At 49.9% G+C, this 102655-nt stretch overlaps 3 protein-coding genes, 2 long non-coding RNA genes and 1 other non-coding gene across 9 annotated transcripts in view; 3 read left to right on the top strand and 3 right to left on the bottom strand.

Annotated features, from left to right (window-relative positions):
- Positions 1-3073: 3073 nt before the first annotated feature.
- Positions 3074-29651, bottom strand: Gnpat (glyceronephosphate O-acyltransferase). Of its 2 annotated transcripts, none has more exon segments than NM_053410.2 (16): positions 3074-3747; positions 5043-5104; positions 5906-5999; positions 6077-6173; positions 7009-7149; positions 7868-7947; positions 9582-9824; positions 12594-12817; positions 14036-14166; positions 14285-14436; positions 15202-15277; positions 15695-15822; positions 18434-18563; positions 19236-19412; positions 21916-22098; positions 29391-29651. In NM_053410.2, coding segments are annotated over 16 exon segments (2037 nt in total). In that variant the 5' UTR covers positions 29466-29651; the 3' UTR covers positions 3074-3703.
- A 66-nt stretch (positions 29652-29717) lies between these two features.
- Positions 29718-44050, top strand: Fsaf1 (40S small subunit processome assembly factor 1). Its single transcript, NM_001034919.2, is given in 7 exon segments — positions 29718-29815; positions 31260-31588; positions 38633-38689; positions 39256-39351; positions 39465-39551; positions 40264-40322; positions 40752-44050. Coding segments are annotated over 7 exon segments (849 nt in total). The 5' UTR covers positions 29718-29727; the 3' UTR covers positions 40885-44050.
- A 3358-nt stretch (positions 44051-47408) lies between these two features.
- On the top strand, positions 47409-51269 carry LOC147999611 (uncharacterized). 3 transcript variants are annotated; one of them, XR_015644246.1, is made up of 3 exons: positions 47409-47592; positions 50036-50178; positions 51049-51269. It is a non-coding gene; the product is annotated as an uncharacterized LOC147999611 (long non-coding RNA). The 3 variants fall into 3 exon arrangements; XR_015644245.1 differs by having other exon boundaries at positions 49905-50178; positions 51100-51269; XR_015644244.1 differs by having other exon boundaries at positions 49905-50178.
- Positions 51270-51563: 294 nt separating this feature from the next.
- Trim67 (tripartite motif-containing 67) lies at positions 51564-87798 on the bottom strand. The gene is given in 10 exon segments (NM_001135715.1): positions 51564-51629; positions 53193-53355; positions 55592-55895; positions 56932-57070; positions 58379-58524; positions 61016-61169; positions 62513-62623; positions 63888-64010; positions 65786-65881; positions 86337-87798. Coding segments are annotated over 10 exon segments (2313 nt in total). The 5' UTR covers positions 87348-87798.
- A 2395-nt stretch (positions 87799-90193) lies between these two features.
- On the bottom strand, positions 90194-90274 carry Trnaa-agc43 (transfer RNA alanine (anticodon AGC) 43). The gene has a single exon. It is a non-coding gene; the product is annotated as a tRNA-Ala (tRNA).
- A 10146-nt stretch (positions 90275-100420) lies between these two features.
- The window catches only part of LOC147999610 (uncharacterized), a 2305-nt gene continuing 70 nt past the window's right edge, over positions 100421-102655 (top strand). Inside the window, exons 1-3 of the long non-coding RNA XR_015644243.1 lie at positions 100421-100726; positions 101429-101497; positions 101966-102655. The exon at positions 101966-102655 is cut by the window's right edge and continues 70 nt beyond it. This is a non-coding gene — a long non-coding RNA (uncharacterized LOC147999610). The remainder of the gene's footprint in view (positions 100727-101428; positions 101498-101965) is intronic.

Here is a 102655-nt window from a genome sequence, read left to right as displayed (position 1 = left end):
ACCCCAGTGGATGGAAGATAAAGCCATTGTAGTTAAAGGACCAAATGCTGAGCTTCACGATACCCGTCGTCTCTCAATGTTCAAAAATAGGACAGAGTTAACAGACACAGCTGTGTACAGCAGAAACGCCCACGGTGTACTTTCAAATGGGGCAGTTTCTCATAGAACTACTGGTACATACGGGTGTGAGAAGAAAGGGAGGCATGCTCTATGGGCAGATGTGAGAAGACTCCGTGTCTGGAAGGGACCCGCATGAGGGAACTGCAGAGCTCAGACAGGTGTGTAAGAGAAAGCAGCACCAGACTCTGCCAGGCGGCCCTGACAAGCTGTATGTGCACCCTCCCCCAGAACTCGAACAATTCCCTTCCTGCTTCGTTCACTCAGGTATTTCAAAGCATCTTTTCTGTAGTTCTACTTCCCTGGGGTCTTCTCCAGATAGAGTAGTCTTCATAGTTAACTTTCATTTCCTGGCAACTATGTTAGCCTTTTACATATTATAATTTTCATATTCATATTTAAAAAGTATTCCCAGCTGGGTGTGATGACACATTTATAATTCCAGAATTCAAGAGGCAGAAGCAAGAGGATCTCTGGGTACCCAGTGAGACCCTGACTGAAAAAAAAGAGCCAGGCCTCTTGGTACATACACCCTTTAATCTCCAGCACTTGGGAGGCAGAGGCAGGCAGATCGGAGTTTGAAGCCAGCCTTGTCTACATAATGAATTCCAGGATAGCTAGGACTACATGGGAGGCTGTCACCCAAAAACAAAACCAAGGAGGAAGATGAAGAGAATACTAGGGAGAGAGGTAGGTGAGTGCTTATGAACACTTGCTGCTCTGAGGACAGGTTCAAAATCAGTCCACCTTCAGCAAATGACACCTCCTGGCCTTGGGCAGTGTGTGCTTGCTCATGCTCTCTCTCTCTCTCACACACACACACACACACACACACACACACACACACACACACACACACACACACACACACAGTATGTAAAAATAGTTTTAAAAACTTCCAGAAAAAGTTATACATATGGGTAGATGTGTGTGTAATATATTACTTTCCCTTTTTATCTTATTTCTGGGAATACATGTGTATAATTCATGTCTAGGTATGCTGTGCTAAGCCATTCCTTTTATTGTGTACATTAACCCATCGACTGTGAGCTGCAGATGTCTCCAATGGTGGCCCTTCTCCTGGCCTTTCAGTTCCTTCAATCCTCTGGCAGCATACTTGACTATGGCAGAAGAAATGGCCTTGGGGATCCAGGTCCCTCATGTCACTGTTTTGATGCAGGAACAATGGTGTCACATGTCCACGGTCGGCTTCTTCTACTCAGCCTTGCCACAGGAGCAATAAAGTTGGTGTGCTGGCTGATTTCAACTTTACTCGCCATTTTCCTGGAGGTGCCAGAGTGGGTCCAGTAGTTATCTGCCATGCCTTCTTGGTGTATTTGCAGTGACAGACCTAATCCCAGAGAACCAAACTATCCTTTCTTAATTTAGATAAACACTACCAAACTTAACCACCAGGGAAGTCTGGTAGTCTCCCCAACAATATAGAAGATTTTCTATTTCCATTAATCCTCACAACCATTCATTTTGTGATAAATGCAGTATAGTGAGATTTTTGAGATCGAGCCTGTATAGCCTTGAACCTGCTTAGAAGTCTGTATAAATCAGGCTGGTCTTGAGCTCAGGAATCCTGTTGCTGCTGCCTCACATGTCACCACACCAGGCTTATTCACTCAATTATGTGAAAGTGTGTCTGACAGATTGGAGCCTGGAGCTGGAGTTGCAGGTGTTCTGGGCCACCTAACGTAGGTGGCAGGATATGAACTCCGGTCCAATGGAAGAGCAGCAGTGCTCTTACCGTTGATGCATCTCCAGTTCCAGATTTAGATACACTTTCAATATTTTGAGGTAGGGCTGAGGCTTGGTACAGTGCTTGCCTAGTATGCACAAAGCCCTGAGTTCAATCCCCAACACTATCAACACTGCATGATAATGCATGCCTGTAATCTCAGCACTGAGGTAGAGGCAGGAGGACGTGAGGCTCATTCATCCTCAGCTACCTGGTTACACCTGACTGGTGACAGCTCAGCTCAGTCAGCAGCACGGGCGTGTTGACATGTGGCAGGTGACTGCAGCTGACTGACTGACCACCACAGCCCACAGCCAGAATCACTGTTAGATGGTACTACTTATTTCAACATGCAGGAATCCTCTCACTCCCCAAAGCAGCAGATGCTGTTAGAAGACCTGTCTGTCACTTGTGGCCTAAGTGCAGTGGCTGCCCTAGGCCCTACAAATAGATGCATGTGCGACCTAGGGAATTTGGAGACAGAACCATGCAGGGTTTCAGTGATTTTGCTTGGTTCTTAGACTCAAATGTCTGTCCCTGATGACTGAACTGCACCCTAGTTTATAGACTGATGAGGGTGAGCCCCTCAGAATGAGATTAGTAATCATTTTGGGGCTTCTCAGAGCCCTTAAACTTGCACTCATAATGGGAATACAGATGTACTGACAAGATCAGAAAGGATGAGTGCTTGTCCACTTACCCTCTGTGGACAGAGGTCCTGAGTGCACATGGACTCAGTGCCCATCCAAACCTAAGGTGAGCCTTCTGGGAAAGCACCTTCATTCTGGGTTTCAGCTTTCACAGCACAAGAAAGAAAAGGCTGTGTTGAGGCCATGCATGTATGGCTTTTTTCTCTGGTGACCCCAAGAACCTGAGACAATTCTCTCCACATCTCCAGTCCTTTCCTCTATCATCCAGCCCTATCCTGTGACCTAGGTCGACTGATGCTGGGGTCACAGGTCATTCTCACTTCTCTCCCCTCCAGGTGCTCGCAGGGCCGATAACACAGGCATCTCTCTGTTGCATGCGCTGTTTAGTTCAACTTGTTAACTAGACCATTGGGTGTATAGCTTAAAGTAAACTAGATATTTATTACACACTTCTGTCAAATCTGTACTTGTCTGAGCAATGTAATTAAAATAAAAAGATATAGGCTGAGTTCCTGTCCAAAACGGTTGTGATGGAAGTGTGTCAGATATAAAGCTTTTGTTGTTTGTAAGAAGTTTATTGAAAACACTGACAAAGAAGTGAGCTGGGTGCTTTTTAGATTTTGGAAGGTCTGCTTATCCAAAGTGCCCTAGAGATTTGAGCTAATGTAGACATGAACTTCCTCTGTTTTGTGTACACCCAACACAGCATTCTTAGTGCACCTGTGTTTTGACTGGGACCCTCATGGAGCTCAGCAGAGAACTCTGCACACTCCCACTCCCAGCTTCAGGCTGGGTTAGGAACACTCACCGGTGTCCTTTCTTCAGTGTCTTCCTGCACAGATAAGTACGTGGTCAGTGCTGCTGCTGTTCTATACCTCGTAGGTCAGCCTGAGAATGGAGTAGGTGTGGGAAGTGAGTGGAGTAAACAGGGAGGGCCTGAGCTCTGCTGTCCAAGAACATTTTCAAGACTGCTTTATTAGACAACACAGTGACATGAATGCCGCTGGCAGCCATCATGGTGGGACAGTCACACTGACATTCCCATGCTCTCCTCCTCCTGGCAGAAGCACGGCTCACGGGTCTCAAGGAGACAGACGTCACATCTTCCTCTCAGCGCCCATTTGTGGCAGAGTAAGTCCTTTGTGACTGTCATTATGGAACTGTGTTTTCTGTAACTGCTCCATGATTATCATAGTTTTGCAGTGGCTGGTTTTCCTATTGGCTTCTTACATCCTAAGACAGAGACAGCTCATGAGATAATGGTGGTCTTGAGCATTGCCTTAGCTCTGTAGTAGGCTGTGGTCCACCCACTGATCACTTAGCTGCTCCGGTGGGCTCTTTTGGCCTGGACAAAGCCAGTGGCCACCTCTTCTAGATGCTCTTTCCCAGCCTACAGCATCCAGGCAGCTCTTAGCCTCATCATGTACTAGGAAGTTGTGATTAAGAATCCACCACAAGTTCTTACCCAGAGGGAAGGCAAGGTCACCACAGCAGGGTGTGGCTAAAACAAGAGGGCTGTGAGTTTGATGCCCACCCACCCCCAGGGCAACAGAGTAAGCGTGGTAAGTGCCAGGCTAGATCAACCTGAGACACAGTGTAAAGGAGATCTTGTCCCAGAAAATGAAATCAAGGCCAGATGTGACAGCACTTAGGATGAGGGAACAGGGCAGAGGTAGGTGGATGTCTGTGAGTTAGGCCAGCCAGGGCTACATAGAGAGACCCTGCATTTGAAAGAAAGAAAGAAAGAAAGAAAGAAAGAAAGAAAGAAAGAAAGAAAGAAAGAGAGAGAGAGAGAGAGAGAGAGAAAGGAAGGAAGGGAGAGAGAGAGAGAGAGAGAGAGAGAGGAGGGGAGGGGAGGGGAGGGGAGGAAGGGAAGAAGGGAGGAGGGAGGGGTGCTAGAGAGACCGTGCAGTGGTTAAGAACACTGTCATACTTGTAGAGGACTGGCGTTCTATTCCCACTACCCACAGGACAGCTCTCCAGTTCTAGGGGTACAGTGCCCTCTGCTGACTTCAGTGGACACTGTACACAGTAGTGTATATAATTACATGCAGGCAAAAATACCCATACAGAAAAAGAAAATCTTTTATAAAAAAAAAAAATTCAGAGCCAGAACAGACCCCAGCTAAGCACAGAGGCGGGCCAGCAGGTCCAGGCGAGGCCTGAGGACTGCATGCACTCTGTCTGTGCTCTTCCTGCTGACTGCTGCATTTTCTGCTCTTGCCCTGCCCTCCCCTCTTAATCTCTCCTTCACTGTTTCTCTCCCCCCTGCCACCTGCTTTTTGGTCTCTTCCCCTCCGCTTCCCTTTTTGTTTCACTTTTTGTTTCACTTTTAAGACAGGGTCTTGCTCTGGCCGGCCTGGTGCTCAGTATGTAACCTAAAGTGGCCTTGAACTCATGGCCTCCCTGCCTCATCTCCCAAGCACTAAAACTGGCACTTTTCCGTATGGAAATTCTGGCTGCTCCTCCAGCTAAGAGCACTCCTGCTGACACAGCAGGGCTGGGTGTCAGTACCCAAGCACACTTACCGAGCATTTCTTCTAACTTGCTTGTGGCAGGCCCGTTGACATAATACACATATTTACTGTCTCTAAAGAGAAGAAACGCTGTGTTACTGTGTAAACTGCGGCAGAGCTGGCTTCTCATTACTGCGTCCTAGGGCTGCTAAGGCCTGTGTTGTGGGAGTTGCTTTTATTCCTTCAGGCCTGAGGACCAAATCCAAGTCCTCAACATGCCAGGTTCTCCTGCAGAGGCACAGCCAGGGATGGCCGCAAGCTCGGGTAGCTGACAGGTTACTTGCCCTGTTTGGATGGTAGGTGACGCACAGCTATGAGAGTTGGGCTTCAGGAGACTCTAGAGTGGAGCTTTTCGACCTGTGGATGGTGACCTCTCTGGGAGTCGAATGACCCTCACAGGGTCACATATCAGATATTTCATAAGCTGCCAAAACTACAGTTATGATGCAGCATCAAAAACAGCTTTATGGCTGGGGTCACCACAGTATGAGGAACTGTACTAGAGGTCACAGCATTAGGAAGGCCAAGACACTGCTCTGCACACACACACACTCTTACTACACGTGCACACACACTTACTACATGAGATACAACTGTGAGAGTTTGGCTCCAGCTTTATCCCTGAGACTCTCACTCAGTTAGGAGAATGTGTCTGTCTCCTCTGTCCACAGTGCATACACATTACCCTATACTCTCTTCTGTAACTAATCTATGAAATTCAGTCTGAGGTCAAGCCAAACCTAGACTAGAGTGTGTTCTTGATTTTATGAAGTATAGGTTCCCAGAAGGGAAGCCCAGTGCTGTACTCCTGGCCAGCTCTTGGGCCACACAGTGCACTTCTCCCCGTCACCCATGAGCATCGACCTGGTACTTACACCTTATTCTTTTCTACCACCCCGAGTCTCACGAAGGCTGCTAAGGCATTCTTCTGAAGTTCAGAGGACAGCGCGTCGTAACACTGAGAGGCATCTGTTAGAGGAGGGAAGGGGGTGAGTGATCATTCTACTGCCAGCTGAGAAACTGCCACCCACAGAGATGTGACTGACCTTGATCCAGAAGCTGGCGGGTGAACTTCCTGGCTGTGACCAAGTACTCCTTCTCACTGAAGTAGTCCTCTTCATGCAAGAGGCATTTGGAAAGTATCTGATTTTAAGAGGGAGGTGAGGAACATAGAGAAAAGGGGGTAGGCAAAGGAGCATGGTGGTCACACCCCCTCCTCACAGACAAACACCCACCACAGTCTGCACAAGTAATGGATCTCTTCAGCTTCCAGCTGTATTTACAGTTAGAAAAGGACAGTCTGAAATGACATTTGTTAACATCTGATTTCTCATCTCTGCTGACGGCAAGACAAACACTTCTGGTTCTATACAGTCAGTCCCGCCTAGGGAAAGAGGACCTCCTGTCCCTTTGTCTTTCTTTTTAAATCCCAGAGTGCAGGTCCTCAAGCACTGGCTAATTCCTAGTTCATCAAGCGCCCATCCATGCTGGACTTGGAAGGTAGAGGTGGATGAGGCTGCCTCCATGATTATGTCACCACTGTCTACCCACCATCAAAGCCAGTACAGGAGCAGAGAGATACAGACTGCTCTCAAAGGAAATGTCTGCAGCCTCCCATGTGCTCTTCAAACTCCCTCTCTCCTCAGAATCCTGCAGCAGTGTCCCCATCCCATTCTGTGTCCTCTCCTGGGCTCTCTGAGCAGGACCCTGCCCATTCTTCTCGGGATCAGAACGAGAGCTCAGGAACACTGGTGGAGCTCAGGGATCCTTACATCTTGTGCTCACTTAGTGACCACTATGTATCCATACCAGTCATACAAAGAACACAGATGGGGCTGTCCCTGAGCAGACATGGGACTTCTCTGTCTATGCCTGCTGTTCATCTGCGACATGCTCACCCTTCAACCACAAGCAATTTCAGGAAGAAAGTCTCACAATATTGAAGTGAGAGCACACAAAATTTCCAAGTTTCAAGTACCTGATACGATTCCACAAAAGGTTTAAAGAGTCCTGTGAGGAACTGTAATACAGCATTCCCTTTGTCTGTGAGGATGATGTCCTTCCCAGTCATCTGCATAACCTCAGTTTTACACAGCAAGTAACAGCCTTCCTCAAAGTCCTGAAGGAGAAAGGGGAGGCCACATATACACGCTGTCTGCCTACCCTCAGCATCACTCATCCCACAGCTCCCCAGAGCCACCTGACTGTGCACTGAAGCTGGGAGCATTTGTTCTAACGCTTCAGTACCAAAGCTCAAACACATCAACAGTTTGTGCAACTGTGGCCCAGGATGTTCAGACAAACAGACAGCCCGCCCAGATGTTCTTCATTTGCATTGTATACTTCCTTAAATATAACAGCAAGTCCAGAAATACCCACAGTGGACTTAGACTCAAAGCCTGCCTGCCCTCACATCCCCTACCCCAACTCCCACTGAGCACAGGAAAATACACAGAAACCTGCTGTACCTTCTGTCTGTGTGCCTCTGCCCACACCAGCAAATCCACAGAGCAGCTATGGGAGCTTGACCACAGCTGTCTCACGGCCAGGCAGGACCACCCATTCTGACACAGCCCAACAGGGAAGGCTCTGCCAACTTCCAAAGTTTAGGAGCATAGAGTCCACTCACAGCAGTGACAGACTGCACTAACAGCTCAGAGAAGAACTCCCCTCTCCCAAAAGGGTCTCTAAGTCACTGATGAAACCTGACCAAGAACCAAACTGAAGGCCCAAGAAGGTAATAAAAGATGACCAGAGATCTGACACATGCCAGGGACCCTCATCTGTCACCCCTGGAACACAAATGTGGCATGGCTGCTCTGGCTGTCAGAACTTACCCTGAGTGTGTTTCCTGGAAGGAAGATGAACTCATCTGAAAACACGTTGCGGAGGAAGGAAAAGCAACTGAAGACATCCTCTAGAAAGAAGCCATTCCAAAACATTAAGACACAGCTTTTGATCTTTCAGCCCTTCAAGTGTGTGCAAATGTAACAAAGGAAGAACTGAGTCCGTGAAGTTTATCTGAAGGACAGACTACAGTCCAACAGAGTTTAAAATGAATCCCTCAGTCCTGACGATCGTGATGAAACCATCCATAGAAGGGCTTTCTTCTGAGCAGAGCAGGAAGGGAACTCACCTCCCGGCTCCCTCACTCTCCTGTCTCCCATTTCTTCACAGTAACTTAGCACTCTGTCTGAGGTCACTGCAGAGAAGTCACTCTGAGAAACCAAAACCAGCAAGATACTTGCCCAGAATATGTGAAGGCCTGGGTTAGTCACCAGCACCCAAAGAGAGAGAAAAGAAAAAGCCAAAGTATTCCCCCAGACCAGCCCAAGATTCTCTAGGTGGGGCCCATGATCCCCAAGCAGATCAGGGCAGACCCAGCCTGTATAATTCATTAAATCCTCTAGGTGGGGCCCACGATCCCCAGGCAGATCAGGGCAGACCCAGCTGCATGCCCCAGGTCAGCTGTGATCTGACACCACTGTGCACCACACAAGGATAGGGAGTACTGATGTCCTATGAGCCTCTGGTAGACAGGGGCTGTCACAGCAGAAACATCATTCTACCAGTACCCGGCAATGGTGCTTCTAATGCAGAACCTCCCTGGACCTAACAGCCTATTTATAAAAGGCAAAGAATGTTAGTTTATTGTATGATTGAGTGAGGCAACACGCATGCCACAAACATGCATATGGGAAGTCAGAGGACGGCTGTCAGGAGCTGGTTCATCTCCCCGTGACTGCTGCTAAGCAGCACACTCGAGTGTAGCTGGTCCACACATTTAGGGCACATCTCCTGTCTCTACCTCCCGTCGCAGTGCAGGAAAGCTAGGGTTTTATATGCATGCTGGAACACCTAACTTTTTGCCGATTCTAGAAATCTCAACTTGACTAATCACACTTGTCTGGCAAGCGTCTCCCACGAAGCTGTCTTCCTAACCCAAAGGTGCAGTACGGACAAAGCAATCATTAGGTCTTTCCAGTTCCCAAGTTTCATTGTTTCTTTTTTTTTTTTTTTTTTGGTTCTTTTTTTCGGAGCTGGGGACCGAACCCAGGGCCTTGCGCTTCCTAGGCAAGCGCTCTACCACTGAGCTAAATCCCCAACCCCAGTTTCATTGTTTCTTAAAAGAGTTATTTTAATTTTATTCAATGTATGTGTGTGTGCCCCATGTGTGCAGTAGTCCACGGAGGGCAGCAGAGGGTGCTGGATCCTCTGGAGCTAGAGTTGTAGGAAGCTGTAAGCTCCTAACAGTGCTGGACCTAACTCAGCTCCCCTGGAAGAACAGACTCTAACCACTGCGCCATCTCTTCTGTTCTTTCAAGACGTAGTCTGCTATGGACCTCTAGCTGGCCCTAAATTCCTTGAAGCTCCTACTACCTCAAACTGAGTAGATGGGCTAAGCCACACGCTACTATACCTTCCCACTCTAGACCTACAAGTGGGCAGGGCAGCCTCCTTTTATAGAGAACAGACAAGGCCTCACTACTCCTTTCTGGGACCAGAGGCCAGGTCTCTTCTGACACTGACGCCCACACTCCTTAGAGTTACCTTTCCTGAGCCCAGGAGTCATGTGCAAAGCCACAGCTACTAGGGAAGGACGGGCAAACACGTTGAGCAGCTGGTTCCTGTACGCCGAGCACATGAGGAAGGCAATGTGTTGGGGCACAAGCCCGTTGACCATCTGTGAGCTTTCAGAGTCCACTTTCAGAACCACCTGGTCTTTGACAAGGGTGGCCAGGTTAGAGTGCAGGAGGATGCTCGACTGGACCACTTCCTCAGGAAGTTTGTTATCTACAGAGAGAGCAGCAGAGTGAACTCAACAGGAAGGCAGCCCCACATTCCAGAATCTACAGGCTCCAAGGCAGTACACATGGTCTAACACATCCTCTCTGTCTCTCTGTAACATGCCCAGTGATCTGGAGGTCACTCTGTGGGCAGGGCAAGCAGCCTCTCCTGCCCAACCACCACTCCCTCGTCCATGAGCCACACTGCACTCAGTCCTCAACTTCCTGAAGCTCTCCTTTCCATTGAAGCCACACTCCAAATTCCCAAAGCATCCTCCGTAGCTTGTTTTGTCCACAGCTCCTGGGCCTTGACCCTAGCACTAGCTTACCATCACCCAGGGCCCTCCCCCAGGAGGAGGCAGGAGAGCTCCAGACCAGCTTGTCCACCTCTGAGAACTAGGCAGTGCTTGGCCGTATGTCACAACCTGGTCTTTCAGTGATCACACTCAAGCCATCATCCTTGTGATTCTCAACTTACACCAAGTACTGTCACAGACTCCCACCCCCAAATCCCCAGCACAGTGTACAGAGCTCCAATGAGGGGTGTGTGACACTCTGTTTGTGGAAAGGTCAGGGGACAGCTTTTGGGACTCGCTTCCTGTCTGCCAACTTTACTTTGAGGCAGTCTCTCTACTTTTTAAAAAATATTTACTTTGGGGTTGGGGATTTAGCTCAGTGGTAGAGCGCTTGCCTAGAAAGCGCAAGGCCCTGGGTTCGGTCCCAGCTCCGAAAAAAAGAGCCAAAAAAAAAAAAATTTACTTTTTATGTGTTTTGAGTATTTTGTCTGTATATAAGCATAGCTCATCAGGGCAGTACCTGAGGAGGCCAGAAGAAGAGGCCTAATCCCTTGGAAGTAGAGTTACAGACAGGTGTATGCTGCCCCATGGGCTTCTCTTCTAGCCTGACTCCGCACTGTGTACCCCAGATGCTCCTAAACTCTGAGCATCCCTGCTGCTGCCTGGCCCATGAGCTTCTTAGCAATTCTCCTGCCTCCCCTCCTCCAGTCTATCTGCTGGATATGCAGACGCACACAACCATACCCAGTTGTTTATCTAGTTTGAGGGAATTAACCCAAGTTATGCCAGACGTGTGTGGCACACACACCTTTAGCCACTGAACCCTCTCCCTGGCTCTCAGTGACGTGTTTACTGAGCTGTTCCTCTTCGTTCCCCCACCCCTTTTTGAGACAGGCTCTCTTCACATAGCACTGTCCATCCTGGAACTTGTTGTGTACATTAGGCTGGCTGGAACTCACAGACACACTTGCCCTGTCTTCTGGAACACTGGGATTAGAGGTGTGCACCATTACACACGCTTCTCTTGTGGCAACAGCAGTTTCTTCTTGTTCTTCTCTTCTCTCCCCCCTCCCTTATTTCCTATCCTCTTCCTCCTCCTCTTTGGTTTTTCAAGTTTCTCTGAGACTCACAGAAATCAGCCTGCCTCCTGAGTGCTGGGATTAAAGGTTTGCACTACCGCCACCCAGCTTTTCTTTTTTAAAAACAAAAACCAAGATCTCAGGTAGCCTTGGTTGGCCTTGAACTCTTAATCTCCTGTTTCCACCTCCTGAGCACTGAGATGATGGGAAAGCATCCATGCTTGCTCACTGAAGTGGTATCAGAGGGAGAGAAAGCCCCAGCTGCTTACTAAACTGCAGACGGTCCACACACACACACACACACACACACACACACACACTCACACACACACTTACACACATACATGTGCGTGCACACACACTCACTCCACAACACATACATGTGCATGCACACACACACTTACACACATACATGTGCACACACACACACACACCCATGCACATACACAGAGGAGACATAAAGAGGTGCAGGATAGGGCTCGGGGTACAGAACACAAACAAGGCCTTAGATTCAATTCCCTGTATGAAAAATAAAGACAGAAACAACCCTGGGGTGATTAGATGATTCAGTAGGCAAGGGTCTTGCCATGTAAGCTTGGTAAACTTGAGCTTAATCCCTGGATGCACATAAATGTGACAGCAGAGAACTGGCTCCACTAAGCTGTGCTCTGGCCTCACCCCAACAACAATTTTAAGGTAACCACTGGAGCAAACAGTACAGTCGCTGGGCACAGCAGCTCATGCTGCAATCCTAACACAAGACGACTGCTCCAAGTTCGAGATGAGCCTGGACTAGACAGTAGTTCTAGGCCAGCCCAGAGTGAGACAGAGCCTCAAAAGAATAAAATTTGAGGTTATGAAGGTGGGTTAGTCAGTCAAGTAGAACCTGCATTCAAAGAAGTAGCACACACCGTGACCTGGCTATGATCACAGAGGAGGCAAGGATAAGAAGACCTCTGGGGCTTGCCGGGCAGCCAGCCCAGCCAGACTGCAAGCTCCACAGTCACTGTAGAGGCAGGGCACAAGAACTCTCTCAAAATAGAAAACAAAAGCAAAAGCCTGTCACAGGCTCATGTGCAACCCACACCAGAGCACACACAAACCCATCACGGCTCTTTAATTAAATGACAGTGAGTATGGAGGGGGGGGGAGGTGGAAAACAGGAGATTAAGAGTTCAAGGCCAACCAAGGCTACCTGAGATCTTGGGTTTTGTTTTTGTTATTCTCACTGCAGACCAGGAGGGCTACTCTAAGCAGCCCCCACTGAGGTCTCCACTCTGCAGCGACGTGTGTGCCATCTCTACTTTGTTCAAAGCCTCCATGTGCGTCTCACCTCTAAGAACATCCCCAAGCTAGGAAATGAAGACTACTCTAGGAAGCCCGTGCACCCCATGTACGCACCAGGCCAAAGCAGGAACCCTCCAAACACCTGCGTTAAGCCCTTCAGCCACAGAGTCTTTTCCACCAGGGCATCGAAGTCCATGCACAGCTGGTTCTGAAGCAGAATGGCAACTACCAGAAGCCATGGGCTCAGAGCCAGGTTTTCAATTTGCAAAAGCTGCATCTTATAGGCAACTTCAGTGACAAAGGCTTGCACATCCTCAGGCTGCTTCTGAGGGATGCACCTGAAAGAAAGGCAAAGAGCAGGTTACAGGTTGGCCACCACACACTGGGCGGGAGAGGACCCCAATAGAACACCTGTCATGGTTCTGCCACCAAATTCTCTCAGAGAACATGCTGGCAGCATTCCCTAGCTTCCCAGAGGGACCTGTGCATGTCTCCAGCATATGCAGTTAATTGATGCAAAAACACGTATTCCCAGTTCTAGGTATAGAGGGGAAAAAGCAAACAAAGGCCCTCCTCTTGCTTTATCAGAACATATCGCTGGCATGAGCACATCTGCTTAGACGAGTCTGTACCACGTGGCTGCCTCCTCCTACACTGCCTCTTCGGGAGGCTGCAGAACTCTTAAGACCTGGACCACCCTCATCTGGGAGCAGGAGCTCCACAAACAGCTATGGGAGAAGCCCTGGGCTCTGTGGCTTCGTGCCACTTAAGGGCTGGCTGGGCAGACATGTGGTGTGTCTGCTTTTCTTCCCCTAGAGGACTCCTCTAAGGTAGGAAAACACAAATGCTTGGGCTGGTAGGCTGGCTCGGTAGGAAAGGGGCTTGCTGCCAAGCCTGACAACCTGCATGCACGCACAGACATAAGACGTCAATTACTCCAAAGGAGACTACAAATGCTCATCAGGGCCCTGACCCTGAGAGCCCAGTGTGTCTGAGAACAGGTGTTATCCTGGGCGTGGCTACTCTGAGCGCCTTCCTAGGGTCCTAAAGCACTGCTCTGCACACCTGAGCTGGCCTGCTCATAAGCAATGTCCACAATCCCCGTGAGTGCTGCTAAGCTGGCAGCTGAGGAGGACATCCTCTGCCTACACAGGCAAGCACACCGCTCGGCCTTCTTTGTTTCAGAGAGCATTGTGGGGTGGGCAGATAATCCTTTGCTTTTGCTTGTTATTGTTTTGAGAGAGGGTCTCACGTAAACCAGGCTGGTCTCAAACTGCTGTGTAGCTGAGGATAACCCTGAATTCCTGCTGCTACTCCTCTAACAGAACTCCCGAGGGCCAGGATTACAGCTGCCCCGTCATGCTGGCTTCTAACATGAGGCTCTTTAACCGAAGCCTTCTGCTGACGAACATGTGTGCCAGGGCTGCCCTGGCATTGCTGGGAGAGCTCAGGCAAGCCAAGGTTTGGTCTCAGAGGCCGTCACCTCAAGAGTCTCGCTTCACATTTGTGGAATTTACTTCTCATCTGTGTCAGGTATTAAAACACAGGCCTTGCACCTTGGCACCAAGTTATACGTGTTCCGACTGAGCCGCCCTGCAGCTAGAGAGCGCAGTGACACAGGGTCTCCAAAGTACACATGGATACTTCCAAAGTTCTCAGAGAGAATCCGTCTAGCTTTCAACAGTCCCTGGTGGAATCACAAGATGGGGAAAGAAAACAGGAATATTTTTTAAATTAGTAGTGGATGTGTAAGTCAGGGTATTCTCTACACACAAAGAAAATCAAATTTGGGTATCCTCACGTACGGTAGTGGATTCCTTTGGCTTAGGAATTCCTAGGAGCTCATACGCATAAAGACTTTCTTCCAATATTTTATCATAACTGATGCTAATTGGGACAAAGTAGGTATCAAAAACTTCTCTTTTAAAAAATGGTTCCATCACAATATTCAGGAGACCTGTAAACACAGAGAGAAATGTTTACCATACATATTGAAGATCAGGGTACATAGGGCATAAATAACACACTAGTCTCCCTCTTTCCTGCTCTGTATCCACAGCCTCCCACCCCTAGGGCTGAGAAGTGAATCCTAAGTTTGTGTCCAACATCTCCCATTGATGGCCAGTAATACCGTCTCTGTCACTGCCCAGCCAGTCAGTCTGCTCTGGCCCCCAGTGAGAGGAGAAATGGCCCAGTGTGAAGCCAATCGAGCAGCAGTCATACAGCCAGCCTTCCAACCCACACCTGAGCTGCTGCCTCTAACTCACCCCAAACTGACACACTGGGCATGAGAGTTCACACTTGTCTTCTCAGCACTCAGGAAGCAGAGGCAGGTGGGTGACAGCAAGTCTGAGGCCAGCTGAAGCTATATAGTGAGTTCCAGGCCAGCCTGAGCTTCTATGTCAGAAACCAATCAAACTGTGTGTGTATGTATGTATATCCATGACGATTACAACAGCAGCCTGTGTTTCCAGGGAAGCCCAAACTCCTTTAGTGATGGCATGCAGTGTCTTCCCCGATTGTTTGGGCCTGGTACTCTGATTCTCTAAGCTTCTGCCCTATATCACCCCCAGCCAGGGGTGACATCCAAACCAGATATACGTAAGGAAACAGTTGGAATCTTATCAGACAAGGGGAAGAGTATCAAGTTCTGTTTGTAAGCCACAGCAACACCATGCCTGAGGCCTGGGGTTTGTAGCTTCTGATACATGAAGAGACTCACCGAATTTAGGAGTCAAGGTCTTGGCAGCTCGACTCCTTGTCCCTTCGAGGAAAAATTCAACAGGAGCATAACCACTCTTTAAAAGAAAACAACAAACACACAAAACCCATTGTCTACTCTCAAAGTAACGCAGGCCTCTTTTGTTTCCTCCACCTGTCCCGTGTGTGTGTGTGTGTGTGTGTGTGTGTGTGTGTGTGTGTGCGCTCGAGTGCATTGGGGGGAGGGGTCGGCAGGAGACACCCAGGACCTCCCGTATAGTAGGCATGCACTCTAGCACTAAGCCACATCCCCAGCCTTATATATAAATGCCTTTTGATTCCTTATCCCAAGTGCCTCCCACCCCTTGAACAAACACTGCTAACAGCAAGACTTAAAAAAGGACACATCTCAGACGAGGGACCACTGGGAGTTGTACACTCCTTGAGGGGGAAAGGCAGCTAGAGGTCTATGCAGAAGTGGCGTGCAGCTCTGGCCTGTGGAGCACTGCATTTACCCGTAGCATGGTCTTCACGTATTCCGAGAATACGGCCCAGTAGAGCTTATTTCCTCCAAAAGTACGTCGCATGAAGAAGGCCCCAGACATCCTGAGCAGCTCGCTCACCACTCGCATTCCCAGGAAGTCTAAAACACAAGCGAGGGGCAGTATGGGAACAAAGACCTAAATGTAAACACCACTGACGAGTTCATGAATGCAACATGTGCCCTGTGACAGCACCACTTCCACTTCTGAGATCAACTCCAGAGAAAAAGAGCAGAAAAGGGAGAGAGAGATGGCTCAGTGTGAGTGTCCACCACACAAGCATGAGGACCTCAACCCCATCCCCAGCACCCACATGACACAGAGGGTGGCAGCACTGAGTTGGGGAGGCAGTGGCAGCAGGACCTCTGGAGCTGACTGGCCAGTCAGCGTAGCCGACCAATGAGCTCCAGGTTCAGGGAGACCCTGTCTCTAAAAATGAGGTGTTGACCAGGAGAGACTCAGTGTCAACTTCTGGCCTACACACACTCACATGCACACACACACAAAGGTGCACATATATGCATATGTACCTCACACATGTACATACGTGCATATAAAACATACACACACACACACAAAACAAGCATTAAAACAAAAGATGTCTAATGGAATTTTGTAGGAGACTATGTTCAGATGCATGCTGGGAAAGTACCTTGTACCTCTCTTGGCTTCATGGTATTTTTAAGCTACCAGGGACAGAAGTAAAGGCAAGGCAACATGACAACAATGTCAGAGGCCAACGTCCTCAGCCATGTTCTGAAATGGGCATGTGGCATTCCTAATCTAGAGACCCATGACAACCTCTCGAACCTCTCCACCACCAAATAAAAATACCAACCTACATTTAATGAAATGAATTAAATAAAGCAGGCCTACAGAAGAAAGGCAAGGTTCTCCCTCCCAGTAGTTTTAAATAGCATTCCTTCTCCCTCGTGTTTAAGTCACTTCCTCAGCTGTTTATGCAGAAGGAAATACGTTTAAAGGCATCTGTGTTCCTGCAGCTACCTTACTGGTTCACTACTATTAATCCTAGAATCCCTACTTTCCTGGAGACCTTGAAAGAGAACCAGTGCAACCAGATTCTACAGCTGAGTGCTATGAAAGCACAGACACGCTCACAAAGCAGCGTAGTTTAGAGGGACAATGCTGACAGTCTATACCCACAGTGACAAGGCAACATGACACATGAGTGTTCCATAGCACAAAGGCCAACTGTGTGGCTCAAAGAACCAAGTGGAAACCCTCACTCAATCTAAACTCTCAGATGAGCATCAGAGAAAAACTTCACGACACTGAATTTGGTAATGACCTCTTGGTTTTGACAGTAAATACCCAGGAAACAATCAGATTGCCTGGACTTCATGGAAACATGGGAGTCCTGTGTATTCAAGGACAAAGTCAAAAGAATGGCAGGGTGACCAGTGGGTGGAGATGAACTGACCATCCTGTGTCTGTAGGCAAGGGTCCAGGAGACAGAGGACTCCCATAGCTCAATGACAAAAAGGTGAACAACCCAAAAGATGGGCACAGACCCACAAAGACACATCGCCACAGGGATTAGCACATCTAGCACCTGGAGAGCTGAGGCAGTAGGATCACAAGAGCTGAGGCAGTAGGATATTCAAGGCCAGCCAGGGCCATATAAATCCCATCTCGAAATTCAAACAACCAAACAATAACCTGTTCAAACCAAACACCCCAGTGACTGTGGAGCCTACACAGATGGGGACTCGGTACCACTGAAAACACACTAAAACCATGGTGACCATGTTACAGCACAGACATGGTTACTACTGAAGAAGCAAAAGCACACTGCCAACACTTGTAGGAACATGGGTAAATCCCACTCCTCTGTGCTACTGCTGGGAGCGCAGAGCGTGTGGGCACGACACACAACAGTACGACGGGCCTCAAACAAGTGAAGCTCAAGTCCCGCATGACCTCCAGTGGCATGCTTGCTGAGTGTCAGGGGCACGTGCTGTCTAGATGTCTTCTGTCACCTTGACACAAGGTACTTTTCTGGGAGGAGGAACTTGAATTGAGAAAACACCTCCATCGGATTGCCTGTGGGTAAGTGTCTAGGCCATTTTCTTGATTAATAACAGACGTAGGAGGGCCCAACGCATTGTGGGTGGGGCCATCCCTGCACTGGTGGTCCTGATTCTGTAAGAAGCAGCTGAGCAAGTTATGGGGAGCAAGCCAGTGAGCAGCGGCCTCCACAGCCTCTGGATCAGCTCCTGCTCTAGGCCCCGCCCTCACTGACTGACAGTGAACTGTGACAGTGAGCTGTGAGTCATGTGAGCCCTTTCCTCCCAAGCTGCTCTCATCTCATCACAGCAGCAGTGGCCCTGACTGACATCCAGTGTCACCTGAAACCACCAATGACAGAAGCAGGCAGTGTTCACAGACAGGAAGGTTAAAGGATAAAATTAATGTGATACATCCATACGATGGACTATCTATCACTCAGCTTTAAAAGGGAAGGGAATTCAGACGCAGCTACAACACTGAGGCCATCCATCATTCTAAGTGAAATGGGTCAGTCACTACATAGTACAAAGGCCAAACTGACCACCACACCATGGCAGACAGAGACCCAGAAAAGCTGCAGTTGGTACCCTTCACACTCTCTTAGTGATTAGTACTCTTGTCATCGCTGCAGCGAGCTCTAAGTGTGTAGAGTTGGAGCAGGGATGGAGCCTATGCACGCACCCATCCCTGCTGCGATCACCGGCACGGGCAGGTCATAGTTGTAGAGGACAAAGGACAGCATGAGGAAGTCGATGTAGCTCCGGTGGCTGGGCAGCAGGATCACGGGGTGCTCCTGGATCGCTCGTTGTAGCTGCAAAACAGAAGTCAGATTTTCAAGAATTTCAGTTGTCATGTCACTAAAATCACAGCTTAATCAGAAAACAGAGAAGTAAATCACAGTGGGAGCTCACGCCTGTCAGTTCAGCATTTGGGACATTTGGGAGATGAAGAATCAGAGTCAGAAATAAGGTCCTCCTTGGTTACATGGGGAGTTTAAGGGCAGATGGGCTAGATACTCTGTCTCTAAATAAATAAGCTAAAGAAAGAAAGACATCTGGGCAGGCAGGGAAGGAGCGCACGAGGATGTGACTGGGCAAGTGAAGAGCTGGCAGCGAGATCTATTGTTTGTGTCATCACCAAGCTGACCCTGACCACCAAATCCTAAGAGAGTAGGTTACAGGAAAAATCCCACCAGCATAGGAGCTGGACAGTGGAAATGCTGGCTAGGAATCTGCACGAGCAGAGAAAATCCTGCTGGTACTCTGTAACCGGTGAACATGTGACACTAAGTGGTCTGTAAGTCTTACATGACTAAGCTAGAAGTCTGTAGGTCTGACATTAGGAAGGACAAGCCACAGACAACATATCGCCTAGGCCCACAGTGGGGCCTGACAACCCACCCTCAGCACTCAGTCCGAGGGAAACATCCTAGAATGGATTATACCACAGGATAAGCCAAGACCACCAGACCAGCAATCCTCACCTTTTGAATGCCTTCTTCATTCACACACACCTTTGAGAAGATCTGTTTAAAAACTTTGCTCAGAACAAAGGCAAAGAACCGAATGGCTCCTATACGCAGTTTGTGACTCATTTCCTCCAGGATCTCATTGGCCTCTTCTCTGAGCACATCCACACCCGTCAGGGACTCCCTGGAAAGCTGAAAGGAAGGCAGAGCAGGGTGAGTCTGAAACCTAGAAGCCAGAGCTCCTTTCACTCAGAACACTGCGACCAACTCCAGACTGACCTCTGACCTCTGATGGAAGTCCAAGACAGCTCGTGCTCTCCGGGACAAGGCTTGACCCGCTCACTAACAGTAAATGATGCACGGCACTTTTTCCTTTGTTATGGCACACAGGCTGACCCTGAATTCACCGTCCTCCCACCTCAGCCTACCGACTGCTAGGACATAAGGACACAGCACTTATGTTCAGTGAAAAATGATTCAACTTAAGAAGGTTTAAAGGCTAGAAATTCAAAAAGAATCCACGTGGCTCTTGAGAAATGGCAACTAAGGTTGACCGCTGGCACGGATGCACATACACGCATGAGCCAACACACAGAGAACAATGTTGCTGGATCCCTCGTCTACTCCTTATCTGCCCTAAACTTGATCCAGGAAGGAGTACTGGACAGCACCGCTTCTCAGTGCACTCCTCCATTTCCTCAGAGCTTATCTCAAACAGTGACCCCGTAAACAAAGAACCACGTTAACCCAAGCCACCCAAGGAATGGTGAGGAGGAGGGAGGGAAGAAGAGAAGCCACAGCAACTGCAGGGCAGGAACAGCAATGGGGAGATGAAAGTTCAAGGGAAAAGCAACCAACCAATCCACGTCGTCACTCAGGCCTGGAATCCAACATCGGAAGAACCCCAGACCTTGGGACCAACCTGAGCTACAAAATGATTGACTTGTGGAACTTAGGCTCCAGGGGATTATAGCAGCCAGGTGTCACACACTGAGTAGCACTTTTTTTTTTTTTCTTTTCTTTTCTTTTTTTTCCGGAGCTGGGGACCGAACCCAGGGCCTTGCACTTGCTAGGCAAGCGCTCTACCACTGAGCTAAATCCCCAACCCCACTGAGTAGCACTTTTGTCAATGACTAACCACATACATTGGTGAGAGCAATTCTGTACGATGACAAGTGTTGAAAACTTGCCATCATAACTGTCATGGACCCCTAGCTCACCTGATTCAAATGTTTGGCAACCTACAAGACCACTAGCCTACAATGACAGAACCCAGTAATTATCCCAGCATGCAATGCTTCATAATGATAAGCTGCCGTGCTATGGCATGTGTACGTACTGTGCATTAGTCAAGAACACACCTTCTTACACATGGAGGAGAAGGTTACTGCAAGTCCGGGAGGAGTGGAAACTGAGGCCTGAGACCAGCCTGAGCCCCAGGGGGCGCTACAGCCTCTTCTCCTGCACAGGGAAACCAGCACAGTAAAGTCCTGTGCATGCGACTGGAGATGCAGCTCAGTAGTAGGCATCTGCCTACCCTGTGCAGAGCCCTGGACTTCATTCCTAGCACAGCAAAGGAACTGAATCAAAACAAAATAAGCAGTGTGCTGCTTCCCTGGGGGACTCTCAGGGTCAGACGGAATCAGTGTCTTTCTCACTGACTTTAATCTTACGTCTTGTTCACCTTGGATCAAGAAGCAACAGTCCCACCACATGTGTGTAACACCTAGCCTGGACCTTAGCACTCTCTAGCTCCTAGTTTCACGTAAGGATGAGGTGTCTCCCAGAGCCCACCCCATCCCAACACAGCCATGCCTAACTGGAGTTAACTTTCTGCAAACCATGCCTTGGGTACTGTTCCTGATATGAAACGATGAGGAAATTTGTCTCCACTCATGAAGTAGGCCTAAGCACAGCGAACCAACAGCATCTCCATGGTATGGATGTCTGAGCAAAGCACAGGGATTAAAGGCACGGGTCAAGGTCTACATCTAAAGTAAAACCAGAGAAGTGCTCCTGCACCCCATGAGCACGCACACCCCATGTGAGCATCCGAGGGCATGGCACTGCAGACAAAGCCCTTCATCTGGCTTTGCAGCTCCCACTGAGCCCCACTCACCCAGGAGCTCCCTGCATTTTACCACAGTTTCTGTCCTCTGCACTGGTCAAACTGAACCTTTGCAGCATTCTATGTGAACCTTCTCTCTGACCTCCTGTTCTGAAAACAAATGTGGCTCCCAGCTTCTTGAAAAGCTACTGATGCAGGATTTGAATGCAGCTGACACAGGGGTGAGATGTAGGCACAGGCTTCCTCGGGGCGTCTCATAAAGTTTTCAGGTGCAGGTCTGACGTGATCTGTTTAGCTAAAATCTCTCACTACCCCCTCTACTAGGAAAGCCTGGACCTCTGTCAGGTCTGGTTAAACCCAAACCCTCCCTGCTCCCTGCACCAAATCAGCTCTGCTCATAACTAACTGGCACCTTCAAGCTGTGGGGTCTTCAGTGCAAGCTGTGTTTCATCATATGCCATGCATTTGGTGCCACGGTACTTCTCGGCTGGCCTTCCAGCACACATTTGAGTGCCATGTGGCTAACCTAAAAGTACACTTGAGATGATAAGGTAAATTCAGGGAAGCAGCAGACGGACCCACTTACATTGGAGGAGGGTGGCTGTGCCTGAAGAACACTGTTCTTACCTGCTTAATGACATAGTTAATCTCTTCAGAATTGAGAACGATGGACTTGATATCACTTGGCTTGCAGGGAGTAATTCCTCTATACAAGGGTGGTGTGTAGCACTTCATTGCAAATTTGAAATCACTGACCTGTCTCCTCTCCTCCAACAGGTCTTCAAACTCATCCCACTTTTTGAGGTCTTTCTGTGAAGAAGGAAAGGAAGGGTTACTAAGGCTTCACTCTGCCCCACGTGACACCTGAGCGGCAACCACAAGTGTTCTAATACTCGACTCAGACAAGGGAAAACCGGCAACATCACTGTCTACAGTCAGTTCTCCATTATTACTTGTTATTATCAGACAGGGCTTTATGTAGCCTTGCCTAGCCTCGAACTCTCTATGTACCAAAAGAAAACCTTGAACTCTTGATCTTCATCTCCACTTCTTACCTCCCAAGTGCTGGGATTTTACGCCCCCAGGAATGATGGACGGATGGTTTTGTTTTGTGGGACCAGGGACTGAACCTGAGGCCTTTCACATGCTTAACAAGCACCGCACCATTGAGCAGTCGGCCTCCTGACCACCATGTTTCTGACTGCTAGCTCTGTAAACTCATTTGTCCGCCTCTCTTTAGCTTCAAAAAAATAAAGCACACATTAGAGCCCCAAGCTAAATCGGGTGTGCTGGTTCAAGTCTGTCTAGTCCTTGCCCTTCAGAGGCGGGTAAAATCCACCATGGTTCAAGGCCAGCTCAGCCTACACCAGACTGTCTCAAAACAAGGAGTCCACTGCACCTCCCCTGCTCAGCGTTTGTGGGCCCAGCTGTTGCCACCCACCAAACCCTCACTCCACCTTCACGGAGCGCAGGGCCCTCTCACAACAGTGCTTTCCTGACTAAGTAACGGATAGTGGCGGTGATGATGACTATGGTGAGCTCTGCCGGCTGCTAAATGCCCAGTCCACGGTGAGAGCTGACATGGTGAAGAAGAAGCCCCACTGCGAACTGAACAGCTGTCATCCACCCACAGGAATCTCAAGACGGTGGCTACTGCGGGCCCTCAGCTCCCAAAAGCAGAGACAGCTTGGTGGGATGTGTAGCTTCCGACAGATTGCCATGCATGGTTATGGCATCATGTTAACATGAAGTACCTACAGCACTGCAGCCAAAAGTAGCTTCTTTTTTTGTTACTTTTCTCTGACAGCTACAGAAACATGTATGTCTTATTCAAAACACGGGTCATGCCAAGTATAATTTACCTTTCCTCTTTATCTGTATTCCTTTATAGTAAATACTGTTTTAAAACAACTTAGTCATTATATAATTACCACGTTTCATAACATCTTCATTTTGGTTACCAAAATGATTTGGGCTTACTTAAAAGTTCACAAAATGCAGGCAAAGTACAAGCCTAACTCTATGTGTAATCCCCTAATGTGGAGCCTACTCTAAGGAATGCTTGCTCCTAAGCACAGAGACCTACCTGTCTCTCCAGCAGACACACACTGAGTCCATCAACCTGATTCTGTCCTTTACACTCCTTCCGTTACTTCTGCTTCCTGCTTTAATCATTTATTAATTGTAGTGCGGCACGCTCAGGTTGTATTCTATGACTCACAACTGTTCTTAAAGACAACCACACAGGATGCCGTGTGTGCCTCTGCTGCGGCTGGGCCAGCATCTGCTATTCTTCTCTCCCTTCCTTGGTTCTAAAATTTCCTGACTTTGGTATTGAATTCAGTGTTCTCTTATCAACAGCAATAAAAAGTCTAGCTCCTTCCTCCAATTCAATGACGTTTAAACTGGGGAGTTTCCCCTGGGGAGTTTCCTCCTCGAAAGCTTCATCTCTCTGCCTTCCACAAACGTTGGGCACACTCACTTATTTCACTGGATTTTGTTGCTGTTTGGTTTCTTTTGTTTGGTTGATTCTGTGGTGCTACCGGTGAGACCTGGGCTTTGGCTGTAGGCTAGACAAATGCTCCCCCTCTGGGTCACTTCCCTTTCCCCGCCACAGCTGAGAACAGGGACGTGCTTCCAAATCCACTGCTGGCCCCTTTCCCACCACACTTCTCCAAAGCCTGCCCACTGTCTGGCTTGGCTCTACAACCTGATTATTCTCATGAAATCAACTATTAACCATCATCTCACCCACACCTTGGGCATCATTCCTCCTGACTCCTTACTGTGGCCTTTAGACTCTAGGGAATCCACTCAGCATCCGCAGGCCCCACCCTCAATGAGGCTACCCACAGCCTGCACTCAGATTCACAAGGGCATCCTTGCTTACATGGTACCCTACCCCATCCTCCTGCCTGCCACCGCACACTTCTCAAAACACAGGCTACTCTTTGCTTTTTAAAATACTTAAATAAGTTCCACCTACTCAGAATAAGGCCAAGGTCATTTTCAGAGTGAGGGAAGACCTGCTGTGTCCAGCCCTGTCTGCTGAAGTCAACAAGTCACTCACTGTTACTCCTGGTAAGTAAACTCACTGTGCTCCGCGGCCACAGGGAGCCATGCTGGTATCCTTCTGACATGTAGGCATCAGTCTGCACGGCCCTGCTGCTTTCCTGTACCTACCTTAGCATCATTCCTAAGGAGGCTCCTGGAACTCCCCATAGACTCACTCACACCAGCACAGGACCTCTCTGCCTGCTATTCACATCTACTACGTGTGCACTCACACACTGTACTTACATATCTATGCATGGTAACAATTACCCCAAAGGCAGGACGTATAATTAGCACATTAGCATCTGGCCATGTTGCTGAGTGTAGCCTAACATAACACATGCTTTTGCTTGTAAGACTAGAACGTCTTCTTAAACTTTACAGTTCTCCTTAATAAAGTAACAGCTCAAACTTAAGACTCAAGAAACTACTATTATATAATCTAAGGGCAAGTGAGATCTTAGAAACTTCCCACTCATGACCTTAGGAGTTGAAAAGGGACAATGTCATCATTATCAGGAAACTCACTGTGGGTGGGATCCAGGACAACTATGAACCCAAATCCAGAGGACCAGGCAGATGATGGATGGATGGATGGATGGCAAGCTTGACAAACTCCTTGTTCCCTACTCTCTAATGTCAAGTGCACATCTTTTTATGCACCCAAATCAGCATGACATCTACCACCTGTCCCTCATATGTAAAGGATTACAGCATGCAGGAGCAGTACTTACAGCAAGCAAACACATTTGAATGGCTACTTATCCAAGAGCACAGTGCAAATGAGAATCCAGTAGGGAGGTCTGGCTAAAGCGTGTTCCCCACCTCAAGTTGTCCCTTGGGCCCTACCAGAGCCTCCTTCTCCACTGCTTGCCTGAGCAAGTGGCCCCTCAGAGCTCTCTGTGTACCAGGCCCCTTGCTATAGGCTGGGAATACAGCAATAACAGGGCAAGCAGACACTGCACAGAGAGAAACACGCCCTTCAGCAAAGACAGACAAGATCAGGTGGGAGTGACTGTACTGGCAGGCAGTGTGCTGGTCAGTGAGCTCCAGCAAAGCCCAGGCTTTGGCACTCTGTGACAAATGTACTCCTATCAAGGCCAACTCATACCTCACCAGCAGTGGCCAAGATGTACAGCAGCACCAGATGGTACTTCCCCTAAGAGGACAACCTCTAGAACAGAGATAACAGTGGTGTTCAGTAAATACTTAGGAAATGGTGCTTGGTAATACTTGTTTATGTTTATTTTGTAGAAAATATGTTTAAGTGTAATTTTAAGTGAGTTGAACTTTGGCTTTCATTGATGGCTGTCTTACCAATAAGACAAATGCCATGAATCCTTAACAATCAGCTCTGGCCAGCCAGTACAACTACTGTTGGGACCCACCACAGAATCAGCTCGAGGAGATAAAGCAGGCTGTTAATGAGGAAGTACTTTATACTGAGTGGGTCAGGCAATGTTTGCACTAGGTCCCTGATATTAAAAGAGTCAGCAATGAGAAGTTCTGCTACACAGGGGGGACCATGAACATTTTGAAGAGACAGCACACTTCCTTCCTGTGAGATATAAAGTCTTAATGGAGGAATGCAGAAAGCAAGACTACAGCAGGAGCCCTTGCCAGGTCATGTCAGTCTGAGATGGGTTTACAAGTGCCTAGATTGTTCACTGGACTCTTAACAAGCAACCAGGGACCTGGATTGTGCATTTTGGGTACAGATACGGACACTCGCGCACACATGCACACATACATGGCCTCTTGGGAAGAGTGCACTTAGCTCGCTTCAGATGCATCCCACCTGCCCAGTGACTTGCCGAATCCACGTACTCAGTCACTCCCTCCTCTTCTGCTTGGGTACCACATTCCTAACTCTACATGGACACCTCCCAAACACTTAGGATATACCTGGTCCAGATCACGATAATCTACAGCTGACAATCTTACATCTCAGACCGAAACTTTTCCTACCTGACTAGACCTGCTCCTCCCCTGTATTTCCTATCACTGAGAGATCAGCATCTGCCCAGTTGCCAAACCACAGGAACTCAACCGCCTACTTCAGACTGCCCCCACTTTCTTGAAGTCCTAGATTGAACTACCAAGTATTACCAAGCACCATTTCCTAAGCACCATTCCCAGCACCAAGAAGCTTCTGCCCTAAGTATTGCATAAAGCCATCATGCTTTCTGCTTCCCAGACTGTGCAGCTAGCCGTTTGTCCTAACTGATCTGCGTGCTGACAGATCATGTCTTCTGAGTGAAAGAACTCGCTAATGCAGACAACCATGACAGAAGCCTAGTGGTTTTCTTAAGACTTTCTACAGCATAAACACAGGGAAGATTTAGTACTCTATAAAAGCCATGAATAGCCACGTGTGAAATTCTTTTAAGACTTTTTTTTTTTTTTTTGGTTCTTTTTTTCGGAGCTGGGGACCGAACCCAGGGCCTTGTGCTTCCTAGGTAAGCGCTCTACCACTGAGCTAAATCCCTAGCCCCAAGACTTATTTTTTGTTTTATGTATATGAGTACACTGTAGCTGTCTTCAGACACACTAGAAGAGGGAATGGGATCCCATTACAGATGGTTGTGAGGCACCATGTTGTTGCTGGGAATTAAACTCAAGACTTCTGGAAGAGCAGCAGTCAGTGCTTTTAATCGCTGAGACATCTCTCCAGATCAAAATGTATAGCCCAGGCTGGCCTCAAATTTGTGATCCTCCTGCCTCTGCCTCCTTCAGCAAATCCTACCAGCATGAGCCACCACAATCGGCGTGAAATTCTTTTAGACAATACTTTTTGCTTATGTTCTTAATTTTGTCTTGTGTCTTCTTTATCATTCTCTAATCGGTTTCCCCGCACACAAGGCAGTGCTTTTCTTACGTAACACTGCAGCAGTTCTCACCTCCCAGAAACTCAGATTTGTTGTCATCTGTTAGAAGCCTTGTCCAGTGCCCAAACCAACCAGACGTCTCTTCCCTTGACTCCAACCGCATTCAGCGCATGTACTCATCCCTGCCCTTGTTTACCCCCCTTGAGTAGACTGTGTGTTGACATTTCCCATTCCCTGTGTGCTTAGAGGCAAGGCAATCTTTGGAACTGAGACTAAAAACTGGGAGACTGCAGGCACTCCTAATGTTTGCATCATTAATAGTATCTCAATATCATTAAAGAACAACAGATTAGACAGAAAGCATAGCACAATTAACAGTGTGGTGGAGGAAGTTAGGCAGCCTGAAGCAGCCTACCATGGTCACCAACTGTGCAGTCACAAACGTTAGCCAGTACCACTGTCATAGGCTGCTGAGCCACGAGTGTGCCACCATGTTGTGGTACACACCTTTAATTCCAGCACTCAGAGTCGGGTATATCTCTTAGCAGAGTCCGAAGCCAAACTGGTCTACAAGGGAAGTTCCAGGCACCCTCAGCTACACCAAGTAAACTCTGTCTCAGAAAAGAAGACAAAAGGGCTGCTGACAGCCTTAAAAGAGGAAATGTTCATGCCTTACTTATTCCCACAGAAAGCTGACAAAAATGTCATCATTTTAAAAAAACAAAACAAAAAAACAAACAAAAAAAACACATACAAGGAGAATCCCAAACACACACACCCATTTAAAGGCCAAGAGCTTCTGAAGTTAGAACTATGTAGCAATCTTTCCGAGGTGCCTGCTTTACAATAACCAATGGTAGAGATAGGGACACCACTGGGTGGTGAAGTCTATGAGAGGTTCCAGCCATGGGTTTTAAGGCTGAAGCTCATTTCAATCATAAATCTAAATTTCTTAAGAAGTTTGCCCACATTCCAACCGATGTTGTCCTAATCTCAAGGGAGTGAATTCTCTCAGGGGTGTTTACTTTGCTCTTGTGTGGTTTTTTCCTCTTTGACCATTCTACACAAGCTAACACTACACTGGACTCAAACCAGAAAATGGTGCTAACTGGCATAACATGAAAATATCCTTTGAAGAACATTATTTGTCAACAGTGGTGGTGTACACTGTGATCCTGGCTCTCTGGGGGGGGGGGGGGGGGGCATGAGGATTGCAAGATCCAGAAAGCCTGGGGCTTTACAGCTAGTGCCAAGCCAGAGTACAAACCAAGAAGATCTCGTTTCAAAAAAAAATTCCCCCAAGGATAGAGAAATGGCACAAGGGTTCATTCAGTCATTCCTTTCCCAGAACCCACATGGCAGCTCACAATTTGTAACTCAATTTCTAGAGCTGGTCTCTGATGCAGACACCACGTGGTGCACAAACGTACATTCAGGTACACTCATACACATAAAATAAAAATAAGCAAGTTCTCCCCACACCCCCCAGGAATTGTGCAATCCCACGGACTGAAAGGACACAAAGTTTCTACCTTGATAATTGCTCACGAATATTGTCAGTGACCAGGACTTGGAAACCAAACTAGGCAAACCACCAGTTAAAAGCAGAAGAGGAAGAAAGGGGTGCAGGGTGTAGAAGGCAAGTTGGGAGCGAAACCAGTGGCAATGGGAATCCCTATTCAGAAACTTGTGGAAACAGCGAATAGAAGACAGTAATTTCCTGAGGTTCCAAGTCTTCCTCAATTAAGAGTGTTAAAAAAAAAAAAAAACAACAAAAACAAAAAACAAAAAAACTCTACGCGCATATTGTAGTCGAATATTTTTTTCTCTCAGGAATATTTGGGAAAGGGGGAGAAAAGGCGGGAGGTGGAGAGCCTAAAGCCTTCAACCGCTGGGTCAGGGCTAAGGTTATTCATGGGGCAGAACTCTGCTGACACGCCTCCGGTGGACTCGGGACCCTCATGTGGTGTGCGGGGGCTCCCGGCCTGATGGAGAGAAGGGACAGAGGAACCACCATCGAAATAAACTTGTAAAAGCAGACATGTTAACCGAGGCGCATACACGTGGTTGCCGTGGATACCAAGCCAAGTACCCAAACCCTGTTCAGACGTGGGTCAGGACCCGCTCTCTGATACAGGGGTCATGAGCTGGGGACACAGGGGTCGGGGGGACTGTCCTTCCCGCGATGTCGCCCTGGGCCTTGGTCCCCCAGGCGCCTACCGCATAGAGGAGCACACTGCTAGGGCTGGCAGAGCCGACCGAGAATCGGGAGCTGGAGGAGCTAGGAACGTCCATGGCGCGGCTGCCGTCCCGGGCGGGGCCTGGACTGGTCTGCTACACGGCTGTGGTGCAGCCGCTGGGGGCGGTTCTTTCGAACGGGGCGGCTCCCATCGGCCCAGGGCAGTGGCACTCCGTACGGCCACCACACGGGACGCCGGGCACCGCCATCTTAACCAGGCCCGAGGCCCGCGCTGGGCCCGTGACGCATGCGCAGAAGCCGCACCGGAAGCGGAAGTGGTGGGCTGTGTGCTTGCTCCTGGGGTCCGTGCTGATTCCAATGGCGGCAGAGCGAGAGTTGGATTCCTCTGAGCTTCCTGGTTCGGAGGCGCTCCTGGACGCCGTGCTGCGGACCCTCTACGACCTGGGTGAGCGTATCTCCTGGGAGGAGGCGGCCAAAGGCAGCGAGATGCATCGCAAGGCGGCGGGACCACGGGCTACGAGATTTCCTGGAGCCATGCCGACCGGCGGGCTCTTTCCTGCAGCGCCTCCCTCTCCGAGACCTTTTCACCTACTTCTTGGCCGACCTTTCGCTCTCCTTCTCACTGAGCAGGAAAGAAAAATCAGAGCTGGATACTAAAGTCAGGCTGAAGTGCTCACGCAGATTGCCTGACTTTTAGAACCAGACACGTAGCAAACGCTCAATTGTGTTTATTTTGGAGTGGTTACTCAAAATTCCAAGCTCACTTAGACGATTAAAAAGAAAAAAGCTTAGAACTCGGAAGAACGTTCCAGGTGTACATGCTTTTTGTGTGTTTCCCTCATTAACTGTTAGAGCAACCTTAAATATATTAAAGGTTCCCCTTAAGAGCTCGAGTCTCAAGATCTAGAGCCTGATGTGACATTCTGAGCCGAGTTTACTTGTCCGTTTTAGGTTCTCAGTGTCCATGGAGTGGAGGACAGACAGCACTTGGCCTCCGACTTTTACAAGTTTTAAGACTTAATTTTTTTAAAATCATAAATAAAGTTTATATCCGCATGTGCTGGAATTTATTAAGATAGTTGCTCAAGTCACCCGGATTCTTCTTACTCATTTTTATATCCATACTGGCCGAGTTAAAATGGCCACAAGTACGTTATTGAGTACACAGCTAGTGTTTAGAAAGCTCTTGTGCCCACACTGTAGGTGAGTCATGAGGCTCAGAATTCTGGTTCAAATTTCAGGTCACTGTTGAGAGTCTGAGCAGAAGAAACAAACCGAAGATAAGAAATTTAGTAGAAAGTAGAGGTATTTAAAGTAAAGCCATTTAGCTGTGCGTCCCTTTAAATTTAAAATGGAAAGGAAACAGGAAGAACCCAGACATGAACCCATAACCCTGCAGTGTGGTTTAAAAAAAATGCTAGTGTAGAGGCAGGTGCTTTTAATACAAAGAATGATGGTGTTGCCAGTTACGGTCCTGGGAACTATGGCACGCTGGCACCGAGTAAGGAGCAGGTGTGAGGACTAGAGCAATTAATTGTATTACTAAAGATCAGAGATGTACACAGCCACCTAGGAAGGAAGGAAGGAAGGAGTTTGATTTCTAAAACTTTTTTTCAAGTTACATTTTTATTTTTATCTGTGTGGGTGGGTGGGTGCCACCTCCATCCACCACACGCAATGAAAAAACACTCACGGGTCAGTTCCGCCTTGTGGGTATTGGGGCTCAAACTGAAGCCGTGAGACCTGGCCCCATGCACTTTGTTTCTTTGGGTCTAAGAATGGATGCCTGTGTCCAGGTCATGGCCAGTGACATTCCTTTGGTATTAGTGTTAACTAAAGCTATCTTTAAAAAAAAAAAAATTTTTTTTTTTTAATGTTGAAACAAACAGGAGAGACAGAAGGTGAAACAGAGCAGAAAAGGACCAGAAAGAAGAAGGAAAAGAAGAGAGACTCGGAGACGGTGGCAGACAGGGCAGCAGAACCGCTTCCCCTGCCTGCGTCTCCTGGGCGAGACCAGAGGAAGAGCGCTTCCAGCTTTTTCAAGAAGCTCAGGGAAGAACTGCAGTCTGCTCCCGCTGCCCCTTCAGAAGTCCCCGCTGCTACGACTGCAGTCTCCCTCTTTCCCCTAGAGAACGACAGCAAGCTAGTGGAAGTGGTAGAGTTCCACAGCAGAAGTGAAAAAAGAAAACCAAAGTCAGAGGAAGATAAACCGGCAAAGGTAATGGACCGGCTGGCTCCTGCCTGTGTGGAAAGGGTGCGGTGCACGGTGACCTCAGGCCGTGCCCGGGGCCCCAGGGCTACCTTCAGGCCCCGGCATTTGGTTCTTACCCACCATGCAGGCCAACTGACTAAGGTTGCCAAACCCGATTCCCCAGAGGAAAGTGAGACTATAAATCTCATTAGTGCTCGGTAGGTAAATTTATGACATTAGTACCTTGAGGCCTTAGGTATACGGAAATACTCTTGTCAGCCAAGTATTGATTGCTCAGTACTTGGGAGGTAGCCACCTGCAAATCAAGGAGCCAAGGCTGTCTTAAGAAGAGCTTCAGGGGGGCTGGGGATTTAGCTCAGTGGTAGAGCGCTTACCTAGGAAGCGCAAGGCCCTGGGTTCGGTCCCCAGCTCCGAAAAAAAGAACCAAAAAAAAAAAAAAGAAGAGCTTCAGGGCTTGCCAGGCCTATGATTGCACTTCTAATCCCAGCACTCAGGAGGAGACAAGCAGGTGGGTCTCTGTGAATTCGGGGCCAGACTGGTCTACATAGTGAGACCCTGACCTCCCCAAAAGGAGGTTTCAGGCTTTGATAAAACCAGGCCTGCTTAGCTGTCTTCCTACCTAATAAACTTTGGTTGTCAGTGCTCAGAAGAAAAGCAGTTCTCTCTGCCACTCCTGCTGTTCGCCAGCAGCTACTTTAAGACATAGCATTGTTGGAGCTATTTTAGGACAGCACTGACCAAAGTGTACACCAGCCCTCGCTGTGTGAACTCACAATCTGGTTGAAAAGTAACTATTTTCCTGTGCAGCACTCTCTGTCAGATACCTTGTAAATCTTACCTCAAATTCAGTTTGGTTTTTTTTTTTTGCTTTTTTTTTTTCCCCCAGACCTGAGGACTGAACCCAGGGCCTTGCACTTGCACTTGCTAGGCAAGTGCTGTACTACTGAGCTAAATCCCCAACCCCTTCAAATTCAGTTTGTTAGGGTGGGGTGGTTACTCCCACAAATGGTCTTCTCTGCTCTGCCCCCCGTTTCACTGCAACAAGAATATACTAATGGATTCTTTTAATTCATTGCTAAAATTCAGAGTTACTCCATTCTTTAGCCTTCCTCATGCCCCATAAACTTTTGTCTATCAAAAAAAGAAATGGCTTGGCAGGGCCGGGTTTCCTTCCAGGGCTCCAGGACTAGAGAAGCTCCTCTGGCCAGGGGGGCTCTCTGCACCCCTGGCTGATGGCTGTATAACTGCAGTCTGTGCCTTGCCTTCCCATGCTTGCTAACCCTGTGAGTCTAGGCCTGTTCCTGTCCTGTCTCTCAGGGTACCTACCTGTCATTGGTTTTAGGGCTTCCCCTCCATCTAGGATGCTCCTCACCACCGAGACCCCTAACTGCTCTCTAAGATCCTTTCTGCAGACAAGGTCCCATAAGCTGGGTTCTGAGACTAGGGCATGGCCATTGTCTTTTTATAGCTAGAAGTGAGCCTTATTCTTCAGGGATGTACGCATGAGTGAGTGTTTATGCCCTTGTTTACCACATTCGCACTGTTTTAAACAGCATCACTTGGACGGAGGGGCTCAGTGATTACAGCACTTGCCTGGCATTCAGGAGCTCCAGGACTCTATACCCAGTATTGCAAACCGCGAACCACCCGTTAGTGTTCTTGAGTCTTGAGCCGTTTCATACCTGGCTTGCTCACAGCTCTCCTTGGCTCATTAGGACTCCAGGCTGCAGTCACACCTGTTCTTACTTTAAGGCTCTAAGCTTCCTGCTTGAGCACCAGATACTAGCAGTGGGGCCTGTCATAGCAGGACCGAAGAATGGCCCTTGGCCATCTCCTCTTAGTTTAGGAGCCCACGAGAATTTGTTTTTTCTAGTGTGCCAAGGTTTGGGAAAGCACAAAAACTTATTCTCAGTGTTAAACAGGTTTCAAGACTAACACGATCTGTCTCTGCGCCCTTCCTTACCGCCTCAAGTCTCTCAGGCTCCAGCATCTTTTATCTCACTCTTGCCCCTCTTCTTAGAGTGGAAAGCTTGTCCATTAATACAGTGGGGGAAAGAGCTGGCGTTGTATGAGTCTGGGTTTCCCCGTCCGTCATTAACAATGCCTCTCTAACCTCTTTGTGAGTATTTCCTTGTACTTGGATTGTCTCAGGAACCTCTATGTTTTGAACTTGTTGCAAGTGCTCTACCACTGAGCTAAATCCTCAACCATTCTCTGCCCTTTGAAAGCGTGTGTGTGCATGCATGTGCCTCTGCCCCCTCTAGGTATTGTGGTCAGGGAAGTGAGGCCCAAGCAGATAATGCTCAGTATTGAGGGACAGGCACACCACAGATGCAGGTGATGAAACAGCCTTGCCAACCCTGTTGCATGCCTGACTGATTCAAAGAACTGGAAGACCAGCAGGAGTAGGGCAGAGGGGACAGAGACCTGAGATGACATGCGAGAGCTGAGGAAGCCAGCCCTTCCCAGGTCTTAGAGCAGAGGACTGTGTTCTTTAAAGTTCATGAAGACAGCCAGGTGTGATACCTTACACCGGTCTTCCCTGAGCTCAGGAGGATCAGCACAAAGTGAATCCAGCCTTACTTACATAGCAAGGCGTAGACCAGCCATGGTTACAAACAAAATCAAAAAGAATTCCAGGCTAGCCTGAAGTGCATGATGAGTTCCTTCCAATCAAACCGAAACAAAGCAAAACTCAAGTATATGGGAAGCTATGACAGTAGTTACCTTACACTGTCCTCCAAAATTCAGAGCTCTAAGGTAACTACTGGAGTTTATGGTCCTTTGCCCACAGGGACAGTAGGGATGACCTTGGGAAGGAAGAGTTTGACTCATGGTTCATCCAGGAATTATAGATGGTTTCAAAGGAGAAGTTAAAGTAATGACTTATGTAAAAAGAGATGCAAGCTGTTACCGTTCCCTATATCAAGGGCAGAGCTGCTGAGCAGTAAGATCAGGCGGGTTTTCAAGCACAGGAAAACGAGTATGTGGGCAAACAGTTGTTAATGATAGAAGGCCAAAATAAAGCTGCAAGTGAATAACATTGAGGTAGGAGGTTTGGTGGACATGAGCTGTATTACGTCATCATTTCACAAAAACCTTGGAATTCAGAATGGCCACTTCACACAGTTATACCCAGTTTCTAGGAACTGGATAAAACAGTTTGTGATGGGTCAAATGTGTAGGGCCAGATGGAAATGTTAAGGCCTTATGTGGCTGGCATAGCCATTAATTTAGGGGAATGAGACTTATTACAACAGTGGGGAACTCAGTTAATGTCCCATCAATGCTAGTGACAGTCCCTAAAATAAGGGGTGAAGTGGGGAACTCAGTTAATGTCCCATCAATGCCAGTGACAGTCCCTAAAATAAGGGGTGAAGTAGAAGATGCTTCTGGGAACAGTATTGAAAAATGTCTCCCAGAACAACCACAGAGTGCAGGTTGTTCAAAAACAGGACACAGTAGGGATTGAGTCTTCAAATTTATGAGTGGGGGAGTGGTCTGATACTGCTGAAATTAAACCAATAGCCCTATCCCTAGAATGGTTAATGGGCTGGAGAGATGGCTCAGTGGTTAGAGCACTGACTGCTCTTCCAGAGGTCCTGAGTTCAATTCCCAGCATCCACATGGCGGCTCCCACCCATCTGTAATGGGGTCTGATGCCCCTTCTGGTGTGTCTGAAGACAGAGCATTTGTATTCATGAAGTAGAGGGATAAATAAAACTTTAAAAAAATGGTTGACTAACAAGCCTGGGGCAGAACTTTGAGGCTGAACGCATAGGAAAGTTTCCCAGCCCGTGCCATCATCCCCTGTATTTGTTATAAGAAATGAGGAAATGAGGATGTTAACAGGTTTGAGAGCTGTGGATAGAATATTCCAGCCAGTGAGAACCTGGAATTCTTTTATTTCCTTGATTACCTGTGGCGTGGCCTGTGATAATTGATTCAAAAGACTGCTTTTTTACTATTCCCTTGAGAAGCAGGATGAGGGGAAACTGCCTCACGGTGCCTTTGAATAATGATGTTCAGCCTGTGTAAGGGGTCAGCGGGAGCTTCTCCACAGGAGTGTTGAGTAGTCCAACTCTGTCAACACTGTGTGCAGCAGCCACTAGAAACCACCTGCGGGCAGTTCCCTCAGTCCGTCATTTACCTTCACATACATGGTGTTCTGTTGGCTGATTCTGATGCCGATACTTGCGAGAAAATAAGTCAACAAAAAAAATTAACTACAGAATGTACAGATCAGTTGTGAACTGTTAATGATTTTCAAAAATCAGTGGGAGATGTACACTACAGCCCACTATTGGATTAATTACTCAAGAGTGAAGTAATTTGTTTCAGACATTACAAGGAGATTCAGACTTACAGTCTAAGCCAGCTAGCAAAGGAAGCAGAGAAAGTTAACTTCGGTAGAGAAGAGTCTGCAAGATTCATATCTGGATCATGTAGATCCCAAACTGGACTGTACTTTAGTTATTTTGCCTTCAAATCATTCTCCTACAGGGCTTGTTACGCAAAGGAAAGATAGTATTTTAACAAACAAAGTAAAAATTAAAAGGTTTCTGACTTAATCCTAAATGCTAGAGGGCCTGCTTTCCTGACCTCATTAAACACTGTTGTTTGTGCCTGCTTTTAGGAAAATTCAAAAGGATTGGCCAAGTAGGATTTAAAGAAGGAGAGGTGTGAGCAAGAGTAAAGGCCCCAGGGTAGACTAATAGTGCTCTGGTAACTTTCAATAAAGAATAAAGACAGACAGACAGACAGACACACACACACACACACACACACACACACACACACACACACACACACACACAAATAGACCAGGAGTGCTCTGTTAACTTTCCATTTTCTGAGCATTAACAAGAAAGGAACAACAGCATCTGAGAGACACTGGGTAAAAGAAAAAACTGAACTCAAGTCAGCCTGTATACTATAAGGATGAGTTAACATCAGAGTGGAAGTCAGCAGATGTTTGTTTAGGGAACCTGGATCTGTTTGGATTTCCACGGGTAATGAAAAGCTGTGGATACCACCAAACTAATAAAGCCCAGCACCGAGTAGGGGAGGCATTCTGAAAACACTGGACCAGCCACAGTGCAGAGTGACAGCAGGCCCTTGAGCAGGACTTTTAAGACAGACCATGTTAAACACCGAATCCTGCATGCCCAAGTCAGGGCTGCAAGCATAGCTGGGGTGCAGATTAAGCAACTTCATGGAGAATGAAGTAGAAAAGAGGGCTGGAGAAATGGCTCAGCCGTTAAAGCTAGGCTCACAACCAAAAATATAAGAGAAGTATAAAAGGGTCAGGAAGTGGTACCCACTTAAAGGGAAAAGAAGCATTGCTGTTAGGTTCTGTCTCAGTTGTAAATATGCTTCTGAGAGACCAGAAAATCCCAGCAGACATCCGAACGGAAAAGCAAAACTGACTGCAGCAGTGTGGCTACAGGGGCACCCAGGGCAGCTTCAAGGCTGCAGACTTGGAAGCCACAGCAAATGGGGGAATGTAGTGAGATTTGTCTGGTCTGTCTGGGCTTTTAAAGGATCCCCAGTTGCTAGCCAACTGGCCCTTTAAGAATTCTTAGCTCTTAGACTGCTTGACCCTATGTCCCAGAGTGTCATCTCTTCTTGAATTTCTGGCAACAAGATAGGAAATTTAAAAATTGAGCTGAGGTTTCAAAAGGGGATTGGGTTAGCTGAGTGAGAGGAGAAGGCAGTTGGTACAGAAGACATTGTCAGGAGACTGTTAAGCCAGGAGAAGCTGAGCTGAGCAGATAGGCTACAACAGTTGGTATCGTTTGGAGCTGTTAGTGTTAGGAAAATTGGGAGAAGGGACTGTTGGGGAACTGAGGGAGGGATGGTTGGGAAATATTTGAAGGGGCTGGGCTGGAAACTGGGAGGCACATTTGGCAAGTCAATTGATTGAGAGCATGCTCTCTCTCCCTCCCTCCTTTATCCTTCTTTCCTATCTCTTAGAGGAGTTAGAGGGTAGAACTGGGGTGCTGACCCTGAGTAGCAACGAAGTGAGTGAGGAGTTCCACTCAGCATTCTGGATTTGAAATGGGGTGGCCTAGACTGGCGCTTAAGGCACAGATGAAAGCCTGTCCTTTAATTGGGGTGCAGCTTCCTGAGAGGAGGACATTCTTGGGCTCTTAAGCAGGGAGGGTGTCCATTCGGGTGGCACATGGCTCCTAGGGCAGTCAGTGAGGTTGTCCCCCACCCCCCTCTCAAGCTGCCCGGTTTCCATTGTCACTACCCTAGGAATCAAGGCCCCTTGACCTAGATGAAAAGGACCAAAGCAAGGCCTGGTGTGTGTGTCTTCAGGTGGATCTCTGAGTGGAGGGACAGCCTGGCCTACATAGAGATGAGGGATGGAAGTGGCATGGGGCACTACTTGCCCTCTGTGACTGGTCTGTTTCACAGTGCCCGCCTGCTCTTCATGACGTGGTATAAGTCATGTTCTGCTCACTGCTTTATTGTATTAGCACTTTATTTAGTGCTAACCTCATGTTTACGAGGTTAGCGCTCTGCCACTGAGCTACACCCCAACTCAAGATATCCCCCTTAAAAGCTAAGTATAAACCACATTTTAACCTGTTCATCCATCAGTACACATCTGGGTTGCCCTTGGAGCTGTTGTGAAGGCAGCTACTGTGAACCTCGGTGTACAGACACCTTTGCAAGCCCCCGGCAGGGCGGAACAGCTCAGCTGTGTGCACACTTTGTTTGCCCTTACTGTTCTGAGGAGGTGGCACTCTGCCCATTGCGGCTGCCCCTTTAGCATTTGTGCTTAGAGTGCAAGGTTTCAGTTTCTCAACACCTTCGCCAACATTTGTTGTTTTCTGAGGGAATGGGTATTTGCTTTTATTTTATTTTATACATATACATCATAGTTGTTGGGATGTTTGTTTTGAGACAGGGTTTCACAGTGTAGCCCAGACTGGCCTCAAAGGAGTAGCCACTTCCTGCCGCTTTTCTCCTGGGGTTACAGGTGTGTGCTGCTGTATCTGGCTCATTGGTAGTTCTAATAAATATTTGTTTTCTTTGCAGAATAAAACAAAGGTCCTTGAAAAAGATGTGGTTATTCAGGAATTTAACCTAGAAAAGGTAAGCAACTGCGGTAGCTTTTAGTTCCTCTCTAGGGCTGTCATTAGTTTACTGTGAGCTGACAGCTTTAATGCACACTAGACTGAGGATGTGGCAAACCTAGTCTTGCAGCGTTTACGTGACTGCTGTTCACTTCCCAGCACCAGGATTGTGCAGTGCAGTGCAGTAACACAGTGTAAGTTAGAAAGGCAGGGGCATGTGTCCACGGTGCCCCAGGTTCTAAGACACCTGAGAAGAGGGCAGGAGGGAACAGCCACTGAGAGTTGCATCTGACCCACTGTGGGCAGCATGTTTGGAGAGGCGTCTTCTTCTGAGTGGCTGCCCCTCTGGCACTGGGCTGGGGGAGAACATCCAGTCAGAGTACAGGTGCTGCCTGAATCCCAGTGCTGGCACAGTCCATGCAGAGTCCATTGCTTCAGCCGTGAGAGTGGACAAGAGGCAACACTGAGAGCAGCAGTTCAAGAGCCTGGTGGTGTTTCCTCAGCCACAGCAGCTCTGTGGGGCCTGTGTGGCCGAGAGGCTGCTGGGGGTGGTTGGCACACGGTCTGACTGTTATCCACCCACAGGCTCGTCTGGAAGTACACCGCTTTGGGATCACAGGCTATGGCAAAGGAAAAGAAAGAGTCCTGGAGCGGGAGCGGGCCATCATGCTGGGGGCTAAGGTGAGGGCTGCTGCTGTGGCCAGGCCTGGGGGAGGGGACAGCCCTGGGGCCCTGGGGCCACTGTTTATTATTACAGAATAGAAACTGATGATGTCTTTATTCCTTCCTTTCAGCCTCCCAAAAACACTTACGTGAATTACAAGGTTTTGCAGGAGCAAATCAAAGAAAAGAGGACCTCAATGGAAGAAGAAAAGAGAGCGGTAGGTGTGGCCTGGCTACCTCAGGGCTGCTCCACACGTTGCCTTAGGGGCCCTCTCCACCCCCATTATCTCAGCCAAGCTTCATCTGGCCAGCTGAGGCGCCTGGTCTTGAGTAAGGCAGGGAGGCCTTGAGGCATCAACAGTGTGAGCTGTGGTTGCCCCAAGGAAGCCCTGTCCTCCAGGGGTTGTGGCCGTGAGGGAAACCTCAACTGGGTCCTTGGGTTTTTGTGAAAGGGACTCACTATGTGGCACAGGCTGGCTTAGAATTGTCAGTCTCATGCCTCTGCCTTTTGAGTAGAATCACATGTAAGTGCCAACGTCACAGGGTTCCAGGTGAGACTTTGCGGTTGATGGGTTTTTATTATTATTTATTTATGTATTTTATGTATATGAGTGCTGTATTTGCATATAAGCCTGCATGACACAAGAGGGCATCAGACAAAAAAAAAAAAAAAAGCATCAGATCCCATGGGAATACAGTTACAGATGGTTGTGAGCCACAGTACGGGTGCTGGGAATGAACTCGGGACCACTAGAAGGGCAGCCAGTGCTCTTAACTGGTAAGCCATCTCTCCCACCCCTGGTTTATGTTTATACCAACTTGGAAATGTTTTAAATAAATGGCCTTCCTATGGCCTTTTGTCACAAGCCCATCGCTGTTTTTGACTATTCATTATCCATTACTGACATATTATCTTAAATGGTAATGCAGGCCCAGGAGACAGACATTTTCAAGAGAAAGAAGAGGAAAGGGAGAAGTCAGGAGGACAGGTGAGTAGTGGCACAGTCACCGGGTTGTCACTGGCCATACCTTGTGCTTGGTTCCCTCATGGTGCCTTGAGTGTGCGTGGCACCCCAGCCCTCAGCCCAGCAGGCTGCCCCCCAGGGACAGTGAGAGAAGCCCCAACTGTGAAAACAGGTTGCCACTGGGTACCGGTGAGCCCTGTAAAAGGCTCCAGAGGAGCTTGGCAATACTGCGGGAGTGAGTGGGGGTGGGGGTGTGAGCCAGGGGTCAGTTCAGTGCCGTGACGTCTGACAGGAACGGAGTGGAGAGAAAGGGCCACCCTGGATATAGTGTTCCACACCTTCCTGAAGCAAGAGGCCCGTGCAACTGTGGCGGGGCCTGCACAGGGGAGGAAGCTACAGGCTGTGGCTGCTCCTGCTCTAACCACCCGCACCTTTCTCTTGCTTTCAATGCAGGAGATCCAAGAAGTTGGCTCCCAGCATTTTGTCAAGTGGACGGGCTGCACAAGTTGGAAAATTTAGAAATGGGACATTGATTCTAAGCCCCGCCGATATCAAGAAAATCAATTCTTCCAGGGTATCCAAATGAAGTCCCTGTCAGCTCCAGAGAGGAGCAGGAACAGTGGCAGTGCGAAGGCACAGGACCTGCTGACCCTGTGGCTGCTCACTCTTGTTCCACAGGGTCTTTCTCGTTTGAGCAGTGAGTCTGTGGGCAGGCAGCGACCCTGCGGAGTGCGGGGCTGTGCCCGGGCTCCCCTCCTGTTGCAGGTTGCTGCTGTTGGCACACTGGTCACTCTCCACTTTTAATTTCACTGTCTCTGTGAATGGGGTTGAAGTGCCTTTTGGACTCATGAAGACACTGACTGCACTTGTTATCCATTGGCTCTGTGGGAGTCAGCCTGACACGCGTGTGAGTCCACATTGTAAGAATTTCCAAAACTACACCTCTGTAATAGGAGTAACTGGCTGTTAGGTAACACACAGGTGATTCTGACAGGGTCCCCAAACCTACTTGTAGCTGTAATCTCCCTCACAAGGCCATTTTACAGTGATGTCACCCCTGCCTGGATGTCAGCATCTCCTCAGAGACTGAGATTCATTAAAGGGAACTCTCTGGTGACAGGAACAATTTTGATATTTCCCATCCGAGGAGTGTCTTGTCCAGCAAGCTGTGCACACAGGTTTAAAAACCTGCAGGTTGTGGCCGGCCATAGGACGTTGTCATAATGCGCTGAGAGCATTGCCAAAACAACCCACAAGATGAAATCTAATTTGTTGGATAATTTAAATGATGTTTTTAAGCTTATTTATTTGTAAGCAAGGGCATATTGCCACAGTGCTTGTGTGGAAGTCACGGGGTCTGGTTCTCCCAGCATGCGGGTCCCAGGAATCAAATTTGGGTGTCAGGCTTGGCAGCAAACACCTTCACCTGCTCACCCCATCAGCAGCCCCATTTAGAAGATCGTAACAGGACAGCACTAGGGAGAGACCTCAGAGCATGGAGGAGCTATGGAAGGTCACTGCATCAGCTGACACCATCTTCTCAAGGAGAGCCTGGGGGCTGCGGAGTACCACCGCCATGAGCCAGCAGGGCTTAGACAGCTGAGGACTGCCAGCTTGGACCAGAGGCCCAGAATAAGTAACTAGCTTTGGTTTCTGCTTTGTAATGTATTGTGTAAATATTTATGCTCAAACCTTAAGGAAGGCAGAGAAGTCTACTGACCACCAAGTATTGTAGAAACACCTCAGAGGACAAAATGATCCACAAACAGCTCTGTTCTGAGTGCAGAGGACCAAGCCTAAGTCCGTGCTCTGGATGAAGGTTTCCTCCAGCAAAATTAACTACAGCAGTGCTTCTCAGATATTTACAGTTTTCAGCTTATTACAATGGAAAACTTACAGTGATGAAACAGTTTTGTGGTTGTGGGGACGCGTCATCACAACACGAGGAACTGAGTTAAAGGGTCGCAGCATTAGGAAGGGCGAGAACGGCCTGCTCTATGGAAAGCCATCCTAAGGGAAACAGCCATGCCTGAGTTCTTGCTCTGGCCACAGCACAGGACCTGGCTTCAGTCACCTCAGGGTTTGGCCCACACAGCTGTGCAGGACACATGAATAGGCAGGGCTTGCTGAGATGGAAGTGGCCTACACAGGAAAGGACCACACTGTGAATCCTGACTGGCCAGATGCTCTCTTAGCCAATACTGACTTGGATCTCGGTGGCAAAGGAGCACTGTCCTGATCCCAAATCAGATTGACAGGAAGCTGACATTGCCCTAACTGCACCCATCACACTCCCAGGGCCAGAGGCAGCACCTGCCCCAGTGCTTGGTGGTAGTCATGTGTCTGCCTCCTTAACTGCTGTGACTTCTCCCTCCCCCTGCATAGTCCACCTACCTCCTCCACTCAGGCCTTACTGGAATCCACACCACTCTTGTACCCACCTTACTACCCCATCATCCACAGCAAGCTTCTGTGCCCACCACGGCCTTGACTGTATCTTCCGCCATACCGACTCAGGGCCACCTGCACATGTTCATGTATGTGCACGTGCATACATGTGTTCAGGTTCACATGCACGTGTGTGGAGGAGACTAGAGGGTAGCCTCAGCTGCCGTCTCTTAGGTACTGTCTGCCTGGCTGTTTGGTTTTAGGTTTGTGTAGGTGTCTCTACCTGCCATGTATGTCTGTGTATCACTTGCATGCTTGGTGTTCAGGGAGGCCGGAGGAGGTGACGGACCCCATGGAACTGGAACCACAGATGGTTGTAAGCCGCCGTGTGGTGCTGGGAATGGAACTCGGAACTCGGAGCCACTACTGCTCTTTGCTGCGCTTTCTCTCCAGTTCCCTACCTTGCATTTCAAGACTGTCTCTCAGTCACCTGGAGCTAAGGAAGTAGGACAGGCTGGCAAGCCAGTGAGCTCCTGGGACCTGCCTGTCTCCAGCACGGGAACTCGAGCTCTGGCCGTTGCTTAGATCACTGTATTAAGATGCCCTTCAGAGGGTGAGAAAGCCCAGAGCATTTTACATGCTTAGGATTTTGACTGTTACCATGCTTGAGTTAGAACTCAGAAAAGCAGGCAGGCTAAACTGAAGATCTCCAAGCAGTTTGCCCGTCACATTTTTAAATGTGAGTTTTAAGGACTAGAACTGTTGATTTTTATGCTCACACAGCATGCACATTGACTGAGCTATTACCCCAGCCCTCCCTAGTCACCTCTTACTAGTCAGAAAGTGGATATATATAAGAAAGACACAGGCAGTCCTGAAAGACACTGAATTTGTTAGGGGATCCTCAGCTTTCCTCCACGAGAAGTTCTCAGCCCTTAGAGCTAATCTTCAATTAGCATGCAGCAGTAGCCTGTAGCTATTGCTTAACTAGGCCCAGCTTCAATCAGAAATATTCAAGGTTTGTGTATGGTAGGGCGTTGTGATTGTCTTAGGGTGGTCTTTTGATCCCCGCCCCAAAGAGATTCTCCCGGCCCTAAACAAGTTTTTACAGAATCTAAAGTTCACAAGTTTCTAGTTAAGACAGTTTGGCGTTTAGCAAACAGAACCTGCTATCTACATGGGCGTCAGTGGTGGCCAGTTCTCAAGGGAGGAGAGGATCTGTGACCCTTTCCAGAAAGGAGGAGGGGCAAGCAGGTTCAGAGCAGAAGCCAGTGGTTCCAGCCTGCTGCGCTGTCTCAGCTCAGTTTGCCATTCTGGTTTTTTTAATCTGTTTATTTCATAATAAATCATTTCATTAAAAAACATGTTGCTGTTTTGCATGTATGTGTGTGAGGGTGTCAGATCTGCAGACAGCTGTGAGCTGCTGTGTTGGCTGGGAATTGAACCTGGGTCTATCCAGAAGAGAAGTCAGTGTTCCTAACCGCCGAGCCATCTCTCCAGTTACCTCATTCTGTTTTCCTATTCCCACAGGTAAGCTCAGCAGTCAATGGTGTTAACGCTCGCTATGTCCCTCCTCTCTGCCCAGCTCAGATGCAGGTGTCTGAGCAGCGTCCACAGGGGCAGCAGCTCGGGCCTGGTCTCCACAGACCCACTCAGTTATCCATGTGTGCTGCACACTCGGGGTTCACACTGAGCACGGAAGCCTCATGGTGAACATGAGGAGCACAGGGACCGACGCGTCAGCAGTCAGTTGGGATAACATGGGGAGCCAGGACAGAGCCTGACCGTCCAGACGCTGGCGAGCAGGGAGGAACCACAGGGAGAGTTAGCAGTGGATGAGAGAGGAGAGGACTCTCTTCATTAGGCTCTGTTGTTTTCTGTTTTGCTCTGGTCTTATGAGACCGAAGTGAACCTCTTCTTCAGCCTCCTGAGTGGTAGAATTACAGGCATAGGCCACTGTGCTCAGCTTTTTACTGGGTCTTAATACCTCCCTTGTTGGGCCCTGCTTCCTTCCAAGATCACTCCTAAGAAATAAACTCCGACCTTCCCTCCCCAGAGAACTGGCCTCTCTCGAAGCCCAACCTACAGCTGCCCCACCTACTGGGTCCTATTCCCTGGTCTTAGGAACAATTGGACAGAGGAGAGCTACTTAAAGGTGGTACAGGCCTTTAATCCCAGCACTCGGCAGGCCAAGGCAGACGGATCTCCATGAGTTCAAAGTCAGTCTAGTGTCCATAGTAGATTCCAGACCGTGGAGGACTACACAGATCCTTAAGATATTGAAAATGTAAAGTATCGCGGCACAAGGAAGGACATTCCAGGCAGATGTGACACTCTGGGCCACGCTACTGAGGGACATGTGCTGTCCCTAATGCTCAGCTTGGGATGCTGGCTCAGAGCTGTCCTGGAGCCCAGGTCAGGTTATCCTGGATTTATCTCGTTTCCCAGACTGGGTGTCACCCTATAGAACAGGCTGGTCTTGAGCTTGCTCCTGCGTCAGCCTCCCAAGTGCTGAGATTACAAGTGTGAGCCACTGCACCTGGCTTACCCCTATCCTCGACTCTTACGTTTCCCCAGTCCTCTTGCCTTTTACAAAAATGAGTCCACGATGGGGCTGGGGATTTAGCTCAGTGGTAGAGCGCTTACCTAGGAAGCGCAAGGCCCTGGGTTCGGTCCCCAGCTCCGAAAAAAAGAACCAAAAAAAAAAAAAAAAAAAAAATGAGTCCACGATTTTAGAGAGCTTGGTGGGCTTGCTGCGTGAGCATGAGGACCGATAGTGTGAACCATGGAACCTACGTGGAGAACAGGGTGCAGCAGTGTGGAGATAGACAGACAGAATCCTGGGGATTGCTGCCCAGCCGGTCTAGCTGGATTTGCAAGTTCTAGGCCCATAAAAGAGCCTGTCTCTTGGGCAGTGGTGGTGCATGCCCTTGATCCCAGCTCTTGGGAGGCAGAGGCAGGCAGATCTCTGTGAGCTCAAGGCCAGCCTAGTCTACAGAGCAAGCGCTGGGACAGCCCAGGCTACACAGAGAAACCCTGTCTTGGAAGAAAAAAAAAATTAAAAACCTGTCTCAAAAAAGAAGACAGCATCAGAAGAACACTTGTGATCTACAATCTCCACACAGATGCGCGTGCGCACTCGCGCGCGCGCACACACACACACACACACACACACACACACACACACACACACATACATTTTTAAATGGAACTATAATTCCCCCGTGGAAAATGGTGCTTTGTAATTTGAAACCGCATCTTTACTTTGAGATTTAGGAGCAGATCATTGTCAGCCAGGGCCAGTCTGTGGAAGCCCAGAAGAGGTCCTCACTGGTGACCACTGTGGAAGCTCAGAAGTGGCCCTCACCGGTGACCACAGAGCACACCTGTCCTGCAGTTGTTGGCGGTGTCAAAAGAATTTATTTCAAATCTGTTTAAGAATGTGGTAAAACTCAAGTTTTCCAAAAAGTAATACAGGAAGATCAACCAACCCCCAAGGACCAGAAAACACAGTGTTTGCAATTCAAAAAATACAAACGCTTGTGGAGAGCTATACAAAAATTAGAAAAAAATTACTTCCCTTACCGCTGCCCACCCCTCCGTGTTTTCAGTGAGACATAAACAGTCACAGGACCAAGAGCTGCCACCAAATACCAACCACTGGGGGCGGGGACAGAATGGGTTCGGTAGGGAGAGTGGGAAGGGGAGGCAAGGAAAGGCGGGGAAACGGGAGGAACAACGGTACATAGCTTTCTGTTTCTGTTAAATTCCTTCGCCAACATTATACAAACACCGTTCATGCTCAGTGCGCCGTGCAGTGCAATGGTGGCGATTCTATATCATGCATTCACGTTTTCTGTTGTGTCTGCACCCCACTCTCTGCTGGTGCTGAGAAAGTGGGGTGCTTGGGAAGTCCAGTCTCCTGTGGCTTGGAGTTGGAAAGGCCACTCAAGTACCTTCAGCCTCTGTCTCAGGGCCTGTGTAGCCTCCTCGAACAGCTGTGCCCATTGGTGCCCAGGGACCCCCTCTAGCCCTCCAACTCTGCCACCTTCCCAGAGCTGAGTTGACAACTGGCCACTCGAGGGAAACATGTCACTTAGAGTCGGGTCCCAGCTCCTCCCACTGAGTTCAGCCCTGTTGGGGGGGGGGGGAGAAAAAGTTGGGCTCCCACCCTTCTTAGCTTTTGCCAGGAAACGCTGGCAGCAGTCAGTTGTCTAAAATTAACTTGTGGCCAGTCATCCCCTCCAGGTCCTAGTTCAGCTGTATGCCATAACAGTCTCAGGAGACTTCCGAAGCCATAAACAAAAGTCAAATGCCAAGGGGCAGGGGGGCGGGGGGGGGGGAGTTCCTAAAGACTGGAACTGAAGGAACAGAAGGCAAAAGGCATATATATATATATATATATATATATATATATATATATATATATATATATATATATATCTGTCTGTCTGTCTGTCTTGGCTTAGGGCATACCACATGCAGATGCCTTTAGTACACAGGAGGAGGCTGCTGACAGGTTTGGCCAGTTCGAGGCCCTGACACATTATACTTATATTTTTGGTTGGGGGCCTAGCCTTTAACGGCTGAGCCATCTCTCCAGCCCCTGACACATTATACTAACCCAGGCTCGCCTCCACTAATGGAATGTGCTTGCTGTGGTCACGTGAAGCTTGGGTGAAGATATTGTGGTTAGAGGACGCAGTAACAATCACCCAGATTAGATCCACTGAATGAGCCGTTTAGCCTGGACCTGATTGTTGAGTCTCTTTCGTGATCCACACAATTCGGAGAGGAGGTAGGTTGGTGTGACCAGTCCTGCTGCAGGAAGGGACAATGAGGCACGGAAGAGTTGGGAGGCTCATCCCATGCATGCTGTGAGCCAACACCTAAGCCAGCTTCAAAGGTAAGCGGTGAGGGAGACTCTGGTCCCTCCCTTTTCCCTCAGCTCTCAAGGACCCCCCTTCAGCCAGGAGCCCATACCAGATGGGCTGCCAGTGACGACCTGCTTTTCCTGGGGTACCAGAGTTCCCAGGACTAGTATGGACTTTGAAAGCCTTTTAACAATATACATAGGAATTCTTTAACCCCTTGAGGGCCCCAAACCCATTAAGATGTCCCTGTTCCTCCTGCCGGTAAACAGTGGCCAAGAAAGGGGAGTTTTTCTTTGCAAGAATGGAGGTGGGAGTTGGCGGAAATGTGAGCCCTTCGTTCCTCACTGAAGACCTGTGAAGAATTCTTAGGTTGGGTTAACGATGGCTTTGGGACAGACCTATGTGACACAGGAAGGGGTACCGGCCAGCACTATGAATGTCAACATTCAACGAATCGGCATGGCCCAGATCCAGGTCAGCTCTGAGGGGGTATCTGGATGCCTTTGGGTATTTGGGGCTGTCACACTAACTGGGGGTGCTCCTGGTATCTGGAGAATAGAGACCCGGGTGCTAAGCTCTCCAGCACCCAGGCGCCACTCCCACAGCCCTGGGATGGTGTTCTTTGAGATCCCCAAGTGACTTCATCCACCCCCTTCACCTCCACAACAGGGGGACTGGTAATAGCCACGTGAGAGGCAAACCGGGACCACCTGCACTGAGTCATGTAGAGACTCAAAGAGCAAGCCTTTCACTCACAGAATGAAGGCTGACATGCTGCCCATGCATGATGCATGCACAAGGTCACTGTATGTGGGTCCTGACCTGAGATGGGTTACTTCACCTTAAACAAAGGAAAGAGCTCAGTAGAGGGTGCCCCACACATGCGCACCCATCTCTCACAGAGCTTGCCCGTGTCTGTCTCGGGGCTCACCCTGCTATCAGCATAATGCTTCCTGGCTCTGGATTCCTTTGAGCTACAGGGCAGCTAAGGACATTTTGGAACCACAGAGCACATAAAGATCTGAAGGTACAGCCTGGACCACGCACAGTGTGACTAAGGCTGGGTCTGTGTTCCCAGACAGGGCAGAGGAGGAAAAGCCAGCTCTGTGGGCGCTGCTGTCCTGCTGTGAGGGGAGAGGTGCTGTGTGTAGGGGTGGGTACCAGTGGGTGCTTGTCAAGGACATTCATTCAAAAGGGATTGGCATTCACGGACCCACCCAGCGAATAGGCTTCAGAGCCGTTCTCGCAGACATTTGACACTTAACCCGAGGTCCTTCTCAGTGGCTCACGAAGGAAGGCCTTACACCAACGTCATGTATACACAGCTGTGGCACCTCAGTGCCAGCTGCTAAGGACTCCATGTGATAGAACTCCGCGATCCCTCTGCCCTCTGCCAGGGCTTTGCCTCTTTCCAGATTGCCTCAAGCCCTGAGCGTGAGGCCCCGCCCCTCTCAAGCCCTGAGCGTGAGGCCCCGCCCCTCCCTACTCTCCTCCGCGCATTCTTGTCCCTGAAAGGCGCCCGGTACAGAAGGCAGGGGAGAGGTGGCTGTGCAGGGCTGCCTGGGCTGTCCCTGGCACCAGCGTATTGCTTCTGGGCTCTAGTGAGCAAAGGGAGACAACTAGCCCCACCCACTTATACTGCTGTGGGGGGCGGGGGCTGGCTCTGCCTTGCTCAACTCCAGGGAACCTCCTTAAAGAGGTCACCTGAGTCGGGTGTGGTGCTCACCTCTGTAATCCCAGTACTCAAGAGGCTGAGGCAGGAGGATTGCTGTGAGTTCAAGGCTAGCCTAAGCTGTATAGTGAATTCCAGGCCAACCTGGGCTACAGTGTGAGACCATGTCTCAAACAAAACAATAAGAAGAAAAAAGAGGAGGAGGAGGAAGAAGAGGAGGAGGAGGAAGAAGAGAGGAAAGGGGGAGGAGGAGGAAAGTGGCCTCCTGAAGAGCTAGGGGGCTCAGTGGTAGAGCACTTTCCTGGCATGTGCAAGGCCAAGGCCGTGGGTTGGGTTCTCCAGCACCAAAAAAAAAAAAAAAAAACAAAAACAAAAAAAAAACAAAAAAAGTCACCTGGGATTATGGCCACTTTCTCATCTCCCCAAAGCCATCCACAGGTACAGATCACCAGGCAGATGATTGGCCCAGGCTTTGAGACTAAGGATCCCCCGTGGCCGGCCTTCCTGCCCCATTCTTACTCCAAGGTTTCTGGTTTCTCTCTCCCACAAGACAGCCAAATGCCTGGATTACCACCACCAGCCCTGACCACGGCCGTACGTGGCTTCCTGGGTCCAGGAAGGCAGGGGCTCCTCCATGTTCTTCCCTTTGAAATACCTGTCTCTCCCTTTCAGAGCTGTGGCTGCGGCCAGAGCTGTAGGAAAGGGACAAAGAGGTGTTGAGCAACTGAGGCTGTGGCCGGCTGGGGTCCTGTGGCTGCCCTGAGGGCTCTACATGGAGTCGTGACCCAGAGATTACTTAGCAGGATGGGAGTCCAGAGAAGCCAAGGCCAAGCCCTGTGCAGTGAAGATGGCCTCAGGGTCCAGTGTGGAGGCTGTGCAGTGCCGAACTGCTCCTGGTGACATCGGAGTGTTTGAGGAAACTGGGGCCACGAGGAAGAATTCTGAGGTAGGACTGGTGGGTCTGTGCAGCCCAGTGGTGGGTACTTAGGAAGCACAGTTGGGGTCGGTGCGCAGGTACGTCTGACAGGCAAGTCATTTCCCTGTGTACGGTGAAACGCCGGATGAGTTGACTTCTTTCCAAGGGAGAGAGCAAGGCTGCTGCCAGGCAGAGCTGGAGACTGACAGGAAGTGAGCTCTGGAGACTGCGGGAGACAGGAAGTGAGCACACAGGGCCCCAAGGCAGGATGATTCCGAGTGGAGCTCCCCAGCAAGGGCAGTGCTCCTTGGAAGAAGGAAGACTCAGCTGCGTCCGGGGGAACCCTGGCTTGAGTGGAAAGAGAGGCTGTAGGGTGTGGCCATCGAGTTTCAGCTCTTCTCTGGGGGCTCATCTGTCTCATAGTAACAGAGCCAGCCCTGTTGCCACCAGGGTCGCTTCTCAAGTTCATGATGCTTCAAAGAGGGCACTGGGTGAAGCCCTAAGGGCTTATTTCGATGTGAGGTCTTCCCAGGGTCTGCTGCATCCGTGCTCAGGCCCCAGCCCAGGAAGGCAGTGCCGATATATGTCTGACAATTTTTGTGGAAGCAGGTACTAGAAAAAGCCACCTGTGCAAAGATGTATCACTGTCTTGGATTCCAGGGTTTCTATTCGTAACTAAGAACTGAATGAATAAAATGTAATAGATTGTGTGTGTTTGTGTTTGAGAGAGACAGTGTATGTGAGTGTGTGTGTGTGTGTGTGTGTGTGTGTTTCTGTGTGTGTGGGGGAGGGAGAGGGAGATCGACAGAACATGGATAATGTTACAGACCCTAAGGAAGCCTTTCTGAAGGGTCCTAGCAGCTCATTAGTGATTAATGTCCCCTCTGAATTGGTTTGCAGTGAATTGAAAACTGCATATCCCAGAAGCTCAAGGTCAGTTCCTTCCCACAGAGATGACAAGCCTGGGACTCCAGAAGGAGCAGAGTCCCAGCAACGGGTTGCACGCAGGCATGGAAGTGACATCACAGCGCAGATGCATCCTGGGATATACAAGTCTCAGAGTCTGTCTCCCTCTCTCCCTCCAGAAGAAAAAAGAAAAAAGAAAAAAATTTAAGAGGAAATCAAAGTTTCAAAGAGACGTCAGAAAACATTAGCTGGAAACAAAAGGTGTCTGTCCGGAGCACTGTCTTGAGGGCACCCTGGGGACCATAGCCCTGTGGCATGGAGGTGAAAAGCCACTCCTGACATAGTGGATCACAGTATGGTCGTGTGGCTTGTATTGCATTCATTCTCAATCCCCCGCCGAAAAGCATCTTCAGATGTCCGCTGGCTGCTGGTACCCAGGACTTTGTGCTGTGTCCTGGTCCTCCTCGAGGCCCTCCATCGCGGCCAGCTAGGCAGCGGGAGCCACCAGGCTAGTTGCCTGACAGCTTTGGCCGTCCTAGGTTTGTTGGCACCTCCAGTCCTGTGTGCAGGGTGACCTGGAAAAGATGAGACCAGCAGGGGTTGGCTCGGTGGCAGAGCGCTTGCTCAGTATGCACAAGACTCTGGGTCCCGTCCCTAACACAGGGGAGGGAGGCGGGAGATAGAGGGGAGGGAACAGGGGGCAGGAGAGGCTGCCCATTAGCACGGAGCACCGAGGCAGCACCTCGACCACGTGCTATGACTTTTATCACTCATCTGTCCTCCCCACATTGCTAAGGCCCATGGAACCTTGTGCTTCCTGCCTCAGAAGGGGAGCTAAGTGTGAGCCGCTGGGTTCCCTGCTTGGCTACAGCCTGGGAGACTGTGGCAAAGAGGCTCTGCACCTGCTATGTCTCCTCCAACTCACACTGTGATCCTCACTCCCCGCTTCAAGCAACCAACGCTGGACTGCTGTAAAACCAGTTGCAAGGCAGTAGATACGTGGAAGGTCCCTTGATAGCTCCAGGGACAGAAGGAATCTGTTAGAAGCAAAGGATGCCCCAATCTGGCCTGTGTCAAGAGCTCCTGTGCCATCCGTCCCCCTGGGGCACTGGGCCCCTGCTCCTTCCTGGAGTCCCCATGGAGTACGCTTGCTCCAAGTGACCTCTCTCTCCTCTCTCTCTCTCTCTCTCTCTCTCTCTCTCTCTCTCTCTCACACACACACACACACATACACACACACAAAGAGAGAGACAGAGACAGAGACAGAGAGAGAGACACACACATACACACATAGACACACACACACAGGGACACATACATACACAGACATACACACACAGACACACAGAGAGAGACACACACACACAGAGACATGCACAGACACACACACACAGGCACACAGACACACACACAGACATACATACACACAGACACACACACACAGGCACACAGACACACACACACAGACATACATACACACAGAGACACGCACAGACACACACACAGGCACACAGACACACACACAGACATACATACACACAGACACACACACACACAGGCAGGCACACAGACATACATACACACAGACACACACAGACACACAGACATACACACATAGACACACACACATACACACACAGGCACACAGACAGACATACACACACAGACACACACAGACCCACACAGACACAGACACACACACATGCGCACACACACACACACGCAGACATACACACACACAGAGACACACACAGACATACAAACACACAGATATACACACAGACACACACACACAGAGACACACACAGACATACAAACACACAGATATACACACAGACACACACACACAGAGACACGCACAGACATACACACACAGAGACACGCACAGACATACACACACACAGACACACGCAGACATACATACACACAGATACATACAGACACACACACAGAGACACACAGAGACACACACATGAACACACACACACACACACACACACACACACGATGTTCACAGAGGCTAGCAGGCAGACTGCCTATCTGATGAACGAGGTGACCAGTTCTCACGAAGGTACTCGTTGTTCAGGAAGCAGAGAAGCGGCAGGGACTGGGCAGGCTGGCTGTGGTGCTGAGAGTACCTGCACGTTTCGGTTGAGGCTGAGGGCAGGCATGAAGACCCCATCCACGTGGCTGAAGGCTGTGGGGCCCTGTTGTTGCCCGTTGATGAAGAAGGTCAGAGTGTGCTTGTTCAGGTCCAGCAGCACGCCCACAGTGGCCCCCTTGCATACACCGCCTTCGGTCCTGGGAAGATAAGCCAGGAAAAACCTGTCAGCACACCAGATCATGGTGTGACAGGAACTTAGGACACCCCAAAGGATGTGGAGAACACCTTCACTCAAAACTAGCCTCCAAGTAAGTGTGTGCATGTGTGTGTGTGCATATGTGTGTGCGTTTGTGTGTGTGTGTGCGCATATGTGTGTGTTTGTGTGTGTGTGTGCGCATATGTGTGTGTGTTTGTGTGTGTGTGTGTGTGTGTGTGTACCACAAGAGAAGACAGCCCTAAGGGACCAAGGCTACTCAGCCCCTTCTTATCCATAGCATCTGAGACCTACACGTCAGGGAATGAGATTGTGGCTAAGTGGATGCCCCCTGAACACAGCGCACCAGGCAGAAGAGAACTAACAGGGCCATCTTTCCACTTGTAGTCCTGTGGTGATTGTGAGTGGGAAGGAGATGGAGATCCAGATACCAAGGCCCAGGGACATTTGAAAGGACACGCCCCTTCAGTTCCCTGGCCCAGAACCATCCCAGGGAACTGGCAGCAGGTGGTGGGAGAGGCATGCGGAACTGGGAATCAGGCTCTCTCTCTTGGTCAGCACTCCATGGGTGACTGCTCTCGCTTTGGAACGCTTGACGGATGTCTTCAGCCAACTTTCCCTTCATCAACTAAGGGCTCCCTTGACACTACCATGCTCAACCCTGGGAGGAAACTGAGTCCTCGGTTGGGATTGAACCAGGAGCAGAGGTGAGAAGTGAGAAGCGATCCTGACATGAATTCTTTAGTAGGACCTGGTGGGCGACCAGGAGCATGCTTCTCCTCAGAGAGCAGATGTCCTGGAGGTGCCATGGCTGGTAGAGAAGTGGCCAACAGACTGGGCAGTCGGTGCAGTTCTAATACTGACCACTAGATGGCAGTAGTACAAGTCTGACTTGCCACAGGGTCAGATCTGGGAGCAGGGTCTGACTTTTGGGACTGGAGACACAGGAGGAGTGCAAACAGATGTAGTTCCTCCCCCTGCTATCTTTTAGCCCTCACGTTCCTTCTGGTCCTCTCTCAGGAAGCCAAGGAGCTGGCTGGCAAGGACTCCAGAGCATTTGGGGACTATGGCAGCTTGTGCCCTGGGGATTGAGGGGTTCCCACCAGGATGTCCTACATTGTGGCCCTCTCTGAATCCCACAGCGCCTCTCATTCTCCTCATGTCTGAGTGAAGTCCTGCCTGTCTAACCCTGCCTCATAACCTGCAACAGAAACATGGCTTTTGTAAAAATGAAGGGCACTCGGGTAGCCCCTGTGCGTTCTACTGTGTCAAGCACCCAGTGCATATTTGAGCTTTTTACTGGTGCCATCAGGATGTCTAGGTACTGGGCTTGCTTAAGCACACAGGCGTGGACCAGGGTGGTTTTGGCCCCTTTGTGGGTTAAAGGTGGATGGAAGTCATCTGGTAGAAGTACATTCGTATCACCTGGTTGGCCTGCATCACTCAGTCTGCAGTACCTGGCCAGCCTTCGTTAACCTGCAGTGCCTGGTAAGTCCCAGGGCCCAGCTAGAGAGTCCAGCTACTCCTCCTCCCATAAGCCTTTGGAGAAGTGGAAGACATTACCAGTAAGAGGACAGTGGTCAGGTAGGGACCTGAGGTGTCCTCAAGCAAATTCCTGGCCAAGCTAGACCTGGCTTTCCTGGGAGTGAAGCCAGGTCACTCGTGGTGAAGAGAGCAGTCAGAGCTGCTCAGAAGAAGAGCAAGAACACAGGAGCCCTAGGGGCAGTTCGAGCCTGCCAGGAGCCCAGTGAGGTCAGCTCCTTGAGACTGCTGTTCTGTACTCTTTCCCCGGGGTGCAGTGCCAGGGTCATTCCAGGCAAACCAGCAGCCTTGGCAGTGACATTTGCTCCCTCTGCGGGAAACGAGTGCCCCATTAGCTCTGTGCAGTGACTCAGGCTTAGCTTGATGGTTGCGGAGAAGACTGGAACAAGACCCAGTAAAGAAAGCCACAAATTAAGCTCTCAGCGGAAAGCCACTGTGGGGTCAGCTTGCGAGGCGGAGAGCCACTGCGCCAGAACCGCCCCCACCCCCACCCCATCAATTGCTCTCAGTTATGCCACAGGCAAAAGGTTTACTTGGCCCAGTCTTTCTCCGATCCCCTGGAACTTCAGGACAAAGTGCCTACAAATGGCTCCTCTCCCAACACTTGGGGACGAGCGAAGGGTCTACAAGATGCCTGTCCCCCACCCCTGGACCCGTGGGGGGCAGGGTGCACACACCTGTTGGTGTGGGAGTTGCAGTGCATGAACCAGCTGCGGTTGTTGTCCACGTACATGGCCCAGGCCTTGTCGTCTTTACCCAGCATCATGTCCTTGACCACGCTGGCCCTGGCCACCCCGAAGGCTGGGTCTGGGTGGTTGTCGTACCGGTCGACGTGCAGCTCCCAGTAGTGCGCACCTTTGGAGAATGCAGCTGTGCCTAGCACCACCCGGTCGTCATAGCTGCTACAGGTGGCTGTCTGGTTGTCGTTAGATAAGATGATGTCCCGATGGCCAGAGTTGGGGTCGAAAGTGAACCAGGCCACTGGAAAGGAAGGCAGAAAGAGCAGGTTCAAGAATCTCTCCCTCACCCTCTGTCCTTCTCTCCTCACCTCCTGCCCCTCCTGCCCCCCCGGCCTCCCACCACAACACAAATTTTGTCGTGTAGCCAAGGTGACTGACGGACTTATTTGCTTCTAACAGAGTCGATTCATTGTAGCCAGTGGTCTATGTGGGATACACACGCACTCACACACTCACTTATACACAGTCACACTCTGGGCTGATGGGTTTTTGTCAACGTGACAGAAACCTAGATTATCTGGGAAGAGGGAACCTAGACTCAGAAAATGCCTCTGTAAGATTTGCTCCATAGGCGAGTCTATAGGGCTATTGTCCTGACTCATGATTGACAGGGAGGGCCCAGTCCACTGTGGGCGGTGCCACCCCTAGGCAGGTGGTGCTGAGTCATATTAGAAAGCACACTGAGCAAGCCAGTGAGGATCAAGCCAGTAAGCGGCACCCACCCCTCCATGGCTTCTAAGCCAGTAAGTGGCACCCCTCCATGGCCTCTGTTTCAGTTCCTGCCCTGACTTCTGTCAGTGATGTTGTGTGACTGAGAGTTGTAAGATGATAAATCCTTTCCCCAGGTTGATTTTGGCCATAGTCTTTGACACAGCATAGAAACCTTCTCTCTCTCTCTCTCTCTCTCTCTCTCTCTCTCTCTCTCTCTCTCTCTCTCTTTCTCGTTCCCTGCTCTGTGTCCCCCAAGTTTCCCTTCCATGGATCTACCCTTGCTAAGGAGCAGACATGCAGGCCGGTTGGTCACACAGGCAGGTTTATTTCCAGCAGCTCTGACCCCTACCATCTCCCCGAACGATCCAGGTGCTGCTGACAGAGGACATGGCCATCCACGGCCCACCTTATAGGTGGGAGATTGAAACACGAAGAGGAGACACGATTTGTGGCCAAGGTTGCAAATCTTAAGCCCCATTGAATGGTGGCACTGGCTTCTTCCTGCCCCCCCCCCCAGCCCCAGGATACGGGGAGTGAGGCCCAGTGCAGGGTTGACGAGTGCTTACCGTCAGAGGTCTGCAGGACCACAGTCTTGCTGTAGGGCCCAACACCAGAGGAGTTGAAGGCTTTCACTCTGGCATTGTAGGTGCTGTTAAAGTGGAGCCCGTCGATGGTGCACAGGGTCTCCTTGCCGACGTACACTTCCTGAAAGAAAGAGCAAGGGCACTGGCTCGGCCTCAGAGCTTCCAGAAGGTCCCCTGAGGTGCACATCAAGAGCAGAAGTGCCCTCACACCGACTGGAGTACCAGATGAGAGAAGTTCCAACCTGTGCCGCTTAACCTTATGGGACCTGGGCTTTGCACACTGCTCTCAAATTGCTGGCCCCTCTGTCTTGGGGGCCCGGAAGGGTGGGGCTGCCGGGGTGAAGCTATGCTAGGATGTTCCCTGAAAGCTCTCTGCCTCCACCATCAGACTGCCAGAGCCAAGGGGCCATCTGCAAAGCCTTCTGCCCCTGAATCAGCATCTTTCACTTTCTAGGGTTTTACTTCATTCCCCCAGTCACTTCCGTACTCCCTCTGTCTTACTAAGTCCCAGTGTGTGCTGGCTTGTTTTAATAAGATTTACTCCGTAGCCCAGAAACCCTCAATTCTTCTGCCTTAGCCTCTCAGTTCTGGGATTCCAGGCAGGAGCCACCACACCCGTCCAGCACCCCTTTTCCCGTGTCTTCATGAACCTGCCACGTTTTACAACCTTTTTTTTTTTTTTTTTTTTTTTTTGTTCTTTTTTTCAGAGCTGGGGACCGAACCCAGGGCCTTGTGCTTCCTAGGCAAGTGCTCTACCACTGAGCTAAATCCCCAACCCCCCTGCCATGTTTTGAAAGAACCCAGGGACCACCTTCTATTGCAGAAACATGCGCTGCCCAGACAGGGAACTTGCCCAGCCATCCTGGTCATCAAAACCAGGAAGCCAGGTTAAAAACAGGAAGCCCAGCAAAGGATCATGGATTAAAGGTGGTGTGAGGGGCTGGAGAGACAGCTCAGCGGTTAAGAGCACAGGCTGCTCAGCACAGGCTGCTCTTCTGGAGGTCCTGAGTTCAATTCCCAGCAGCCGCATGGTGGCTCACAACCATCTGTAATGAGATCTGGTGCCCTCTTCTGGTGTGTCTGAAGACAGCTACAGACACATATAAATAAAAGTATGTACTCATATAAATAAAAATTAAAAAGGTGGTGTGAGAAAGCTCAGGAAAGAATTGTGTGGGAGGCAGGTGAGGTGCGGGCTAGCCTGTGCAAAGAGTACACGTGTAGGTGGTGCTCTCTCTGAGTTGTCAGCTCACACCTGTGTGGTGCCTCTCAGAATTCTCTGACAGACTTCTCCCTGAGGCTGTGGCCACAACCCCACCGCTATCGCCCAAAAGCCCAGGCTGGCATGTCCTAGGGCAGCAGCCTCACAGGTTCTCAAACAACACAGGCCTCCCTGGAAACTGCCCGTGACCAGCCGCAGCCAGCTCACCCGGAACTGCCCTCCGTCGCCATCATCCAGCTCCAGGATGTAGCCATCAGCAGGGCTGTGGGTGAAGGGCGGGGTCCTCCAGGCCAGGGTGGCGCTGTTATTACGGGTGCAGCACTTCTCCAGCTGCAGCAGGGGTACAGGTGGCACTGCGACAGGGGTCATTCCGGTCAGCACGCAGAACCGTCCTTCAGGCCCCAGACCACCCCAACCCATCCAAGGCCCGTGGGACCTGGGCCCCAAGGAAGGAAGTCCTCCTTTCTGTCTGCCCACCAAGAGCTCCTGGGTTATGCTGGGTTATGGACACCTCGGCATGGTCCATACCGTACCGTGTGGGCTCAGATGGCAGACGCAGGGCAGGAAACCAGGTGAGAGTCAGCCTGTAACTCACGTGGGCTGGGAGCGGAGGTGCTCAGCTTGGCTCAGATTTAATGCCCCTCAAAGGCCCGGTGTGTAATGTTACTCTAATAGTGTGGGTTCCTTCCTGCCTTAGACCATTTGTGTTCCCGGATGAAAGACACGCACACAGCCTTTACATCTCAGGCTGGGCAGCTGCCTGACCTCCGTGCTTCTAGAATCTACCTCCCACTGACAATTCCGGGTTACTACTTCAATCCTGGCTGCTCTTCACCCGGTTAAGCAGCCCTCTGGGCCGCGTTCTCTTGGTCCCTTTACATGAGACTCAGCTTCTCCCTCCTGCACGTTCTTATACTTCCGTAGCCGCTATCTTCTCTCCTCTCTTGTATCCACTCCTAAGGCATGGCGTCTCCTCCCTCCTCTCCCTCTGGGTCCCAAGCCTGGGAACAGTCCTTTCAAACTGCTGGCCCCTCTCTGTCTCAGGCCACCGGGAGGACGGGGCTGCAGGGGTGAAACTATCCTGAAAGCTCTCTGCCTCTACCATCAGACTGTCAGAGCCAAGGGGCCATCTGCAAAGCCCCTGAGATCAGCATCTTCTGCTCAGCGACCCTGTCTCCCCTGTCTCGGGGGACTTCTGGTTCTCTTTTTTTTTTTTTTTTTTCTTTTCTATTTTTCGGAGCTGGGGACCGAACCCAGGGCCTTGCAGTTGCTAGGCAAGCGCTCTACCACTGAGCTAAATCCCCAACCCGACTTCTGGTTCTCTTAAGGACCCGCCTCTGTCTCTCCTCCACAGCTGTTGGCGTCTTTATTTACCAATCAGAATTAACCAGGGCAGGTGCTAAGTGTGGACCCTCTCCCGCAGACAGTTTTGGGGGCTCAATTAGCATTAGAATACAGGTAGCTGCACCTGTGTGTTGAAGGGTTGCTCCCTCAGTACTCCTGGGGGATGGCAATGCCTTTAAAGGGACTGAATGGTCACATGATGGTGTGCACATGGGGGAGATGGTGAGACCCTGGCTGTTTCTTCTCTCTCTCCTTCCGTTTGCTGCTGTGATATGCTCGCCAAAGCAACAGGCCAATTGCAGGCTGACACCCCCAAAATCTTTCATCTCATGATCGTCCCAGGCGCGACAAAAAGGTCACTGATGCAGGGGAAAGACGAAGTGCCCAGGCGGTTGGAACCTTGATGGTAGCTTTGCAAGGTCAGGGGACTAGGCCATAGCAGCAGGCATGACCTCAGAGGGCTGGGTAGCCAAACCCGAGGACTGGGGGACTGAATGGGGCAACGCTCTGAGCTCTCTAAAGCCAAACAGGAGAACCTGGGTGCATCCCGGCTCTGCTCAGGCTCAAGAGGGTCTAGATGGGGAGACAAGGGCCTGATTTAGAAGGGAATACGGCAAGACTTGTTCAATAAACCTGCTAGTCTCACCTGTGCTCGGAATGAACTTACTGTCTCTTCAGGGCTAGCTGATGCCCAGGAAGGTGAGTCTGTGTCACCAACACGTAACTGGTTCAGCCTATCCCTTCCTCTGCTTGGCTGAAGGAGACCCTTGCCACTTGCTTATTCCTCCCACACCCTAAAATTCAGACCTACACCCACAAGCTTCTTACCTTGGAGTCCCCAGTTTCCAAGACTACCTTGTCCCGCCACAGCACCCCCCCCCCCTTACCTCCTGGCACAGCACTGCCTGGCTACCCTTCTGGATGAGCTCGGGGCCTCTTGGGGAAGATGGCACCCAGGGCAGGAGCCCAGCTCTGGTTCCGTTGTAAGCTCTGGGACTAGCCAAGCTATTCAAGCGTCACTGACCTTAGCTGTGGGTCCCCTGTTGGCTGCTTGAACACAGCTCCTGCCATCCTCCATTTATCTATCCTGCTTTCCCTGTTCTCAGAACAGAAGCATGCTCCTGCCTTGGGGCCCTGGCAGCCTCGCTCTCTGCCGCCTACAGAGTTCTTCCCTGAAGCCTCTCCTGCCCTCTTCCCTTCATCCTTTGCTTCCTTCCTCCTCTCCTCCCTCCTCTTCCTCTTCTCTTCTCACTCAGATCACACGAGGACTCGACCCCCCCCTCCCCCGTCCATTCCGCTTTCTCTCCTTGATCCTTGATCTACAAAAGGCAGCTCAAGTTCAGCTGGGGCTCACCGGCCTGGTTAGGACTTAAGATCCTCATCCTTCCCTCTGCCACCCTGCGTGACCAGCCTCTGTCACCACCACCCAGCTGCCCTTAGCCTCTGTGCCCCTTGGGGAGGCGGCACCGCTAAATGGGTCCGATCACGGCTCACCCCTACATTTCATCTGGACGAAATCCAGCTGGTGGATGGCTTGCAGCAGCGGCTCGCTGTCCAGGGTCAGGTCGAACTCCGCAGACACTTTGGGCTCCAGGGCACCTTTGACCCACTGCTCCTGTGAGGTCTGCACACGCTTGATCAGGGCGTCTGAGATCTTAAAGGGGGCACAGACAGAAGGGTTGGGCCCTGCAGATGAAGAGCTGCCAGCCTTTGTGGGAAAGGGATCAGTGAGGGGAAGGGATGTGGACTGAGCCTGGACCATCGAGCCATGGCCAAGCCTAAGTGACCCCTGAGCACGTAGACATGCTGTTATTTCAGCCACAGTTTACCTACACAGGCATGTTAATGTGTGTGTGTGTGTGTCTGTGTGTGTCTGTCTGTCTGTGTCTGTGTGTCTGTCTCTCTCTGTGTGTGTGTGTGTGTGTGTGTGTGTGTGTGTGTGTGTGTGTTAGAGTAGGCAAGCTCTATTATGAAGTCATGGTGGTTTTTCAGATATGCAAACAAATCTGTCACACATCTGGGCGAGCCTCTCACTTTGCAAAGCAAAGCATGCTAGCAGTGTGTTTCTGAGTGTGAAGGAATTACTTCCCATGGGCCCCCAAGTTCTGAAGCCCGTGTCTTCCTGCTGTGTCTCCTCCCAGCTCTTCCATGGCTTCCTCTGCAACCTCTTGCCTGACTGCCTGTGTTACGCCTGTGGCTCTGCCTTCCTTTGCTGCAAAGTCCTGCTTCCGAGACCTGACAGATGTCCCGAGGGAGCCATGGACGCCATGCATATTCTGCTTCTACTTCTCTTCCTTTTCTTTTTAGATTTACTTGTTTTTCTCTTATGTGTATGGATGTTTTGCCTGCATGTATGTCTGTGCACCCAGTGGGTGCCTAGTGCCTAAGGAGAAAAGGGCGTGAGGCCCCCTGAACTGGAGTTAAGGATCGTGGTGCATCACCATGTGGATGCTAGGGGCCAAACCCAGATCTTCTGCAAGGGCGTTAAGTGGTCTTAAACACTGAGCCATCTCTTCAGCCCCTCACATGCCCTTCTGGAGAGTAAGCAATGGGGTCCATCCCTTCCCATGTGTGTGACACATGACCATGTTTCTAGGAGTGCATGTTCTCATGTTAGTCTAAACGCTGGAGCAATGGCCCCAACAAGGCCGCACCCTCTCTGTGGGAAAGTAGATTCTGCCCCTCACCTCTCCGTGCAGCCAGCCTTGCTTACTTGGCATGGGCCGTTTTCCCACCCCTGCGGAGAACACTGAAGCCCGGCACTTAGTCCCCCGACATGATGCCTGTCCACTTCTCCTTTATGGCTGAGGAAGAATTAGGCTTTCTTCTAGGGAAGGTCAGAGCCCTGACGACAGCCCAGGCCATCTGTCCTCACACAGAAGAAGCTATTCAAGTCCCAGCCAGGGAGGAACAGAGCCTAGAGCATGAGCTGGCTCAGGAAGAGCAGGGGGCATTGGGGGAAGGTCTGTGAGAGTCCTCCAGGGAATGGATGCTCACCTGCAGGAACCCAGAGGGGTCGTCCTCCTTGATCACCTCCAGGCAGTACTCCATCAGGCCAGTGGACTGGCGCAGCTTCAGAGTGCAGTGGTTGATCTGGTCCCAAACCATCTGCAGGGGAGAGAGAAAGGAAGAGAGAGAGGGGATGGGGGGGGAGAGTCCACTTGTGAGAAAAAGCAGTCGGGTTTTAACAACAGCTTGTGAGTGGGTGCCTGAGCTCGGAAGGGCATTGTTGAACTGCCCCACCCCATAGCTGCCACTCCGCTCTGCTCCTGTGTTTTATAGTCATTGCAGGGGAATTAACAGGCCTGTGCATGGCGAAGAATCCTGAGCTCTGGACAGCCAGGCACACAAAGAGCATGATGGTCTCCATGATGCAGCCAGTGTCCTGTCTGTCTCAGACTTGCCACTGATCAGGGATAGCTTGGTGGTGTTGTCTGTACCGTCTTCCCAGTACCCACTGTACCTTTCCAACATACAACCTTTTCTCTTTAAAGTGCTGCTTTCTGTGCCAGGTGTGGTGGTATTCAGGAAGTCTGGGATAAATACTGAGTTTCATTGTTTGTGGCCACCAAAGACTACATAGCAAGGTCCTACCTCAAAAAACAGATACACTAAAATGGTGTTTTCTGGGATGGGGATTTAGCTCAATCGGTGAAGTACTTTGTCTAGAATGCTTGAAGCACTAAATAAAACCTGGAATCATGGTACGTGCCCAGATCCCAGCACTCAGGGTGGAAGCAGGAGTTTCAGCAGTTCAAGGTCATCCTCAGCTATGTGTCAAGTTTGAGGCCAGCCTGGGCTACCTGTTTGAGGCTAGCCCAGGCTACCTATTTGAGGCCAGCCTGGGCTATCTGAGATCCTCTCTAAAAGAAACAAATGGTGTTTGCTAATTGAGTTGGATGCCTCTAGCAGAGAGCTCCTTGGAACCACTCCAGAGCATTCTGAGCCTTTCCCCGGGCCAGTAACTTAACGTCAGATAAGGAACAGGACTCAAAGTTCCTTGGCAGAACCTGGCCACACTCATTGCCGATTATAGATGCATGAGATATCAGGGTCTGAAGAAGGAGAAGGAGCTGGAGACCTGAGCCGGACTGTTTCTGTCACTGTCCCACACATTAGGCAGGACGAGAGAAGATCCTCCCACCCTCCCATCCTGCCCCTCATCAGACCCCGGAGTCCAGAGCAAATGGGAGAGGACAGGCTGATTCAACAACGACGGCAGGAAGTTGCAGGCCACCTGGCTTTGGAGACTGCTTGAGACTCCCCTGCCAACCAGAGCTGACCACTCAGAGCCACGTCCAGGTCCAGGCAGTGCTGCTTAAGGCGGTGCCGCCAGCCCCAGGCACAGAGAAACAGGTCACTCCGTTCTCACCTTCAGCTTCTGTTCCCTCTCCTTGGTGACCTTGGTGAGCAGCTTGGCTTTCTGCCGAGTCAGGGCGTCCACCAGGGCGTCACACTGGGCCACCAGGCAGGCTTCATAGTCCAGTCCATTTTCCTAGGGAAGCAGAGAGCTATGCTGAGCAGGCACCGGCCTCCGTGGTCCAGAGGGAACGGCGTGCGTCATGGCTGTGCACCAGGGAGGGTTCCATGAAGCGCTGCACGTCTACATGTGCAGAGAGTGTGAGGTCTGTTCATAGGATGCTGAACGCTATGGGAAAGTGAGCACGAGAGATGGATAAAGAGGAAAAAGCCTGGGTGAGGCCATACATGCCTGCCACCCCAGCACCAGAGAGCCTGAGGCAGGAGGACTGTGAGCTGAAGACTGGCCCAGAGACCCTGTCTTGAACAAAAGGGGGAGGAGGAAGAGGAAGAGGAGAAGGAGGAGAAAGAAAACAGGATACAAGTTGTTCACAGAATGATCCCATATATTTGAGATGTGTGTATGTGTATGTATATGTATGTATGTATGTATGTGTGTGTGTGTGTGTGTGTGTGTGTGTGTGTGATATTGGTGTGATCTTCTCAGTTCTATCTTCCAGACTCTATGATCTCTGTAACACCCACTTTGCTGTTTGTAATCAGGAAAGGTAAATCAAACAAAGTAGTGTGAGTCTGTCTGTTTGTCTGTCTGCATCAGTTTCCAGGCCTCTAGGATCTGGGTAGATTCTGGCTTCTGGCTACAAGCTAAATTGTCCCCACGGGTCCATTCTGAATCATAAGCCCCAGGACCACGCAGTGTGACTGTGTCTGAATCCGGAAGTTAAAATGAGGCCACCGGGGTGGCCCCAGTCCAACCTGACTGGTGTCCTTATAAGAAGAAAAAAATCAGGACACAGACACACACACAGAGGGACAAGCACACGAGGACACAGAGAACTGCCATCTGCCAGCCAAGCAGAGGCGCCTCGGGAGGAGCCAGCCGGTGACCTTGTACTTGCAGACTCTGAACTGAATCCATTTCTGTTGCTGCCTCCGCTCCATCTCTGATCTCTTGTGGTGGCGTTCAGAGAAAATGGATACATCTGTGTGCACCAAACATCAGACTTAAGTGATGTTTAAGACTGTGACTTGGGGTTGGGGATTTAGCTCAGTGGTAGAGCGCTTGCCTAGCAAGCGCAAGGCCCCGGGTTCGGTCCCCAGCTCCGAAAAAAAGAAAAAAAATAAAAAAGACTGTGACTTAAGACTCCCCATGGGAATCGGGCCGGTGGGCGTCACATATCTATCATCTTAGCCCTTAAGAGGCTGAAGCAGGGGGATTGAGAGTCTGAGGCCAGCTTGGGCTTTGTAATGAGACCATGCATAAAATTAAATATATATATATATATATATATATATATATATATATAATGAGGAAAGATATGAGAGGAACAGGAAGAAGAAACCCTGAGGGTTCAGGACCCTCCGTCCTCTTCCCCAGCAAGGGCTCCAACTGCCCCGGGCCTCCCTCTGTGCAGGTGGATCTTCTGTTTGTGCACAAGCTTGAACTCTCTTCCTTGCATTTAGCTCACTGAAGCGAGGCTCCCTGATTTCTGTGTTTGTCAGGCTCAGCATGGGTCATAGTGTAGACACTCAGATGGCACGTTCATTCAGGAAACCGGGTGTTTCTATTTAGATTTGGATACAGGGGCGCACCTGAGTGCCAATGGTGTCACCTGCATGTAAGCAGGCTGAATGTGGCACCTTCAGCACCCACGACTGTACAACCGGACAGGTCAACCCTCTTTTAAAAAACAAATCGTTGCAGGTAACCACTTGTCCCAAGGCTTGCCCTGCTTCTCTCTGTGTTAGACAGACAGCCACGCTGTCTGTCTGGCACCAGAGTCTACTGACCTGGATCTGCTGCAGTATGTTCTTGAGCTGAACCAGGAACTCCTTCGCCTCTTTGGCCTTGTCTGAAACCCCGTTTAAGGCCTGAGACAGCTGGGCCTGAGGAGGACACAATGGAGAAGCTGGTTAGTGTGGAGGGCGTGCCTCTGCGTCCGTCATGATGCCAAGCTGGTCCCGCCGGGTTGTCCTCACTTAAAAAGCAGCCATGACCGCCTCACGGGCTAGACAATACATGCTTGCTTTCCTTTTGCTGTGGCTGTCGTTTACTTGAGGGGCTGGGAGGGAAACTGGGGACCTCATATGTGCTAGGTAGATAATCTATTGCTGAGCTACATGCCCTGACCAGCGTGAATCCATTTCCCAGCTGATGTTGGTGAATTACTCCAGTTTTCATTTCTACTGCTGTGGTAAGAATAACCCAACAACAAGCAACTTATGGGAGAGAGCATGCATTTGCCCATTCCAGTTATGGCCTGTTAGTGACTATGGGGAAGTGGAGGCAGGAAGTCCAAACGCCACCGTCACAGTCAGGAGCTCAGAGAATGATAAATGCATGGATCTGCGCTCGCTTGCTTTAGGCTAGCTTCTTCCTCTTTTATACAGGTCAGGACTACTTGTTTAGGGAATGGTTCCACCCACAGTGGACTAAGTCTTCCCACATTAATTAGTTTAATTAAGACACCACCACCACCACCACCACCACCACCACCACCATCACCACACAGAGACATGCCCTCAAGCAAACCCAGCTTAAGCAATCCCTCACTGACAGACTGTCTTCCTGGGTGATGATAGGTGTGTCAGGTTGACACTTAAAACTAACCAGCAGGTGAGTGTTGACTACTCTCTGTTAGCTGATCCCGAAAGTACATTAAAGACTAGTGAGCTAATTGTTTGAAATTAACAGCCGGCCTCTGATGGCTGCTGCTCTCTGGACAAGAAGGTAAACAGGCCCTTGCCTGGCCAATCCCCTCTCTTCCCGCCACAGATCTGTCTCCTGTCAGTAGTACTGTAAATATTTCAGACCCCAGTCAGGCTCAGGTTCCTACCATCATCCCACACAGTCACTCTTTTCTGTCACCAAGGATAGGACAATCCCCCAAACCAGGCCCAGATCTTTGATCTAACTTGAGTCATATTTTTTTTCCAAAGTAAAAATGTTAAAGATGGAACAGACGAAACGTCGAACCAGAAAGACCAGGAACTCGGGGTTGGGGATTTAGCTCAGTGGTAGAGCGCTTGCCTAGGAAGCGCAAGGCCCTGGGTTCGGTCCCCAGCTCCGGAAAAAAAAGAACCAAAAAAAAAAAAAAAAAGACCAGGAACTCCTCCTTTTCACACCCCCCCCTTCCTGTGTCAGCTCTGGAGCCACCCTGTTTGCCAAGCCTGGGGAGTCAAATCTATCCCTTCCCTTCCTCTGTTCATTAACCTTTCACCCTTCATAGTAACTGCCCAACCTAGAAGGCTCGCCATCCCTGCTTCCCTCCGCCATTCCTGCCGCCCCCTCCCCCCACCGCTCCCGTGTGCCCCGCCCCACCCTCCCTCCCCGCTCCCGAGGGTGCCTGGGACTCACAGGCTGAGCTCCTATACAGAACTGTGATACATTAGTATCCACTGCAGGGATAAGTCAACAAATGGTTCAGGCCGGCCACCGTTCTTGGGTGGGGCCCTGCAGAGAGGATCAGCCTCCAAGAACTTCCTTAGAAATACAGTCCTCTGTTCCAGCCTGAAGACACCCGAAGGAAGCCCAAGATTCTGGCCCTAACACTTTTTTCAGCAGCTTCTGCCGCTGTCTCAGACTTAACAGCCCATGCAGCTGTGACCTCAAGAAACCTCTTATAAAGCAACATTGGAAGCAGATCCAGAGACACAGGGTAATGCGCGGAAAGTAGAAGGAAGCACCTGGTCACGAGAGCTCAAGCTCACGGTGTGGGCTGTGCCCTTGTCAGAGAATTCTGGAAGCTGCCTTCAAGACATAAACCAAGCTGGGCATGGTGGCCCATGCCTGTAATCCTAGTATGCATTAGGACGAGGCTGGGGGATCACAAGTTCAAGGCCAGCCTGGTTCATGTTGTGACACTCTGTCTCGGTAATAATGTTAAGTTCATCAAAACAAAACAAACAACATCTGACCAGGGTTCCGGGCAGAACAATTTTGGCAAACATCATAAACTGGCCATCAATGAGATGGGTGGCTCTTTAGTTATTTAACTGAGACTAGCTACATCTGGCCTGGAAACTGTCTGCCATGTCCTTCCTCACACTGTGTCTTCATGGGCAGCCCACCCCATGCCCAGTGGTCCCAAGGCTAGTTACCCACTGGGCCACCTCGAGGGGTTAGCAGTCGGGCAGCTGCAGGGAGGACTTTGAGGGAGACCAATTCTGAGGTTTGAGGATTTGGAAGGCCACCATAGGAAGCAAGACTCAAGAAAGAGCTGAAAACAGTTGTTTACACCTGTAAGCCTGCCACTAAGGAAGCTGAGACAGGAGAATATGTGTGAGTTCAACGCTAGCCTGGGTTACATGAGCTCCAGGCAGCCTGGGCTATAGAATAAGACACAGTCTCAACCAATCAGTCAACCAAATGAACAAACAAATCAAGACAGCCAGCTCTGCATCCCCCTGTCTGCTATGCCCATGTGTATCAAGGATCTGCTGCCTCCTGAAACAGCTTTTCTCCCTGTTCTGGGTTCTGGGTCTGGTTCTCCCTCCAGCCTGGTGGAGGGGGCTCAGATCGGCAGCTCTTACCTTCACTCCACTAACCTCCCGTGCTGACTTTTCTTGGGACTAAACTGTTTGGTCTTGAGAGATGGAGACCTTGCTTGTCTCGTCTAATAAATATTTGTGGAACAAATGGTTTATTTTTGCTTGGATGACAGGTCGGGGAGGTGTCTGGATTGCATGGAGACCCAGCAGCGAGGAGCTGAGTTCTGCAGCCGCTTTTGACCCAGCATTAGGACTAAGATGGCCCCAAGTTCCACTTTTGACAGTTTTACCAGGCATATATGCAGGGGTCCTCAGTGCAACCGTCTAATACAGTCCTCATGTGGTGATGACCCCGACCATAAAATTATCTTCATTGCTGCTTTGTAAGTGTAATTATGCTACTGCTGTGATTGTAATGTAAATATCAGAGATTCAGGATATCTGATATACTAGCCCTGTGAAAGTGCCATTCAACTCCAAAGGAGTTGAGACCCACTGAGAACTGCTGGGGTTGGGGACTTAGCTCAGTGGTAGAGCGCTTGCCTAGCAAGCGCAAGGCCCTGGGTTCGGTCCCCAGCTCTGAAAAAAAGGAAAAAAAAAAAGAGAGAGAGAGAGAGAGAGAGAGAGAGAGAGAGAGAGAGAGAACTGCTGTTAAAACTATCACCTCCAAAGGCCTTGGCCACATTTCACCAAAGTAAAAGAAACAGATTTTAAGCAAAATCTGACCACCTAGAAAAGCGCCCAGGGGCTGGAGAGATGGCTCAGTGGTTAAGAGCACTGACTGTTCTTTCTGAGGTCCTGAGTTCAAATCCCAGCAACCACATGGTGGCTCACAACCATCTGTAATGAGATTCGATGCCCTCTTCTGGTGTGACTGAAGACAGCTACAGTGTACTCATATACAATAAATAAATCTTAAAAAAAAGAAAAGAAAAGAAAAGAAAAGAAAAGAAAAGAAAAGCGGCCAGAATGTAGATGCATGCGGCCATGCTCTTCTTTGGGTTCCTCATGCTCGCATGGTGAGCTTCACCCACTCGGCCATCGCCTTAGTTACAATCCCACCCCCACCCCTTTTTCTCTCTCTCTCTCTCTCTTTTTTTTTTTTTTTTCATAGCTGGGGACTGAACCCAGGGCCTTGCACTTGCTAGGCAAGCGCTCTACCACCGAGCTAAATCCCCAACCCCCCCCCTTTTTTTTTTTCTTTTAGGATTTTGTCACAGGGACAAAAAGTTTGACATAGTCACACCCGGAGAATCCTGGAAAGACTGAGCTACAGAACTACCACGGAACTGCTGGACCAGATTCTTCTTGGATCCTTGTAGGGCGGGGGCGGGGCCTGGGCGGGACCGGGTGGTGTGCCTGCTGACACCTTGGTTTCAGCCTCCAGCCCCAGCAGTGTGGAGGATGGATCTGTTGTTTTTTTTTTTTTTTTTTTTTTTTTTTTTTTTTTTTTTTTTTTTTTTTTTTTTTTTGTTTTTTTTTTTTAAATGCTATTTTTTTTTTAAGATTTATTTATTTATTATATATAAGTACACTGTAGCTGTCTTCAGATACACCAGAAGAGGGCATCGGATCTCTTTACAGATGGTTGTGAGCCACCATGTGGTTGCTGGGAATTGAACTCATGACCTCTGGAAGAGCAGTCGGGTGCTCTTAACCGCTGAGCCATCTCTCCAGCCCTGGATCTGTTGTTTTAAGCCACCTGGTTTGCACTGACTTATCAGGGCAACTCCAGCCAATGAAAAGTACAGTCTTTTCTTCTACCACTAGTCCTTCATGAATATTCATGAGATGAAATCAAGGCGTACGTGCATTTTGTCCTCATAACACAAATGGATATCAAACTTTCCAGAAGAGAGGCCGGCCAGGTGCCAGCACCTTTGATGGCACCCTGCCAACTCTTTCTCTTTCTGATTAATACACACACACACACACACACACACACACACACACACACAACACGGGCCTTTCCTGTGGCTCACAGAAGCTAAGAAACTGACCTGAAGACACAGTTTCAAATGAACCAGATCTTTTGGGTTCGATACATTGTTTAGTGGCAGACCATAAGGTTGGAAAAGCTCTCTCTATGCCAGCAGTTTCCAACTTATGGGTCATGACCTTTTTGGGGGGGAGTCAAATGACCCTTTCACAGCGGTCACTTAAGACCACCAGAAAACATTACAACTCATAATACAGTAGCAAAATGAAGTAGCAACAAAATAATTTCATGGTTGGGTCACCGGAACATGAGAACTAAACTCATGAACTAGAGGGTCACAGCATTAGGAAGGCTGAGAACTGCTGGTCTAGATGTTCACTGAATGTGGCATGGCCCCCCAGTCAGCCGGGGAACAGGACAATTAGGGCAAGCCTACAAGCTTCTAATTCTCACAGGACAGTTATAATAGATGTCCTGTCTAAGCCCTACCATCAGAGGGTGCTGAGGCTAAATCGTTCTCTCCTGTACCACCTGGGCAGGGAAGCAGTCTGCAGCACACTCAGCCTCTATTTTTGTAGTGATAATCGTGACAATAGCAGTGACCACGGCTTTCCTGGCTTTCCCTCCTGTGACTTGAGGCAGACATTGTGTTAAGTCATTAAAATGCTTTGTCTCTGGGCTGGGGAGATGGCTCCGCACAAGCATGGGGCCCTGAGTTTGGGTCCCGGGCACCAATGGCGTGAAAAGCAGATTCCTGAAGCTCATGACCCAGACAGCCCCCATCAATACGCTGCAGGCTCAGTGATCTCAAAAATGCAAAGTGGAGAACCATTGAGGAAGATACAGGATGTGGACCTCTGGCCTCTCTCCTCATCCCCATAAAAGTGTGCTCCCGTGCACAAGAGCATGCAGGAAAAAGCACATTGTCTTTAACACAAATGGCAAGTGACTGCCTTCCAGGATCCCCATCTCTGTAACCTGCTTCCTCTGCCTGCCCTGGCCTCCTCCATCCATGGGGCATTCACACCCAGTGTATTCTCTCAGGCAAGAAGACAGAAAAGTCACATCATCATTTCCCAGATGGCGCCAGTCCTCTGGTGAGATCAACTGATTGCTTCTGACACAGAAAAAAAAAAAATCAGGGGCGGGCAGGCAGGCAGGAACGGGAAGGAGGGAGGGGAGGGGGACACGGAAAGGGACAGGAGATGTCAAGAAAGAAGGAGGACAAGGGAGAGAGGGAAGGAGACGGGGAAGGAGAGGGGGTAAGGCACGGGAGGGGGAGGGGAGGGAAGGGAAGGGGGAGAGAGGGCAGCCGGCAGTGAGTTCACATTGCACTGAAACAGGCACCTGGAAAGATGTTCAACTTGTCCTCTCACACTCTGTTGTGAGTCTCTCAGCTCCATGAGTCAATGAGCAGTTCTTAATGTCTCCTCTGAACTAATAATCTACGGTATTGACATTAGCATACATTCCAGGGTTACGTCTTATTCAATACTCAGTAAAGGTTCTTGTGGATTCCTGAGTGCCGGCTGCCCTGCTGGGTGCTGGGAGTACAAAAGTCACAGTAAGGCGGGATCCTTGCTCACAGGATTCTTGAATTACGCTGTTAGCTATGTGTGCGGCGTATAAAGATGACTGAGGAATGAAGAGATCACGCCAGGCTCTGTTGGCTGCGTGGAGTCATTGACAGGTGTGGATGATAAGAGTCTAATTAAGATGAAACTCTATTTTTAAAGCCGGTTCCGGTGTTAGAATAAATGCTCATTTGGAGACCTTGAGAGTATTCAAAGGTTGGGAAAGTGAAGTGAAAATGAACACAAGTCGCGCTTGCAGACCAGAGAATAGCTCAGGTCCTGCACGGTCAGCAACAAGAACGAGTCTGGAGGGGGAGTGTCAGGCGCAAACCCCATACTGGAATCTCAACCTTAACCATAGCTGGACCAATGCCAAGCAGAGCCAGGTGGGGCCCTCATCACCCCAAACCAAAACAGTGTCTCTAGGACCGGGCAGGTTATAGTTTTGTACCTAAAATCAAGATGAGCTCTCCATGATTAGCCTAGCTCAAGTCTTTGGTATCTCAAAACCAAATACCGACTTGGATCAGGTCTTGGAAACTGTAATAGAATTGCTTCTGCGACAAGAATGGCGAATGAGACTTTGTTGCAGTTCATCCCTGTGCTCAAATTACCTAAGCAAATAAATAAGTAACTAGCCTCTGGCTCTCTGCTTAGATGCCTCATCCTTCCCCATCCACCTCCCCCTGCTCCACTGGACCCTGACTTCCTCCCCCACTCCCTCTTCTGTTTTACCCCGAGGACTGGCTCCATGCGTGTCCAGTAGTATGTGGAATGCTGCTGTTCGTTCGTTCTTTCTTTCCTTCCTTCCTTCTTTCTTTCTTTCTTTCTTTCTTTCTTTCTTCTTCCTCTTCTTCCTGTTATTCTTAGTTTTTTGAGACAGTGTTTCTCTGTGTAGCTTGGCTGTCCTGGAACTCACTGTAGGCCAGGCTGACTTCGAACCCAGAGACCTACCTGCCTCTGCCTCCCCAGTGCTTGGATTAAAGGCATTCACCACCCTGCTTGGTTTTGCCACTCTTCTTGGTTTCTTGCTGTGACAAGAGCCTCTTGGCCACTTATACGACCAGAGCTAACAACTATTTAAAATCAACCTCTCTGTAGCCCATCTTTTTCTACTTTGTGGGTTCTTCTTTCTTCAACCCTTCTCCACCCTTTTCCCATCTTCTCAACCCCCTAACACTAGATAGTAGAGAAAAAAGGATAAAAAGGAAGGGGGTTCATTATCTTTAGACAACTTCCTGCTGTTTAGGGGCTGTGAGTGAGTTCCCCAGGGCATGTTTCTCTTCACCATTGGGGTATCTAATTTTTTCTTCCTCTTTTTTTTTTAAGATTTATTCATTTATTATATATAAGTACACTGTAGCTGTCTTCAGACACACCAGAAGAGGGCATCAGATCTCTTTACAGATGGTTGTGAGCCACCATGTGGTTGCTGGGAATTGAACTCAGGACCTCTGGAAGAGTAGTCGGGACTCTTAACCACTGAGCCATCTCTCAAGCCCTCCTCTTTCCTCTTTGCACACAACTACTTAACAAACCATGACCAAACGCAACCAACCAATAACCAACAGCCCACCACCCCACCTACCAGGGCTCTAGCACTTATGTACCCTCTGAAAAGCCCGCAGAATCCCAAGCAATACACAATCTCAGAAACTATCTGCCGCTGGCAAAATCACACCCTTGATAGAGCGCTAGGGAATTCGTGGTCAGCTGCTGTGGACAATCGGAAGGGCTCCACATCCCCCACTAAAGTGAAAACACCCTGTGTTTTTTAAAGCAACCAAAATTCCATAAGTAACACCACACCTCTCCATCAACTTCTTAGGTTCCCCTTCTCCACATTTCCTCACAGAGCCCCCTTTTCTTAAGTCCCCCTCCTCCATTTCCTCATGGAGTCCCCCTTTCTTAGGTCCCCCTCCTCCATTTCTTCATGGAGTCCCCTTTTCTTAAGTCCCCCTCTGCCATTTCCTCATGGAGTCCCCTTTTCTTAAGTCCCCCTCTGCTATTTCTTCATGGAGCCCCCTCTTTCTTAGGTCCCCTTCTGCCATTTCCTCATGGAGTCCCCTTTTCTTAAGTCCACCTCTGCTATTTCTTCATGGAACCCCCTCTTTCTTAGGTCCCCTTCTGCCATTTCCTCATGGAGCCCCCTTTTTTAGGTCCCCCCTCCTCCATTTCCTCATGGGGTCTCCTTTTCTTAAGTCCCCCTCCTCCATTTCCTCATAGAGCCTCCTTTTCTTAGGTCCCCCTCCTCCATTTCCTTATGGAGTTCCCTTTTTTAGGTTCCCCCCTCTGCCATTTCCTCATGGAGTCCCCTTTTCTTAAGTCCCCCTCTTCCATTTCCTCATGGAGCCCCCTTTTCTTAGGTCCCCCTCTGCCATTTCCTCACAGAGACCCCTTTTCTTGCTTCTTTCTCTCCCTACTTCAGCTCCAGTAGCTTGAAAAGTGATTGAGACATTCAAAAAGGGTCTTCAGCAAAGCTGAGCAAAATTATGAAAACGTGTGAGAATCCCACAAAGGACACTAGGCCACCTCTCCGGCCTGACTTCCTGCTTTTTGTTGTTCCCAAACAGAGATTAGAATGACCTTCTTAGTAATAAATATCACCGGGTTGGAGAGATGGCTCAGCAGTTAAGAGCACTTGCTGTTCTTTCAAAGGACCCCAGTTCTGTTACCAGCATCCTTGTCTGGTGACTCCCGACCACCTATAACTCCTGCTTCAGAGAACCTGCCACTCTCTTGTGATACTCACCTGCATGTACACACACACACACACACACACACACACACACACACACACACATACACACACACACATACACACACAGAGAGAGAGAGAGAGAGAGAGAGAGAGAGAGATTAAAATAATTTTTTTCCTTTTCTTTTTTTCGGAGCTGGGGACTGAACCTAGGGCCTTGCGCTCGCTAGGCAAGCGCTCTACCGCTGAGCTAAATCCCCAACCCCTAAAATAATTATTTTAAATAAACAAACATCACTACCGAGCTTAGGCCCCTCCGATGGCTTCCATGAGCCCATCACACTGTGTTTCAGTCCTTCACCTGCCAGACCCTCAACCTTACATCTTCAGCCTCCTGCCTGTTCATCTCTCCGCCCCTGCTACCTGTTCACACTCACTACAGACATCTTCCCGACATCTGGTTACATTCTTGCTTCCTGATTCCCTGCTGCTTCCTAGTGGGCAGAACTCCTTTTTCTTCTGTCTTCAAGCCCCAGGTCCTACCTGAAGTTCAGCATCCTTGGGATGATTTTTCCCCCACCTTCTTCAACAAAGAAGCCCACTGAGGTGTTTGTGAATTATTTTATTCACACTTTAGGACATATCATGTATCCAAAATTGCCCAGCAGTTTACCCACTCTATTATCTGCTTATTTTGCTTTTGCTGTGATAGATTTGTGTGTCTGTGTATGTCTGTGTGTATATATAGTATGTATATATGTGTGTATGTATGTGTCTGTGTGTGTGTGTGTGTCTGTGTATATGTGTATCTGTGTGAATCTGTGAGTGTCTGTGTGTCTGTGTGTATATGTGTGTCTATGTGTGTTTGTGTATGTGTGTGTGTCTATATATGTGTGAATCTGTGTGTTTATGTGTGTATATGTTTGTGTCCATCTGTGTGTGTATGTGTGTCTATGTATTTGTATGTGTGTGTCTGTGTGTGTGTCTGTGTGTGTGTGTGAATGTGTGGATGTATGTGTGAATGTGTATATTTGCGTCTGTGTGAATCTGTGTGTGTCTGTGTGAATCTGTGTGTCTGTGTGAATGTCTGTATATATATATATGTGAATGTGTGTGTGTATGTTTGTGTCTGTGTGAATCTGTGTGTGTCTGTGTGAATCTGTGTGTGTTTGTGTGAATGTGTGTATGTATGTGTGAATGTGTGTGTATGTTTGTGCCTGTGTGAATCTGTGTGTGTTTGTGTGAATGTGTGTATGTATGTGTGAATGTGTGTGTATGTTTGTGCCTGTGTGAATCTGTGTGTGTTTGTGTGAATGTGTGTATGTATGAATGTGTGTGTATGTTTGTGTCTGTGTGAATCTGTGTGTATGTTTGTGTGCATCTGTGTGTGTGTATGTGTGTCTATGTATTTGTATGAGTGTGTCTGTATATGTGTGTGTCTGTGTGTGTCTATGTATGCTTATGTATGTGTGTATATGTATGTGTGACTCTGTGTGTAAATCTGTGTTTTGTGTGTGTCTGTGTGAATCTGTGTGTGTGTGAATGTATGTTTGTGTCTGTGTGAATCTGTGTGTGTCTGTGTGAATCTGTGTGTGTCTGTATGAATCTGTGTGTGTCTGTGTGAATCTGTGTGTGTCTGTATGAATCTGTGTGTGTCTGTGTGAATCTGTGTGTGTCTGTGTGAATCTGTGTGTTTATGTGTGTGTATGTGTGTCTGTGTGAATGTGTGTATCTGTGTGTGTGTTTGTGTGCACATGGAGGTCAGAGGACAAACTGGACTATCATTCCTCAGGCACTTCCCCCTTTCCACTCCTTCATTTGAGATGGAATCTCCTTCTATTGGCCTTGACCGTTGCCTGGACCTGGCTGCCTAAGGGACCTGGCTATCTCAGACTCCCTCCCCCCACCACACCCCCCAACTGCTATCGTTACAAATATGGGCCGCCAGAGCAGCCTTTAATGCAGGTTCTGCAGACTAAATTCAGGTCCTTGCCCTTGCACCGCAATGGAGGTACTGACTGAGCTGCCTCCTGGGCTGTGTGCCCGGGAGATGACAACACTGGAGGGCACAGCTCTCATGGGCAGACTGCAGCACAGAGGCTCCCGAGAGGCATAAACTCAGAGAAGGACGTGGGGCGCAGAGTGACAGTCAGCTCTGCTTAAAACAGGAAGTGGCAGCAGCAGCAGCAGCAGCGGCTGATAGCTCAGTGCCTAAGCGATCACCCAGATGGCAAGGACCTGCTGAGTGACACCGGACTTCCTTCTCCCACTAGGAAACCCTCCTGGTTAATCACATTCCATTAATCTCCTGGTTTTGTTGACATTACCTAACCAACTCGGATCAAAGATTGCAGGATTGGGTTAAGTCCAAGTGGTTGCCTAGCACAGCCTTGACCTGATTCTTTATCTTTATCTTTTTCTTTTTTTCGGAGCTGGGGACCAAACCCAGGGCCTTGTGCTTGCTAGGCAAGTGCTCTACCGCTGAGCTAAATCCCCAACCCCCCCTTGACCTGATTTTTAAAGAGATTATTATTAATGTGTATTGTGTGTATCTGAGTGTGTTTATGTAGAAGTGAGTGTGGGTGCCCAAGGAGGCCAGAAGAAGTTGTCAGGTGCCCTGGAGTGACAGATTATGAGTCACTGAATGGAATGCTGAGAACCAAATTCTGGTCCTCTGCCAGAGGTGGGGGGGAAGCTCTCAATCTCTGAGCCCTGTCTCCTGTCCTTTGACCTATTTTTTTTTTCTTTTAATAGAGCTGCGTACCTCCTGGGCAGACTTTCCAACAACAGGTGAGCGATAAGTACCTCCTCTCTCCTGTTCTGCTGGATAAAGGTGAGAGCCTCCACGCCTGTCATCAGCTAACCCTTCACTTCTCTCTTCCGTTCAGGGTGATCAGGCACATCTATTTTCTTGTCACATACGTCTACACTGCTACCACTGTTGCTCACATATACATCTCTTTCTGTTGCATTTTTACTGTTATTCAAACTGTCCATTGAGGAGTGATAGAGAACTGCTTTGTTCTTGAAGTTTCTGTGGTTGTTGCATAGTACTAGGGGTTACACCCAGGGCCTCATACCTGCTAGGCAAACACTATCATTGATCTGCACTCTGGCTTTTTGCTTTTTTTCTAAAGACTTATTTATTTATTGTACGTATGTAGGTACACTGTTACTATCTTCAGACACCAGAAGAGGGCATCGGATCCCATTACAGATGGTCGTGAGCCACCATGTGGTTGCTGGGATTTGAACTCAGGACCTCTGGAAGAGCAGTCAGTGCTCTTAACCCCTGAGCCATCCCTCCAACCCTGTCTTTTTGCCTTTTTGAGACAGGGTTTCTCTGTGTAGCCCTGGCTGTCATGGAACTCACTCTGTAGACCAGGCTGGCCTCAAACTCTCAGATATCTGATCACCTCTGCCTTCCAGATGCTGGGATTAAGGGCGTGTGGCGCCATCACATGGCTTCCGGATGGGCCATTTTTAGACAAGCGTATTTTATGACTTGCTATTCAAGCTCTTGCAAAGCCCCTTCTCCTCAAGTCTCCTTGCCGGAAAGCTTGTGAGTTTGGAAAGAGCTGACTAGAAAATACAGCTAAAGAAAGGAAGCTCAGTTGGTAGAGTGTTTTGCCTAGCGCACACAAAAATCTGGGCTCAAGCCTCAGCACCCTACAGAGTAGGTGTGGCAGCCCAAACCAGCAGTCAGAGTGAACCGAGGATCAGGAGTTCAAGGCCATCCTCAGCTATATACTGAGTTTGAGGTCAGCCTGGGACACACTGCTGTCAGTCTACAGTCCGTGTGGTAATGTCCGTGTGCAGGGAGAGTCTCCAAGTGGGGCAGAGTTGGTCTTCTCCACTTTTGGAATTTCCTGACTTTCTGATTGAGGGAGGCTGTGACCTTTGAAACTTCTCCCATCGTTTGGAAGCTTTCTCAAGGTGGACGGGCATTTCCCTCTGTTGCTTTCTAAGACAGTTGAGGTTACAGGTGGAAGGAAGTTCAAGCACCAACAGCAAACTGATTCTTGTTCAATCCCTGAAGGGCAGCAGAAGTCATCAGGCTGGTAGTGCTTCCCCTGTGCCTTTCCACATCCCTGCTGCAGCATTCTACCCTCTTCAGACCAGGAGGCCCTGAACTCCCTGCTGTCTCTCAGCACCCAGAGCCAGCTGAACACCGGTCAAAACTCCCAGAAGCCCAGGGGCCGAGGAGCCCATTTCTAAAGGACCTAAGGACATCTCATATGACCTACAGGGACAGTCACACATCAGACACTTTAGAGCCCCATTAGGGATTCTGAAACATAGATCCTGACAGGGCCGGGCTTCAGTGGAGCCTTCCATGTCCCTCAAGTTCCTAGCACAGACAACCGTTCAGGGCTGGTGGCTGCATTACCAATAGAGAAGTCAAAAAGTGTTCTTCTGAAAAGGCTACATGCTGACTAGTTCCAGTTTCATAGGCCATCTGTCATCTACTGTCCCCACTCAATCTTTCCAAAGCCGATGATCATAGGTCAAGGTCAACAAGTGTAGCTGTTCCAACAAAGCCTGCTCCACACCCCGTAAAGCCTGGGTGGTCCCCAGAACCATTTTCATATCCCATAATGCCTGGGTGGTCCTCAGAGCCATTTTCATATCCCATAATGCCTGAGCGGTCCCTAGAGCCATTTTCATATCCCATAATGCCTGGGTGGTCCCCAGAGCCATTTTCATATCCCATAATGCCTGGGTGGTCCCCAGAACCATTTTCATATCCCATAATGCATGGGTGGTCCCCAGAACCATTGCTCCATACCCCATAATGCCTGGGTGGCCCCAGAGTTACTGCTCCACACCCCATAATGCCTGGGTAGTCCCCAGAACCATTGCTCCATACCCCATAATGCCTGGGGTGGTCCCCAGAGCCATTTTCACACCCCATAATGCCTGGGTGGCCCCAGAGCCATTTTCATATCCCATAATGCCTGGGGTGGTCCCCAGAGTTACTGCTTCATACTCTATAATGCCTGGGTGGTCCCCAGAGTTACTGCTTCATACCCCATAATGCCTGGGTGGTCCCCAGAGTTGTTTTTTCATAGGTTCTCTCTTGTTTCTGCCACTGTGCCACACACTCCAGACTGGCTGGTCTGAGGGTCTCAAGTGATTCTCCTGCTTCGGTCTCCTCTTGCCCATAGGAGTGCTGGGATCACACACAGCATGTGGCCTTATGCTTATAACCTTAACCTACGAGTCGATCGACAGCAGGCAAAGAGGTAAGCAAGAGAATGTTCATGGGCACAGTGGCATCCATCTGTAATCTCAGCACTCAAGAGGTGGAGGCAGGAGGATTGCCAGGAGTTTGAAAACTCAGTCTGGGCTTGCAGTTTGTTTCTCGTCCTGGTAGTGCCAGCTGTCTCCTCCCTTGTATGTAAAACTCATTACCACATTGATGAGACCAGATGCCGAGGACCCCATGCCCTCGGAAGAGCCCCCGGTCCAGAGAGGATAAAGCCTGGTGTTTCCTGAGTTTTGTAGATCACACTGTCCCTTGCTCTGTGGGGGCCAGGTCAGCGGGCATCAGTGAGGTGTTCTCTGTTGCAATTCTGTCCTGCGGCTATCTAAGAACTCTAGACCAGACCTCACCAGCATTTCACAACCTGACAGACCTCGGCTCAGAAATCAACATCTACCTTTTTCCTCCTCCTTTGAGCCTCGTCTCGAATACCGGGATGACCTTGAACTTCTGATCTTCTCTCTCCCCTTCCCACACGCTGAGATTACAGGCCTGCGTTAACATGACCAGCTGTGTGGTGCTCAGGATGAAACCCAGGGGCTCGTAGGTGGTAAGCAGGAACTCTACCGACTGAAGTATAGATCCAGTTTGCTCTATCTCTGTCTGTCTCTCCCTCTCTCACACACACACAAACACACACATGCACACCACCAGGCTCTCTCTATGTAGCCCGGCTGGCCCTGCACCTGTCACATTCAATGTTTTCAAGCAGGGTTGACCACCCGCATCCTACAGCATGATACTCTCCTTGAAGTAGGAATTTCAGATGCAGCTAGGAAGCACTGAGGCCCTTAACAACCTTTCCCTCGGGGTTGGGGATTTAGCTCAGTGGTAGAGCGCTTGCCTAGCAAGCACAAGGCCCTGGGTTCGGTCCCCAGCTCTGAAAAAAAAAGAAAAAAAAAAAAAAAAAGAAAGAAACAACCTTTCCCTCTTGGTGAAGTGGTGCAGGGTAAAGCTCCACTCCAACAGGCTGAAGGGCAACAGCTTTCTGTTGGACGCCTTCACTTCCGAAGTAGGTTGAAAGGGTTAATCCACTTCCAGGAGAACCATACAAAAATGTGTTTCCACACAACCTACAGGTTCCCAAGCTGTTTTTAAAAGGTGATAATCAGCAGACCTCGGTGTCACCTAAAGTCTCCTTACTTGGGATGCACTAATCAGATGAGAAGCTTCCGTGGTGCCACAGAAAAATTAGCACAGCTGCGTGGAAGGCGTCTCTGGCCTCGGAAACTCAGGCCAGCAAGCTTCTGGCAGCCCACCCAGGCTGGGATGTGGATTCTGTGATGTTTAGACAAGACCAGGAAAGAGCGGAGACTCTGAGGCTTACTGGGAAACTTACACCAGCGCAAGAGTCTGAAGTGGAATTTATTTATTTTATGTACACTGTCACTCTCTTCAGACACACCAGAAGAGGGCATCGGATTCCATTACAGATGGTTATGAGACACCATGTGGTTGCTGGGAATTGAACTCAAGACCTCCGGAAGAGCAGTCAGTGCTCTTAACCTCTGAGCCATGTCTCCAGCCCTGGGCTTATCTTTCAAAAGCAGCCCTCTCAGGTTTACCTGGTGGTCTCAGATCAGAGCTAGATACTGTGTTCGGCTGTGATCCCCCTCCAGCCCCAAGTAAGATTAGCATTTGGAAGTGTGTGTGTTTCCATACAGACGTGTACACATGTATATACGGATGTGTATGAAAGTGTGTGTGGAGGCCAGAGGTCAACATTAGGTGTCTTCCTTGGCTATGCTCCACATAGTCTGGGATTAACTTGTTTGACTAGACTAACGGCCATCCAGCCCTGGGACCCTCCCATCTCTACCTTCCAAGTACAGAGATCATAGGGGCTGAGGATCTGCACTCAAGTCCTCAAGCCTTCACAGACCCATGTCTCCAGCCCGTTGTTTTGTTTTCGACTGTTCCTGTGTTTGTGTATACAGGTACTGAGAAGGGGGGTATATATGCATATGTGTGTGCATGCAGGTGGAGGAGTGGGTATATTTGTACACGTGTGTGCATGTACTTGGAGGCCAGAGGACATACCTCAGGTTTCATTCTCAGAAGCCTTCCTCCCTGTTTTATAATACAAGTTTCTTCACCGACCTGGAGCTTTCCAAGTAGGCTAGGCTGGCTGGTCAGGAGTGCCATCTTATCTCCACCTTCCCACCCCCCAGTGCTGGATCACGGGTGCAGAGCACCATGCCTATTTTTTTATGTTTGGTGCTGGGGGATCAAACCCAGGTCCTCATAGTCTCAAGGCAAGCACTTTGACCACTGAACCGTCTTTCCCTGAGTCGTCTTCCAGCCATTCTTGCTCCACCAGTGGGGTCTTCACACTGTAGTTTCCCTGGAAGCTGGAAAGGAGAGCCTGCTAGCTCTGTCTCTGTGTCTGTATCTCTCTCTGTCTCTGTTTCTGTCTCTCTCTGTCTCTGTCTCTTTCTCTCTCTGTCTCTGTCTCTCTGTCTCTATCTCTCTGTCTCTCTGTCTCTGTCTCTCTGTCTCTATCTCTCTGTCTCTCTCTGTCTCTGTCTCTCTGTCTCTGTCTCTCTGTCTCTCTGTCTCTCTCTGTCTCTGTCTCTCTGTCTCTGTCTCTCTGTCTCTCTGTCTCTGCCTCTGTCTCTCTGTCTCTCTCTCTGTCTCTGTTTCTGTCTCTGTCTCTCTCTGTCTCTCTCTGTCTCTCTCTGTCTCTCTCTGTCTCTCTCTCTCTCTCTCACATTGTGTCTCCTGGATTTAGGAGGATGCCTTAGCTTCCAGAAGCTGGAGCACTAGGTGCATGACTCAAACCCAAGATCCTCACAGTCACATTCCCACAGGTAACACTGCCGTGACACTGCCTATGACAGCGCTGCCCATGGTGCAGGGCAGATACCCATGTGTTTCTCCGGTGTTCTCATTACCAAGCAGAGTAATTGAAGTTGACAAGAGAAACATTTATTAAACTGCTGTTGCCACCAAGCCGGGGATGACCACTGATTTTTTTTTTTTCCTGCATGACCTCAGACCCTGAAACCTTAGCCCAGTATCAAACTTATTTTTCCATGCAAGACATTTTCTCTCTCTCGTGAATTCGAATACACAATTCAGCTCTCTAGTCTGCAATCTTTAACACTATAAATGTTTGAGTAACAGGACCCCAAATTAGTCTTGGCCCTCTAGTCTATGAAACCTAATAGCTCATGAAATCTGAATGGGAAATTTTAAACCTAAACTTCTTTTTAAAAAAATTGGTGTATGTGTGTCTCACACTCGTGTGCATGGGTGCATGTGGATATGTGTGTGAGTGTTAGTGACCAAGAGAGTCAGAAGAGGGCTCTGGATTCCCAGGAGCTGAAGACTGATGTGAGCTCTGGGAACCAAACTCTGATCCTTTGCAAGAACAACGTGTTCCTAACCACTGAACCACCTTCGGGTTCTCAGCAAGAGCAGCAGGTGTTCTTAACTGCTGAGCCACCTCTTCATGCCTGATTGTTTTTAATTTACAAAGTGATGTCTACTCACTTAAGAGATGAAACAAGAAGTCAGCCACACTGCCATGCCATATGCCACAGAATGTGGTGTGCGGGACCATAATCTGGGGCAAATATTCTCAGTCATTAAAGTATAAACAATACCCCAAAGAGATAAGGAGACGACTCAGTGGGTAAAGCACCTGCTACCCAAGCAAAAACCCCCAAGACCTATATAGGCTGAGCACAGGGTCACTACATGTCTGTAGTGTCTAGGCAGGCAGAGACAGGAGGATTCCAGGGACTCACTGACCAGCCATCTTGGCCCATCTGTGAACTCCAGATTCAGTAAAAGACCTTGTCTTGGAATGTAAGGTGGTGTTCTATGGAGGAGAGCACTGGACACCAACTTTTGCCCTCTACGAGTGCATGCACAGATGTGCACCCATACCCATGTGTGGATACATGTACGACACACTCCCATACATTCAGTAAAATAAATGAAACAAAAAAAAAAAAAAACAAAAAACAAAAAGAAGCACGTGAAGGCCAGCATGCTGGGAAATGTCTCGGTGAGTAAAGGCACTCTCTGCCGAGCTTGATGACCCAACCAAGCTCCATCCAAGGAACCCAGATGGCGGGAGAAAACCAACTCCTAACAGTTGTTCTCATACCAGCCCACTCGCACCGTGGCACGTGTAAGTGTGCACACATGCAGAGAACAACAGCTGCAAGTTTTAAAAGCATACCAATTAAACGGAAACAAATCCAGAGAAAAATATTCACAGTCACCACCTGCTACTTTCTCCAAGTCAACGAGGCCGAAAGCACGGGGTGCGCTGCCCGGTAGCCGTCCACAAATCCATGGGTCAAGCATCAATACCATAAAACAGCAAATAACATTTAATGGCTTGACTGCCACACTGGGGGCTGTGCACAGAGGATCATACTTACCCCATCGACAAGAATCCAAGCTGGGTGTTACCTACACCCGGTTCACAGTTAAGACAGCTTAAGCGAGCATGCACACACAGCTAGTAACTTGCAGGGCTGAGCTGGGGAAGCAAGGCTGTGGGACCCTAGAGCAGGGCTTCTCTGCAGGGGGTACTGCAGGGTCTCAATTGTACTGCAGGGTCACTAGTGTTGCCCGCCAAATCTCCAGACCTTTCAGAGTGCCAGGGGGAGCTGGGGTGAAAGTACACATTACCCCTACTGAGAACCCCTGCTCTGAGGCATTCAATGAGATTTCCTCCCCAACGTAGTTTTCTAATGGGTTCTCTATTTACTTTCCCCCCTATAGTTTTCATTTAAAAGTATCGCTGTATCCTACGGCTTACATCTGTAACCCCAGCCCTTAAGAGGCTGAGAAGGAAGGTGGTTGTGGGTTCGATGCCAGCCCGCACCACGCAGTAAGTAGGAGAGGATCTTAAAAAAACAAAACCAGAAACCAAAAAACCCAACCTCCTCTAAATATCGAATTCTCATAGTGGCGTATGTTTATTGTAGCAGATGTAAGAACATACAGTAATCCTGTCTTCCACACAGATAAGCCACATCTCTATCTGGCTACTCTGGGCTGTTTGCGGTTTGTACGAGTTACCTCAGCAAGCTGCCTTATTTTCCCGTGGCTCTACTCTGTGTGACTATAGGCAACAATTCTTGGCGGACAGTCTGGGCACCTCTTACACCTTCCAGGGCGGGTTTCTGAAGGAGGGGAGTGTGAAATGCACCGTGAACGTGTGACTGTAACCTGTTCTGTGTCTAAGGAGGCACTTAGGCCGGTCACACAAAGACACTGGATAGAATGTCAGGCGAGGAGCTGCCCTGACCTTGCCTTGAGGGCCGGCGAAGGGCCCAGGCGGACTGTCACGGCTTTAGGAAAAGAAGAGAGCAAAGTACCAGGTCTAAGTTTCGAAGAGTAGTACTGATCCTAGCCAGTCCCCAGCGGGGAGGCTGTAGGCTAATGCGCTTGGTCTTTTAGTAAAAACGTGGTCTTCTGCTCCTCCACAGCTACAGTGGCAGAGCCTCAGGCAAGAGAAGGACTCTGGGGGAAACCACACTCCTTTCCTGGAAGGACACCTTCCCCCTCACTTCAACTCTCTTCCACAGCCCAAGAGACACTGCCTCTTCTCTACAAGTCTTAGAGGAATTCTGGGCATAGAGCTAGCTGGAAACTAAGTGAAGGAAGAGACATTTCTTCTCTGGAAGCTGAGAAGGAAAAAGCTTTTCTGTTCCGTGAGGTGAAGCTGATGAAGGCTGTGGAGGAAGAAGTACAAGGCTCCAGGGACCTTGAGCTGGGGTGCTGCCTCTCTGCCTAGGCCACAGATTCAAGGAGGAACCTTCAGAAGGGTTCCTATGGCCAGCTGCTAACAGTCTCACTTTAAAACCCATCTCTCCCTTACAAGGGGGGAAGGAAGCTCTGACAGTGTACCTTAGAATCTGGGCGAGAGCCCTGCTTCTGTGCTTTGGCAACCTTTTGCCTCAGAAAGGAAACTCAACAAGTCCTTTTCATAACCCACCAAGCCAATACTCAGTGCAGGGTACATGGTCGACTGAGCATTGGTCAGACAGCGACTGCTGGGATCCTTGGGCGAATGCACGCATGTATGAACATATAGGTCCAGAAACGTACTGATGATATGCATAGATGCATGAAGGGTTGGATGGAAGCATGGGTGGATATGTAGTCCAATGTATGGATAGATGGATGCATGAATAGATGGATGGAGAGATGACCACGTGGGTGGATGGTATGTATGTATGTATGTACGCATGCATGCATGCATGGACGGATGGACGGATGGACGGACGGACGGATGGAGTGATTACTGTTTTGCCTTCAGGCCCACCTTCCAGCAATTCCCCAAGAAAGGGTCTGGAGAATCTCTGAACTTCCACCCTGGCTGGCATCCCCACACAGCCAACGCTTACCTTGTGCTGTTTCCACGTTGCCCCCAGCGGCTTCACCTCGTGCTTGCCATGCCTGCCTTCCTCTAGGCACATGTAGCACACCGGGCTCCGACAGCTCACGCAGTACATGCTGTAGTTCTCCATCTCGTGCTCCGGGCACGTGGGGAACTTTCGAGGCACGGGGGCCCCGGCACCCCCTGGGCTCCTGCATCCTCCTGCGCTGGAGGCGGTGGAAGTACCGACTGAAGCAGAGGTAGCCTCTGGGGGTGCGGGCGGCGGCGGCGGCTGAACTAGCCGATGCTTAGCGAAGGGGCCCCGGGACGGGTGGCACTTGAGCTGGCAGGTGGCGCAATAGAGCACGTCGCATTGCTCGCAGAGAGTGGCTGCCGGCTCCGGTGGGGTGCGGTCGCACAGCTGGCAGATGGCCACCGCCGGGGCTGCAGATGCCCCCGCAGCAACCCCACGGCCCTGCTGGTACCGCTGCACAATGCCCTCCAGTAGCCGGTTGCGCTGGAAGCCTCGCAGGCCGCGGTGATCCAGGGAGGCGCTGCGGTGGCACTGCGGGCAGGTGATGGAGCTGGAGGACGAGCAGAGCGAGGAGCAGGCGGCGCCTCGGGCCGCGGCGGCAGATGAACCCGGAGGCGCAGGCACCATGGGCAGCACGCGGACTCCATTGGGGGACTTGAGGCTGGGGGTGTAGGAGCCATAGCCGCTGTCAGTCTCGCTATACAAGCTCAGCTTGTCCGCGTGGTCTCCGCCACCGGCCGCCCCGCCGCCCAGGCCTCCGGCTGTACTAGCTCCGGCGCCTCCGCAGGTCGCGCCGGCCGCTGCATCCTGATCCGGAGGGGGCGCGGCGGCGGCGGCGGCGGCACCCCGCGAAAGAAGGAGCGGCGGGGGCAGGTGCTGCTCGCCGTCCGGGGTCTGAACCGCGATGGTGCGGGCGCACGGCAAGCAGACATTGTGAGAACAGGGCAGGATGATGGGCTCCCGGAACAGGGATCCGCACACTGGGCACTTCAGCTCCTCCTCCATCGCCGCGCCCGCGGCCAGAGCCGCTCGGGACCAGCCAAGGATGGTCAAAGCTCCGAAGACAAGCGCAGCTGGGCAGGCGATGTCAGCGCTCTTGAGTCAGGAGGCGGGGGTATTACACGGGCATGCTGTCTTCACCCGAGGGTGGCACGCCCCCTCTCTGTCCTCAGGCCACCGCCCTAAGACGCTTGGCCGCCAGAGAAAGGAGGGGTCCTCACCTCCTGAGGGCGAGGCTCCCTCACCAGAGGCGGCCGTATGAAGGTGGCCAGCAGCCCTCGCAGTGGCCTCCGAGGTTGTCCAGGTGGTGAATAGGCAGCAGCAGCGCCGTCAGGGGTACCTCGTGCCTCCACTCTACGAAGGACCAGTGACTCGCTGCTGTGAGCCAGCAAGGCTACTGAGCCGGGCTCCGCAGCGCCGCTGCCCCGAGTCTTCCTTCTGCGAGCGCCCCGCCCCTAACCAGCTCTTGGCCAGTGCGGGAGCAGCGGGGCCAGGGCTGGTTCAGCACCACCAGACGGCGGACAGCGCCCGCGAGCGGATGGGCAGGGAATCCGCGCCCGCACCCCAGGCGCATCCCCCGCCAGGCTGTTGTGCCACCACGGCCACCTCGGCATCCCCCGGCCCGGAGACCGTCGCCGTCCTGCTGCTCGGGCCGCTGCTTTCGGAGCTGCCTCCTCACAGGCCCGTATTGAGCAGCGTCCCGGGCTCGCCTCGCCGGCTCCGGTTCCTGCGGTTCCCCTGACCTTGGCCGCGCCACGCTGCAGCGGCGGGGGTGGGGGGGTGGTGAACACCCGCTGGCTCGGGAATCCCCTCCCGGTCCCGCCGCCTCCCGCGCCCGCCCGCCGCGCCGCGCCGCGCCGCGCGCCCAGGAGTTGTAATTTCCAGAGCGAGAGTAACGGGGCGGGGGGCGGGGAGCCAGGCGTCAGCTCAGCGAATGAGGGCTCGCCTCTCGCGGCTGGCAGTCAGGGGCGGGTCGGAGGGCTTCGTGGGGAGGATCATTGTGGAGAGCTGCTCCGATTCGGATGGAGTCTGCACGGTGAATTAGCCCGGCGCCCCGCCCCGCTTGCCAGAGCATCCCTGGCCAGCTCCTGCCCTGCCCACTCCCGCCACCATGAAAGCGTAAACAGCGGTCCCTAAAAGGCCAGTCGCTTGGAAAAGGCCCCCCAGCACAGCGCGACAGTCGCTACCTAAATCTATTTCCCCCGCAAAAAGCTTTCAAGGCACAAAATGTCGGACAGCCTCGCGCCAAAGGGCGAGGTTTCATTTACGCATCGTTCCACAAGCCTTTTTTGTCTCCTCGGTTCTACCCGGGCTAGTCGTGGACGATGAGGCCCAGAGCGGCGAGGACTTGGCGAGGACACCGTGAAGGTTGCCAAATACAACCTCCCCGGGCTGCTCGGGGCTGGGGAGAGGCAGGAGGCCGCGAGCAGGTGTTCGCTTTATGAATGGGAGCTTCCTGCAACGTCGCCGCCCGCGCGCCTGGCTGCCGGGCTCTTCCCGCCGTCTGCCCGGCTGTTCCGCACCGGGGTAGTGCGGGCTGCCCAGAGAAGGGAAGGGTGTGCTGAGCATGGAGCTAAGGTCGGGCCGGGGACGGGAAGAGCGCGCTGGGGAGGGAAGAGCGCGTGGAGCGAAATGCGCGCCACGCGGCCCTCTCTTCCTCTGCGATCCACGCCGATTCGGAACAGACAAGGAAATTGTCGATTTAAAAAGGATGTGTCAGCCAGCATGCTGGCTCGTGCTTGTAATTCTAGCACTTGGGAGGCCGATGTAGAAGGATTGTTATGAGTTAGAGGCCAGCTTGGGCTACATAGTAATTTCCAAGCTAGTCTGGGTGTTTCATAGCAAGACTCAGCCGGACGAAAACAAAAACAGCAATCGTGGCGCAGACTCCTGTTGAAGGAATGCAGGGCCCCAGCCGCTGCCAGCATTTGGAAAGTCAGCAGGAGAGAATGAAGCCAGAGATTAATGAGGCACCTGCCTTGGTCTGGCTCGTTCCCTAAGGGATACAACCTCTGGTGGGAGGGAGTTCGCCAGGAAAGTCACGGCAAAGCGCCCCAGTGAAGCCCATATCTTTACATGACTCCCCGGGGTCCTGCAGCTTGCTTCCACCGGCCTAGTCCAGAAACTACTATGACAACACCGTAACAACACACATGTGATCTGGCCAAATTGTTACGGTAAGTGATGTGGACTACTTTCTAAGCATCTCAGGTCAACTGAATAGCTTACGGAAGCCTGGCTCCACGTTTAACTGCTGCTAAACCGCAGCCATCAAATGAGCCCCACCACCGTTGTTCTTCAGGAAGCAGTGCTGTGTCCAGGGCGGAGATGAAGGCAGCGCTTCGGTTACCTGGTCCTGCCCACAATACATTGAAAAAGAAAATCTTCAGAAAGTCACTATTGAACCCGAGGTCTAGGCGAGCCATAGCTTGGGTTACTGAAAGCTCTTCAAGAAGTTGGAAGGTGGGCTGGAGAGATGGCTCAGCGGTTAAGAGCACTGACTGCTCTTCCAGAGGTCCTGAGTTCAATTCCCAGCATCCACATGGTGGCTCATAACCATCTGAAATGGGATCTCTTCTGGTGTGTCTGAGGACAGCTACAGTGTAGTGATAGAGTTAATTAAAAAAGAAGAAGCAGGTGGTGCAGGTCTTTAAGCATCAGGAGTCAAAGGTCAGAGGCATCAGAGGCAGTTGGAGACCAGCCTGGTCTGTAGAAAAGTCCTAGGAGAGCCAGGGCTCAACAGAGAAACCCTGTCTGAAGTAAGTAAATAAATAAATCCTTTCTGCTGGACCCAGCTCAGCCCCGCCCCTGGGACCAGCTGGATGTTAGACCTCTCTCTTTTTTTTTTTTTCCTTCGGAGCTGGGGATCGAACCCAGGGCCTTGTGCTTGCTAGGCAAGCGCTCTACCACTGAGCTAAATCCCCAGCCCCGAAGTTAGACCTCTTAAAAGGTTCATGATTCTCATTTTCAGACAAAGACAGCCTGCTTAGGCTTGGTCAGGGTGGCCCTTCTAGCCAAGTATGTGTCTCTCTGCACAAGCAAGACATGCCGTGACACTACTCCTAGCTTGGCATACAGAAAGCAGCATACAGGTAAAAGTCTCAGGATTTGGAAAGCTGCAATGAGAAGACAGTCTGGGCCACAGAGTGAGACCCTGGCTCCACAAACAAACAAACAAACAAACAAAACACAATGACAAGCCGTAAAGAAGCAAGCAAACCTTCTTTCTTGCTTTCCATCAAAGCATCTCGCCTGTCCTCAGTTCCCACCACTCAGTTCTGTAGCTGAAGTTGGCTCAGCTGTGTGAAAGTCTGGGACCTAAGCTATGTCTAGTGGAGGACAGGCTTCCTGTGAGGCACTATTCCAGGCAGCTCTGGTGCTTCTCACACAGAGCGGTAGTCAGTACTGATCGTCACCACTGTCTATTAAAGGTCCTGTCTGATGCAGCGGCACCAGAGGTACACACAGTGCACTTTAGGGGCTAATGAGAGGAGCCCTTGCTGAGTGAGCCTAGCTCCCTGAGTTTGAGCCTTAGAATCCAGGGAAAGGTGGGCAGAGGAATCCAGCTCTACAAGGTTGTCTTCTTATTCCCACGAAAGTGTTTACACACACACATACACACATATATACAAATACACAAACACATGCATACATACATACACAGATACATACAAATTCACACAGACACATGCATACACACATACATATACACACATACACAGATACACACAGACTCATACTCAGACACATGCATACACACATACATACACAGATACACACACATACAGATACACACACATACATACGCACATACACAGATACACATAGACACAAACACAGACACATACATACACACATATACAGATTCACACACAGATACACATAGACACAAACACAAACACAGACACATACATACACACATATACAGATTCACACACAGAGACACACACATACACAGATACACACACACATATACAGATACACACACACAGACACATACATACACAGATACACACAGACTCACACTCAGACACATGCATACACACATACTTACACAGATACACACACACATACACACATACAAACACAGATACACACAGACACACATACAAACACAGACACACAGACAAACACAGATACACAGATACACACACACACACACACACACACACACACACACACACAGTTAAGAGCATTTGCTACTTTTGCAGGTGATGTGGGTTCAGTTCCCAGCACCGAGGCTCAATTCTGCTGAAGAGCACTGACTGCTCTTCCAGAGGTCCTGAGTTCAATTCCCAGCAACCACATGGTGGCTCACAACCATCTGTAATGGGATCTAATGCCCTCTTCTGGTGTATCTGAAGACGGCTACAGTGTACTCACATACATAAAATAAATAAATAAATATTGAGAGAGAGAGAGAGAGAGAGAGAGAGAGAAAGCGCAACAGACATCTTTTCCAAATAACAGACTCCAGTGAATAAGTTTACAGTCTAGCCACCCACCTCTAAACATTGTTGACTAGTGCCTAAGGACCTTATTTTAAGAATTTTAAATTCCAATCACGCGCATGCCTGTGTGCCTGTGCCTGCCTGAATACAGTTGCTTGTAGATGCCAGCCACTATACTTACTGGAGTCCATTGGATCCCCTGGAGCTGGAGTTATAGGAAGTCGCCAGCTGCCTGCAGGGGGTGCTGGGAACTAAACCCAAGTCCTTACAAGAATAGACACACTCCTTCTTATTGCTATTCCGTTCTTGGTTGGTTGGTTTTAGGTTTTGGATTTCTTTGAGACAATGTTTCTCTTCAAAGCCCTGAATGTCCTGGAATTCACTCTGTAGACTAGGGTGGTCTCAAACTCACAGAGATCTACCTTCCTCTGCCTCTGAATGCTGGGATTGGTGAGTAGACACAACTCTTTTTTTTTTTTTTTTTGGTTCTTTTTTTCGGAGCTGGGGACGGAACCCAGGGCCTTGTGCTTCCTAGGTAAGCGCTCTACCACTGAGCTAAATCCCCAGCCCCGGTAGACACAACTCTTAACCACTGAGCCATCTCTCCAGCCCCAAGATCCATATTTTAATTTTGCGTATGGGTGTGCATATTGTGCGATCTGTCGCAGAGTGTGCTCACAGAGACAGAGATTAACTCAGGTATCTTCTTCAGTTGTTCTTTGCCTTGATCTTTCTTTCTTTGTTTGTTTCTTTTTTCTTTCTTTTTCTTTCTTTTTCTGATAAGATCGGTCACCAGCATCAGTTGGCCAGTTAGCTCCAGAGGTCCTCCCATCTCCACCTCCCCAGTGGTGGGGTTACAGAATGTCATCATGATGATGTTTTAACGTGGGTCCTGGGGATCAAACTGAGGTCCTCATGCTTATGTGGAAAATATTTTACTGATACAATCGTCCCCTCAGGCCACCCATTGCTAGGCTCTGCCCCTGTCTGGGATTCCTACTCTTTGTAAGCTTGGAGATCCGGCTTCAGAACACCTGTGAATCCTGCAGCATCGTCTGCAATGAGAGACTTTAGAATCAGATCCCAGGGGAAAGGAAGACATTCCCATTTTCTGGGCTCTTTATGCATCCCCAGAGCATCTCTCAGTTGTGTAGAGGCTAACATTACTGATGTAAGAGCATTGGCCCAGCCTGGGTTCTGAGTGCTCTCCCAAGCTGGGTAGCCTTGTGCCTTCATGGCGATCTTTCATCTCTCTTGTTTGATCTTCATGCACCACAACCTGGCCTGGGAGATGGTGAGGGGTGGGCCCTGACTCTGGGTAAGTTCTTGGCAGCCAACCTAAATGTAAACCGATAACCAACCTAGGCAAGGGAACGGTTTCAATCAGGGGCAGGGACCTGACACAAGTAGGCCAGTAGGAATCCTCTCTCACACAGGGTTAGAAATGACTGTCTGGGGGTGGGGGTAGGGGTGCAGAAGAAATCCAGATATGGTGGTGAATGCCTGTTTTCCCAGCACTTGGATGGCTGAGACAGGAGGAGTGCCACACACACTAGCCTGGCCAACCCCGGGCTATCTGGGGCTATCCTGGGCTATCTGGGGCTATCCTGGCCTATCTTGGCCTAACCTGGTCTATACTGGCCTAACCTGGTCTAGCCTGGCCTAGCCTGGCCTAGCCTGGTCTAGCCTGGTCTAGCCTGGCCTGAGCTGCAGTGTGAAGCCTTGTCTCAAAAGGTAAAGCAGAGGGGTTAGAGAGGTAGCACAGTTGGAAGCGTGAGCATGGGGATAAGCATTCAGATCCCCAGCACTCATGTAACAAGCAGAGTGTGGCAAACATGCCTGTGATCTACGCATCGGGGAAGCAAAGACAGGGAGATTCCTGGGGCTTGGTGGCCAGTCAAGTCTAGCTGAATCGATGAGAGAAAAGAGGGGCCTCCTTTCCCTGCATGTCTCCGAGACTGTGAAGGGTCCTCAGGTTCTGTGATGCCTCCCCTGACGCTCATCTTTCCCCTGTGGCGCCCACCTTGGCTCTCGCCCTGTCCCTTGCTTGCCTCCTCTCTCCCGCTTGCTTCCCCGTCTCCTCTCTTGCGTTCCTAAGTCTACCATGGCGAGGTCTTTTGAAAGGACACGGGGCAGTGCACCTGCCCGTTCAGGCAATGATGCCATGCTGACTGGGTCTGAATGTCAGTGTTTCTGCTCAAGTCGTGTCTAGTTTTTGACCTTGACTCCTGCGTGGTTTGCCCGCTTCCCTTTCTGCACACCGTTTTCCGCCCACAGCTTCCTGGCGCCCCTTTGCGCCCGTCTGACCACTCACTTTAATGGGAAAGCATTTGCTTTGCCGAGCTTCCGGCTTCCTCTCCCTGACCATACCAGGCGCCAGGTTTCACCGTACCCTTGCCTCCGCTCAATGTCCTCTTTGACAGGAAATCAATGAGATCTTAGGATGTATTTAGGAGCGTCTGTGGGTCTAACAGCACCTTCTTTAAAACAAAGAGCAGACCCTGAGATTGTGAGCTGGGCTGGGGGGTGGGGCTATTCCGGGGTGGGGCTATTCCGGGGTGGGGCTATTCCGGGGTGGGTGCTAGCTGCTTATTCTCTTGTAAGAACAATAGCGATAAGAGAGTGAAGAGACTATTTCACCTGGCGGTTTCCTCTACCAGGCTTTATTTACCACAGGGACAGATCCCTTACGCCATCTGCCAGAGTGGTAAAGACTATGAAGAATCGGCTAGCCAACAACACATCTTCATGGTAAGGGAGTCGCAGCACACTCCAGCAGAGGGACAATGGGAGCATCTCTCAATGTCAGTCACATTTGCTTAATTTCTGACCAAGGAGCCTCAGGCTTTGTGGAGAACCTGACAGCCACCATCCCCCAGCCCAGGTCAGGAGGCAACATGGAGGTGGAGACCACTGGAACTCGGCCCTACTGCTCACTGGCCGGATGCTGAGCCTCTAAGAGACTCGAGTTCCTCAGCTATCAAATGCAGACAATAACGAACAGATAGGTCAACCTCTGGGCAGCATGACTTAGAAGCTGGAGTCCTGGGTGTGCTGTGGAGGTGAGGAAGTGCCTCTTAGCTCTCCACCTCAGGTCTGTCACCTGTATGGTGGGATCTGTCGAATGGCTGACCACCGCTGACAGATACGCATGAATCAAGTATGGCAGGCCATCTTTTGACTGGAGCGTCAGTTGCGATCCAGTTCAGGGAGAAGTCAGCCACACATCCTGAGTAAGAAGGGGAGGCTGGCCAGCTGGCAGACCAGACATGTCAAGAAGTGGAGAGATGACAGTTTCAGCTCGGTGTCTCCTGTAGGTGTCCTGACGAAACCAGCATAAGCAATGAACTCAGGAGAACAGAGAGCAGGATGCTGTTAGTATCGTTACATTTTGTTTATTTTGGAGGCGTGGTGCGTGGGAGAGGTCACATGAGTGGCATCACCCACGTAGAGGCTATACACAGATGGTGAGAATTGCCTCTTTTACCATGAGGGTCCCAGGGATCGTGCTCTAGTAGGCTTTCTTCACAGGCTTTTGTCACCTGAACCATTTGGCCAATTCCCTGGCCCTGGAGAAAGAAGATGGCCAGTGTGGTAGCCGGTCCCTTTAATCCCAGCCCTCGGAAAGTGGAAATGGGGTTCCAAGTAGTTCAAGGTCGGCCTTAGCTATATACTGAGTTCTTAGCCAGCTCGGGCTACGCAAAAATCCTTTCTCAAAATTAACTAATTAGTTTAAAAAGTAAACAGAACAAAAGCACAGCCGGGAAGAAGACCGCCCTTTAAGTAAGTGCACCAAGTGATCAGGGGCTGACACATGGATCTATAGATCACTCTGTGGAAGGATGCTACATAAGGAAATTATGACCAAGTAATACGTGCTTATATCTTATATGCATGGGACAGGGCGATGATCTTTAATGTTTAAGGAATCTCAATAATTTTAAAGTCACAATAATTTCTTTTTACCCCCCAACCCCCACCTTACATTCAGTGCCTGTTACAAGGAAATCATTAGCCATGGAACCAGGGAGAAAGAAGGAAAGTAAATCTTGGCTTCTGACTCCCTAGTGCCGTCTTCGAGTTTATGGTGTAGACAATACATTAGGACAAACACTCTTCCCAAAACCTGAAGTTTGAGTAAATAAACACTCAGGGTTTAAAATAACTCGATGTGACCACGTCAAGAATGATAGCTTGGGGGGCTGGGGATTTAGCTCAGTGGTAGAGCGCTTACCTAGGAAGCGCAAGGCCCTGGGTTCGGTCCCCAGCTCCGGAAAAAAAGAACAAAAAAAAAAAAAAAAAAGAATGATAGCTTGGAGACCGTGAGACCAGAGTCTGTTCTTAACGCACAACAATAACAAAAAAGCAACCAAAGGACACAGGCAGGAGGCCAGAGCTAGACAGCTGGACATGGGGGTGTCACCAGGACAGAATCCTCACCTGGGCCCTGGGGAGGGGCAGTGGAAGCTCCTCTAAAACCAGAGTTCAGTTGGTCTCTTCAGGAGCCAATGGTCAGAGACAGGAACTGAACCTTGTCAGCTTTGTTCTGAGTGCTGCAGTCTGAGAAAGCAGAGATGCATATTGTGTCTTAAATCCCAGCTCCAGACAGCAGATTATATAAGGAGAGGAGGGTGTTGGAGACAACATGTCATTCACTCCGGAGCTCAGGCTGGACCCTTTGGTCTGCCACATTTCTGAGCCTTAGGGTGCCTGACGCTTCTCTCCTTATCTCCTCCTCTTCTCTCATTCTGTGGGTGTTTGAGTGCAGGCGTTGCTTCTTGAAATGCAGGGTTGGTGGGGGAGAGATGGCCCAGCGGTTAAGAGCACTGACTGCTCTTTCTGAGGTCCTGAGTTCAATTCCCAGCAACCACATGGTGGCTCACAACCATCTGTAGGGATAGGATGCCCTCTTCTGGTGAGTCTGAGGACAGCAATGGCTTACTTACATGTATTAAATAAACAAATCTTTTTTAAAGAAAAGAGAGAAATGCAGGGTTACGTTAGGTTCTGCTGGTCTCCACTCTGTACGCTTCCAGGAGCATCTGAGCTGAGGGTTAGCTCAGGACAAACTAACACTAATGACCTTGTGCACCGGATCCTTTTCACAGTGTAAAGTTTCTGCTTTTATGATACAGAATATGAAAATACTCCCGTCTCTCTTGTCCCCTGTCCACTCCAGAGAGACTGGAAGCCTGGGCTTCTACTTCACAGTGGAGTCACAAGCTCCATCGGGGACCCAGAATGGCCCTGGGGCCTTGGGACTGAAATGCTGTGAACTAGACCCAGGCAGGCTGACTAAGGAGGTGGGTCCGCATGCTCCCTACACGCACCCCAGAAAACCTGCAGTGTCCTTTGTGTAGCTCAGGCAGAGCCCAGAAAGTTGACAAGCCAAAAGAGACTCTCTGCTTGGAGTCTATGAGAGTCACATGACAAGCCAAGCTGGAAGGTGGCAGCTGCCTCAGCAGACACCTGTGCATGGAGGTGACAGTGGCAGGAGCTGAGAAAAACCTACAGATTGGAAACTTGCCCCAGAAAGGGAGGGGGGGTGGTGGGAAAATTTGCCTGGTTTGACCATGATGTAGAATAGTGGCTGGTAAGAACTAAATCGACTTAAAGACACAGGAAAAAGAAATTCTCCTATGGGGCTGGAGAAATGGGGAGAAAGGCTAAGGACTTCCTCCACAAGCATAAGGACTGAGTTAGATTCCTGGTACCCAGGGGGAATAGTCATGTGTTTATAATCCAAGTTCTGGGGAGGCAGGGGCAGGGGCAGGGGCAGGGGTTAGGGGCAGGGGTTAGGGGCAGGGGTTAGGGGCAGGGGTTAGGGGCAGAGGCAGAGGCAGAAGCTGAGAGGGAGGCATATCCCTGCCAGTCCAACCAAGTCAATGAGAGACCTTGTCTCAAAACATAAGGTGGAGATGACTCAGTGGTTAGGAGCACTGACTGCTCTTCCAGAGGTCCTGAGTTCAATTCCCAGCACCCACATGGTGGCTCACAACCCTTTGTAATGGGATCCGATGCCCTCTTCTGGTGAGTCTGAAGAGAGCGACAGTGTACTCACATACATTAAATAAATAAATCTTTTTTAAAAAGTTAAGGTGGAGAGAGGTAGAAGGCTCTGGACACGACACCTGGCCTCCGTACAGACACCGTGCTGAAACTGAAGGTGTGAGCCATCATGCCCGGCCCAGCTCAGGTTCATAAGACCGGTGTCTGATTTGCTACTGTGTCTGATTTGCTACTGCTGTGATGAAACGCCATGACCAAAAGCAACTTGGGAGGAAAGGGTTTATCTGGGTTAGGCTTCTACACCTGGCTTCTGCCCTACAAAAAAGAAGTAAAAAGGTCACCATCTCAGTAGAGGACATAGTATTTGGCAAAACCTAAGATCCCCAGGAGAGTACGATGTCCCGAGTAACCAAGAGTAGAAGAGTGTGCCTTCAACTTAATAACTTGCTTTCTGTGGAACAACAACAACAAAAAAAGCAAATTAGTTACCATGGAAAACTGAGTGCTCACCCCAGTGTGTGTTCTGGAAAGGGGTAGTGGGAATGGGGAGGTCAGAGACAATGTCAGGAATCTGCTCCCTCCTCCCATCTTGTGATTCCTGGTGATCAAACTCAGGTCATCAAGCTGGAAGCAACTTCTTCTTTTTTTTGGAGACAGAGTTTCTCTGTGTAGCCCTGGCTGTCCCCGACCTACCTCTGTAGACCAGGCTGGCCTGGAACTCACAAAGATATGCTTGCCTCTGACTCCTGAGTGCTGAATCAAAAGGCGTGTACCACCACCACCACCACCACCACCACCACCTCCCAGCACAAGTACCCTGATATGATGAGCTATGTTGCTGGACACCATTCAGTTTTGTTTGGTTTTAAATAAACGATAAAAGCAATTCAGTGGGGAAATGATGCCCTTGACCCAGCAGGTTGGACCAATGTGTATAAGTCAGGCCTTTACGATGGCCTTGTATAACTGAATTGGCTATACATTGCTCTTCAGTCTAAATGTAAGTTATAATGCCAGAATGACTAGGGAGGAAAAGCTTGGAGATTTTTCACAGAGAGGAAGGCAAAGCTATATGAGAAGTAATATATGTGTGGCTATATGAGAAATAATACCCCACAGTTGGCCTTCAACACGATTTAGAATTTCCTGTTTTTCAAAAGGTACTGGTTTGGTTTTATTGTTGTTTGTTTAATGAAGAGGCACATTTATAATCCAGCACTTGGGAGAGAGAAGCAGGAGGATGAGGAGTTCAAGGCCAGTCTGGGCCACACAGCACGATCTGGTCTGCAAAATTCAAGGCCTGGGGATGTTGCTCTGCGGTAGAACAAGTGCCTAGTGTCTACTACCACAAACTAAACAGACAGAACAAACTATGAACAGTAAAATCGGTTACATAGCCAGCCCTGGGATCGAACTCACCCAGAAGGTAGGGGCTGGGTTCCCCTGTCTGCCACAGTAACTGCAAACTCTTTCCTTAAACATTAGGTGTCAAATAATTACACATTTAAACTGTTACTCTTCTGAAAAGGATAAAATTATTTAATTTGGCACCATCTTGGAGAACCCGGATACCTTGTGCTCATAGGGTCTGGTGGCTTTGTACTATATGTTGGCACAGGACAAGGAGGCACCAGGCCAGCGTAGTTTGAAAGGCTACCCCGTGCCAGACACATGCTAGCCGTCTCACACATATGGAGCATTGGAGGCAGCTGATGCACAGGATGTGGGAGGGGTGGAGCCAGTCAGATGGGGCAGATCCAATGCATAGAGCTGGGGGTGGTGGTGGCAGTCAAAATGCAAAGCCAGGTACCTATGGATTTGTGTCCCCGACACAACAAAGGAAAGAGATGCAGAACTGACAGCCATGAGGCCAGGAGTGGTCCCTACTCCAGGGTGAATATCCAGCTTCCCGCCTTCCCATGATTAATCCAATTCTGGTGCACAGAATAAGACAGTCTCTTGTGCCTGTGAGAAGGAGCACAGGGATCCTCTCCTGGCAGAGCCACGCCTACCCAGAGAGGTCTCTGGGGACAAAATTAGCTGCCTAGGTCCCCAGGGATGATCAGGATATCTTTAAATTTTTTTATTACGGTGTGTGTGTGTGTGTGTGTGTGTGTGTGTGTGTGTGTGAGAGAGAGAGAGAGAGAGAGAGAGAGAGAGAGAGAGAGAACACTTCAGGGTTCTCTCCTTCCATCACGTGGGTCCTAAGGATCCAGCTCAGGTTGCTGGTAGCTAGCACTTCTATGTGCTGAGCCAGCCCACCAGCCCTAAGTAATCTTAAATTATTTTTTATAAGCTGACAAATGGTATGTATTCGAAACACCCGACCTGATATTCTGGTATACATCATCCCTCATTTAACGGGGTATATCTAGGTCCACAGTGGGCGCCTGAAACAGCGCAGTGGTGAGCTCTGCACAGAGTGGGTTTTCCTAGACAGCACAACATTGCCCTGGAGCTGGGTCTATACTGAACACAGACAGACGTATTTTCTTGTTACACTTGCTAGAAGCCATGTGTCCTTAGTCCTTTCTGATTCCACCTCATCACATCCACGCAAGCACGCATGCAAGCATGCACGCACGCACGCGCGCACACACACACCACTTCCTCATTACGTCCAGCCTTACTGGCTACCTTGATACTCCAGGGATACCCCACACTTTCCCAATACCTGCTCTGATTCTTGGGGTTCCTTGGCTCAACAATCCCGTGTCCATACACCCTGTACCACCTCCTTACAGACATGCGGGCAGGTGGGCAGCAGCCCGCCCCGACCTCACGTCTTCCCTTTGTTCTATGCTTCCCACTGTAATGGTTAGGCTGCTCTGTCATCTTGACTGGATTTAGGAACGCCTAGAAGACACACACCTAGGCATGTGTAAGAAGGAGTGTCCAGTGGTAGCGCGGCCACCAACGCTAAAGGTGGGAGCGTCGTCACATGCGTTTCAGTTCCAGACTAAATAGTATGGTGGCAGTGAGCTGAGCGCCAGCGTTCATGACTCTCTGCTTCCTGGCTGTGAATGTCATGTGACCAGTTGCCTCTGCCGCCTCCTGCTACCGCCGCCATGTTCACTCCCTCCTGTGGCTGTTCTTATCTGTCTCAGTAAGAAGATAAGCAGCAAAGGCATATATTTTCCTTAGGGGCGTTTCATAGCCCTCCGTTTGGGCTTTCCAGTGTTTGCTTTTCTGTGATTTGTTTCCTGGCATGAAAATGCCTTTTAGAGAGTAGAGGTTACGTTGGGCTGTGGTTTCAGGCAGTGTGTGGACAGGAGCGGGTCCTTGGCACCGAGACTAAGTAAACATGGGCATTCCTGTGGATAAGTCAGGAGAAGGCACCGCCCTCAGGCCTGGCTTGGGCCTGGAACTCTGGTCCCTGCAGTTGTTTAACACACGAGGGACAGATTAAGGTTGGCTCGGGAAGATGCCAAGGCTAGTTATGCCCAAGCCTCCCGGGGCTGCAGGACATCCTCCTGCATCGGAGACTCTTCAGGCCAACACCGAGGCAGAAATGAGAGCTTGGCCCTTTGGAGGGCCACCATTCAGTTTAACCCCCCCCCCCCAGAACATTCCACCCACCCTCTTTAGTCTTCAGAGACAAACTTAGGAGGATCTCTTTCCCCACAGGGCTGCATTCTCCGCCCCTGTTGAAGGTTTATTAAGCAAAGTCAGGACCAGCCACACTTCTTCACTGAGGTGAGTCTGTTTGCAGCTTGGGTGAGTGAGGGCTTCTGGCCTTGGCCTGGGGTGGAGGACATCGGCCAAACCTCAGCTCCTGGAGCCCTGGGTGAGTCTGTGGCTAAGACGTGTGGCTTCCGAGCTGCTGAGTACCGCTCCCTCCCCGTCTCAGCAAAGGACCAAGTTATGATTCTCTTAGCTAAAAGAAAATACACACTCTGTGCAGAAACACCAGAGGTCACTCGAAACTGGGTTAAAACCAATAAACAAAGTAACCGAAGTTGCAAGATATAAAACTAACAAGCAAAACAGTTTCTTTTTTTTTTTTTTGGTTCTTTTTTCGGAGCTGGGGACCGAACCCAGGGCCTTGCGCTTCCTAGGTAAGCGCTCTACCACTGAGCTAAATCCCCAGCCCCCGCAAAACAGTTTCTTTAAAAAACAAAAACCAACTGGTTTTGCATTTCTCTGTTTGTTTGTTATTTACAGAGAGCTTGTGCGTCCCCAGCGTCCCTGGAGGTCAGAAGAGGATGGTAATAGAGTTACGGTTGTGGGCTGCCCAGTTCAGTACTGGGAAGTAAACTCCGTCCTCCAAAGAGCTGAAAGCACTCCTCGCAGAGTCATCTCACCAGCCTCCCTCTGCCCAACAGCATTTTTACATAAATAGAAATAATCTAAAATTCATATGAAACCTCAGGAAATTCTGAGCAGTCAAAACAGTCTTGGAAAAAAGAACAGCTTGATGCCGTCTCACATTTTCTAACTTCAAAACTCACTACACAGCTACTTAAGTCAAAACAAAGTAATGCTGGTGGAAAAGACGGACGGAACAAAGAGATGGGCACTAGGGACTGGGCAGGAGGAGCCGACCCGGAACCACGTGTGGGTCCCACAGAAGGAAAGGCTCCGGAGAGCCTGGGGAATCCAGGGTGGAGCTGAAGCGGTGCCCCGTGTAAGCCACATGTGCTCTGCTCAGCTGCGCTTCCTACACTGTTTTGTGCTGCCCCCTGTTCTTGTCACAAGCCTTCTACCCCTTGTACAGGGAGGAATGTACAAAGCCCTCGGAAAGCGAGCTGTGAATCAGGTTCCTGGGGCCACCCTGTGACCTGGGGCAAGGCCCCGTATCTGTGGTCTATCGTGATGGAAACCTGGACCATGTCACCTGAGAGCAAGTGTACA

This window comes from Rattus norvegicus, chromosome 19 (assembly GCF_021556685.1).
Source record: "Rattus norvegicus strain SHRSP/BbbUtx chromosome 19, alternate assembly SHRSP_T2T, whole genome shotgun sequence".
In the NCBI taxonomy this organism is placed as follows: Eukaryota; Metazoa; Chordata; class Mammalia; order Rodentia; family Muridae; genus Rattus; species Rattus norvegicus.
The sequence above is the reverse complement of the archived record's forward strand: the minus strand, read 5'-3'. Positions and strand labels throughout refer to the sequence as shown.

What these genes read in the sequence shown, in the direction of transcription:
- Gnpat (XM_087595308.1), bottom strand. Translation starts at nt 20,935, where the DNA reads ATGTGGTGGGACTGTTGCTTCTTGATCCAAGGTGAACAAGACGTAAGA. An exon ending in TCTCCTCCATGTGTAAGAAG is followed by an intron (nt 19,413 to 20,581) that starts GTGTGTTCTTGA and finishes CCTTCCTTTCAG; the next exon opens with CTTTCCAGGGAGTCCCTGAC. An exon ending in ATGAAGAAGGCATTCAAAAG is followed by an intron (nt 18,564 to 19,235) that starts GTGAGGATTGCT and finishes TCTGTTTTGCAG; the next exon opens with CTACAACGAGCGATCCAGGA.